General features: G+C 45.0%; 6 protein-coding genes across 7 annotated transcripts; 5 read left to right on the top strand and 1 right to left on the bottom strand.

Annotated features, from left to right (window-relative positions):
- The first annotated feature begins 23664 nt into the window (after positions 1–23664).
- Positions 23665–30283, top strand: GNB3 (G protein subunit beta 3). The gene is made up of 9 exons (XM_044449661.1): positions 23665–23758; positions 25529–25567; positions 25752–25858; positions 26876–26939; positions 27124–27286; positions 27709–27775; positions 29250–29451; positions 29656–29872; positions 30117–30283. The coding sequence occupies exons 1-9, from the start codon at positions 23702–23704 to the stop codon at positions 30221–30223; spliced, it is 1023 nt and encodes a 340-aa protein (XP_044305596.1). The 5' UTR covers positions 23665–23701; the 3' UTR covers positions 30224–30283.
- A 3661-nt stretch (positions 30284–33944) lies between these two features.
- On the bottom strand, positions 33945–40544 carry CDCA3 (cell division cycle associated 3). The gene is made up of 6 exons (XM_044449662.1): positions 40476–40544; positions 38334–38502; positions 38029–38167; positions 36400–36675; positions 35775–35896; positions 33945–34285 (listed from the first exon to the last, which is right to left on the bottom strand). The coding sequence occupies exons 2-6, from the start codon at positions 38451–38453 to the stop codon at positions 34145–34147; spliced, it is 798 nt and encodes a 265-aa protein (XP_044305597.1). The 5' UTR covers positions 38454–38502; positions 40476–40544; the 3' UTR covers positions 33945–34144.
- A 371-nt stretch (positions 40545–40915) lies between these two features.
- On the top strand, positions 40916–64611 carry USP5 (ubiquitin specific peptidase 5). 2 transcript variants are annotated; one of them, XM_044449660.1, is made up of 20 exons: positions 40916–41049; positions 48172–48297; positions 48507–48573; positions 48826–48959; positions 49153–49298; positions 49539–49723; positions 50582–50676; positions 51059–51252; positions 52366–52437; positions 53257–53338; positions 53455–53580; positions 54344–54497; positions 55050–55224; positions 57997–58085; positions 59765–59887; positions 61490–61633; positions 61775–61920; positions 62047–62200; positions 62997–63081; positions 64020–64611. In XM_044449660.1, the coding sequence occupies exons 1-20, from the start codon at positions 40942–40944 to the stop codon at positions 64111–64113; spliced, it is 2499 nt and encodes an 832-aa protein (XP_044305595.1). In that variant the 5' UTR covers positions 40916–40941; the 3' UTR covers positions 64114–64611. The 2 variants fall into 2 exon arrangements, with proteins under 2 accessions (XP_044305595.1, XP_044305594.1); XM_044449659.1 differs by having other exon boundaries at positions 59765–59956.
- A 1538-nt stretch (positions 64612–66149) lies between these two features.
- TPI1 (triosephosphate isomerase 1) lies at positions 66150–75843 on the top strand. Its single transcript, XM_044449726.1, has 7 exons — positions 66150–66355; positions 70869–70992; positions 71094–71178; positions 71307–71439; positions 71980–72065; positions 72226–72313; positions 75262–75843. Exons 1-7 carry the CDS (start codon positions 66244–66246, stop codon positions 75378–75380), a joined length of 747 nt encoding a protein of 248 aa, XP_044305661.1. The 5' UTR covers positions 66150–66243; the 3' UTR covers positions 75381–75843.
- Positions 75844–81998: 6155 nt separating this feature from the next.
- LRRC23 (leucine rich repeat containing 23) lies at positions 81999–93397 on the top strand. The gene is made up of 7 exons (XM_044449741.1): positions 81999–82569; positions 83192–83304; positions 83516–83769; positions 83892–84022; positions 85227–85363; positions 87268–87529; positions 93142–93397. The coding sequence occupies exons 1-7, from the start codon at positions 82450–82452 to the stop codon at positions 93181–93183; spliced, it is 1059 nt and encodes a 352-aa protein (XP_044305676.1). The 5' UTR covers positions 81999–82449; the 3' UTR covers positions 93184–93397.
- Positions 93398–93633: 236 nt separating this feature from the next.
- Positions 93634–112598, top strand: ENO2 (enolase 2). The gene is made up of 12 exons (XM_044449740.1): positions 93634–93760; positions 100125–100226; positions 104221–104316; positions 104559–104617; positions 105052–105121; positions 105391–105524; positions 105946–106168; positions 108246–108443; positions 108545–108746; positions 108871–108979; positions 110358–110416; positions 111567–112598. Exons 2-12 carry the CDS (start codon positions 100142–100144, stop codon positions 111634–111636), a joined length of 1305 nt encoding a protein of 434 aa, XP_044305675.1. The 5' UTR covers positions 93634–93760; positions 100125–100141; the 3' UTR covers positions 111637–112598.
- Positions 112599–132527: the final 19929 nt, after the last annotated feature.

Raw genomic sequence — 132527 nt, 5'->3', positions numbered from 1 at the left:
TGGCTCTCAGGACCAAAAAAAAGTTGTGCACCTCTGGTTTAAAGCAATATGCCTCCTCAGTGCCATTTGTATTTGAAAAAGCCCATACATTTCTGGGAAAGGAGTAACAGTTTCACATCTAGTTGGAAGTAAGTCCCATTGACTTCATTGAGTTTACTCCCAGGTAAGTAAATGATACATGATATTAATATATCATCAAGAACATCCAAGAATCTGCATTTACGTAAGTGGGGGAAGGTGATGGAGCAACAGTGTAATAATATTTGACTTGAATTACATTGATCAGCATAAGGAGCACAATCAATTTAGCTTGAAGAGGGGGATGAAGCTGAAATTAACAGCAGCACAGGGTACAATAACCAGCGATGGTGAACCTTTTAGAGACGAGTGCCCAGACTGCAACCCAAAAACCATCTATTTATTACAAAGTGTCAACACTACAATAAAACCTGAAAACTGAGGTTTTAATTTAGAAAAAACAACTCACAGCCAGTCCAACCAAATATATTTGTATCCTTAGCAGCACACTGACTGGCCATGCGAAAGCTCAGATGAGTCATGGCTGATGAGTTGCAGAACGTGACATCATTGTCTGGCACCACTACTCCTTTCTGAACATGCGCATGGCCCCTATGCGTGCTGTTATCCAATGCTCGGCTGCTGGGGTGATGCTGGGGCAACTTGACTCGCATGCCGACAGGGCTTAGCATGCTCACTGTGGCACACGTGCCATAGGTTCGCCACTGGCTTAACCCTACCCTGGTGCACTCCCCTAACCCTAATATAGGGGTAAAATAACATTTTGAAAAAGCCTTCCTTGAGTAGCTTTTTCTGCACAGCTCATCATTTCTGCCCATTCTAAACACATTCCAACCATCAAAATCATGCCAGGACACCTCATTTTTCGAACCCTAAACCTACCCTGGTACGCATCCCTAACCCTAATATAGGGCTAAAGTTCCAGTGAAAATAGGATGATTTTGAAAAAGCCTTTCTTGTGTAGCTTTTTCTGCACAGCTCAACATTTCTGCCCATTCTAAACACATTCCAACCATCTAAATCATGCCATGACACCTCGTTTTTCTAGCCCTAACCCAGTGATGATGAACCTTTTAGAGACCGAATGCCCAAACTGCAACCCAAAACCCACTTATTTATTGCAAAGTGCCAACAATGCAATAAAACCTGAAAACAGCCAGTCCAAGCAAATATATATACATCCTTGGCAGCACATTGACTAGCCATGCGAAAGGTCGGATGAGTCGTGGCCTTTGTGTCACGGCCTGTGACATCATCGCCTGGCACCGCTACTCCTTTCTGAGCATGCAGATGGCCCCTATGTGCGCTGTTATCCAATGCTCGGATGCTGGGGCGATGCTGGGGCAACTTGACTTGCATGCCGACAGAGGGCTCTGCATGCCATAGGTTCACCACCACTGCTACGACATATCCTTCTTGCTTGAATAACACATGTTACGGCCATGGCCCTTAACAACTGCAATTGCACAGCATTTTGGTGCTTCAACGTTCATGGAAAGCCCTAAATACATCAGATCAGAACGGTGTCTTTGTTCATTGAATAAATATTAAATATTCTCCTAACCCTTTTTTCACATGCTCATATAAAGGTACCAAAATCAAGGAAAGGAGATATGCTAAGGATGTGATTTTCTGCGGTGCGTGAGGTCAAGACGCCTGACCAGATCCTGCTCTGTGCTTAGGGTGCTTTCAGTCATAAGGTGTAATAACATCTTTTATGATCCATACAAACTTTAATTTGTAGGAATTTGATTCTATACCCAATACTCTCTTCAATTTCATGGATTTGCAGAAAGTGTAACTCCCCAGGAGCATCACAAATGACATATTTGTGCTTATATGTATGCAAAGGGTTTTTTCCACTTTTGGCTTTGAAAGTGTTTTTTTCCCAAGGAATCTGGTTTATTTATTTTTACAAGAACTGTGGTAGTAATTGTATACAAAAAGGGAATTTCAACTAAAAAGGACTCCAAGGGTTGCTTCCAAATGGAGTGTCCCCCAGGGCAGAATCTATCGGGGTGCTTCCACCCACAAGGATTCCTTTCTGCAAGCAGTGAGTCCCGCCAATTGCATTGCACCAGCAGGACCCATCTCTTGTGTAAAGAAAAAATTAATGCTTCTTAGGGAAAGGCCCAAAACAAGCAAAAGTGCTTCTTTCCAAAAGGAGGGACATTGGTGAAGCTCACTTATGCAAACTTTGCCAGCCTGGCTCCTTCCATAAACTAGTATTTTGTCAAGTTGTCCTGGAAGTGCTAAATTGCCATTGTGCAAGCACATGGTGTCACGATGCAACTGGGACAGAAGAGAATTGGTAGCGGTGGACGTCTGCTGTCAGATTCTGTCCCTAGTGTTACCAATCAAAAGTCATTGTGTCTCTTCCTCCGTAACAGACTTTATATGATTAAAAAAACAGGGCAGAAGAAACTGTAGGAAAACCCACAAAAGGGTTATAATTTGAAGAAGACGTTTGGAACCAGTATGACATTTCACAAAACAATTGCACAGTCACCCCCAACATGTTTGGCAGCAAACCCAGCTTTGGAACATTTTCTTGCTGCCAGACAGCACACAATTGCTCTGCAGATTTGAAGTGGAAATACAATAGCTTGAAGGTATGCTTTGCCCTTGTCCCACTCTCAATTTTTGCCTGAGCTGAAGCTAATTCCTGTGACACATGCATCTAGAGCCATAGCAGAGAGAGGAGGTGGGTGGTAGGTACAGAAAGATAAAGGGCCACCCCCTAACTCGGGCATGCTGATCTCTTTTGTAAATTACCCCCAATTTGCTTTTTGCTTTTTTTTTTTTTTTTTTTTTTTTGGCTGTTTAATGGTCTTAAGTTCCCAGCCTGCCACTGAATGACTAATAATGACTTTCTTACTAACAAAGAGATAAGATGCAAGGAGCCGAGTGCAAAAAGAAAGAGTGGGGGAGAGGAAGGGAAAGTCATAAAAGTTGGAGGGGCTAATCAACCATAGGATAGGAACACAGTATAGCAGTCCCTTTGAAGGTATGTTCCTTTATATATACTGATATAAGGACCACTTCTTAACCAACAGAAGTATTTTACAAAACCTTGGAGAACTCACTATTTTAAGAATTCTCTGCTACATTCAGAAAAGACCACATCATTAAAGCCAGCCCTCACTACCTCTGGATCCAAAGTGTTGGTTTCCATTCATTTCAGGAGAATCAACAAATATTCTACAGAGCAAACCCCCCACAAATCAGTATTAAAACATACAATAATTACAAACATCATAGTCAAATGATACCTTACCAATACTCCAATGTAATAAAAGTATATCATAACATGTTACTTCAAGCAGTAAAAGACCAAATAATAGTTCAACAGTTTTCACAGAGCTTAAAAGGTTTTGGAAATTTCCACATGTGCATTTCTTCTAGAGCACTTCAAAATCAGTTTATCAGAAGTCTTCCAGATGTATGGAGCCTTCCTTTGTGCTATCTTTTTATTGTTATTATATTCCATTTATACCCTGCCTTTCTTCCTTTTGTAAGGAATTCGAGGCAATTTACAGAATTCTCCTCTCCATTTCATCGTCACAACAACACCCCTGTGAAGTAGCTTAGGCTAAGAGTACACAACTGGTCCAAAGTCACCCAGTCAGCTCCATGGCTGAGCAGTGACTAGAGTCCCATTCTAGTCTTTAACTCTGGAAAAACTATTACTAGCGCTCAGCAATATAGATATGAAGTCTTACCTAGAGGTTTGTGGTGCTTGGGGAAAGTTTGATGTCATTATATATTACCTGCTCTTGCAGAAGCTTTCCCATTGACTGACTGCACCAAAGACATCATGGGGATCTGGAAATAATTGGTGTCTGATGGCTGCAAAAGGCATCCAGATTTTTATTTATTAAAACAGATCATTTCTGTATGATGGTAGGACACATAGAATCTACAAAACTGCTTTTCTCAATGGATACATACACCCCAGAAGAGCAGCATGGACTGAATGTGAGTCACAGATGTAGTTGTGTGAATTGTTTCTTAAGCAAAAGAAGATGGCTAGAAGTAATAGGCATCACATGACTCATTGCACAGGAAACTCACAGTGCCATGTTCATCAGGCATTGCCGGTGCAAACACTTAAACACACTGTTACACTTTTATCACTGCTACAACCTCAGGAGCTACATAATGCTAGGCATTTTGCAAATGTGCTAATACAAAATTTGGTTGTGAGAAAATCCAGCTCCTGCTGAGGACTGATGAAAACCAAGAGGTACAACCTGATGAGTGTTACTATCCTGCTAAGAGGCTGCCACAACTGAAAAAAGCAGAACCAGGGAGGCGTGAGGCATCTGTGTTCTCAATGGAAGAAAAGATTTAATTAACAAATGACTGTGGGAAATAAACGCCTGGGAAAACAGTAAACAGACAAAGAGCCCTTCCCTCAGCAAATACAAATTGGGCGAAATTAAGAGGAGAGCTGTAGGCAGCAAGGCTTGACTTTTAGCAGAGTCTTCCTAGTGAGAGTTACTCAGATTTTCATAGCCTGTATCTTTATCAGATCACACAGCCAAACAGTAGTGAGGACAAGGCTTTCTGGATTGTTTACAGGTTTCCAGGCTGGGATAAATACAATCCACTGTTACTGCCTGGGAGGATTAGCATTCAGAGATGGGATTATATTGTAACCTAACAGAAGCCAAGAGGAAAGAGTAACAGAAGCAATGACCCCATTCCTGGATGGGTTCTGTGCTCCCACATGCTCCCCAAGCACTGATGTATCACTGCAAGTTATTTTTAGAACTGTTGTTGGCTTTCTACACTTCAGGGGGCCGAACAATCCTTAAATGTGTACCTGCTCAGACTACTGTCCACAGTAGTCAGAGGTGATGCAGGCCCTCCCAGGGTAGAGAAGGAACAAGTCACCTGAGCATGCTAATTACACACACACACACATGTTGCTTGCTTTCAATATTCTAATTTGCTCAAAGGTGCTTTTTTGTTTAAACATGCTTAGAACTGTGCAAATAACTTACCAAATTAAGGGAAATAAGGTTTTTGCACAGAGAACTGTGCAGGGCAGCTACATTACTGAAAAATAGTTGAGTACCTAGAATGCTGGAAACTATATGCTTGAACTATCTGTCTAGGAATGGATGGCGTTCATTTGGTAGGAGGAGGCAGATTACCCAGCTCTTTCTTAGAACTCAGGTACATGTGAGGTTCCTGGCCTTTTGCAGCAGTATGGTGGCTACCTCTGGCCCAGAAGTGGCCCAGCTGATTAGATTGATGGCTTCCTGACGTCAGATTCGATCCGTTAAAAGGTATTTATCTCAAGCTTGGGCCAAAGCTGCAGGAGAGATTAAAAGAGATTGAGGCCAAGATAATCCTTCCAGAGCAGCATCCCAGAACATGCAGCTGCCAAAAGGCCTTCAATCAAATGCTTTTGCCAGCCGACAGTACACCTTCTTCCCCTAGTTGTAGAAATTGGGAATTGCCTCAGTGGCTGACCCTGGAGAATGATGGCCCTTTTGCTGCCCTCTCCCAGCACAGGTGGGGGTCCCCAGACTACACGAGGACGCACCTCACCTGCTGATCTTCTTCTGGATGCTGTTCCAGACTCACTCCCTAGAAAATATAAAACTGGATGTAGCTTTTCTTTGCTAGATTCTCTGTGTAACATCAGTGCGATATTAATGTACACATGCATTACATCAAACTCTGGTTGCTGTTTTTTCCCCCTCTTCCAAAAAAGCACACTACTCTCCCTGTGTGTCCCCTCCCAATCCACCTGCTTTGCATTAAGTCCCAATCCGATTTCCCCAACTCGCTGGTGTCTGATTTAATTTGCCTGATGCTGCTCCTGCAATTGGCCCTCCCCCAAGCCCCCACCCCTCCCCTTGACAGTATCCCAGCTCCCCTCAGGGAGAGCTATCCTGGGAGAGGATGAGGCACTGAGAGTGAGTGAGTGAGTGAGTGAGTGAGAGATACGAAGTGTGTGGACTGACAGCCGGTGCAGGAACGGGAGCCGCTGAAGGGGGCTCGCGGAGCAGCCAGTGTCTCCTGGCCCAAGGGAGCCAACCTCCCCACCTCCAGGGAGCCAGGGGTCCTGAGTAGGAGGGGCCAGCCCATACTGCACGGTAAGAATGTGCTCGCTCTAGCACTTCTCTGCTCTCCCCTCTCCCCAGATTCCACCTCCTTTGCTTCTTTTTCTGACATGGGATCTGAAGTTGTCTGTCTTCGGATGTGTGTGGGAACAGGCTGCCGGCTGTCGCTTTGGAAAGAAAAGCCCAGTGAATGTTATTGAATAGGCCCTTTCCTCAAAGTGACCTTTTCCCCAGGTCCACCTTCACACATTGCACTTGGCAACCCATAATCTCTGCAGCGGGGGAAAGTGTGCACATGGTCACTTGTGAGTGTGACAGGAGCATTTCTGTTTTGATGCATGGATCAGCTTCCCGGCTGGTGGGCTTGCTACAAACTAAACATCATGCTTTGCTTCGCAAGTGATGGTACACCTGTGTTTACACTTCTGCCGTCATGTGGAAAATCCAACCCGGATGACATGGAGCCCCAGTGGCAGGTAGGCTAGAGTCCGTTTTTGTAATTTCAGGGAGAGTTGTGGCTCAAGCTGGTGTCTACTTCCTCCAGAAAAGATAGCAGCTTCAGTGCTTTTGGGAGACCCCATCATGTACCGAGTTGGTAGCTCTGTCCCCTAGGTATCTGCCGTTACACCAATATTCTTGTTTTCCTTGGAAAATGGATTGAGAGAAGGACTGTAGTACAAGAAAAAGAGATCAGCATAATTTTATTCTGCCCTTTGATCTCTTCTGGCAGGCAGTGGTGGATCAGCTCTCCATCCGGTTCTGAAGGAGCTCAGGGTCAACATGGCGAGCAAGAATTGCCCTTTCAGGGATTAGATGGAGCCCCAAGACATCTATTAATCTCCTTGCTTCCGAACCTTTCCCTTTTCTATTTACAGCTCTTTGGCAGAGGCATCTCGGCAGCTCCTGCCTCAGGAGGGAATCTTGGGGTGGTGGGCTTCCAGCTTGTCTTCTGTGTCCCCAGCCATCTTGTCCAATCCCTTTCAGTACAGGAGGTTGTAATGTCGGCTGTTTTAAGTAAGCACCATTGTTCCAAAACATTTATTTTCAAAAGGTAACCTGCTGTAGCGGGCTGGACAGTACTGAGGACATCCCTGAAGTGTTGTTATTTGCAAGACGTATAATGCTTGGGCAGTGGTCCATTTTATGTGCACAGATAGTTACATACATGGCTAAGAAGCCATTACTAAATGCAGCACCGCTGCCCCTTTTTTAAAATTAAAAGATCTCACCCCCAAAGTGTCCTCAGTGAAGTGTGGCAAAGCAGATTAATCAAGGGGGTGTGTGTGTGTGTGAGTGTGTGTGTGGAAAGTGTTCTTTTTTTGTATATGCTATGTAGGCCACTTGTCAAGCCAGACAATATTATTTGCTGGTATATTTTAGAAGGGACATATTCACACAGTAGTTGAACTACAGAAATATATGACACGGGGACTAGAGGTTTAATTTGTGTTTGCTCTTCCTAGAAACAGGAATGGTCTTTGGTTCCAAGAAAACACACTAATAGGAAGCATTGCCTGGCCTTCATACACAGCTAATGTACCTAAAGGCCTTGAGGGAAGGCCTATCATGTGTACCTATTCTCCAGACATGGGAGAGTTGGTGAAAAGAAGGCAACCTGGTAGCTTACTGGCCCAGAGATGTGTTGCAAGGTTTTGAGTTTACAAAGAGAATAAATAAGTGCTGGGAAAGATAAAAAATTCAGAGGAAAGGAGCTAGTAGAGTCGAAGGCCTTGAAGCAGGTACTTCAGATATGATGATTTGGGACTGTAAGAACAGTGAAAAGAATCCAGCTAACTGAGCTGCCCTGCACTGGCTGCAGATGACACTTGACCATTCTAGGGGAGAAATGATAGTCTCGAAGGCCAGTGTGGCACAGTGGCTGGAGTGGGAGCCCTGGAGATCCAGGTTCTAGTTCCACTCAGCCATGGAGCCAACTGGGTGACTTCGGGCTGGTCACTCACTCTCAGACCAACCTACCTCACAGGGTGGTTTTTGTGAGGACGAAATGGAGAGGAGGATTGTAAAAGCCAGCTTGGCTTCCTTGCAGGAAAAAGGCAGGGTATAATTAAATCAATAAAAATTATTGTGGTAAATGCAAATACAGATGTATAAGCAATAACATAGAATTCAACAAAAACACCAAGCACAGCTATATGTTGAACAAAACTATATAGGCCCTAGAACCATTGTCAAGGATCTAGAACAGCCTTACTCAACCTGGTGTACTGGACATGTTTTGGGTTACCGTGCAGCCCAAGCCTGTGGCAAGAGATAGGGAGTTGAAAACGTATAAAGCACACCAGGTTGGGGAAGACCTAGAGGATATAATGGTTTAAGTCAGACATGATGGTCAATGCAGAGATGTTTAAAAAAAAAAAAAAGACAAGTACTACATGGGCCTCAGTAACAAAAGCATGGCATAAATGCATGGAAATAAATAGCAAACCCATGTTTCATACTGACTAAGTTTCATGGGAAACTCTATTCTGTTCAGAAAGTTTAAAAATATGGAGAGAAATTCAGAAACGGATAAAGGTTTTTCAATATGTGTAAGCCTGATACATCTGGGCAGGTTCAATGGAGAGCTAAGAATATGTTAGGGGAGCTTTTAAGGATAAAGTATCTCAAATATCTGTAAGCAGCCATAATTGTGTTCACCGCAGTTGATGAAAGAGAGCACTGGGGAGGGAGAAGCAGAGCAAATATCTTTCCAGGTTATGGACAACAGTTCAATAAATTGCCAAAGGAAGGAGACTCAGAAATTGATTTTCCTCTAGTATCTGGACACTTGAAGGGTATATGTATTTTGAGAAGGCGAGTTTATTCTTGTTGACTTCAGGGCCTTTTCTGGTTCGCTGACAATTCATGAAGAATTTTGTCAGATGTTTAGCTTCTTCAGCAGCTGATGGAAAACAAACTGCTTTTTCAGGCAGGCTAGAACAAGCAATGAATAGTGCCCCCCCCACCCCCTTTTAAGTGTGTTGTCTTGAATAATGGGCAATATTTTGGGTTTTGTTTTGAGAGACTTGGATTCAATTCCCTACTCAGCCTTTAAACTCTCTGTGTGTGAACTAGTCAATCCACAGTTGTGAAGGTAAAATGAAATACACTGGTATGCTGCACAGAAGTGCATGGATGAAGGACAGGATGCAAATATGATAAATACAAGGCTTGAAAATGAAGTTAACTTAAAATCAGGGAAGTATGAAACATGCTAGAGTATGTTTATGACCAAAATTCTACCCAGACTTGTAGACAACTCATGTTGAGTAAACTCATGTTAGGCAAAAATAATAGTGCCATAATACATTTATCATAAAGCAATGAACCAGTTCCTGAATATGATAAAACTTTTATAACATATTTATTTCAGGAAGTCATCCTTGATTGGCCAGACCTGGTTTTCATTGGAATTCTCTTTTGAAAAACAAAAACAAAAAAAGTGTTACTATTCAGCTTTAACCTCTTTAATTGATCATTGCTCTGGATTTTGTTTTAGTTTTAGTTATATAAATTTTTTAAATACACGAATAACCCTTTTCAGGTTGTCAGAGAAAAAGAAAATAAGTGGACTCCATAAAAGCACTTTAGGGCTTGATGCTATACATGGTTAGACAGGGAAAAGGATTCCCCAGTCAACATGGCTGGAGTTGTGGGGATTATTTTGCCTAAAAATGTGCCCTTAGTGAATGACATCTGTAAGATTAGGGTATCACCAATCAAGCCTGCGCTGCGGCCTGCTCTTCTTCCTGTTTTCTTTTCCAACATAATAGTCTGAGCAGAGTTCTATGATTATAAAGTTACCATATTCCTGTGCTTTTTAAAAGTTGGTCCTAATAAAGGTATTTTGTCCCTGTTTGGAGTTTGTCCAACATTGTATGTGGTCATATTTATAGGATTCTATTCCAGTGGCATTTTAAGACCTATTTGGGTACATGAGGTTTTTCTATAGGCCCCCTGAGCCACTCTGTTCTCTCATAAATATTTGGCCAGTTTCTGCAAAATTTGTTTCTGCTTCCATTTGATGGGCAGTTGTTCCTATTGTATGTCCACTGAGTTACTCCCCAGAGGCAGCTGCGGTTCCAGATCAAAATTCACTTTCTGCAATTGATTGTGGGGTAGAGCCTGGAAGAGACTTTGGGGGACTGTAAAGTTATTCTTATCCCTGAGTCTTTCTGAAGTTGGGAACAATTCCCAGCCTTCATTTAGATTGTTCCCTTTGAGAGATTTAAAGGTTCCACTGGAGACATGACCCTAAGCTGTTCCATCTCTCCCTTTAGCTATATTTAGCTCTTTGTATCCCTCCTTATAACTGAGCCTTTGCTATAGACTAGGATTCTTCTGGCAGCTTAGTAACCCTTCCACCTTTATGGTGCAACTTCTCTGTAGGCAGGAAGCCCCAGCCAATCAAAACTCTCTCCCCAGCTGAGTATTCAGGCTTAAAAATAGACAGCTAAGGAGAAAGAGAAGTTAAGGAGGAGGACACGAAACCTTACAAGAAGCTGTGATTTGGAAATAGGACAAGGATAATGTGAATAGATGAAGAAGCAGTAGGCAATGCAACAGAGGCAAAGGTGATGCTGACACTGGGGCAAGGAATAGGGTTATGGAAAGAAGCAGCAGGCTTACTGAAAATCTGGTCCAGACAGGACAGGAAAGGCACTGCAGATAGGAAAGGGAAGATGTCATCTGGAAAAAGAGTAGGAAGGCACATGTTATAGTCAAGTTGGGTGATCCCTGCAGAACAGGCCCGTGGACAATCAACTAGTACTGCGGCCTAAAGAACTGTAGAAGAGAGACACAGCTTACTGCAGTGGATAAACCTTAGGACTGGAAATATACTGGGCAGTCTTCGGCAAGTCACTTTTTTCCAACCTAATCTACCCTGCAGAGTTGTTGTGAGGATACAGCGCCCCCATGTAAATTGTCCTACAATCCAGAGAGGATAGAATTTAAATGCAAGAGAGCAGCAGATCTGCTCTGTACACACAATCACTTATTGTTATCACATTTTGATTACTAACTTGTCTGTTCTAATATTTAGTACAGTTGGGCTTTGCATAGAAATGTCACAGACCTGCTCAGCCTGCATAGATGAATGGATAGGTAATCTGCTATGGGCATGACATCATGAATCTGATGAAGCAGGCACTAGTCTATTCAAACATATGCCACAATAAATCTGGTGCAGACCAATACTGTGCATATTTTTTGGAGGTAAAAAGCATGAAATTTGGTCATGCCTACTCTCAAATAAGTCCAACATGTCTCTTTGTTGATTCTGCATTAATTCTTGTCCCATTCATATGACTAAGAAAATACAGCCAAGCATAAAATAATATAGCTCTGTAGATCTGGCATCTTCAAGATAGTCTGGCTTACAGTTCCCATCATCCACCATCATTGGTAATTCTGGCTAGGGATGTTGCGTGTTGCAGGCCAAAAATCTGGAGAATCACAAGTTGCTTACTGCTAGAGTGGACAAGATATTTTACATACATTTTGCCAGTCTTGCTTACTGTAATTGGAAGTGCCTCAGGCTACTTAGTAAATTTATAGGTATGGTGAAATTTGAACTCCAAACTTACACTTTTAGCCACTATATTTTTCTTGAAAGCCAATGTGCTTTGAAGAAACATTAAAACCTCCCAACTGAGCCCTTTCCTTCCTGTCCTCCATTATGCTGCCACTCTTTTCCTCTCTTCTTTTTCTGTGTCCTGACGAATTGGGTCAGGATTTAGGTCTTAGACAGGACAAAGAAAAAGAAGAGAAGGAACAGCAAAGCAGGGAAGAGTGCAGCCACACACTCACACAGCTGAAGGCCTTTCCAAAGACCTCTTGTATACCATTACATGGAGAGGATCATTTTTTGTAAGCCATGATGAGCTATTCTGATAAGTTGCTTCTTACCATTACCATAGCGCAACCAGGAGGAGGAGGAAAGGTACACAGGTACTGTGTGAGAGGCCCAAAGGGACTAATAAGTTACCCTTGTGCCTGGTGGGCAGTTTGGAGGGAAGCTACTAGCCTGCTGGGTGGGAAGTTATGTATGGCAAAGCTAGAAGGAACAAATCCAGTTTGGCAGAAGTACAAATGGTCTGGTGGATGCAGCATTTCCATTATCAACTCTAAGCCAGAAAGCAGGGGTCCCTACTCTTTTTGGGGCTGTGAGCACATGAGGGAATGTGAGAAACTGCTGTGGGCCCACTACAAAAATGGCTCCCAGAGGCTGTACTGGTCACATAATGGTTGCTGTGGGAGGCTGGCTAGTCAAAAGACAATTCATCCAGGAAACTGCATGCAAGCTGAGCAAATATGAACTCTACGGTTATTCTACATATTTGACCCCACAGAGCTTAGACTGGGGGTGGGGGGGATACCAAGGCAAAAAAGGGAGAAATGGGCAAGACTGGAGATGAGTGTGTGTGAAAAAGCAAAGTAAAGAGCTGCAGGGTTGGTGGGGAGAAATAATGAGGTCAGAGGCTGGGAGAGAAATGGTAGGATAAGTAGGAAAGAGAGCTAAAAAGAGAGAAGGAGAGAAGAGGGCTAGGGCTAGGGCTTGGGGAGACATAATGAGGAGAGGGATTGGGGAGAACAGCAAGACTATGGGCTGGGAGTGGGAGCACAGGTACCCAAAACCAAAAAGGCACCGTTGTACATTATGGGAAAAGAGGCCTCGCCAGAGCTGCAAAAGGGAGGCGGATTGAGTGATTTTTCAGAGTGGAAGGAACTTGCCAGGCTATGACATCTTTAATAAACAAACCTTGACCACCCATTCCCCAGATGCTCAAAAGACTGGCTTGGTTGGGAGATGGAGAAAGAAAGCAGCTGAAACAGAGAAATGGATTGTCCTTTGGTGCACAAGCAGTTAAGGCGGCAGGAAATGGGGTTTGGCAGGAGCAAATTGCTCATAAAGCAGTTACTTCTCTAATGCTTATTCACTCATGCTAAAACATTTCCACTCTGCATTCCTTCAGTGGCATTTTGTGCGGATTGGTTAATATACTTCAATAATCCTTTTAGAGCTGCAGCAAGGATGAGATGATAAAAGAGTGGTTATCTTCATCTCTTTTAAGGCGTACTTATAGTAGCAATTGCTGATCTGTGTTCTCTCATACAAATACGGAAGGGTCTGGGGCGCAATTGGATTTACTCCCCAAGGCAAATCCTACCTTACATGATAAAGCCTTGATGGAAGAGAGAGAGGAAGAGAGACGGTGAAGAGAAACTCTGGGCACCTCTCATGCTGGCTGTAGTGTTGCAGTGGGCAGTGATGAGACTCGGGTGGATCTCCTAATGCTGCCTCCCCCTTTTTTTTTCTTTTCCAAGTCAGCCAACAAGAAGGCCAAATTAGATGAGGACAACTGTGCTGTGGGCAGGATGTATAACTCTTTTTCCACCCTTATTTTCCCGATAGCAATTACTTCCTGCTCAAAATCAGTATTGCATGTGAAAACATGTGTGGGGAGACGTATCTGTATTGTAACTACAATACAGATACATCTCCTCCCCACCCCCTAGTGAAACTAATAGCATCTTTTCTGTGTGCATGTGATGATTTCAATCATGGAAATGGCAGAGGTGGGAAAAGGGAACCCTACCTCCCCACCCCCAGGATTGCTGTCCTGATCCCATTTGGATAACCTGGAGCTGTTGTGTGTTTTTAACTGCCACAAGTCCTCATACTTTTAGTTCTTCCAAATAAAATCCAGGTCTGACCAACTTGATCACTCAGAGGCCAAACTGATGCAAAAGATCTGTCAACTGGGTTCTTCTAGAACAGGGGTCTCAAACTCGTGGCCCGCGGGCCAATTGCGGCCCGTGGGACGATATTTTGTGGCCCCCACTTGATATCAAAGTTTGGTGATAGTGCGGCCCGTGCATTTTTCTCACGCGCACCTGCGTGAGTCGTCACCCTGGGCGCAATGTTCCCTCTAAGCTGCGCGCCGGAGCATGGGGGAGGGGCCCTGCGGCCTTCAAAGCGCCAGTGGCGCCCAGGCCGGCCTCCGGGAACCACGCGGGATGAGCGGCCCACCACCACCGCTTGATGCGGCCCAGCCTCACCCAGACTCTACTTCCAGCGGCCCCCAGGTAAGTTGAGTTTGAGACCCCTGTTCTAGAATCTATTTAATAGCTTGGGGGAGATTTGGATCAGGCCTGTGGGGCTGGTGAAGGGAGGGAATTAACTCTTTGCACCACTGTTTTTTGAAATAAAACCCCTGCTTCCTAGAAGCTGCCAGTTGTGCATATTACCCAGTGCTTATTTTCCATGCCCGTCTCATCTAAAGAAACCAAGGTCTGAAACCTCTCAGACTTGGAAAAACAAGAGGAGGGAGCAAGAGGAGGGGGAGAAGGGAAGGGAGCAACCCATGGGCTTACAGCGGCTTCCTTAGAGGTACTTTTGTGCTGCTCTCCTCCCTGAATCACACAAATAATGTCATTTTGCCCACTAAGCAACCTTAGCAAGGTCCATCAGGTGAGATGCAAAGCATCTAGAGAACATCCTGAATTCTGACCCTGGCCTGGGATTGTCATGGAGCAGGTGCAAGGGAGTTGAAAGCTGAAGGAATGTGCAAGGAGTGGGGGGCGGGGGCAGGGCACAGGAAATTAGGAATGCCCCTCCTCTAAGTCCGTACAGTGATGCACCCGGACAAGTTGCATATACTGGCCCAATGAGGCTGCGCAAAGTCTTTTGATCCTTGCCCTTCCACAGTGCAGTCCTGGTTTTGTTTACTCAGATTTTGTAAGTCGATTTCAACAGGACTCCCTCCCATTCTGCAGCCTGAACCATTCTAGTATTCCTGGCTAGAGGTTTGAGCCCTTTCCTCACCAGATGTGCTAAAAGGAAACTACTGTGTGCTGCTCTTCAACCTTTGATCTGTGAATAGGTGTAGTCGTTCAACATTGACCATAAAGGCATCCCCGATTAACTGGGCAATTATTATTGCCATACATGTATATTCCACTTTTTGCTCCTGCAAGGAACCCAAGGCAACTCATAGGATCCTCTCCCTTTTATCCTCACAACACCCCTGTGAGGTAGGTTAGGCTGAGTGTCCATGGCCCAAAGCCATCCAATCAGCTTCATGGTACAGGAGGAACTAGAACTAGAACCCATTCCTAGTCCAGCACAATGCCACACTGCTTGTCAATGCATTTCTAAATTAAAAGTTGCATTTTTAAAATAAGTACTATCAGGCAACATCTTAGAATATGCCTTCCTCCTTCATTCTCATTCAAGATCTGTTCCCTGCTGCAGCATATACATGCACCATTACAGAGAGTTAGTGAAAGAGATGATTCTTTTCCAGATCATTTAAGCCTTGTCTGTATTCATTCATTTATTATTTGTTGAAATCTTTTGTATCCCACCTTTTGGCCCAAGGCAGCTTGCAACAGTAAACAAATTTCAAAAGGTTGAGGACAAAAAAAGTCCATCTACTTGTTGTCCCACCGTGAGAGGGACAGGCAACACCAGCAAGTAGTTTTATATTTCAAAAGATTCCTTAGGGTTTAGGTGCACAGTAGCAATGCAGAGTAAGCCGGTCTCCAGTTGGGACCAGCTGCCACAGTCAGCAAATTTATATGCTTGGCTTTTTGCAATGATTGGTAACAGAGAACATCACAGCAGGAAACGTTCATTTACTTTTGTACATGGTTTTCCTGACCTAGACTTCTTTTTAGGACATCTGGTGTCAAGACCAGGCTTATCTTTACAAATTCTGACCTTCTTGATGGAGGTTTATTGCATATTTTCAGCCCTCTTGTTTCTCTCTGACAGAACACTAAGTAACTGACCCTTGTTTGGTCAACAGGAAAAATTATATTCTTCAGTCCTTCCTTCTGGCCCTAGAAGATCCTTAAGGGAATTCTCAGGCCACATGATCAATAATGTCTTATGGGGTGACTCATCCCTATAATATGCTTATTGAAGTAGTCCAGGTTTGGGTAGGGCCTGTGTTGCAAAACCCCTTCCATTTCCTTTCTTCCCAGTTCTCGCTCATGTTCACTATAGTGGGTGAGATGTGGGAAAATATTTCATACGCACTCGGATCACTTGCTCTGCCTTGCATGGACCAGAACAAGATCCTTATAGCTCAAGGCTTTACTCACAAGTCATACTAGTCCCTGGTCAAGTGCCTTCTTCAGCCAGACTCAGGCTTGCTTGAATTCATGAAGCTGCACAAACCCTCCAGCCAACATGTGTTCCCATCTCAGGGGCCAGAATTGCACACACCTTTGCTTTCAACCTGACTGGGTTGATCAGCCGATGGGCCTAGCCAGAGGCAGGTGGTGGGGCTGCGTAGTGAAGTTCTTTTGCCTGAGGAACAGACAACTCTCTTTAATATGAACCCCCACACATACTGGAAACACCTTTTAACATCAGTTAACACCATTGTGCTAATCAACACACCAAACCACACAACAAGCCACAAGAATAATTTGAATAACAAAGAAAACAGTTTTTGCTTCTCTTCCTCTTAGCCTTGAATCAGCTGCAGCATTGTTATTTTAATACGTATCAACAAGGGGGGAAGCATTCAAAGTTAGGAGGAAAAAGTTCACTTAGTGAATGCAATGACTCTACTGACATTCTTTAAATCTTAGGACAAAGGGAACCTGTTTCTGTTTCTCATTCCCCGAGGAATCAGCCTGTGCCCTGGCACTCTAACCTAAACACTGCCTTGGGACTCAAACCAAGATCTGTAGGAAGGACTTGAACAAGCCACTCACAGGACGCGAACCTCTACTATTATTCCTGTTCCCTTTTCCATCCAAAGCACAGTCACAAGATTTAGGTGCTGTTGTGGGCAAACTCCTTCTAGGGCCTGAACAGCCCATCTGAGGGTCACTTTGGTGTGCTCTCATCCACCAGTCCGTCCCACTCACAGCATGAGGCACGTCTTGTATCTGGGAACCAGTCTTCGGATGTTTGTGGCCCTTTAACCTGCTTTCCACCATTCAGTTTTGCAGCTCTGGGCTGGCATCCTATTGACATTTACTGCCACATGGAGCCCCCTGAAGATTGCTTGGCAGAGTCCAAAGTCACAGTGTGGTGCACACATAGAACATACATACATAGCACATGGCAGATAAGTAGAGCAGGCAAACACTGAAACATCTTACTAAACTACTCTTGAAGGGTGGGTGACATTGCTGAATTCATTTGCTGTTGTTTTTGTTTATGGGCAAGAGCTGGTCCCATGGACAGCACCTCATCCCCAGCACATGGTTCTGGCTGCTGGGCAAGACCTCCTTAGATGAAGAATACAAGCTGTGCTGCTCCAGGGCAAAATCCATGGCCAGAGAGTCAGATGTGTCCCATTTGAGTCACCAAATGCACTGAACAAAAAAAGTCCCTCTCATTCATTGTTTCACCATGAGAGGGGCAGGCAACACCAGCAAGGAGTTTTGTATTTTAAAAGACACTTTATTGAAGCTGAGTGCGCTCGTTTCCAGTCGGGATCAGCTGCCACAGTCATGATGCACAGTGAATTTATATGTTTAGTTTTGAAAACATTACAGCAGAAAACATTCAGTTACTTTTGTACATGGTTATCTTGACCTAGACTTCTTTTTAGGACATCTGATGTCAAAACATCTCCCTCCAGGCTTATTTTTACAAAGTCTGACCTTCATGACAGAGGTTTAGTGTATATTTTGACCCTCTTGTGTTTCTCTCATAGAACACTAAGTAACTGACCCTTGTTTGGTCAACAGGAAAAAATATAGTCTTCAAAAATCAGCATTCAACTATACTAACTATAGAAAAGGCAAAAAATCATAAGGCAATCTAATCAAAATGGCAAATCCACTCTGTTCATTCATTTATTAAATTCATTTGATTAAGCAGTGAAGATTTTCTGAAGCATCTGACAGCATTAGTCAATTGCCAAATTGACACCCAAAGAGACCTGGATTGGCCTGGGCTTGGATTAAGTGCCATGTCTGGCATGAGCTGCTTTCAGCCTCTGCCAGGTTTTCTTTTCCAGCACAGCCAGCATCTTCTACTGCCCAGTAAGAGTAGTTACCCACTTCTGTGGTGAAAGAGAAGCCAAAACAGTGGAGAAGGAAATAAGCATGCAGTGGACACTTGGTCATGGCCTATGCTGAAACAGAACTGGAACCAAAGGGGGGCACCGGATTGGCGATGTAGGAACAGTGCTGGCAGGGGTGGGATGGGGGATGGTTTTCACATGCTGCCTGGAGTCATCTAGGCTGAACTAGCCTATCTTAAATACAGGGTCCAAGGTGGGCTTTGCTTGTCTATCTCCCAGGCCACTGGGTGTAGGCTCCCCACAGGCTGCAATATTCCCTCCTCCTAAAGCCCCTTTGCATAGCAGTTAAGTATGAGGGAAAAAACTTTCCACTAACGCCAATAGGAGGTGCTTTTCCCCTTTCTAAGCTCAACTGCCATACAGAAGGGATTGCCAGGGGAATCGCTGCCAGGAGGAAGGAGGTAACCCCCCCCCCACACACACACATATTGTGGCCCCCAGATCCTCGCACAGAGCAATTTACCTCCCCCTGCTGCTAGTCAAAGCTGTCCTAAGCTTAACTGCATAGGGTGAGGGCAATTTTCCTTCAGGAGGGAAAGAGAAATGGAGGGGGGGTGGAGGAAGAGGCAGAGAGGTACAAGCGGAAGAGGGGGGAAATGTGTCTAGTGCCCTCTTAAAAGGTCGAACAACCTGGGCAGCAGGTCCTTCTTCAGGTGCTCCAAGCGAGAGCAAGATCTGGATCCTGGCGTGTTTGGATTGGCCCCTCCAGATTTTTGCATCTCTCTCACATCCCTTTCCTGTAGCTCATAATGAGGCTGCACTTGATGTGGGGCTTGCTCTGCTTGTGCCTTTGTCTGTATATCTGTGGGAAAGTGCAAAGGGTTGGGGAAGAAGTTCCGAGCCCACACCACCTGGAGAGACACCCTCAGAAACCGGAGAGCAAGGAACCTGAGGCTTCCCCACTTTCTCTTCCCAGGCACCCTGCCTCTCCCTCCTGCTGTCCACCCTTCCCCTCGTTACGATCCCCACTCAAAAGTCCCTTGCTTGTTCGTTCTTAATACACCCCGTGGCGATTGTATTATTTTAAGGCAGTTTACAGGCATTATGGAAATCATTTCCTTCCTTCATTTCTACTTCCCCTCTACTCTCCTTCCAGATCTTCAGCTTTGCCCCCCTTCCTCTGCCTTCCAGCACTCTACCTCACAACCAGCATTCTGATCTTTCATTTTAAATTGAATATTTGGTGGTACGTTAATTGGGCAATTAATTGAAGAAGACTACAACAGAATCTGCCTGGGAAATTATTTGAGGTGACCCCATGACTTATTTATTTATTTGTTTGTTTAGAATATTTATATGCCGTCCTTTCGCAAAAGCCTCAGGACAGCTTGCATAAATAAATAAGAATAAGAATATAAAACATAATACAAATAAATTCCAGATCCACCCTGGCTGCAGATTAAAACATATATAGCCAATATTAAAAGTTATTAAAATATTGTTGGAATAAAAAGGTCTTAACCTGGCGCCGAAAAACAAATAACGATGGCGCCAGGCGGACCTCTCTTGCCTTTGAGTGGCTTTGAATAGCATTCTGTCCATTTTGATGTCATTTATTTATGTGTGTACTTGAGAGAGAGGATGAGAGAAAGAGAAAAGTCTCATGAAAAGAATCCGTCATTTCTGTTTTACATTTTCTCTCATCTGTACAAATTAATTGAAATAGTAGGAGGGTGCAAATTTGGCTGCAAGTTAACTGAAGAATTTATTTTTAGATTTTTTTTTAAGATGAGAAAATAGCTGTGATAATTATTTCTAAGTTTGCATATGTAGGTATAAATGAATATATGCCAATTTTATGCAGGTTTGTGTCATATGGGTCTGGGCCCCAAATAGTTTAAGGGCCTAGCAGAGCCAATTACAAAGTGAAAATAGCTTCTTCCTCTGCTCTCGCTTCTGCAGTGTAGACACACTTCACAGCCATGTAGCATGCTTTCCAGATATTTTTCTCACAGATTTAGAATCTGATTAATTAGCCCTGGAGAGCGGAAATGGATATTTGTGCCACACTGTCACCCTAGTGGAGTCTGATCTTCTATATCACCTTTCCAAGCGTTCAGGAAGTATTACACATCTGTAGCTTAGATAGATGCTTGTGCGCTTCTGCTTTAAATGACTGTCTATATCTGCCCTGAGTTTCTTTAAATCTACAGTTGTGAAATTAAACAAAGTCAATGCTAAACACCTTTACAGTCTGTAAATCTGGAAGAACTGGAGAGGCCTCGGTTATATGAATCCTGCAGAATGAAGTTTGGCCCTGACTGAAAAATATTCTTAAATTAAAAAAAAAAATACTATCCCACTGCCTGCTCTTCCATTTGCCAGCCCTCAACTCCCACCTGTTTCTGAACATTTGCTCTGCCAAAAAAAGCTTTCCTACCTGATCCATGCATTTGACTAGTGGCAGTGCCGGAAGGGTGCAAGGAAGGGAGGTGCTGAACATGGTTGTGAGGATATTGAAGTGCCACAGCCCACAAGATCTTCATTCATACTGGAAGACAACCCTAGAAGCTTAGATGTTTTTGAAACCCTGTACCAAGTTAATGAAGGATTTCTTCAGATGGGGTCATTTCTGATAACAGGCAAACCCAAACTCACCAAGACTAACTTCTAGTCTTCCTTCCTGTGATATCAAAATATAAAAACGAATATTTCTTAACTGTCAGCAGAGGGCGAAGCTGTGAGTTCAGCTTTCAGCCATCTCCTTCCTTCCTTCCAGTTTATCGTATACAAGTGCCAGCCTTGGCACACTTCCAAACAGACAAGCTGCTAGCGGTAATCAACCATTCCTCTTCCTTGACAACCACAATTGCTGTTGACACTCCACACTGTGCATCCATCCCAAACCCTGCATGGTGGTACTACTTTCCCATCTTGCTTGAGAGGCACGGGTGCAACATGGGTAGCATCCTATTGGGCAGATGAGCCTAAATCTATCACAGCTCAACATCTGGACATATGGGAACGTGACCTGGGCCCAACCGTAATATGCTTGGCATGGCATAGTGGGCATGGCCAGTGCAAAGAACAAGGAAGTTAAGCGGGCAGAAGCTAGAGCTTTCCATGGCACTCAGAACCTGTCCCAGCTGCTACTCAGAACATACGAAAATATTTTCTAAATAAAAGTTAGGAGGAGTAGAGCTCCTCAATGGGCACCCAAGAAGGCAAGGAAAACAAAGTGGCTTCCTCAGGTACCATGATGATGAACCCTGCACTACCTGGTTAATTTTAAAAAATGGTAATTTTAAGTAATACAGAATCTTGTCTATATTGAAAAATATTAATATAGCAAACAGCACTTAAATTAGAGATTTATAGTGCTGTACCTGTATAATGCCACACACACACATATATATCAAATGGGAAAATCCAGCTTCCGGTCATTGCCTACTTAAGCAAGGGGGTTAACAGTGATTACTAGAAGGGGTGTGTGTGTGTTTAATGTAGCACTAAAGGGACACAGCACTTTAGAATGCTATAATATTTTTTCTTATAGCATTACAGATTATAGTGCTATTCCATTTATAATGCCTGGATGTATATTGTTGTCTATGTTTTAATAAAGCAAAGAACTTATTTAAAATGATGGGTCTGGGAATCCCTTTCTGCTCTGCCATTTTAGCAATGCGGTCAAGTGCAGTGATGGGAATAAGTTTGCCAGTTTACTAGGAGCTTGATCTACAAAAATCAGATTGAAGGGAAGTATAAAAACTGATACTGCCTGAGTGTGCAGGAAGAGGGACTGAAGCGGTGGGAGGAGGAGAAGGTTACAGAGTGATGGACTGCAAATGTGGCTCACCTTTCACGCTGCATTGCTGTGGAACATGGGCCACATTTCACTCTGAGTGTATTTATTATGTCCTTCCCATTTATATGAGCTGGAACTATTACCAAGTGCAAAAATGTCAAAACAATATAAAATAGATTCAGTAGCAAATGTATACGTATGAAACCCTGCACTATTTCCAGTGCTTAAGACAGATTATATATGCATTTATATGTTTCGATTTAACAAAAGGGGAAAAAAGAATTGGAACAGGCTTTAATAGACTATAATAGATCAAAGTGCTGGCAAGTTTGACAACCCCTTTAAATATGCAAACATTCAAAAATATTAGGAATGGAGCTCAGACTGGCATTTCAGAATTTGACTAATGTGGATCCAATTCAGTTAAAGGCAAGCCCTTTAACTTACAGTTCACTTCAGTTAGGAAGCATTAACCATCATCTTAATTTGTCCATTGAACTCAACAGTACTTCAGTTTTGTTTGACCAGATTACACCTATTGTGTATGCTTTGTACCCTTTAATTCCAGATTTACCACATATTTATGTACCAGTTTTGTATGTGGTTTTGTAAGTGAACATGGACAAGGATTTCCACAATTTCCGTAAGAGCCTCTGCCCTCTGTTTTGCCATGAGACCTTATCCTTTTCAAGCCACTTGCTCTGTCACTGTTTACATTTTAAAAATGTGCTCTCAGTCCCTATGGAATCTGGCCATTCCACATGTACGACTCATCCAGTTTTCTGCTCACACCAGCTTAAACATGCACAGCACACAAGAGATGCAGTCGATGGGCTTCTCTGCATGCAACATTTAACCCAGTGCTTTACTGAGGTGACCTTTGCTTTCTTTGCTGGAGAAAGAATGTCCTTTTAGCCAAGCTCCGCCCTCCCCCCAGGGGTGGACTCTTCTCTTTGTGTATCTGTACAATTTCTGTACAATTCCACTTCAGAACACAAGATGGCGCTGCGGTATGGAAATTCTAGTAGGCCTCCTTAGCGTCCACAAAAATACAGAATCATCCTCGCTCGAAAAAAACGTTGCAAAAATGGCTGGGAAATATGGGTGAGGCCCTAGGAGGAGAATGACTTCATGTAAAGAACCTGCAAACAGTGTGCAGGAAATGCCTCATCTTGCAGAGGTGGCCACCAGGGAATTTGCTGCCTGCCCAGAAATACATCTGAGCAATCTTCCCCTGGAAATGCTGCTTCTTCTGGCTGCTTTTAGATGGATTCCTTTCGCTGTATCCTGGCAGATGCTAGAAACACATAGTGAGCCAGTCCGTTGTCATATCTGGTCATACGCCCTGCAGCTGAATCATGTAGCCCACTTACCTGTTTGAACCAGCTTGCTTCTTGAGCATCCAACATGCATTGGAAGACATGAGGGTGGCTGGCAGCACCGCAAAAGGTGCACCAGCATCCTCAGGCGCTTCCTTGCTTGCTCCGTATTTTGCCGAGTGAGCTTTCCTCCCTGATCTGCAGCAGGGTGGTGTGGTGGGGGACAGAGGTTTCTGTTGGTCTGGGCCTAGGTTTGCTGTAATCTTCTGTCACGTCTCTTCTATTCAATACCTGTGGTGCAGCCTGCTGTAAATTATTAAACTAATTCTTGAGATCCAGGCATCTAGACATACTGAAGACATGAAAGAGCTGGAATCTCATGGTTGCTCTCTTTCTCTTTGGATTGCTACAGAACCCCGGTGACCCCAAGTGGGAGGCCCAGAGCTAGTCATCAAGATGGGTGAAATAGAACAGATGAAGCAGGAGACTGAGCAGCTGAAGAAGCAGATTGAGGTAATGCTGGGCACAACAGAACCTGCCCGGCTTGAGCTCTTGGCCCATCTCTGTTGGGGCAACCAGCAGCCGAACTACAAACTGAGTTGGCATCCTCACCTCTAGCAGGACGCTTTCTCTCACCCTCCCCATCTGTACCTTGGAGAATTGTATTACTGGCACACCATAGAGTGTTACCCAAAGGCTTATAACTATATAGCATGTTAAAGCTTGTCATCATCATCTTGGGCTCTGACTTTACTAGCATTGTACTTTTGATTAACTTTCCAGAAATTGCTTCTTGAAAGTTAACATTAAACTGTTTCAAAATCACTGCTAGTGTAATAGCTGTATTCTGTTAACCAAAAGTTTAGCGTAATTGTAAGATTGCAAAAAACCGTGCAAGCTTTCAAGATCTTTAGATCTCTTCATCAGGCAAGATATTACAAAAGCAGGAGTTGGGGAAGGAAAGAGTTGACTAGATGTTGAAGCCATGATATCTGGATGGTTGCAATCTTGGAATGGAATGAAATGTATTGGTTGAGAATCTTGATGTAGAAGCCATGATACCTACACAATTGTACTGCAAGATGAAATATACTGCCAAAGAATGAAACAGTCAGGCTATATATCTACTATAAGCCTGTGATAATTTTAAAGCAATTGAAGGGGTACTTGTTCCCTCCCTTGAATTATTTGGTGCAAGTACCAAATAGTGTACTTGCACCAAAGAGAGAGAGCCAGTGTGGCGTAGTGGTTAAGAGCATGGGACTGGGACTCAGACGACCCGGGTTCGAGTCCCCGCTCAGCCATGGAGCCACCTGGGTGACTTTGGGCCAGTCACAGGCTCTCAGCCCAACCTACCTCACAGGGGTGTTGTTGTGGGGATAAGATGGAGGAGGAGAATGATGTAAGCTGCCTTGAGCCCTTTGTAGGAAAAAGGCAGGATATAAATTGAAAAATAAATAAATAAGAACAGAGAATTCTGGACCAGGATTAGAATTAGAAGAGGTCTCTTGGTGCCTTTCCACTTAGCATTCTGCAAGAGGAGTGATTTGCAGGGCTGCAACTTGGCAATGGCTTGGCTTCCGCAGGGATACAACATGCTCCTTCTCTGAATAGTCATCTTCCCACTTTTACTAACAGAAGATGCAATGGAAAACATGCATTTCCACCCAACTGTTACGTAAGACGTAAACCTGCCCACATCTTAATGTTCTGGTCAATCTGTCCACAAGAACTGGGATGGCTGATATGTGGTCTGCACCATACCTATTTTTAAAGATATAAACAGTTTTATTAGGACGACTTAAGGAATAGGATAACATTTAAGAACTATTTTTATCACAAAAAGTGCTTTAGTTTTTAAAAATTTTATGTTGGGTTTTGTTGCTTACTCCAGTGTCCTAAAGCCCATGACCACAAAAATTGATGGTGTGGTGTAGAAGAGAAAGTCCAACATTTGCAAGACTGTATGCAAAACTTGATCCATTCTAGGTGTTGACTGAAGAGTTTGAGCCAATCGCACATGCTCAGTCTAACCTACTTCACAGCGCTGTTGTGAGGATAAGTCACCAGAGCTCCTTGGAGGAAGGACAGGATGCAACACGATCAAGTATTTGGCTCTGAGTCCATCTGTTTGACCTGCCTTTTCAAGGGGACGAAGCAAGAGGGGGGTGGCCTCAGGGCCAGAGAAGTCAGGGCCCATTTTCCACAAAGAAGGTCTCCATCCCTGCTGCCTTCTTTTCTTTGCCCGTAATTTCACACCATTTCTCTCGCTTTCCATTGTAGGACGCTCGAAAAGCTTGTGCGGACACTACACTTGCCCAGGTAAGAAGGGCTGGTAATAAATTACCCGATCTGGTTGCATTTTTAATTTTTTTGAGAGAAAGAATTTAGCATAGCTCCCAAGGGAAGAATGGGATTTCCCAAACCACCTGACAGACATGGGTGTTCTTTCTGTTCACCCACCGCAACCTTTGATGGCGGGAGCTAAAAGCCCTTTTTTATGCAGCTCGTCTCTGGGATTGAAGTGGTGGGACGTATCCAGATGCGTACACGGAGAACCCTGCGTGGGCACCTGGCCAAGATCTATGCTTGTCACTGGTCCACAGATTCCAAGTAAGTGATGCCACGAAGATGGGGCTGGGAACCTCCCCAGGGCACCACCATGCTGCCTCTTCTACTTCTTTTGTAACTCCTTCCTTGATAGTGTTGAAGCCAGCCATGGGGGCAGACTAGGCAGCCAGGGGCTCTTCTTACCTCTGGTATGCAGAGTCTTGCAGGCCGAGATCCTTCTGGTGCTGAAAGTTTCATTTGCTCTTTCTGCACATGTTTATAGGCAGAATGGGTGATCTGTCAGTGATGGTGCCTGCAAGTTAACTGTGAGTGCAAAATTAAAACTGAAAGCAAGACAAGAGCATACTGGTCAGCTCTTGATCATTTCGTGTGGTATTCTTCTACAGCTCAGCATATGACGAGATGGGAGGGGACTTTTAATTAGTAGCGATACACTTTGGGGCAACTCATACTTTCCTAATTTGAGTCCTCGTGTCCATTGAAATAAGGTAGGTTTGTTATACATATTTCTATTACAGATGGAAGACCTATAGTCATCCAGGGGCCAAATTGCTTCCTCTGACCAATGCGGGGGGGGGGGGGAGGATGGTGGGACCAGGGCTGTGTCAGGAAGCCCTTCCCACTGACATCCTTTCCCCTGCCTCTTTCATCGGGACTTTCTCCATATGGAGAGCACTGATGCTCCAGGGGCAGCAGAGGGTTGTGCACCTCAGCTGTGTATCCCTGATCAAAAGGAGCATTTCCTCCCATATGTGGCTAGTCCAAAGGAAGTTAGGAAGCTGCTACCTGAGAGAGGGCCTTCTCAACTGTGGCCCCCCATTTATGGAACGCCCTCTTCAAGCAGACTCACCTGGGGCATAGACCCTTAAACTTTCCAGGGTTTGGCAAAATCTTCATTTTCTTCCAAGCACTTTAGATTCCATGTTTTCTTTATATACTTAATATTTTTCTTGTGCTGTTTGGTGTTTTGTTTTGCTTTCATTGTACTGTATAGTATTTTTCTTTTTAGTGTTGGCTTTATATGCCCTGCACTAACTCGCCTCTGGTCCTCTCCCGCAGGCTTATGGTCAGTGCCTCACAAGATGGGAAGCTCATTGTGTGGGACACATACACAACCAACAAGGTAAGGGATGGAGAAGCAGGTAGAAGCATCGGAATGAAAAAGCAGGTGCTTTCCTAGCAGTTGCTAACATTTCATTCCTGAGCCTGCACTGCTGTTGCTGAAGCCCCTCCTGCAACAGGTGATCAATGTTTCTCTCAGGAATCCCAAACTCACTCTGGGTTTCTACCCTGTCCTCTGGTCCCAGGTTCATGCCATCCCGCTCCGCTCCTCCTGGGTCATGACCTGTGCCTATGCCCCATCGGGGAATTTTGTGGCCTGTGGAGGGCTTGACAACATGTGCTCCATCTACAACCTCAAGAGTCGTGAAGGGAATGTGAAAGTGAGCCGGGAACTCTCAGCCCATACAGGTAACCTTTCCTTGCATTTGCCATGTGTATGCTCCTCTCTGACACAGGCAGAGGAGGAGTAGAATCTCAGTGCAGAATTCAGCTTCCTGGGATTCCCAGCTAACCGTAAAATTGCAGAAGCCAGAGAAGTTGCTGAATATTATTTCCAGTGGTCTACTGTGCAGATCTCATTTCTCCCCATGAAGGAGGCAGGATGCACTACAGTTACTGAGTACAAATTTCAAAATTATGCAGAAAATCGTGCTTATTTTTATAACCTGCAGAATTTATACAGGTTGAAGAATTCAGGATATCTTGGTACAAAACAAAATGATCTGTCTGCAACTTTCTAAATCAGAACACACAAATCTGTCTAAATACATAAATCAATGCCCCAGTCTTCCTTTTAAAGGTTTTCACATTCTGTTATCCCTTCCCTGAAGGCTATCTCTCCTGCTGTCGATTCCTTGACGACAATAACATTGTGACCAGTTCTGGGGACACGACATGGTAAGTAGGACTAGCTACCTGTGTGTGAGCTGCCGAGCACCACAAGATCATAGGTAGGGTACAAACTTCCTATATACAAAGTTCCATCATATGTTTTTGCTCACTGCTTCTAGAAGAATCTACTCCCGTAAGACAAACATGTGAAGCTACTGAGTTTAGGCAACACAACAAGCTGTGGTGGGTTTTGGTTTGGTTTGTTTTTACCATTGTTGTTCTGTTGTGTTGTCTGGACCCAGTTGTTGTATTTCTCCATGGTAAATGTGATCTTAGAAACCATGATAATGGTTTGCTCGGTGGTTTCTTTGTACTACTGTAGCCTGCCATGTCCTCTGAATCATGGTTTCCATGGTCTTTCTATGCAACTACCACAGAGTCCTTGGAAAAGAGTGGTAACTGCAGGAGTGATTCCAGCCATCCAGCCTCTATGTGTGGACCAATAAGGAAGAGGCAGTCTACATAGGCAGGGAGCAATGCACCTTGGGATTGAATTTCAGGCAGTGACTGATAGGATACATGCCAACAACAGGAGGACTGAGAGGGGAGAATGGAAACTGCAATAAAGTAGGAATTGCTTGATTATTTGTTGGGTAGTTCATGTAAAAAAGCAAACCATGATAACCACACAGAGGCACTTGGTGTGTTGGTAAACACAGCAAAAAGGCAGGGGTGTTAATCCTGGAAAAAAGTAGCCTAGATACTAGCTTATTGTCCATAAACCCTCTTCTACTCCAGTGCTGGGTTGTATCAACCCTAACCCATGAAGTTCCAGTATGCTCCACCTCCTTAGGTATCCCCTGTCCCAACCTTTTAATCTGTATAATCTGTCTTTTTGTATTATGTTTGTTTGTTTATGTAAGGCATCCCGAGGCATTATGCAATGGGACGGCATACAAAAACTCTAAATAAATAAACAAACCTGCCAGGAACCCAAGTGGGTCCCCTTGAGTCCTGGAGTCTGGGGCAATGGAACCCGGCAACCCTGAACATGATACATGCATGAAGCTCAGGCAGAACGGCCTGCCCCACAACCCGGTTCCACACAAGTTGTGAAACTGGTATGAGCCACAGAAATTTTGGCATAGTCCTCCTAGGAGGGTGCATCTTGGCTGCACCTTCCCATCTACCGCTGTGCCCAGCATATAAGTTGTCAGTCCTGGCAAGATCTGCTCTTCTGAGACTGGAGAGAAGAATGCTGAACAACCCTTTGCCAGCAGCTGAGATACTTGATGGGTACAGCTTTGGAGGTTAGGAGAGTGGGATTGACTTTTCAAGGCAATTGAATTACAAATGTCCAATGTAATTTCTACATATTTCCCTTTTTATTTTTTAAGTGTTTGCACCGTTATATTAGCTTTTAGTATATTGTTGTTTGCAGAACTCTGTTTTGAGGAAAGGTAGGCTGTAAATGCAGCAGTATCCCTAGTCTGTCTGAGATGGCCCTTGCCTAACAAGCCCCTTCTTCTTCCCCCCTCAGTGCCCTCTGGGACATTGAGACAGGACAGCAGAAGACGGTGTTTGTCGGTCACACTGGAGACTGCATGAGCTTGGCTGTTTCACCAGACTTCAAGCTTTTCATCTCTGGAGCCTGTGATGCCACTGCTAAGCTGTGGGATGTCCGAGAGGGATCTTGCCGCCAGACATTCTCAGGACACGAGTCTGATATCAATGCCATCTCGGTATGTTTCCTTGGTTGGCCAGGAACCGTCACCAGGATAGAGGGTGGCTGAGTCTAAAGCTCAGAGAAAAGTGGGCCGGGGGGGGGGGGGATAAAAAAACACTAAACTTTGGATAAAACTATGGCTGAAATAACTGTCAGGAGGGCTATGAAGAAGAGAACAGAACTGATGAGACAGGTGTTTGTTTGTCTTGCTTTGGCCCAGTTCTTCCCCAATGGCGAGGCCATCTGCACTGGCTCTGATGATGCCACCTGCCGGCTCTTTGACCTCCGGGCAGACCAGGAGCTCATTGTCTACTCTCACGAAAGCATCATCTGTGGAATTACCTCAGTCGCATTCTCCCGCAGTGGGCGCCTCCTTTTGGCTGGATACGATGACTTCAACTGCAACATCTGGGATTCGCTAAAAGCAGAGCGTGTGGGTATGTGGACTGAGCTCTAATGCTTTTGCTTTGCTGGCTTCCCTCCAGCCAGGGAACATTTGTCCTCTGAGGGAAGCAAGGCCATGGCTTTTCTAGAAGAGCAAGTTCAGAAACCAAACGACTCTCCTCCAATGTTGAGGACAAAATATCCCCATTCCTCCGTGAGCCTTCTGTCTGAGAGCTTGTCCATGCATGAAAGGACATCATGATTGAGCATGATGGTGTTTCTTTCCTTCTCTTGCAGGAATCCTGTCTGGTCATGACAACAGGGTGAGCTGCTTGGGAGTAACTGCAGACGGCATGGCCGTTTCCACTGGTTCCTGGGACAGCTTCCTGAAAATCTGGAACTGAAGATGAACTGCAGAGAAGGGAAATTGTGGGGAGCCCACCCCAGCCCTGTCATTTACTGAGTGTGACTGACACTTCTGCAAGTTCTGTGCAGACTTCTCAATTCACAAGACTTCCCTACCTAAAGGAGCAGCTCAGGGAAAGGGTCCACACAAGCCAGTTTTCCCAAACTCCTTCTTGCCCTTCCATGGGCTCAGGGGCTCTTATCGTGTTGGCGCCAAGGATGCCCTTCCGTGAGGCAGCCACCGAGCCCTCCCAGCTTTCTTCCCTTGAAGCCACAGAGTGGCCCACTGCCCACCCCCAAATACTTTGCTAAGGTCAGTGAATCAGAGGCATGCGGGCGGTACCTGATGTATCCCATGGGGGTGGCCCACTACCCCAATTGTTCTTGTTCATTTTTACCTCACTTGCTCCCCTATCAGGCTCCCAGACACACCCCAGCAATAGCTTTGCACTGTACTGCAAGGCCAGACACCTTCCTGAGAAGTTCTTCATAGAAAGGACCCTGCAGTGATCTTTATTTTTTTCTCAAATAAGGAAGGAAAGTCAGTTAGCTCTCACTGCTTTTAATCTATGCGTTTTAAGGGGAAGTTTGCTGCCCATGTTTCGGGCACCAGAGCCGGGGAATGTTTAATGTAGTCCTGTTTACTGTTCGCCAGTAGTCACCCCTTTCCCACAATTCCTTGCCCATCCCGCACTGTGCAGTCTTCCTTCAGGTGCCCCTAAGCTACTGCTTTGAGATGTAACTGTATCATACAGGAGTTTTATAGCCCAAGCAAAATAAAAGTGACACAAGAGATGGATCAGCTCAGTCCGCTTCATTTGAGGCTGGTTTCATGGGCTCAGGCTGACAAGGGACAAGTCTCTTACTGCAGCCCAGAGCATTTTGAGAGCAGCCGGAAAAGATGGATGTGCCCCATGCTGCCTGGAGTGGTGAGAAGCTCCCAGGGCAGGATTACAGTCCCTTTTCCTTTGGCTCAGAAGACACTAGAGCTTACTGTACTTTTATCACATTTCTTTCATCCAGAAAGAAGAGCGCAGTGAAGGTGAACGCACTCCTGCGTGCAGTCTGCGCAAATCTTCACAGCACACAAATGGGCACCATACGCCCCTCAGGCTGCACTTGCATTTCCACCTCACACCATTCCACTTCCTTGTGCACACTAACGCACCGAAATCACCAACTTTGTGTACACTTCCCTCCACCGGAGTGCTGGCCCTTTCTCCAGGCTCTGAGGAGTGCCACATTTTCAGAACTGGAGATTCTCGGGTTCCAACAGCAGCCACAGATTAGCAGCAAGCGCCCAGCTTTTCATGCAATGATTGGTCAGCAGCCTTGAAGGTCCACGTGTCAGTCAACACCATCCAGAAATTAGAACTACTGGGAGCAAATAAAGTTTGCCACTTGATGAGAGAAGGCAGTGATTAGCAGCTGCTTCATCATTGCATGTTGTTTGCTATAAAGCAGTAAATACTTCTAAGAAATAAATGTACTACATTTGTTAGACAATAAAAGGTCAGTTCCAGTTCCTAGAACTTGGGCGCTTTCAGACAGAGATCTCTAGTGCTACCAGTTAGAAGGTATTGTGTTATCCTTTCCATCTTTTGCTCCTTAGCTAATACTGTGGTAAGAAAAATCAAAGCAAGAAGTGGTGAGAGACCATGGGGCTGTGTGGAAAAATTCCATGTATAAGCCAGGGCAATAGCACAATCAGCACCTCCGGGGAAAGCACCTCTTTCAGATTTGGCAACTCAAGAATGCGGGTATAAGGATTCATTTTCATAACACAAGATATCTTTCTCATCAGTTAAAACATGCTGGCTTATTTTGGACATTCCATAAGTTTAAAGCTGTCTACATGCTACACCAGACCCTGGAGGCAGAAGTGTGCCTGAAAGTGGTCTATGAATTGTTAGCACAAGCCATTTGAAAACCCTAGGTTAAAAAAATTGCCAGCTGATTGCACGCAATCACTTGTCAACCCAGACATCACATCAAAACACAGTTTAACTTCTGTGACAAGTTTTGTGCAAGACTTACACTGATCTACTATTTCAGCAGTCTTTACAAGACTGCTTTATAGGTCAGTAACATCTCTATTCTGGGATGGCAGTGGGCTGGGGCCTAAAGCATAGTTAGTAGTCCCACCTATATTATAAGGCACAATGGGAGTGGTTACTTCTTGATTCATAGTTCAGAGAGGTGTGAAACAATGGCCCATAGGCAGTAAAAGTACCCCATCTTCCCTGCTATTTTTGTCCACTTGTGACCAACAATTTGTATGAGAGGCACCCCCATATCTTTTCTTCCTGCTCTACAAAGGAAATACACTGTGCTTCCCAAAATACACCAAAAGTGAATCTTTGTGACTGCATGGGTGTGAAGTCCTTAAAAGAACCAAGCCACAAAACATGAACAATACCTCTAAGTCTGATAATGAGCACAGCATGAGTCTGGGGAAGAATAAAAATGGTTTGAATACCTCCTTTGTACTAGAAGCAATTCATCCGCTCCAGGATTTCTCTGCATAGCAGGAGGCAAAGACGTGTCTCAAGAAACTGGTTCAGAGTATCAAGAATATGGTATTGATACACTTGAGATTTCCATAGAAAAAGTGCATTTGAAGGCAGTGTTCAATTTTTACTTGATGATTTAAGTGACTGGCAAGGTATATGGTCATTGTTGTTCAGGGAATGGTGCTGACAACACGATAGTCCTCTGCCTCCAACTCACGTAACTCCCCTTGCAATCATGCGCAATGCATGACCCCCATTACTACAAATACCATGAAAGATACGATTCCTTATATTGCCTGAGGAGACCCACAGGGGATGCCAGACCAGCATGATGCCTGCCTCAAACCATCAGTTTACTGAGCCAATTGTTGCTGCTGGCTGAAAATGACTGCCCGAGGCCTCCGCAGAAATTCTTCCCATGTCCTGGTACACAAGATGCTGGGGACCGAGTGTCGGCCTTGGTGCGTGTGCGCAGTGCGTTCCCCATATGCTGTCCTCTTGCAATATTAAGGAAGAGCCCTGCACTCCTATGCATATCTTCTAAGCAGCAAGCCCTGCTTCAATAAGCGCAGCATACTGCTGGTATATAACTTGCATGGCTTATACACCAGCAGCATGTCCCACAGGTTTTAGACTATTGTGCTCTCCCGCTGCACTTCAAAATCCAGTACTAATTTCTACAAAGGACTACAACTCCCCAGGCTTGTCCTAGCGGATGGGTCCTCAAACTATGGCCCGGGAGCTGGATCCGGCCCGCCAGGCCCATTTATCCGGCCCGCCGTGCCCATTTGGACCTACCGGGCATGTCCACGCCCAGCCACGCGTCCACCACCGCCCACCTCGCCCTGCACACGGGGAGGCAGTGGTTTGCTTGCTGGGAGAAAACGATCTCCAAGCAAGCAAGCCAGTGCCTCATGTGCCCGCCTCACCTCACCTTGTGTGCGCACCCACCCCCTTGCCGGCCCGCGCACCCCTCTGGCACCACCTTTCTGACCCGCGCCCAGCACCTTTCATCTGGCCCCCTGGTGAAAAGGTTTGAGGACCCCTGCCCTAGAGATAACCCACAGAAGAGCTGGCATACAGGTCACTGACCCACCTTAAGTTTGCAAGACACCATGGAAAGTCACTGTCTCATTCTAAAGTAACCTTTATTTTCCAGACACAGAAATCTGGTAGTAGTGAATACATCTCTGAAAACAGCTACATCCAGGGATCTGTACATGATAAAAGATATGAGAACTACAGATGAGAGAAAAATATAAGAGCATATCTCTCTCCTGCCTAGGACAGATGTGGCAAGAAGGAAATAACTTCCAGGAAGTCCAAGCCCGTGCTGCCGCCACTGCATCCCCAACACTTGAGCCTTCAAAACCAGCTTGCCAGAGGCCATGAAACACCTGAAGGAGACTAGTATTCCACCACATGACGCTGTTGATTCTCCTTATTTAAGGAATTCCAGTTATAGCTGCCTGCTTTGCTGCGTCCAGCACTCAACCCTCCCTCTTTGCGCTCTGCTTGGTCATCTGCCACCGATGGACACCGCTTAATCTGGAGAGAGAAGAAAATTGCCATGTCAGGCGGAGGGAAAGCAAAGTAATTCACTGCTTCACCTGGGGGACCTCAGTCAGTCCTGGACAGTCAAAAGTGGAGAGAGGATTTTACAAGTTTTAATCATGCTCTTACCAGAAAAATGCTCATCGAGAAGAGGTCACGATTAAAGAGTAACACTTTGTGTGACCATGCACACAGTGTCTCCCTAGCGCTTTGCAGGAACAGACCAGGCAGACTAGTGTCTGGATGGGACCAGGGGAAATGTTATCCACACCACACTGATGTTTCTTACTGCCTGCCTTAGAACTCACTGACCTTTATGAAGAAGGACTTCAGTTGGGGCATTTGGCAAATTTACCCTTCTCCCAAGTGACCCCAGCATGAGCAGAGGGCCAATTTTTCCTGCCAACCAGTGGAATGCCCAATAGAAGCAATGAACTGCTTGAATAGAAAAGAATCACCTCTGCACTCAGAGATCTCTCTCGTATGACAAGAAGTGCCTCTTCTTGCTTGCAAAGAGGCAAGGCATGGAGCAGACCTTGTCCTTACTCTGTCTTTCACAGCAGTGGTTTAACTTTCTGCCATAGAAATGAGTTGTCTTCCATTTAAAAGCAACTGGGCTTTGCTTTCACGGAACCCAGGTGCACCATGGTGAAAAGTTTCTGTCCGCGGCTCAGCCATTTCCTTGGTGTCCCAGTTTCCTCTTCCAGCAATACCATTTCATTTCTCTAGCTCCTTGGCAGTAGCAACACCTGAGGGGACCCCAGAATGCAGCTGCTCTCCCACCTCCCTCCCTGCACCTGCACCTCTGCAGGACAACTTGTGACACCAGATATATTGGCCTCCAGCCTCATCAGCCCTAGTCCGTGCTGAGGGATGATGGGAAGTGTAGTGTATCATCTAAAGGGCCCTGAGCTACAGAAACAGCTTCCTACACTGCTCAGGAAGGCTGGCAGTGTGACAGCACACTGCCCAAAGCTCCTTGGAGGAAGGGTGTAATAAAGAAGAATTCAGTAAGTAAATGCAATAGGTCTTTAGCCAGGCAAAAGCCAAGACACTCTTAGCTTCGAATGCCACAAGAACTTAATACAGGCACCTTTGCACAGAACTGGTACATAAACGAGGCAAAGCTTGCTACTAAGTAAAAGCCAGTGGCACATTTCCAGCACCAAACTAGCACATGCCCCTGAACATTATGAAAATACTTCATGCACACCACGAGTCAAGATCTGTTAAGCGAGCACTGAAACAGTCAAACAAAGCAGGCAGGGTGCAGAAGCTTGATAACAGGTAGAACAAATATGATGGAAAGGCACCAACCAACCAATCTGTCCTACCTATTCTGAATCCAACTGTATCATCTGCAGCTTTTCAAGGAAAAATGTCAACATGCTAAGAGCCCCCTCAAATAAAGCAAAGGTATATGAGAGCACTTAGCTTTGCAGCCAGTGAAACAGAAGACTCCCTGCACCATACAGCGTATCACCTGGTGAGAAGCAAGGGAATTTGGGGAGTTGTCGTCTTGCAGGATGCTAAGGGGAGAACGTCCAGGACCCATTGATGTTGCCAGTATTTTGTTATTGCCCCTGCGCCTTGTTGGTTTGCTCCCTTGGAAAGAAACAAGAGAGTACAGATTAATCACAGCACTTAGCGAAATGGCAACCCAAGATCACTGATCTGCTCACCCTTCTCCCCTTTCCATGCAATCCCCTGCTCCATGTAATCAGGTGCAAGCAGCCAGGATTGGGCACATCTTGCAGCCCCAAAGAACATGCAGCTTGCATTGTTTTCTTCCATGTTGATCTCTTGGATACAACCCTGCCCCAGGGGGTCAGCAAGAAGGGGACTTGCCCCACATGCACTGTTTACATATGTTAGTACTTTCTTGGGGTCTGTGAACAGCACACCAACTGGGTACCAGCATTAGATTTTAAAGCTCCTTTCACCCTAGACCCCAACTAGTTCTGGCTGGGAACATTACCTCCCACAAATACATAGACAGACATGCTTTCCCATCTGGCTCTCTTTCTTTACTCAGGAAACTGTCCTCACTGTTCATGTTTTCCTTTGCATAGAAGGCAGAGGCCTTGCCTGGGACAGTTCAAGCTCACCTGTAGGATGAAGGACACTGGCAAGGTGAGCTGGTCTTGTTGCAGCTACAACAGAAACACTGGAGTGCAGTGGTTCATTTCTTTCCCCCTCTGTCCCTAGGGGACTTTCCTGGGATGTATCCCGAGGAGCAGCTTTCTCCCTTGAGGTCTCCTCTGTTGCAAAGGTGACTTCAGAGGTCTGGCTTTCGTGGTGAGACTCTTCAAGAGGCAGCTCTTCCTCCATGTTCTCTGGCATAAAAACTTCACTGAGCTGCTTCACTAGACAGTTCATGGTATCTGAAAGGGAGGCAAATCCCAGAATGAAAGAGCTCAGTGCTTCTCCTGGCATGATTGTTTGCATCTTAGAGAGAAATAATCCCCTAAGAGAGCTAGTGTGATGTGGTGTGTGGTTTGGGACTCGGGCATTCTGGGTTCTAGTCCCCACTCAGCCATAGAGCAAGCTGGGTGACTTTGGGCCAGTCACAGACTCTCAGCTCAACCTACTTCACAGGGTTGTTGTTGTGAAAATAAGACTGAGAGCAGGAGGAAGAGACTGGTATAAGCTGCTTTGAACTCTTTAAATGAGAAAATCTAATAAATAAATATGAATTTTAGCCCTACTGCTGGGAAATGCCTGAAATTGTCTGGGCTATTTATGAGACATATGCAGGAAGGCTGTGGCTGTTAGTACTTTGGCAGAAAACTACTACAGGAAACATTTGTGGTGGGGGGTGTCTTGTCCATTCTTTTTCCTTGAGTAGAACCTCTACAAAGAACAACTGGAGGAAAGAACTACCTGGCCAATGCCTAGCATGTTGCTAACAGGCGGCTGTAAAATAAATTTAATAATAATAGAGAAGCACAGTGCATTCAGCAGCCAAGTAAGAGGCAGTGCGAGGTAGAACAAAAGATGAGGGTAGAAGCCCTACGAAAATAATCTATGTGTCACGGCTACTTCATAAGAGGAACTCAGCTGATGAAAAGTCCATCCAATTGCCCCCACTCGCTAATACATATGAAGCAGCACTACTAAATCATCCTCTACTCTACTTACAGTGGGAAGGCCCACATTCCTAGGGACAAGGGAGTAAAGGGCACACAGCCTAAAAACTGACTGTCCGACTGCTTATAGTTGGGAAGAATGAGATAAAGGAGACAGGAACAGGTATAACTACCTAAACAAGGCTTGAGATTCTGGGGTGGAGGTGTCACTCCAGTGCAATGCTATGTATCTGGGAGAAAGGAAAAAGTTACAATTTAAATTAATCTTGCGTGTGCTGGCTCTTGGGTTGGAAAATCAGAGTAGAAACAAAATAAAATGGCTGGTGTGAGAGCAGAAGGACCTTTAGAAGAGGCTCCTCAAAGTTAGAAAACACCCTGAGACACACACACAACTCAAAATTGGCCCCATGAACCCCTTTGGGGAAAGTATGTTTTGTGCAGGGGAGGGGGGCTGAAAGCCTACTCACTTCAATGGATCAGTGACTGAAAGGCAAAAGCAGCCAATAGCAGTCTTCTGAGTCCTTGACAAACATTCAGAACTCATTTGCACAAAGGCAGTGGCAAGCCTGGGAAAGTCATGGAGTTCCCTATCTTGCAGCCTTCGGCGTTCAAAATGGACTGAGCTGGGAATGCCATATCCCCACTTACCAGCCACCACAGCTTTCATGGGGGTGCGTGAGATACCGGGTGTTGGGGAGCGAGGGTCCCAGTTCGGATTTTGGTTGTTGGCTACCAATTCATCTTGCTTCCCAAGAGACAGGGGAGTCGCCTGGGGAGAGCTGTCTACCTGGAAAAAAACCAAACAAACAATAGCTTGGCTCAGCCTGTGAATAAAGTCAGACCCCCGGATCAATGCAAAAAGAGTGGGTGGGGAAGGAGGAGGAACATATGCTGGTCCACAAGACCTGCAGTGACCTCATGGCTTCAAGGAAAGGCATAGGTTCTTTCCATACCTCTATGGGAGTTCTCAAGATCCCCGCCGTGGGCGATCGTGGGTCACTGACATGTCCCAGATGTCTATTAAGCAAAGGTTTGCAGGTGGGAGTTGCTGGGGAGCTCTCAGAAGCCCCCATGGCAGCACTTGACAACTACTCCGGGCAATTTGTCCACCGGCCAGGCACTCTGCAGAAAGAAGAATCACTCTACATGTAGCCTTACGATAATAAAGAAGGCACCAAGAGTCAGTCAAGCCAGCACAGAACTGCCTTCATTTCAGAACTTTGAGTGAACAAAGATTGCCTCAGTTTGTCAGTTCAGAATATATGCCAGCAGCTACTACTGAGATACATTACTCATGATAGATTTTTGCCTCAAAGGGTAGGCGATATAATGCAGTTCTGGTGCTGTCTCCTTAAATGCATTTCTAGATTACCAGCCAGCAGAAATTGGAAGGGGGGGGGGGGGAGACACACCACCAAGTGGGAGGCTAATATCCCTTTGCCATCCACAATAATTTCTGCCAGTACAAATCCACCAGATTTTTACCACTAGATCCACACAAGTATCCCAGTGTTGTCAACTAAGAACAGTCCCAGATTAACAGAGTAGCTAAGGCAGTGAAGAAGAGGAACTTAAACTTAGTTTTCTGCTAATATGTGACAACGGCTTGTGTTTGATTTCACAATATTTTTATTCCACTGAGTTGCAGTTAACTTCATAGTACATTTGTAACATTATTTCTTTCACTATATACATTTGCTGATTCGAACTGTGTTTCAACCTGCTTACCAAGGAGGGTCAAAGTGCCAACAGTTAGAAATGGGGTCCCCAGCTTTCTGGATCAGTAGGCATGTTTGGAATTTCATAAATAGGCAGTAGGTGCTTTCACAAAATAGTTGCCATAGTGGGTGCAGCTTGTTACAAAATAACTATTTCTCAGAAGCTTAACTGATGATGCTAAAAGAAAAGCAACTTGCCTCCAAACCACTATTTTCTTCTCCAGGAACTATTTCACAGAAGGCAAACTGAGGAAGATCACAGACAAGTAACTTGGCTAAAAAATCCAGTACTGGACCTTTGAATATGTTCAGCATAGAACGCTACTCTAGATCATTGGGGAGAGGATGGGAAAAATATCAAAGACCCAGTTAGATTACTCTGCAGTAAGCTGACAGGTTGCAGCTTTCTAAACTGCTTAGCATGCCATTAAAAACCAAAGGTGGGTGGGTTGGAATGAGGTAACTTACAACCATCTCAAGACTAATAGATGTCCATGTTGTACTGAAAAGTTACTGTGGGCAAGATTGGCCAGAATATACCTTCCCATGCTGGCTACAGTAAGACCTGGTTGGCATGTAACAACCCGGAGAAGAGCATGAGTACACACTATTGTTGAATCATAGGCTGTTCATAGTGCAGGGTTTCCACATAAGGTTTAGCTCTGGATTGTTAAACAACCCGGGAAGTGAACCCACAGTGTTGTTCCACTTTGAACTATGGGGTGCTCATGGTTTACAGCCCACAGCTAAACCACATATAAAAGCCACCCAAAATTCACCCTATTTTCTGGGTTGTCATTACGTGTAACCTAGGCCTCAGACTGCTGCTCTGGTAGGAGGGGAGGAGGCATACCCTGCCAGATCAACTGGCAACAATTTAGTGGAATACGCCATGTATTCCCATTTGGCCTCCTCACACGACGGGATGCTGTTCCATAATACGAAGCCTCCCGAAGGCAGACGCCACCATGCCTGGGAAGAGGGCTCCGGCCAAGCCCCATCCCTGCCGGGCCAGGTTCCCCACGCGCAGCCGGGACTGTTCCCGGGCGGCTCAGGCGACCGCGTCGAGGAGGCACGAGGCCCAGGATGCCCCTTGACGGACCAGAAACACGCACGGCCCGTGCCCGCCGTCCCCGCGGAGCCTCACGCTGCGCCGGGTGCCCCAAGGCCCAACTGTGACAAGCCGCCCGCCACTCACCTCCGCTCAGCCCCCACCCCTTCCTCGCGCACCCTGCCCGCAGACTCACGATTCAAATCTCCCGCTTTCTTCGTCCAGCCCCCGCCCCACGCCGCAACTCTGATTGGAGCATCTGGCAGTCAGTCACTCGCACACCGCCCCTTCGATTCCTATTGGACAACGCCGATCCTGTTTCCTACCTGTCTCTCGGCGTGTGAGCTTGTCCACTTTCCATTGGCTGAAAAATAAACATCCGCCCTCTCTTTTGGTCTTCTATTTGGTTGAGGATTTGTCAGTTAAACAATTAGACGGCCCAGTGGCGCTATCCTATTGGCTGATTTAGGCAAATGCCCGTCGCCCAATAGTATATTTTAAAGTCCAATAACATTGGAGCGGAGCCAAGAATAAAATGGACCGTTTCCATTTGCTAGAACATACATCTGCAACCTTAATTGGATAACACGTCCGTCAGTTTAAGAACATGGAGCAGGGAAGGAGGTAGACGCTGGGGGGCGGTCCAAACAAAGAGCCTCGCGTCTCAGGGGCCTAAGAAGTGGACTCCGCCTTGCTTTTTTGTGTCTCCCTCATTGGCTGAGGAAGACTGGTGTATGTCGTTCTCTGATTGGTAAGAGTAGATTGTGGGCGGTATCGAAGAAAGCAGCTGTCATGGCGGAGCTGAGTGAAGCGCTACTCTCTGTGCTGCCGTCTATTCGGGTGCCCAAGGCCGGAGACCGCGTTCATAAAGATGAGTGTGCCTTCTCCTTCGATACCCCGGTAAGCTTCCATGATTGAGATCCAGATCACGGTGAGAACTTGTCGCTGCAGACTCTGACTACCCAGGCTTGTGGGTGGGGGGGAGGGAGAGCTTAGTGTAGAACGCGCAGGGCATCATGGGACTTGTATTCTTCCTAGGGCGTTTATCTCCTTCAAACCCATCCGTGAGGAACCGAGAGAGCACTACAACTCCCAATAGGTTAAGCGGTTCGATCGGTCTTTTGAAAAATGCTTTGCTTTTTGGGGATTGTAGTCCTGCGGGGTTGTATCGCAGTTCTGTGAGGGGGCAGGCAGGAGCTATCACGTTTTTCATGACTCCTTATAGCTTCACCCCTGTGGTTATGGTAGCCTTACTATCAGATATCAACCGATAAAGTAGCTCTAAGGAGGACAAGGCCGGCATACAGGGCGAGCAGTGCAGGGCATGCCGGGTATCGTAGTTTTCGTGGTCGGCTGCTACTATGGGGTTTTCTGAGGGGCTGCGCCTCGCGGGACTACTCAGGCCTCTGGAACTATCCAGACGTGCATCGCGGGGCATGCTGGGAAGTGAAGTGCATCTCTCTCTATCTCTGGTGCTAGTGCTGGCTCCCAAGAACTGCGAATCCCGAAATGCTTTGGGGTAACGGGCTGTGTCAAGCCTCTCGATTTCGAACCTCATATGTGCTGCATCACGGGGGTCCCTCCCCATCACCCGACGGCTCTTTCCCTCATAATTTTGCGGGCGTGTGATGTGCTTCCCTGCCCGATTCTTCCTAACGGGTGCACGGGGATCGCTTTCATTGTGCCTGGCTAGTTATGGTCCATGCAGCCGCAGTGTCTGTCTGGGGAAGAGTGACTTGATGGCTACCACGCCTTTTCCCTATGACGGAGCAAGAAAGTCCTGGGCTATGCTTTAGACCTTGCATGCGTTCTAGCTTCCATACAGAAGTCTACCAGTGTTTGCTGGACTAGTTTATCAATTTGTGCTTGTTATTCCTCTCCTTAAAGAGTCTTTTCTCATTTTGTGCTGAGGTATGAATAAAGTAAGAACCCACAGGCGTCCTTTTTTTTCAAACTTCAGCACAAAGCAGAGAATAGCTCTTGATGCTGAGGCACTGGCAAATGGGTGCCGGATTCCTTTCCCAAGCAGTCACTTCAAAACAAGCCACTCCTCCCGTATCTTAGGCTTTATGGGAATGGTGAAGCAAACCCAAATTCAGTAACAGTAGGATTTCTATTTCGTGTATAGCAGGGTGGATGGAGCTATCCAGCTATTTCACTTGTTTAATCCGTTAAAAGGAGACTGGATAATAAGCATTTTACCACTATGAGAAAATTATCTTGGCAGTAAGGTCTGGAAATTTGAATTTAGGAGAAGAAAATGATAAGGAGTTCCTCCTTGTTTTACATCTTTTCGGGCTGGTCATTTTTAGTCAGTTTTCTGTGGACTGTTTTGTATGTGTATTATTTCTGTTTGTCTTTAAGCAGGCATCATCCTAAGAGGAGGAACTGTTCTGTTGGGATCATCATCTGTTGCAGAAGGGGCTGTCGCTATTAGATATGTTTGTGGTATCCATTAACAGTGCCTCATCTAGCTCAGGGAAGAATATCATTTTTACAGCAACAGTATTTTGCATTTTGATCCATTATGTTGTATGCAAACAGAAGGGCTTCTTTGAAAGGAGACTTCTGGCTCCCTCATAACAAATGCAGTGACTATATACATGTTGGATCAGTAGCTGAGAGTCATCAGTAAGCAAGGCCATGTTCTGGAGTGACTTGTGACAAGTATCAGGTGCTGGCTAACACTTGGCATGCTGCTGGCTTTAGTCACATAAGCCATAAGCCATGTGCATACAGTCAGGCCTCACCAAAATTTTTGAAGTGGTTGTAAGTTCCGGGAAAAGTTAGCTGCCTTTTTATACTATTACACTAGTTTTTTCTGTCAGTGTTGCTCCAAAATTGGCATTGTTAATTCTCTGCACCCCACACTACTTCCTCCATACTCTGAAAAGAAGTTTGTTTTTAAAAAGGAAAAAAACCCCAAAGGTGAAGTCTAGGATGTTTTACAGCTCTATAGTTGCCACTTCAGTGCTCCATTTAGTGCTTTAGTGATCTTTCATGTCACAAGAAGATATTTTGCAATTTCGCTTGGTGTATTTTTGGGAGAGTACAGCCAGTGGAAGGAAGGGAGGGAAATGCCCCCCAGACCTGCTAATGTTGGCTACTCCTGATCCAATTTAGAATCTTGGATCTGTACTTGTTAAAATACTGATGATGCTTTATAAATTAAACACCTGTTGTCTCCTTGTGGAACCAACCATGTTTATTTCTAACTTGTCCTGTTGATAACTAATAGAAACCAAATGTTAAATATTGTGCTACAGTATTTCCCCAACTTACCAAAACATATCCTACATATTGGGAAGTGGCAACTCCCTGAGGTTGGTTGGTTGGTTTGTTTTAAAGCTTTGGATTGTCCATAATGCCTAATAGGATATTACTACAGGAGGAGGCAGAAGATTGGAATACATAGAATTTTGCCTGCTGGTTAATTTCACTATATTAATCAACTGGATTCTCCTAGGCAAGCTGTGAATATTCTATACACATTTGAAATGCACAGATGTAAAGGTATAAAAGTCATTGCACAGGCTCAACCTCACCCATAGATGGCTTGGGACTTCTTGAGAAACAGATGCTAAGACTGATTTAAAAGAGGATGCATCTCCTGCTTCTCCTAGACAGTTGGGGGAAGGAGGAGGAGGATTCAGTAACTGGTTGTTCCCCGTGGTAAATACTGCTTTCTGGGAATAAAACCAGGTCCAGTCCCCAGGAAGGAGAAAGAGACAGGGTAGCTGGAAGATAGTGATTTCTGGCAATAAGATAAAAGCTCTTGGGTGGAACAGGGCTGTATAAAAAACCCAGCAGGACTGTGACTCAGCAGGCAGTTATCAGAGCAATGGAAATGGAGTGCCCACTTGCTTTTCTGCTGTAGTTTAGGGTGGTTGTGATGCCAAAGTTAGGACTGTGTTCCCTGAAGAGATTCTTGTGCTTAGAGAAAGCTATTTCACCCATCCTCTGGTACAGACTGGACTGGAATATGCTTGCTTGACTTAATGATAGGTAGCTGCCACCCCTCACTCAATTTTCCTTATGATGTGGAAAAGTGAGGCTTCTCAGACATGTACATTGGAAATAACTATTTCCAGCAAGCTGCCTAGCAGGGCCTCAGGCTATGTTCCCTTTATCTCTCAATTATCTTTGCCTGTAGCCTGGACAGTTAACCTGGTTCAGGGTGGGACCGCTCCATCAGCTCTGTAAACATCCATTCATATCTAGAATCCAACTTAACAGGTTTAGTTAAGGTTAAGAGGAGGAGGTAGGAGAAATGAGAAGGGGCATATAAGCAATTGTAAATATCCTCCACTAGGCAACTTCAGCAGGGTCAGTAGTCTTGCTTTACAGATGCAGCAGTCTTTTCTAGGCACCTGAAGAAGCTGCCAGTGAGAGAGGAGGAACAGTGAGAGGGGAAGGAACAGAAGGAAGCAGGGAGAAGAGAGCTGTTGGATAAATGGGTGTTGGCTGAGTTTAGAGAGGCTTCCTTGTGCAGGTATATCAAGACTCTACCCACTTGTGAGGCAGCCTGTGTGTCACGACCAGCTTAACCTATCGGGAGGGGGCTTTCTACAGCTGCCCATGGAGGATGGGCTCTAGCCTGTGTGCATGTGACCGTGGGGAATGCCCAGATCGAGGAATTCTGGGCTGAGGCTGGGAGCAACCCTCCTGGCCTAACTCTGGGCCAAGGAGGGCAGGCGTCACAAACCTTTGGAGAAATTTGGCGCCAGAAGGCCATGAGGAGACTCTCTCAAACTTGGCACAGGCAACCTGTATGCTTCTCGAAGGAAAACATGAAGGAGAACTCCTGGGAGAAGAATTGACCTTATTTCCCAGGAAGCGCTTTAAAACATCTGCTGACTTGCCTGCATATTAAAGATGGGCAATATTTTTGGCTCTTAGGGCCACGGGCTGCCCAGATGGAGGTTTGGGGCCTGTAGCCTCATCGTGCCCATGCTTCCACCCACTGCCTCCCCACACAAGTGTATTTCTACCCTGTCCTCCTTGCCTACTGAGAGCAGGGCAAGTGACTGGTAAGGAATGTATTTCATCCTTTCCCTAACCAGATTGCTGAGCTGGAGGCAAGATCCCCGCCACTCTTTCTACCTATAGTAGCAGCTCTGAAACAGCTGTTTCTTCAGGGGGTTTATGAGGAGGACTGGGCTTAAAGCCTCTCCTTACCCCATAAGCAAACAGACTGTTTCTCCACTGCTGCAGTGCGGATACAGTGTTTTGTTTCCATTTTCTGACTGATGGCTGATTATCTGGGTGGTGGGGGAAGTCGGCACGGTGCACCCTGAGCTGCCGGCCTGGTTGGCATGATTGTGCCTGAGGAAATAAGCCTTGGTGATCTATGTCCCCCCTTATACTCATAATGTCATATCATCAATGATGATAATTTTGTCTGGTTCTAGACCAGCTTCTTCCAGAAGCATTAGGCTACATAATCTCTGATCCCATCCCTGATCATTGCCATGCTGGCTGCAATCGATGGAAAGTATAGTTGAAAATCATCCTGAGAACACCAAATTGGAGAAGCCTGTAATATAGACCATAGCAGCCATGAAAGGCAGGGGTTCCTCCACGTGACATATGCCTGCTTTGTGGTGAAGGACAGAAGGGATCTGGCCTTGGCACGTGCACCCAATCAAGCATGCCAAGGAGTGAGAGGAAAAAATCGGATTTTTATTCTCAAGAGAAGTTCTCCCACAGCAAAAGGCCAATCAACCCAGAAAGCATAGGGCAGTTCCCTTTCATACCTTTGATGACCCAGTTGCCGTGACTCATTGGATTGAAATTCCTGCTGAAGATGCTGATTGGAACATTTGAATTCTGGTGGTTCCCACTCTTTCCTGGGAGGCTGGGGCTTGGAGCAGCAAGGGGTTTCCCAATCCCCACCTTTGTGTCTTGGCTCCAGTTACTTCAGCGTTGCAGGAGACATGACTAGCTTGTACTTAATGCTGGCCAGCCAGGTATGCCCTACAGTGGTGCTGAGTTGTGGATGGGCCTTTTATTAAAAAGTCCCCACTGCTTCTAAAGTGTCGGAATGGCATGACTTCATGTGATGGCTAAGGATTTCCAGGCAGTGCATGGTGCCACTATGAAGCGTGCCTTAGCTTGTTTATTGATTCAGCGTGGTAACACCAGATGCAAGATTAGCAGCTCCAGTCCCAGCTGAGGGTCTGCTTTGTGTGATGGAGCAGTTCTCCACCATGAAGCAAGTGTTCCATGTGCCGGACTGTATGCGCCTGGGATTGGCCATACCCTCCCTCACTTTTTTCCTGCAAATTGAGCTTACAATAGATAATAGAATATGGGTAAACTAATAAATAGAAGATGGGGCATGTTATCCTGGGTATGTGGCGGTAAGGATGGCATGTGCGCCTTTCTCTCCACTTCATGAAAAGGAACCTTAGCCATGTGGATTTGTGAGGCAGCCTTTGGACTGGACTTGGTTGCAGCCTGAGGCACTATTTTTTGCAAAGGCAAGGTAGAATAGAGATTGGGGAAACTCCTAGACCCATAGACTAGGGTAAACAGAGGTTCACTCAGCTGTGCCTAAGTGGCCCACACGCACTTTGTTTGCCCCCCCCCCCACTTAAAATCTTTCATGCAAATCCAAAACTAGCATCTGGAGAAGAAATTCTTGCCTGCCTTCTCACAGATAAGCTACCATGGATTGTGCAGGACTGAAAAACAAGAATAAACTGAGAGAGATGCAAACATCGGACAGTCTTAGGGCAGAATCTGAATTGCTTTACTCAGTAACAGATGATATTTCATGGATAATGCTAACTATATTGCTTGACTCTAGAATTAGAAATGTTTGCATTTATTTATATTTTATTCTTATTTCTATCTCTCCTTTTTCTTGCAAGGAGTCCCAAAGGTACTTCCATAATCCTCTTTTCCATTTTATCTTCACAACAGCTTTGGGAGGTAGATGAAACTAAGAATTAGTGACTGGTCTAAAGTCACCCAGTGAGTTTCATAGCTGAGGACAAAAATCTTGATATTTTGAGTCCCAGGCCAACATTCTAACTGCTGTACCACAGACTTTCTTATAAGTAGAAAGGATATCAGAGCTATCTTTATGCCTCTTTACTGAAGAGTGCAAAAAAATGTGGTACAGGCAGTCCCCAAGTTACAAACAACCCATACATATAAATGAATTGTCTTAAGGCTTATTAATTAAAAAAAAACTTACTGCAGGAAATCATCAGTGTAGGGGGAGAAGACCAGACAGGTAAGACAGGAAGGCCTCCAAAGCATGCCTTCCTGACCCGCCCATCCAGAGAGGGAAATCTTTCCAGTATTTCCTTGCTGCAAAGAGGAGAGCTGGTGAGTTTGGGGCAGGGGCTGGAGGTATTTGTGGTTTTTCCCAGGGCCGTCTTAACACATGGGCCTGATGGGCACTTGCCCGTGGGCCCCATACTAATCTGTGCATGTTACCCCTTGGAAAATTGGAAAACTTCCAAAATTAACAGTAGTTGTACTTGTCGTAGGGGCCCCAGTGCACTGCTTTGCCCGGGGCCTATAATGCTGTTAAGACAGCCCTGGTTTTTCCACTTAGGTTCCTGTGTCCCTAACTCCTGCAAGTGTGAAGGGCCGCCTATATGTGACCTCACTTAAATTTGAGTTAAAAACAAATGTCTCGGGAACAGAACTCTTTCCTAAGATGGGGACTGCCTGTATTGGCTTTGAATTCCAGCATTCCTGTGCTTCCTTCCATTTTGAAAGAAAAGTACAAGGTTCTAGACCTTGCCGTGGTAATGATATGTTTGAAGGTGTTTGTGCAATGAGCCTGCTGAAGGCACAGAAGCTAGTGGATCTTTGTCTTTCCTGGTGATAGACAGATCTCAGATGAATTTTACAAAATGAATGATTTTTGCAAATTGAATAATTCAGTTTGTAAATCTGAACTTTCCTGGCATAGGATCTTAATATTTAAAATACACAGAATTCTGCAGACCTGGCAGTCTTCTCACCCCTTTCCCTGTTGAATCAGCCTTTTCTCTTTTGCAGGAGTCTGATGGCGGCTTGTATATTTGCATGAACACATTCTTGGGCTTTGGAAAGCAGTATGTGGAGAAACATTATGAAAAAACAGGCCAGCGGGTCTATCTGCATCTTAAGAAGACACGCAAATTGGTAAGAGTGGTGTCCTTTTCTGCCATATGCACTCCACTCATGCTGAAAAGCGGATCCATCTATTTAAATTTCTGAGTCAGGGAAGAAAATCCCGATGCGAATAAACACTGTCATGTGCTTTGCACTTCTGCAGTCTTGCCCTACTGCCCAGTCTTTGGGTTTTGTGAATGGATGGCCTCCTAATTAGCTCTCTCCTGGCTCTGATATAGAAAGAAGAAGACAGCAACTCCAGTGCTGGTGATCCTCCTAGGAAGAAACCAACCCGTCTAGCTATTGGTAAGGGACTAGACCTGATCTCCTGTTATACCAAGGAGGAAGAACTTGAACAGAGATAGGGCTATAGTTTCCTAGCAAGAAAAACTGCAGGAAGGTTTGATTTCAAATGTTTAACGTTTTCCTCAGATCATATATGTACTAAACCATGCTCTGAGGTTGTAGAATTCGATGCTTCCATTTGTTCAGACTTCTATCCTGCCAGAGTTGTGTCCCAACTTCTCAGTGACTGCAATTTTGCTTGTGTTTTGGTAGGTGTGGAGGGTGGATTTGACATCCCAGAGGAGAAATATGAATATGACGAACATGTCAAAATAGTTATTTTGCCAGACCACTTGGATATCCCTCGGGATGGTCTAGATGGTCTGCCAGACAAGGTCAAGGACCGGGTAAGTCCTTAGTTTGAGTGTGTCCTGGGGTGCTTCATGTAGAGGCAGAGGGGGAGGCAGCACAGCTTGTGGGAAGGGGCAGCATGGAGGCATCTTGGCAGGACTCTGTGAGACAGGCCCTGTTGGCAGAAGCTGCCATGTGAGGGGTAATGCTGGAGCCGCTCACCTTTCCTGTTTCTTCCTGGCCTTCCAGATTTCCAGTGCAATTGACGCTATTCTGACAGCAGATTCTGCCTCACGGAAACAGGAGGTGCAGGCTTGGGATGGGGAGGTTCGGCGTGTGTCCAGACATGCCTTCTCACTTCAGCAGCTCCCGAATGGTGTGCGTATCCCCCCTTGGTGAGTTGGACTATATCTCCTCAATGTTGCTGTCCTTTAACTTCCTTCCTAGTGTCCACAGAAGTGCACGCGCTCCTCTTCCACAGCCACACCGATTTAGGGTGGGCAATACCAACCAGTGCATCTTCTCCAAAGTGGGCAGGCTCGAGACTGGCTCAGTGACTGCCTGATTCCTGCTGGGGTAAAATTGCAGGTGGCTCAGAGTTGACTTCAGCAGCTTCTAACCGCTTCCTTTATCAGTGGCTGGAAGTGCAGCAAGTGCGACATGCGTGAGAATCTGTGGCTCAACATGACAGATGGCTCCATCTTGTGTGGGCGGCGCTATTTTGATGGCAGTGGGGGCAACAACCACGCCGTGGAACATTACCGGGAGACCGGCTATCCCTTGGCTGTGAAGTTGGGAACCATCACTCCTGATGGTGCTGGTAAGAAAAGAAATTTGTGATGGCTGCAGCTGTCCTCGGTTTCCTGCCGGAACCCTGCCTCCCACCTTGGAGGAGGAAGGACAAATGGCACAAGGATGGCCTTTCTGATCCCAGTTGGAATTTGCTGCTCTCCTGTGAAGGGACATGAGCGTTTCAGCAGATGGTGAAAAGAAGGCTTGTGCTAGATACCCTAACAGCAATGTTTTTTAAGGGCATGGAGATCCAGAGTGACCATTGCTACCGAGTCTGAGCCCCTCCCCACCTCCCCATCAAGCTGTTACTGGTGTGCTATATGGGCCATATGTACTTGTGCACTATGTACATCTTCCATGCAGTGCAAAAGTGAAGTGACAAACTGCAGCACCTTTGCTTCCGAGATCTTGAAAACATGGTTCTTTGCCCACAGTAAGGAGACATTTTGATCATACCTTGGTTAAATTTGGAATGACCTCTGGGGCCAGATGAAATGGCTTCAGTGACAGGATCTGCCCCATCTCCTGTCAGTTGGCAAACCCTGCTCTTGAGAGTGAGCTGGGGGCTTATCTTGCTAGACAACGCTGCTGTTTCTTTGGGTTAAGGGCTAGGACATTGTATGCAAATCCAACCCAAAAGAGATAATACTGCTTTTGCATCCAGCTTTCCAAAGTGGATTCCCTGCCCAGTTCACATGCCTCTCTAGGTTCAGCCAAAGACTTGCTCACAGGTTTTTCTCCTAGATTAAATTTCTGGAAGGCAGATATAATTTGTCTTACAATTTTATATTAAGCTTGCAAGCAGTTGGTCATTCTTCCCCGTGGGGTGGGTCCATATCTGTGGAACAGCTCTGAGATATTTCTGCCTTCTCCCCTTCCTCTGTAGATGTCTATTCCTACGATGAGGATGACATGGTTTTGGACCCCAACTTGGCTGAGCACTTGGCTCATTTTGGGATTGACATGCTCAAAATGCAGAAGGTGAGAAGGGGCAGTGGAAAGGAGGCAGTTGGTTCCAAGGCTGGGATTCTCGTAGCACTGAGATGTTCCTATCGGTATCTGGGCGGGATGTAGAATTCCTGTTGGGGTATGGTTGCAGAGCTGTCTCCTGTCTTTCATGCTGGACTTTGGGTCAGAATGCATCTATTCTTTCTGCTTCTACATTCCAGGGGCTTCCTTTCAGATGGTAAGTTTCCAAGCAGAAGATGGGGAGGCAGCTCTTGAGTCTCGCTCTGCGCCTTCAGATTCAGAATGGCATTGTTTATTGCCATTGCTGTGACTTGGTGCAACAGGCTGGAGTTTGCTGCTGAGCACTTACCCGAGGAGGCTCCCCTGAATATTTCTGTGGCTCTTCTCTCTCTAGACTGACAAGACAATGACAGAACTGGAAATCGATATGAACCAGCGAATTGGCGAGTGGGAGCTGATCCAGGAGTCAGGGGTGCAGCTCAAGCCCCTCTATGGCCCTGGCTACACGGGTATCCGCAATCTGGGGAACAGCTGCTACCTCAACTCTGTAGTGCAGGTGCTGTTCAGCATACCGGACTTCCAGCGAAAGTGAGTGAGTGGCCGGTGGGGGGGGGGGGGAGGAATTGGCACCTCCTTCAGCTAGCAGGTGGGGAAGGAGGCATATAGTCCGTCACTGCACAGCCAGAGATGGCAAGAGAAATAGTGTGTGCCTAGACTAAACTTTTGTTCATTGAATAGATCTGCACAATTCTGACTTGACGAGAGTTTCTTGAAAAATTGAGTGAGTTGTACTGGTCTTGTTCAGTGTATGCTGTGCCTCACCCCACGTGCTTGGTGTGGGCCACAATGACCCACTTTGGGCAACGCACCAAGGCTCATCATGGGCTATTTAACCTATGTGAACTGCAGCACCCCTGGAACCCCTCAGTTGTGCCAGGCAAACCAGGTGAGCTGGAGTCACATGAGCATTAAACAATCCTCACTTCAGCTTATCAAATCACGGGTGCAGAGGGGGCAGCACTTCAGTTCCGGAGCAACCTTCCAGAAGCTGCATGATGTCTTTGGTCAAAATGACTTTTGCTGACCAAGATGGGAATTAATCAAAAGGTCGTATCAGACTTTGGTAATCAACAGTTGGGGCCGCCTGCACAAGATGAGAGCCCCCTATGGATAACTTAACCCACAGTGAGAATGCAGTGCACACAGCTGCCATGTTAAATATGCAGCCTCCACTCAGGAGCTGCATTGGTGTTATAAACCCTGTGAGCTTGGGTTATGCAGTAGCTAAACAAGTCTTGCTTTACCCATGGCCTGCTTGGTAAAAGGGCATTCCCAGTCAAAACTTGCAGAAGAAGCCAAGATGCATCTTGGTGCTATTCCTTGGGCAGAATGCTCCAGCTCAGGTTATTTGGGTTCCAAGTTCTGAACAGAAAATAGGCCTTGTCAGCTATGTTACTCTTAGGAATACAGTTTGTGGGAAGGCATAGACCTCTTTGCTCAAGCTGGCCATTGGGGTGTAAGGGAGTCTGTTCAGCTAGATGCTGGTGTTGCTTGGCTGCTCTTGTTCTGTTTTGAATTGTTTAAAATGCTTAATTTGCTCATTTTGATGAAGCTGAGAGACTGTAGGCCTCCTTGAGTGCCATTTTTGATAGAAAGGCAAGGGACAAATCAAATAAGTTGTCCTTTCTCTTTGCTTTCTAGGTATGTAGACAAGATAGAGAAAATATTCCAGAATGCTCCCTCAGATCCTACACAAGACTTCAGCACACAAGTGTATGTAGTGCACTAAAGGAATGGGGTCAGGGACCATTACTTGGGGCCTCCTGCCTCTGCAGCTACCATGCATGGTATCGCACCTAAAGTGACTGGCAATGTTCTTCTGTGGAGAGGGCTCCCATGGTACCCCGGCATATTGGCATTTCTAGGGACCTGGTTGCTCCTGAAGAGGCTTTGCTGAGAACCAGCTCTGACTGGGGAAGCACGTGGTGCTCCAGCTGTCCATGTGTTTCCTCTGTGCTAGCCCTCCTCTGCTTCACTAGTCCTCCTCTCCCACTTTCTCCTTTTCCAGTTATTCATGCCTATTAAATCATGCCTGCTTTCTTCTCCATACCAGGCCCATGCCTCTTCCTCATTGTTTGATAGCGACCAGAGCATGCTTTCGGAGCAGAAATAGTCATAATTTGAAGAAATGTTACTTGCGATAATGTGTGTTGATTGGGGTTCTCATGCTTTTATGAGGGGGTTTAGAAATGCAACTGTTGATATGAATCCTATGACTATCGGGTTTTTTAAAGCAGGGCTTGGATGTTCATGCTCTGTTCTACAGAGGAAAAAAAAAAAACATCCCTGCCAAAGCAAAAGCCAGAAGCCACTAATTCAGAGTGTTCTTCCTGGGAGAGTGTGACATGCACTGTAATTGTTCCTTGCGGTCCCCTGGAAGCTGATTGAGACATGTTTGGGTTCTCAAATTAGTAAAGCCAAACATCAGCCCTGTGTGTGAAATGGGGCACTGCTATTAGGTGGACTTCAAGGTTGTAATTCACATCCTTCTTGTCTGCCTCAGAACTGACTCTGTTTGATCTGCTTTTCCAGAGCCAAGCTGGGCCATGGTCTGCTCTCTGGGGAATATTCAAAACCTGCTTCTTCAGATGGAGAACAGCAAGTGGAGCAGAAGGTAGGGAGTCAGATGTCCATTAGCCATGAGGACTGAAGATGACACAAACTGCTGTAATAGTTTGTAGTGGTCTTCTGATTGAATGATAATGCTTACTTAGTCTCCTCACCTTCCAGGGCATTCAAGATGGCATCGCACCACGAATGTTTAAATCTCTTGTTGGCAAAGGCCATCCAGAGTTTTCTACCAATCGGCAGCAAGACGCTCAGGAGTTCTTCCTGCACTTCATCAACATGGTGGAGGTAATGATTCCTGGGCATTCAGAGTGGGATTTTTTTGGTTGGTTGGTTTGTCTGTTGACTTCAAGATGGAATTAGTAAGAAGGTGACTTTAAAGCACTAGAACTTCTATGGAAGGCAAACTCTGCAGCGCTCTGAGTACGGGTTCCAGAGAGAGAAGGCTGCTGACCACTCTGTACGAAGGATGATGAAGGGGGGGTGGCTCATTTGCAAGAGTACTTGCTTGAGGGTTTCCTCTGACACTATTCAGGAGTAGTAGTGATGTGAAGAAAGCTCAAGCATTCTGCAGTACACTTTATTCTGGAGTAGATTGCTAAGTGGTAGGTCATGAATTATGGCTAGGGAGATGGGACCTTAGAAAGGGGCAGATTGTGAGCTGGGGCCCTGAGGTTCCTCAAGGAGAAGGCTGCCTATGACATGTAAGCTTCCTAGTAAAACAGCTTGCCTGCTACTCTTCTCCCTTCAGGTTCATTGTAGGATTCATGCCTTGTTCAAGCCCAGTATTCTGGGCATTTGCTTAGGCCTAAAAGGCTCAGCCCAATCTTGTGTTCTAGGTGGGGCTTTCCTCAGCAGACAGAAGCAGTTTAGAAAGGGTTCCCTGGATGGAAAACTAGAAAACCCCTTGTAAAGATTTTCAGCAGGAAGAAGACAGGAGGAGCTTTTCTTGTTCTGGAATTGCTTTGTTTCCTATACGGTATTTCCTCTTGTGTTACTTGGTGTGTTCTCTTCTGACCCGCCTTCATTTTTAAATTCCTTCCTTCCCCAGAGGAACTGCCGTAGCTCTGAAAACCCAAATGAGGTCTTCCGCTTCCTGGTGGAAGAGAAGCTCAAATGCTTGGCAACGGAAAAAGTGAAATACACGCAGCGTGTTGATTATATCATGCAGCTGCCGGTGCCAATGGATGCGGCACTGAACAAAGGTGGGAAGCTTTGATGAGGTGTAACCGGTTCAGCCATTCTTTTCAAACATTTTTCAGGGCTCCTGTGTTAAAGCTGAGATACGGAATCATGGAACTTTGACAGGGGTGGGGCAGGCATGCAAGAACTTTGGTCTTCTGTACTGATAACCAAATAACACTGATATTTCACATGGCAATTGCAGGAAAGTGATGGCAGCCTTCCCCTTTGCTCTATACTTTTAAAAGGCTGAGACTAACTCTGAGGTTTTGACAAACTAAAACTTCAGTCATGGTGGCTGAGGCAATCTCTCTCCATTTGACATCTTGGCTGTACACCATACACTAAAACTGGCTTTAAGCAAGTCTTCTGCAGAGGTTTTTCTCTCTCTTCCTGCCAGACTGGTGTTGCCACAAGCATGGCAGCTTATAGAACTGCAGGATTTGTCTGTGTCAGAGTTGCATATTAGAGTGGAAATGATGCTTGCTCAGTCACATTTCTGGGTCCTATGACCCAGGTGCTCCTGTTTCATCTAGAAAAGACTCACAAGCTTTGCTCCTTGGTTTCTTGTCCAGATGAACTGCTGGAATATGAAGAAAAGAAGCGACAAGCAGAAGAAGAAAAGCAGCCACTGCCTGAGCTGGTCCGTGCCAAGGTGCCTTTCAGCTCCTGCCTTGAGGCCTATGGAGCCCCAGAACAAGTAGATGACTTCTGGAGCACAGCCTTGCAGGCCAAGTCTGTGGCACTCAAGTGAGTAGGACAGTAAGTGGATGGGGCTGGCCAGGTGGAAGCAGAGGAAGCTCTGTTTCCATCACTGCTTAAACCTTGTTGGAATAACATGTGTTTCACACTTAATTTTCTCTGGCTTTTTATTCCTACTTCTTAATTTCCCACGTTTCATTTGGAGGCCTTAGATTTGCTGTCGCTGCTTATGACTTTACTGACTTCATTCTGTTGCCCTGAGACTTTGATGGAATTCTGCTGTTCTTTCAGAGTATCAGGCACTGGATGGATTCCCACAACGCAATAAGTCACCCCTTATGCACCCAACAGACAATTAGGTTCATGGTGGAAAGGGTGCTGCCGCCTCCTTTTCCTCCTTGATCTTATGCACCTCATTCTTCCTGCAGGCATCCCAGAGTGCACCATGGGAGGGATGTGACTTGCTGTTGCCCTCTGCATTGCTGTTGCAAACCCTTTCAGCACGCCACAACTTTTTAAACACTCAAAAACAATATCTTCAGGAACTGATTGGAAAGTTGGAACTGTTTTTTGCACAGGGGAACTAGCAGGTGTTTTTTCCTAACATGCACAAAGAGCTAGCTTCCCTTTTGAATACTTCTAGAAGTCCTCCTCTGGCCAAGGTGATTATAAAAAGAAGACCAATCAAGTTACTGGACTGTTTCAGTTAAAGACTAGACAGTTTATAATGTCCGTGTCTTCTGCTTAATTTTCTCTACTGGTGATCTCAAGCTAGGATCAGGATGTTGCTAGGACAAGTACATGCACATGGTTTTCTGCATTAGTTTTGAAATCCATAAGTTCCATTCATTTTGTGGTTTTTATTAATCGTGACAGGAATGTACATGCCTAGCAGAAATCAGATTTCTTATAAGAGTTCAGCTGTAAGCTGAATTTCAGGCAAGCTAGTTCTTGCTGTCTTGCAGCTACCTGTTCATAGTTTGATCTGTCTCACAGGGGACTGTGTCAGCTATGTCTTTTCCTTGTCATTGCCATCTCAGCATTTCCGTGGCTTGCTTTCCATCAGTTAGTTGCCTCTGGCTGGCCCTGCCCAATAAGTGGGAATCCATGGGAAGGGCCATGCTAAAGCATCACCTGCTGCCCTGGCCAGCCTGCAGAGAGAGCACAGTTCCTCCTGCACACCTTCTGTGCCAGCGAGAGAGTATGCAGCTCCCGCATTCTTGGAGGACAGAAGCGGCTTGAGATGATGCCTTAAAGAGTGACGGTAATGCTGCTGCAAGACCTGGTCCTACTTAGTTATCAGGACTTGTGATTTGCCTAAGGAGAAGGCCAGGGAAATCCTTAGGCAAAGGATTTTTTTTGGGTGGAATCTCTGCAGTTCCTGTGTTCTTACTGCACAATGTATATCCACTTAAATGCAAGCATGTGTCCCTGTTTAACCATTCCTACTGGGAACAGAGGCAAATACAGTGATTTAATGATTTATGCTTAGAGCCAGTAATAGTGATAGACTAGGATTTGGAGGGATGTATATAGTCCCCAGCTCTGGCTGTGCAAGTATTGTGGTTGTTGTCTGATTCAAACCTTCTGTTCAGATGCGCTTAAGATCCAGGCAGGAGGGGAGGGTGTATGGGTGCTTTGATGGGGGGCTTAGGGTTGGGGTTAACCCAAACCTCTGCTACCTGGACCCTCAGCCATGTTGTGGGGGGATGCACAATGCCTCATCTTTGCTGCAGACCCTAATGGCCTCTGAGCTGTTGTGCTGGCAGCCTCCAGGCCTACAGGCTGAAAAATCTGGCAGGCGCCTCTTCTGCTGTGAAATGGGCAGATAACCAGACGTGTCCCCTTAGGACTCCGGCCAGATCAGAAGCAACACTTTAAAAAATCTATGACAAGTATAGAATCAAAATCACAAGTCTGAAATACTGCAAGAATAAAATGTAACAGGCCAAGTAGCTGTTTATAAAAGCTGATATAGGTCTGTTAAAAGCTGAAGGTGTAGGTACATCCCTTAGCTTGGCAGCATCCAGAAGCATACCAAGGTTGTGAACCTGCTTGTTCAAGAAAATGAGATCTATCATGCCCATCTTCCCTGGCTCGCAGGAGTTTTATTTATTTATTTATTTATTTATTTATTCCCATTTATTCCCATGTACTAACAGCTGTGTATTTTTTTCTGTATTCGGTTTGTATGGTCCAAGACTTCATTCATCTCACTGGTATTTCTCACATCCACATGGGCTTATTGCCCTTGCCACTTGCTTGATCACTTGGGTAAACAGACCACTGCAGTGAGAACATGGGAGGTCACACCTGTCATTCATTCTCTGAACTGGGGGGCTTCTGAGCTTCTAGGGCCAGGCATGGTGGTGAGCTCTGCCAGCACCAAACTGTGACTGGAATCAGCAGATGTCCACGCCCAGCTGCTTCTCCTCCTCCCTGCTTCCTAGTAAGTCCCCTTTCCCCCTCAAGACCTATTTGTGATTCTTGCCGTGGGAGGCAACTGATAAAGTTTCACACTGGCTGCATAGGGCAAGGGTCAGCTCTTAGACTCTAAGCATTGAGGTGAGAGGATCTTGATGCTCGGACTCTGAAAACTCCTGTAGTCCATCAGAAAATGGTGGGAGGACCTCAGTTTCCACCTTAAGCTTGGCAAATACATGTCTTCACTAAGTCAGAGCACACAGAAAGCAGTAAGCTTGTGAGAAAGCAAGAAACTAAGGTCACTATGGCCAGTTCAGTCTTGGAGCACTTCTCTCCATTGGTGGTTCTTGCACTGTTGAAACCTGTTGCTTTACTGATTCCTTTTCTCCTTTCCAGGACAACTCGATTTGCCTCCTTTCCAGATTATCTAGTTATCCAGATCAAGAAATTCACTTTTGGCCTAGATTGGGTGCCCAAAAAGCTTGGTAAGAGGGGTGTTAATGTCTGAAGAGGCTTTCTTGAAGTCTTGTGTGGCAATTGTAGCTGCTGGGTTTGATTCTGTAATGATTGACAAGAAAAGTGATGACACAGTAGATTTATCTACTGCCTTTGAGTGTTCAGTTGTCTTAGAAATCCTTCCATTGTTTTATTAGGTCGATCAATTAAGTCTGATCATTATAATCTATGATTAGTAGTGGGTGAACTTCAAGTGAATCCATTACTTCCCCAGAAAGTAACAAATTCATCCAATCTCAGAGGAGACCTCTCCTTTGAAAGCTTCTTTGTATACAAGTTTTGTGCATAGCAAATTAGATCTTGGAGATTATAGTTTGGACTTGCATAATGAAGCGGAACATCATGCATTGTCACATTATGCTCTTTTTCCCTTTATGATACTTGGCTGCTGTCACCAGTCAGCATATGGAGAGATGATGATGCCACAGAGTTTTTGGCAAGTGTGGTGTCAGAAGAGCTCCTCCATGCTTCCAGCGGAGCTTCTGCCTTCATGGCTAGCATTTTACTCCCCCGCTGCCCCCAAAAAAAATTCAAATAAAGAAGTCACATTTCCATGAATTTTCAGAGTAGCCTTCCTTCTCTCGTGTATTTAAGAACTCTCAAATGGTAGAGCAGCAGCAAGTATCCTCTCAGTCAAAACAAGCTTTAATCCTTTTGCAAAGGATGGGTGACCAAGCTGTACATATGACAGAATTTAATCCAGCGGTCAAGCACAACACTGGATTTTGCCACTCACCTAGGGATTTCAGGGAAAATGCCTGAAATCTTGCCACTTCATGATTTCTGCTCTGCATCCAAGTGGCTACTTCATATAGGAACTGGTTAAAGTCAGAAACTTCTAGCAGCAATAGGGCCATTAGTTGGGAGCATAAAAATCAGCTGATTTTAGGAAAGGAGCTAGGTAAATAAATAAAGTTGGTGCAGATATACAGCCTTGTCTCTCACTGCAGAGGGAAGAGATAACCTTTAGTTAATACATAGTTTGGATATTTGTTTTGCAAACATCTAATTTGCAAAACAAAGTACAACTGTTTATTCAGAAAATGTAGCCAATCACTTGAAGAATGTTTTTAAACTTCTCTTACGGAAGGTTTCTGGGGATGAAATCAACAACAGCTTTAAGGTCTATAAAGGTGACAAAGTTTCTCATCAATTTTCAGGTCCCTGAAAATTCATTGTTGCTTGGTTGGTTGTTCTATTTCTTTACCACCCTATAGCCAAAGCACTCTGGGTGTGGTAAACAGCAATTATTAAATATAATACAAATATAAAACAGCATAAACAAAAAAGATTTTAAGCCACACATTAACAACTAAAACCATTCTGTCTTGCTGGGTTTGCTAAAAAACAGCTGGCAATAATCCCTACCCCATTTTGAGTTTGCGAAAGAGGGCCATCTTTGGACCCTGAGTGAGATGGAGCCAAATAATCAGTTTCATCCAAGAGTATTTTCTACACTTTCAGAGGAATTGGATAAGGCTGTCATGAGACGTGAGCTGGGACTTCTCTCCTTTTGAGAGCACTTTCCACCAAGCGATCATGTGCTCTTAGCACCTCTACGATCCAGAATTGTCAAACACTTAACTCTTCTTGCCAGCCACACTTCTAGCTTTCCTACTGGTCTTAATCATTTTGCTTGTGTTATCAGATGTCTCCATTGAAATGCCAGATGAGCTGGACATCTCTGCACTTCAGGGGACTGGTCTGCAGCCTGAGGAGGAGGAGATGCCTGATATAGCCCCCCCGCTAGTGACGCCAGACGAGCCCAAAGGTAGCCTGGGTTTCTATGGCAACGAGGACGACGACTCCTTCTGCTCCCCTCACTTCTCCTCTCCGACATGTTAGTGACTCTTCTCCTTTCCTCTCTCCCTTGAGCCTCACTCGCTCGGTCCCTGCTTCTCTTTCTCCTCATGTTTTGTTACCTGCGTTAGTGCCTTCCCTCCTCTGTGCTCTGTCTCTCCTCTTGTCACCTCACTACTGAGTTGCTCTTTGCAACCTGTGCCTCTGGATAGTCTCACCAGAACTACTGCTGATTTAGGACCTTCTGTGGTGGGATTTGCTTCTGTGGAAGCTTGTAAAAAGCTGTGCAGCATTTCTGCTGAAAACTGTCCTGCTGTCTTGTCCGGAGAGACATGTTTTTCTGGTTAATGCTATCCAATGAGGCCTATGGTAACCTCCAAATTCCTGGAACTTTCATCACGCCAAGGCCTTTATGAGGTTAGTAGAGAAGAACATTTCAACCAGAGGTGCAGGGAGCAGTTCCAGTGCCTGGCACAGTACAACCTAGGTACTGCAGCATCATTAAAAAAAATCCTGACCCAAACCTTCCTTAAAAAGGTCATTCTAGTGAGCCTTCCACATCAAAAAGCATCCACATATGTAGCCGCCAGAGATCATTTGGCCTGGTAGATCTTACTTCCAGGCAGGGATCCAGGCAGATGGGAAGAAAAATGGATGGGACATAATATACCTAAAGTCATGTACAAGGGAAACATCCCTCCAACCTGTAAGCTCTTCAGCAAAGCCATTCCTTGACAAACAAACAACCACTTGCCCATGTACTAGTAGTAATATTAATGTGTAGTAGATGCTTACTGAAATTCAGGGAAGCCCTGTACAACTTGTGACTCACCAGACCAAATGTGTCCCACTAGCTACCAGGAGTTTGATGATCCTTCCACCTGTTTGTAAGTCCTCTGGTTTTCTCAAGATTGGGCCGGGCAGGCTGAACTGTTGCCTGCCTGGATCCCTCACCAGAAGGTTGTATAGCAACCATGCTCTCTCGGGGCATCTCTCAGGTTAGGTTTCTTTTGTGCCAGGAGCTATAGTGGGCAAGATCCTTGTGCAGGACTGGGGAACAGGCAACTCCCATCAGTCTAACCTAATGGAGCCATCAGACATCTGGGTGGCCACAAATGCCTTTTCTCTGCACTCAGGAGAGGTTGTGCTTCTTCTGTTTCCTTTAAATATTCTTGTGACACCAAGCCTGAGAGTTTATCTATTTGAAGAGGATGATAACAGGATGCTGATTGTGTTGATATTATGTGGGGCTGGAGTGCCTTCTGTGGTTCATGGGTCACAAGTTCAGAGCCTTGCGGGCATGTCAGTATTCATGCCTGGAACAGGTGCAAAGAGGAGCTGTTCTGCACTGCTGACTAAAACAATCTAGACAGAATTGCAGGGCTGTCCATATCTGTCTGTTGCCGCCACCCAGGTGGCTTCACGATGCTTTGAGATGCAGGCATACTATTAGCCATGCCAGCTGTGTGTGTGTGTGTGTGGCTGGCAGAAGAGGGCAAGGCATGGTCACACAAAGAGTTGCCCAGAAGTGCTCCTCTGTGAGGACATCTAACCCTTTTCTTTCCCACTGCAGCCCCCATGTTGGATGAGTCTGTGATTACTCAACTAGTGGAGATGGGCTTTCCAATGGATGCCTGCCGTAAAGCTGTGTATTACACTGGGAACAGCGGAGCTGAAGCTGCGATGAACTGGGTCATGTCGCACATGGATGATCCAGGTAGGTCAGCAGGTTGAAACTGCATGTCCCGCTCACAGCTCTGCCTCTGCTGGGATTCAGCAAGGGAGGCGGCATCTGGAAGATAAACAGAGCTGTATCATGAAGCACGATTTTGTAAAGCTTTGTCCCTCTCTTCTTTAGATTTTGCAAATCCTCTGATACTTCCAGGATCTAGTGGCCCAGGTTCTACCATCACTTGTCCAGATCCCCCATCTGAAGATAGTGTAGCAACCATAGTCTCCATGGGCTTCTCCCGGGATCAGGCTATGAAAGCACTAAGAGCTACGGTGAGTCAAGGATGAAAGGTTAACAGAATGTTCCCCATGTGCTCCTTAAATTCTCTCCTTGAGGTTTTACACTTGAAAAATCTGGTGGGGCTCCTGACCTGACTGTAGCTCCCTTCTCATCTGTAGAGTAACAGCCTGGAGAGGGCTGTGGATTGGATCTTCAGTCATATTGATGATCTGGATGCAGAAGCTGCCATGGATATATCTGAGGGGCGTTCAGCAGCAGAATCCATCTCTGAATCTGTCCCTGTGGGGCCAAAAGTGCGTGATGGACCTGGAAGTGAGTTTACAAGCCAGAGTTTTTGAGAGTGGGGTGTGTTTTTTTCCCCAAGCCCTTGCTGCAGCTTTAAACCTCCATTTTTATAACCTGGTCAATACTGCAACTGTCTTGAGCCATGAATGCCCCATTCATCAGTCTGACTTTCCAACCCCAAACCCAAAGAATGCCCTAAAGGATGGAGGTTGGTAGCCTGAGGGAAGATGAGCCACAAGGAGTTGCCCTAGCTCAGAAGTAACAACTGGCTTAGATTACATTAAAATGGGGGTTAGACCATTTGCAAGGGTTCCTATGCCATCTACGTGGAATGTCCATATTCTGAGTCAGTACATCTGTGATTTCTTGCTGCAATTGGGTAGACAATGAAGGAGAAGTTAGGTTTGTGTGCCTAACATGTGGGCTTCCTGAAAGCCTCTGGCTAACCGTCTCTGAAAACAAGGCAGTACAGTAGGTGGACTTTGCGGCTGATCAAGCAGGACTCTTCTGATGATGCTTTTAGGTAAGCCAGGCATGTGTGTTGAGCCAGCTGCTTTGTAGAGATGGAGTCTTGGGGATCTGGGCCATTCTCATGTGTGCTTATATGTTTAACTGAGAACTGCTTCTAATCTATACTTACCAATGGATCAGTTTTTCAGTAAAGTTCATGCAGCCCAGTTAATCATTGGGACCCTCTGCTGGCTTTTCTTCCCAGGAAGCCACACAGAACTAGATTACACCCATCTTCCCACAAGGGCTGTAGACTAGGGCTATGCACCAGGGCTAAGGCGCATACATGTCTCTCCTTGTTTTACTTCTGCAGAATACCAGCTTTTTGCCTTCATCAGCCACATGGGCACATCTACGATGTGTGGCCATTATGTCTGTCATATCAAGAAGGATAACAGGTATGAGAGAAACAAGGGCCCGGAGAAGGGGAGACAGGGAAGGATGCTGCATGAGCCTGCTTAGTGGGAGCTGTTGCTCTGTCTGCAGTACAAGAAGTGGTGGTATTTTGAAGGCTGGAAAGAAACACCTTCGTTTGTCACTGGGGAGGCACAGCTGGGCTCCTGGGAGTGTCAGTAAGCAGGCTGGGTGTTCTGTGCTTTTAAAACAGATTTCTGTTCCAAGGTACCACCAATTCTATAATGTGAATTATGTAAACCTGCTTGGTTTTGTTCTGATTGCATCATTTTGGCTATATATTTTGTCTTAATTTATTCAACTTTTGTTTGGGAAGATTCCAAGGGAATCTGATTTAGAGCACCCCACCTTTCTGGCTGCCAGAATGTCAGCAGACATTTTATCCATTCACTTCTGACCAAATCTTTGCAACCATAAGAATTAGAAACCTGGAACTTGGGTGCAGAGGGGGATGTAAGATGCTGAATTTTATGCCTAGTGCATCTTTTGACCCTGAAGGGGAGGACAAAAGAATATCCACTTGGAGTAGGGCCTTCTCTGCGGTGGTGCCCAGATTGTGGAATGCACTCCCTAGAGAGGTTCTCCTGGAGTGGAGCCTATATTTTTTCTATATTTAAACGATAAAAATAAACCTTTTTATTTAAGTGTTATTTTAAAAATTAGCAGTTAAATGTTTAACAGTCACTTTTGATTTATTTTTATTGGTTATATATTGTGTCATTGTGTTGATTGTTTTTATTAGATTCTGATTTTAATGTTGTAAGCTGTCCTGAGATGTTATACATGAAGCACGGCATATAAACGTTTAAATAAATATAGCACTTGATTTGTATATTTCTGCAGAATTGCTGCACGGATGTGTGATCAGATTTTTGATCTCTGTGATCCCTTTTCTGTTTTCTTCCCTCTTCTCTGGTTCCAGATGGGTGATCTATAATGACCAGAAAGTCTGCGCCTCTGAGAAGCCCCCAAAGGATCTTGGCTACATCTACTTCTACCAGAGGATCCCCAGCTAGGTTGCTGCTCTTCTGGGCATGGTGCAAGAGCCAGCTGATGGCAGGAAGAGAGGGGATGGCAGTGATGAATTCAGAGAAGAGGGGCAGCTTTCAACCCTTACATGTCCATGTGCCACTGCTGCAGCCCCAGAGGCAGGATTTCTTCATAGGAAAGCCGGGGTCTGGTGCCCTTGTGGACACAGATGGGGGGGGTTGGGGCGAATTTGAAACTCTGTGTAAAAGTAAGAAGAAACAATCTCACTTGAACCAATCACCCCAGGAAACATCCGTGCACACTGTTACTGCTTTAACTATAACACTTGTGGACTGTTGAGAAGGGGGTGGCGGCAGGAGGGAGCACTTGGTTATGGGTGGCTTTATGTATCATCCAGGGTGAGCTCTCACCCTCCTGGAAAGTGTGCAGGAAGTAACCTGGGACATAAAGTAGCACCTGTTCTTCATGTGGCCCTTAAATGCCAAAACACACAGGTTCAAATAAAAACCTTGAACCCCCCTCCAGCAATGTTTGGTTCATGTTCTTTCCAGTCTCCTATATATTTATTACAGTTATTTAGAATTGTGGCCTTAACGAGTACATACACAGAGAAAGGGAAGTACGCCCATTAACTGGATGCATATGAAGAAAATGGCAGAAAAGCCTGGGAAGAATACACATTTAAGCAATGATGTGTACAGCTCATAATAGGTATTAATGATTAAGCTGCCCTATAACTTCCAGTTGCCTCCCCATGTCTTCAGCAGCCCCTATTCTCTCCCTCCCTCCCCCTACCATCCTTCAAGGGAGAGGAAAAAGCCATCAACTGCTTCTGTAATGATTTCTGTTTGTTACCTAACAATTTCATGCTGGATTTGTATATATCTAAAGCCTTTATTTCTAAGACTGCATGGGTCACCAGGAAAGGAGTGTAATCACAGCTTCCGCCCTGTGGGGTGGGGTCCAGCGTCTCAACAGTAGCACAGAAAGGCTGACCCTATAGCCTTTCTGCTGCTATTCTATGGGATGCAAATCCCTTGTTTCAGTTGGGGAGAGTGCATTGTTCGTCTCTGCCGGCCTGCTGTATGAAGCAGGGGGGCCTGTGCGATACTCCTCTTGCTGCCTAGAATTCTAAAAACACTCCTGGAGGCCAAAGAGTATCTAGAATAGTTATGGTTACAAGTGTGAACATCTGCCTTGCAAAAAAGTAGTTGAACATGTGTCTTATCTGTTTTCTGTACTTTACGTAATGGCCATTGCAGAACAAATGCATTTGCGCACGCCGCAGCATTCAAGTGACAATGCTAGGGCCAGTGAAACGTGCAACTCAGAAGCAGGGATGGTTTGTATGCTGCTTGGCTGTAGAATGTTACTTGATTTTCATCTACACCAAGAAAACTAAAGGTATAAATCAGGTAAATCTATTGCAACTTTTTCTGTTTCACTTAATCCAAATTATCCCATCGTGAGTCATGAGCTAGGCATAGCCCTGAGCAACCAAACTCAGCATAGGTCTTTGGAAATTTATGCTTGTTACCCTTTGGGCAGGCATTGCTTTCACAACTTGTTCTGTGAGCTGCAGTTGTTGGAATATCAGATGCGGCCTGTCCGTGTTCTAGAGGTAATGGGGACACTTGCAAAGTGTATGGTCTACCTGCTAAAATTTATTTATTTATTTATTTATTTAAACATTTTTATGACGCCCCATTCGCCGAAGCCTCGGGGCGGCTTACAACAATAAATCGGTGGTTCAGTATCAAATGTATCCTCAAAATAATTTAGGTAAGATTGGGCTACCTTTCTTAATCTAAAGAATGACCTGTCAAGCACAGAGGGGTCGTTTCTTTGTAAGTGTTATAGTAGGCGATACATTCAACCTCTTGCCGATGTATAAATTTACTGGAGGAGAAAAGTGCCCTGCCTCTGCCCACATTCTCGTCCCTTGGCCTCGCGTCACCACGGGATTGGGGAATGGGCTCGGCTGAAGCACAGACGGATGGGGCGGAGCCTGTGTGACGTTAACAGTAGTGGGCGGGCTTCCGCCGTATCTATATAGGGGGTTGCAAAACGGCACCGGAGCCGCCGTCGTTGCTTCGCTTTTTGACCTTCTCATCGTCTCTGGATCCATCTGAGCGGGCGGCCCGGGCACTACCATCATGGCACCCAGGAAATTCTTCGTGGGCGGGAACTGGAAAATGAATGGAGACAAAAAGAGTCTCGGGGAGCTGATCCACACTCTCAACGGTGCCAAGATCCCTGCCGAGACTGGTGAGGTGGAGTCCCGGGCTAGTGGCGACGATCGCCGCGTGGGGTGGGGCAGGGAGCGGTGCAGTCCCGTCCCGTGCACGCCTGCACGGTCGCCAGCCCTGCGAAGCTCAGCGAGGCTCGCTGCTAAATAGGGGCGCGCAGGGCTGGTGGTGACGAAGGGGTCGAGGGCAGATGGGGCAGGATGCTCCGTTTGAACCGCGAAAGGTTGGAGGAGGCCATGCGTGGCAGCCCTGGGCGTCTCCCGCCTGCACCCCGTTATCCGCAGGCGCCCCTGATGGGTTCGCCTGCCGAGAGGGGCCCCAGTTAACGAGGCTCCGACAATGTAGAGAGGCGCTTCGGTCTCCTCCGTCTCGCCCCCTTTCGTGTAGGGGAGTAACTGCCGATGCACTCGGAGCAGGGGCTAGAGCCCGCCTCCGCCGGCGCGCTCGAAAGCGGGCTCGGCTGCTCCTCCTCCTGCCGCCGCTGCCGCGTGCCCACATGCACGTACTCCAGAGCTTGGCCGGCGGGCCTGGCTGCCTATTCCTCATCCTTCCAAAGGCTGCAAAACCTCACAGGAACGGAGCCCGAGCAGCCCCGGGGCAGCGCCTTTCGGCCCAGAAACCGGTTTTTCCCGCCAGTGATTCTGCCTAAAGCAACCTCTTGACTTTGAAAACTTTGTTTTCCTCCTCAGTGGCCATGCCGGGGAAAAGCTGCTCAAAAAAAAATATTTTGTATAGACATGCACATCCACACGCACAAATGAGTTCATTGCGAAAGTGGGGTGGGACCAGCTCCAGAACGACGAGGCCATTGGTACACATGCTTTGAATCTGTCCTTGGACAAATTCTGGAGGTCTTTTGAAGCAGGCCGCTTCTCCTAGGATCTCACGTGGCAGAGGTCAGGGGTACTTTCCCATCTCCGCTCTTCAGCACAGCCTAGAAAAGCCTGTCTCTTTTGTATTTGAGTCACTGTGTTGGTAAACCAAGACCAAAGCCAGAAATACTATAGCAGTGGGGAAGGCACACCAATATAGCGAAAACCCAAGCTGCAAATTTAAAGGGAAGTTCTATTATAAAATACGAAAAGGTCTTGGGATGTTTCTGAAGTGCCACAAGCCTTATCAGTCATTTTAACGTTTGTACTAGTGTGCCTGAAAGCAGGCCTGTCTGTTTCTCTCTATTCTGCTTGGCATTAAGTCCACCAGCAGGAGACTCTCCCATGAGCTAAATAAATGGTTAATTTGGCAGATTCTCTGCTGTGCCTGTTAAATCAGAAAGGGCAAGGCGGATTGAACAGGGGTTGATGTTTCTGAAGTGGGATCCTGAAGAAATGTCAAAGGGCCTGGAGGAGAGGAGATCCTAAATATAGGTGTTAGTGTAGCTGCCTAAAAATACCAGCAACTGTACTTGGAGTTGGAAACGTTATCCCTATAGCCTGTTAAAGGTCAGGAGTATGGGGAGAAGGAGCTATTGCTCTAGATACGCTCACTGTTCATAAAGAAGACTAAGTAGTAGACTTGAGCATCTCCAATGTTCTAGCAAACACACAATTAGGTTGCTAGCTGGACATTAAATCCCATATCTAGCAAGCCCAGAAGAGGATTGATTTCTTAAGATTTCTGGCTGTAGGAAGAGGACTTGCTCTTCACCCCATCCCTACTCTGACGCTCTGCTTTCAAATAATGACTTTTGCCAGTGCCCACTTTCCCCTTGCTATTTTTTCCTCCATTTTTGAGTGCCTAGAGGATTAAAGCATTACCTTACATGTACTTGATTTTTATCCTGAAAAGCAGAAAATAAAACAAATATGAACATATGAAGCTGCTTCATATAGAATTTGTACCCCGGTTTACTTCCATCTATTTTGACCAGCAATGGCTGTTTGGGAATGTGAGCAAAAAGATCTTTTTTCTAGCCCAGGCAGAAAGATCTTTTTAACTTGCATGTGTTACATCATTGGACTGTCGCTGAACAATGACCCTTGGACAGATTCTGATTCAAGATTAGAACTGGCAACCAAAGCCATACAGAGCAGAATGAGTTTTTCACACCTACTAACACTGCCATTTGTATAGTTTCTAGACAATCCAGAAGTCAGAATGCTATGTCATTCTCATCTGGACCTCTTTTCGTCAGCTTTTCTGTCTTCCACAGTCTGTGATTCTATCTCAGCAGCTTCCTTAAATCCACAGAATCTCCCTGTGGTACGCTACAGACAAATTGAAGAGTCATCCTACTTTTTGGGCCCCTGAGAGAAGCTGTAATAGTTAAAATGCTGTTAAACTGACATAAGTATGCTGCAAAGATGGCCCCAGGCTTTGCTTGCAGGGATCTCCAAGACTGGGGTCTGGAGCAGCCCAGCTTCAAGGAATGGTTATAACACTGTGGGTTGTTCAGTGTATAAAAAGCAAGGGAGCAATATGATAGAGGTATGTGCAATTATGCATGGTGTGGGAAAAATGGACCTTAAATTCTCAGGGTCATCCAAGGAAATTAAATGTTGGAGATAAAAGGAAATACTTCTTCAGCAGAGCAAAGTGGAACTACTGTAAGATGCAGTGATAGCCACAAACTTGGATGCCTTGAAGACGGCTACTGTGATAGCCCAAATTTAATCAGCCCTCATGAATTTGTTGATAGTTTGCCTCTCTAGTGTCCGAGGTGGCACAGGGATATAGGCCACAGGTGCTGCCACACCTGTGGCTTGCTTGTAGGCTGGTTGGTCCTTGTGTGAACAGAATACTGGATTAGATTAGCCCACAAGCAGCTATGCCTTTGGTCTGATCCTGCATGGCTCCTCTTGTGTTTGCAAGGAGAGGGGCAAGGCCTCAGCCCAAAGTAAACACTGACCTGGCCACCTCTAAACAAGGCCAGTAAAAGAGTGGCTGGGAGAGGAGGACTGTGACCTCCCAGTGAGAGGAAGGACAGCAGGCTCAGAGACTGAAGTAGCCACTAGATCTGTGCCTCTTCCACACAAGCACTGGGTTTGGACTGTCTTGTTCCCACAAAGGTCGAGCTGTTTCTTGTCACTAGAGGAGTGTGGGTGTTGAAGGGGAGGTTATAGGGCAGCCAGCTCAACTTGTATTAGGAAAAGGAAGGTGGACTGGGAAGAGGTCATCCAACAGAGCATCAGTTGTGCCTGCTGTGAAGTCCTGTCTCTGGTTCCCCTGTCCTTGAGAACCTGAGGCAATTGGGTTCCTCATCAGTCGCCATTGGTTGATCAGTGATAGGGGATCGCAGGGTAGAAGGCATAATTGTAAAATTTTGTAGGCTGCTATTCGCTGAAGGGATAGGTGGGTTGAAGCAACAATAAATTAAGTCTGTTAGAAAAGGCAGCCAATATGTTGGCTGATCGGGATGGGGTTGATTTAAATGAAATCAATTTAAATCACTAGTCAATAAGACTAGATTTGAATCATGGCTTTCTACATAATTTGCACACATGCCTTACCTGTAGGTAGAGGAATTTCATTAAAATATTTCCAGACTTTTATGAGGCTCTTTTATGGCCTGCTGCCATTATAGGTTTTCTCCTCCAGGGAAAGAATATGATAATACACAAAAAGATCCAAAGACTTGTGCAAATCCAAATTCTTCTGAAAAGATTTCACTTTCATTTTTACTGCTTGCCCCTCCCTCCTCACACTTAGATTCTTGGGCAGATCTATTTCCACTCCCAACTATCTTCATTGAATTTTTTGAAACTTGTTACTTTAGTGGTAAGAAGTTGATTCTGTGTACATTGATTTGGAACTGAACAATGGGATTAAGGTCTTTTTCGCAATTCTGTATGTTTATTGTATATCACTTTTACTGTGAAGAAGAGGCATTTTTTCTGTTTTTCAGCATTATCCCAAAGACTTTGCAGGGTTACAGTATATCCTTTGCCTTGGACTATCCTTTCAACATCCTTGCGAGGCAGGGTGGACTGAGAGTTAGTGACTTCGATTCAAGGACAGGCCACTTGTGGTCTTAGGTTTGCACGTGACCTTCAGTCTGATTTCAGAAGACCTCTGCAGTCGGTCCGGTCAGGCCACTAGCAAACACAACCTGTCCCTTCCCAGCAGCCCACTGTGTGAAAGGGACGGAGGGCAGAAGAATGAGGAGGAAAAGGCCATGGCCCCACCCACTCGGGTTGCTCACAGCGGGAGTCATCTGCCTGCACCAGAAAGAGGGATCCCCAGCTCGCTCCAGTTAATCAATGTGTACGGCTGCAGCAGTGTGCTGGGGTGCGGTGCGCATTACAGCAAGGTGTTGCATAATGTCCCATGAGCCTTAAAGCCAGGGGGCAGATTTTATTTATGTATTTCTTTAAAGCTTTTCTATACTGTCCTCTTACCAGAAGTCTCAGGACAGTCTTACAATAAAGGGTGGTGGGACTTACTTGCCCACCTTCACCCTGCAAAGGGTATAGCTGAGCATTATTGTGTCCTGGGAAGCAAGTGAGTGGTTAGGTAGGAAGAATTTATAACCGAGGGTACCTTGGGCACCGGCTTCATCCCAGCTGTTCTCTCTCTCTCTCTCTCTCCCCCAGAGGTGGTTTGTGGTGCCCCCTCCATCTACCTCGACTTTGCCCGCCAGAAGCTTGATGCCAAGATTGGCGTGGCTGCACAGAACTGTTACAAGGTGCCTAAGGGAGCTTTCACGGGAGAAATCAGGTGCGTCTGCTGGGACTCTGGGGCTGGTGGCCAGAAAGAATGGGCTGCAGTTTCTGCTGGCATCTTGCAGCCATTCAAGCTGGACTCTCTCCTTTTTTCAGCCCAGCCATGATAAAGGATACTGGTGTCACCTGGGTGATCTTGGGACACTCTGAGCGAAGACACGTCTTTGGCGAGTCAGACGAGGTGGGTTTGCTTCTTGAGAGTTTCTTTCCCTTCTTACTGCTGGCAGTGGAAGCTGGCAGCTTGCTTGTGGCAGGAGGAAGTGCTCAGGTTGTGTGGCCTTTGACTCTGTGTTTCTGCACCCCTTTCAGCTCATTGGGCAGAAGGTGGCCCATGCCTTGGCTGAAGGGCTTGGTGTGATCGCCTGCATTGGTGAGAAACTGGATGAGCGAGAGGCTGGCATCACAGAGAAGGTGGTCTTTGAGCAGACCAAGGCTATCGCTGGTAAGAGGGCTTTGGGGAACTCCAGCAGTTGTTGAAGCCAGTTCTGTTAGCTTGAAAGCTTGCAGTAGAGAGGAGACTCTCATTTCTCACTTCTCTGCCCACCATTCATATGGTTACAGAACTGTGGAAATTGCAGCAGATTGTAAAATGTTACGGGTATAAACACTGAAGTACAAAAGCCCACTGTTACACTTTGAAATGATTGGATATGTGATTAATTGTCACAAAATACCATGTCAACTCATTTTTAGCATTTACTTAGGCTTAGCAGCCATTTTAAGTGAATTCATTCCCATCCATTGTTTTGGCTTCTAGATACATTGATGTCACTGTCAAAGCAAGGACTTCAGAGCTAGAGGGATTGTTAGTATGAATGCTTGTCAAATTCTTAGTCGCTGAGTATTTCAATTTGTTTTAACAGAAGCTAAATAGGACATGTGTTCCTCAAGACTCCCAAACTACCATCTGTATGTAGTTGCCCCTCTCAGTAGGGCTATTGCACTTAAACCTTCTAAATAATGTTTCCTCTCCTGTTTCCAGACAATGTGAAGGACTGGAGCAAGGTGGTTCTTGCCTATGAGCCAGTTTGGGCCATTGGAACTGGTAAAACTGCAACTCCCCAGCAGGTATGAAAGAGAAAGCATTGGCCAATCTTGTTTCCCTCTTGGGATATAGTTAGTATTGAAAGGCTGAAAATGCCCACTTCCTGAGGCATGCCAACAGGACTGATTGCGCTAACTGATTGCATTTAATGATTGCACTGATGCACTGTTTGCATTGCTGCAGGCTCAGGAAGTTCATGAGAAACTGAGGACTTGGCTCAAGACCCATGTGTCCGATGCTGTTTCACAATCAACTCGAATCATCTATGGAGGTAAATGGAGTCCTCCCTTCTCAGTGCAGAAGGCAGATTTGGCAATAATTTGCCCTTTTGGTTATTGGCTTCATAGCACACCATTTCTGGTGCCTGCAAAACAGAATTCTGATTTGGGTCAAAATTACTTTAGCTTGAAGGTAGCTAGCTATACACAGAAAGGGCTGTAGCTTGATAACAACCTCGCCAGAGGGTCAAAACCACCCAGCATACATTAATAACTTAGGTGCAGCATGGACAGTTCAAAAGGAGAAGGTAAGGGAGAACCATTTTCCATTTTATGGAAAAATAAACACCACAGGAGTTCATAAATGTTTGCAGAGAGACTTGTTAATGTTTCCAGTTCAGTGGAGACCCCTGAGATGTAATAGGTCTTTGTTTAGAAGCAAGCCATTGGAACAATTGACGGCCAAGGGAGATATGGCAGCAAGAGGCAGCTGTGGAATTCAGGGAGCAGGTGGCCCAACAGGGTGTGCTGCTCCCAGATTGCCTCCCATATCAGAGTAGACTTGATGGAAGTCCCTCTGGGTTGAAGATACGGCTGGATGCCAGGTCAGTGAATGGCAAACAAGACCCTAGGACTTGATTCTGGATAAATGTGCTGTCCTGGCCTGCATCACAGATGCCTGGTTGGAAAGCTGGGTGACAGCCTCTCTCTTTGCTTTGAGCGCCTGGTTCTCCGCATTGCAGCAGGCTGGCTACAGGGGTGGGGAGGCAAAGTTGTGGTGGCATGTAGGGATTTTATCTCCCTGACTAGGTGCCCCATCCTGTAGTCTTCCAGTTTTGTATGTCAGGATCTAAATGTGGATGTCCAGGGCAGAATTGAGGTGCTTTCCAGCAGTCTCCCTTCCTGAGCTGCTCAAGATGGCCTTGGGCCTGTGGCTTTGTTGTGCTGGGGGACTCCAGCAAACATGCTGAGGCCCCCTTGTGAGTAACTCAAGATTTCATGGCAGCCACAGGTCTGTCTCAGCTACAGACGATGGGCATAGCTTGGATCCGTTTTTTGGTGCTGGATGGGATGATGTGGATTGGGGTGGAGAACTTTGTACAGTTCCTTTGTCATGGACTGATCACCAGCTGGTGTGGTTTAGATTTACTGGGACCTAAACCCTCTGCAGAGGTAGGAGACCATTGGGAAGTTTCATCCCAGGATACTGATGAATTTGGTTAGTTTTCTGAAGGTTCTTTGGAACCCTCTTGTTGTGTTGTAACGGTTGACTTATGGATGGAGAAATGGCCAAATTACTTGAAACTAGAGAGACCTTTCCCATAGAGTAGAGCCAGATGAACTCCCTGCCCCCCCCTTTTTTTTAAAGACAGCAAATGGTGATCAAATGACTGGGCCATCAATTAGAGCAACCTTGACATAATACTCAGAATGAATTTGATCCACTGTGGCCTAGAGCTCATATGAAACACTATTCCACAGCGGTGAGGGTTGCAAAGAAATTGTATTTCTCTGCACATTGTTTCTGCAGTGGGTTGCCAACTGGAGCTTTTTCGGATGATTGAAGGCCTATTGCACTTTGGCCCATGAGAACAAGGGATTGACCATTTGATATTTCATTGTGGTCCTTCGTAGATAAAATCAGTCATATTCATGTCAGCCCAGCTGTTGTAATAGACCCGGGACTGCTGGATGCAATTTGGCCTCCTGCTTGTCCAGTATTAATTGATACGTCTCACTTTGAGGCTGAGGTGAAACATGCTAAAAACGAAATGCACCCTGAACCCCACTGGACTGGGTAGTTTCCAGCTGGTCCCCACTATGTGTGGGGGCTTCTCGGCTCCAGGAAACTGAAGAAGAAGCACTTCATTTAGATTCAGCTGAATCTGGCTGCAGACTTGGCTATGGGACAGCAACTGCTTTGGTCCCCTTGGTGGATGATTGTACTGCAGCTGGACAGGGAAAGAGTATTCCTGTTCATTCCTTTGGTCCTCTCAGCAACTGTCTTCCCGTTGGCTCTGGCATCCTTCTGAGGCGTCTGCCTGAGATGGGACTGAGAAGCACTGAATTATGGTGAGTTCAGTACACCTTCCAAAACTATCCAAGACAGTTTCAGAAGGTGTACTGGGAGACCCCTGTGCACTGCCATGGCTGTTGCCCTGTAGGTCTCCCCCCACAATTTTCTCCTTGTCCCCCACAATATTTTTCATACATATGAAATCACTGGGCAAAATTGCCTGGAGTTCTCTTCCCATCTAAATCATGTCAAGCTATTCTTCTAAATTAGTGTTCAATGTCAATAAGGGATTGGATGAAGGCAAACAAATTGAAGATTAATTCAGTCTTCTGGTTAGTCAAAAGGCATTGCAGGAAGTAGAGATTCAGCCCATCCTAGGAAAGGTTACACTTCCCAGGAAGACTCAGGCTTGCATTCTTGGTGAACCTTGAACGTGTCTTTGTGCCTGGATGTCCAGTTTTCCATGGTGGTACCAGCTGTGCTTATTCCTAACTATGTCTGAATTAGCTACTGCATGCTAATTCTGCATGCCTTAATTGCATTCTGTTCCAGGTCAGTCTAACACACTCTGTATGGAGCTACATAGGGTGTGGGGACACCTGATGGTAGCAGAGTGTGAACTCTGTGTGATCAGGTGGTAAAATCAGGTCTTGAAATACCTGCAAAAGAGGACAGTTTTTGCCAGATGCCAAAATGAGAGAAGTGACTTTAGGAAGCCCATTGTAAAAGTTGGGGCAGTCACCGAGAAGACCCTTCCAGTTCAAAGTGCTGGGTATGACCTTTAAAGCCCTATACACTCAGGGACCTGGCTTCCCAAACAATCATCTCCTATACAAACAGACGCCTTGGGGTACTGCTACAAAAATTAGTTTTAGAAATACTGTACAGCAGGTGATCTTGCATTTTCTCATTCTTAACTGCCCTGTTTTCCTCCTCCTGGAGCCCCCTTTTTCCCTTTAAATGATGGGCTTGTTTTTCTTGCAGGTTCAGTCACTGGTGCCAACTGTAAAGAACTGGCCTCCCAGCATGATGTGGATGGTTTCCTCGTTGGTGGCGCCTCTCTCAAGCCTGAATTTGTAGATATCATCAATGCAAAACACTGAAGCCTGCTCTGCCGGGCCTGAAGTGGCGGGTGGGATGTAGGAATCCATCATGTACTGAGATGAATACTGTAAAAAAAATGCCCACTCTCTGCAGTCTAGTAAAACGGTCTTGCCCTCATCCCTTTTCCCACACTTGCTGTTAATTGTTCCACACTGCTGCTAAACACAACAATGGCCAATACACCTAGTGTGTAGCCGAGAGCCTTTGCCAAAGGTAGGGCTTTGCTCACTTTCCCTGTACTTGTGGGTGGGATTTCCAGCCTTGTCCTTCTCCACATAGGCTATCAGAATCGTGCTTTCTGATGGCATCTGCTGTCGCTCCGTGGCCATCTGCCCTGCTGAGGGAGCTGTGCCGCTTTTTTCAGCAACTTGGGGTCAGTGCTCAGTGGCCTGCATTGTCTGTCTGTCTGTCCTGTGTTTCATAAGCCAACAATAAGCAGAAATAAATGAAGGGAAAGTAGCATGTTTGACTGAGAACGCTTGTTGCAGTGCGGGAGTATAACTTGCTGAGAGTCTCCAGTGGGGCCGTGTTACGGACAAAAGATTTGCAAAGGCTTGGAGCCAACTTGTTAGAAAAGTTGGCTTGAATGATCTGCCACTCGCTTCACTGCACCTGCTGTAGCGAACCTCTTCTCCTTATCAGCTAGGAGCTGTTCTCTGAACCACCAGAGACTACTTTCCATTCCCTGATCTGCCATGGACCTCGGATTCTGTTGCCTGTGCTTCAGAAAACCAGGCAGTCCTGCTTCTTGTGGAGGCGCACATGGAAACAGTGTGCTCCACGCTCGCTGCCCCGCACAGTCCCTTCTCCCTGTTGCTGCATTATTGTGGGGACAAGCAACACCACAGTGCTGCTGTTCTCATGTTGTGATTACAGCTCATCTGCAGGCATCCTTCCTTTTAACCATTTCTCACCTCTTAACTAGAATCATGGGGTTTTTACAAAATCACATACAATCCTGTACAACAGGACTTTCTTCTCTCCCCTCCTCCCTGCGGACTCCTTCAAAATCTGCTCCAGAGTGAGAGATTTAATTGGATCCCACCCAAAGAACACGAATAAAAACAGTCAAAATCAATCCCTGATCCTGAATGTTGGAAGGCTCTCATTTGTCACATTTTCCTATTTTAAAGCCTGAAAGGGGAGACGCAACCTAATGTTACTTGGAGGAATGGCAACAATTGAGGGGCCTTCATCCCGTTATCCTCAGATCTTGGCTTCCTTTGAGTGTCCAAAAGCCAGCCGGCACAGTAATAACACTGCTATTTTAAGGAGATGTTGGGCATACCTAGAACCAAAATGCCAGCAGTAATTTAACCTAAGTATCCTGATGCCAGGGAGACCTTTGCATGAAAGACTTCTGCGCTTACTGCTGATGTGCATATAGACTTAGCATTCACTTCTCTCTCTTTATCCAGACCCTATTAAACTGGCTAGATGAGGTACTCTTCCAAAATGAAAAATGTGGCAACCCAAAATGCTAAATAAACATTTGGCTTTGCTCATTTTAAGGCTAGCTAATATAGGTAATTTGGATTAACTCTTCAATGTATGCAAGTCACTATAATAGGGACCCAGGATGAAAGAACTGCCTTCTGCCAAACCAAACCCCAAGCCTCTGGGAAAAGATTCCTCTTCTGTTTCAACCTTGGTCACCATACTGAAGCGGAAGGAAAAAGGTGGCTTGCTGGTGGGCGGCACATGCAGCAGAACCCCCCCCCAATCTGCTGACTTGGTGTGACATGTAACTGTGTGCATGTAGCCAAATACGCAACCTCCCTTTGTATTGTGCAAACCTGGCAAGCATGGGTTACACACAACCCCGTACATACAAGGTGGTCCAATTTTTTGTACCTTGAGGGCCGCAAGTGGACTAACATGGGATCCAGGGGCCCCACAATGAATTCCACTTCCGTATCAAAGTGTTTGCAATATATTTAATATACACAATATAATTAATCACCAAATGAGGAAGGAAACCAGTATGAGGTCTCAGAGTTGGCTTTTCTCTGAATTTGAAGAAACAAAACTGTGCTGGAAAACAGGGAAGAAGAAACCACAGACAGCTCCTTCCAGCAGGCCCAAGCACAATGACCATTCTTCTGGAGTGGCCCATCCCATTCTTCTGTTTCTCCAGCCCAGAAACCCTCCAATGTGACCCCTCCCCCCCCAGTCCCTCCTTCCTTCTTGGAATTGGCATGCTTAGCCTCTTGTTCTTGAGCTAACCAACTCTCCAGCGTGCCATGCCTGCTCCTGCTGATGAGCACAAAGGTGCTCAGCTCTTGGACACCTTTGTGCTGGTCAGCTGGAGTGGCGCAGGGCTGCCCGGGTGAGCTCCCCCAAGGCCCATCCCAGTCTCCTCCTCAGTCTCCCAGCAATCATGCTTGTGCCATCAGTGGGATCCGGACTGGGGTGAGGAACACGGACTCCCAAATGGCAAGAGGATCACGTGTGGCCTGCGGGCTGCATTTTGGACCATCCCATCCTAGAAAATGTATTACGTAAGGTTAATTATCCCAGTATAAGTCCTGTTCTCCCAGCTTGCATGCCACATTATATGAGGTTGCATATGGAAATTGGTGCACATGAGTGCATTAAGTAAGGCATGTGGCATGTCATCAAAATCGGTCATGGAGAATTGGCTGGGTTCAGGAAGATTCTGCTTTCTCAGGGCAATATTCTGTTGGAGCACGAGATAGAAAAATACAAAGGAAATCAAAACAATAAAAAGGGGCTTTGCAGCCTCATTTTGTCATGATTTGACAAAATGTGAATTAGCAACCGAGAGGAAAAATACTATTTTGATACGCATAAACAGAAGCATCACTTCCAGGACAAGAGAGGTACATGTTCCCCTTTACTCAGCACTTCTCAGACCTCGCCTGGAATACTGTGTTCAGTTGTAGGTACCCTGGTTTTAAAAAGATGCAGTAAAACTAGCAAGTGCTCGGAGGAAGGCAACAAAGACCGTCCAGGGTCTGGAAACTAAGCCCTCTGATGAGATGCTGGGAGCACCTGAGAGGCTGTCACAAAGAGGAAGGCACAGGCCTCTTCTCACTCATCCCCACGTGTAGGACATGGAACAACGAACTTTAACTGCAGAACACCAGATTCAGGCTAGACACCAGGAAAAACTTCCTACTGTCAGAGCAATATGGCAGAGAGGTTGTAAGCTTTCCAAACTAGAGAGATGAAAGGCAAAACTGGGCAGCCATCTGGGTGGGATGGTGTGACTTGGCATCCTGCACCAGCAAGAGGTTGGACCCCAATGGCCTCCTTGGCCCCTTCTGACCATACTATTACATGAATCTATTAATCTACCCCAAATGATCTAAAATGATCGAGTTTGGGGGTGAAGTGTTTGATCTGGGGAAAGGAAGGTTTTAGCAGTCAGTGGAGTTGAGAAAGAATGGAAGCCTTCTAAAATTGTGGATCTGATCAAGCGGCCTTCGTTCAGATTGGTCAAAGCAAAGGGAATGGATCGCTTTGTCTAAGAGCTCCCCCAGGTGTCCAGCTGTAGAAATGGCAAGTAAATTCTTCCATCCAGACTCTGCTTGAGCTCTGACGACTCCATAATACAGAAATGCTTCAAAAGAGCAAACGAACAAACCGTGGCTATTCTGGAGTAAATGCCTCATTTGGAAGCGCCCAGTCTCCCCTAGACAGCACTTCATTTGCCATTTCATATTAACAAATTTTTCATTGTTCCTCTTAAATTAAAAATAAGGCAGTCGATGAATTAAAATAATGCAAATGAATAGCAGCCAATAGCAAATCCTTTAAAAAGCACGCACACATCAAAATCTACACGTTACTGAAAAGATCAGAGTAAAAAATATAGAATATTATAGAAACTTAACATTATTATATTTAATCACCTCTCATATTTTTATTATAATACAGTTACAAAGATCAGTGATACAAATGACTGCATGTAATTACAGCTCATTAAAGAATGACAAAACAATTACTCTACTTACAGCAAAATAATAAAACATAGATTTGTAAGTTCTAGAAAAAATCAGGTTGCATTGTAAAAGCTTCCTTAACCTACCTTTAAAAATAGTTATTGCAATTGCACAACAGCATCTAAATGCAAAACCACTTAAGTGCAAATTTAAGCATGCTTATAAGCTTAACTGTCCCTTCTCCATCTACCTAGGATGGACACAACATATTGGATGTAGATACACAACGAATGTAGAACTGCCCCATTCCCAAAGTCAATAGCAATTTTAGATGTAGCTTCCTGCAATGCTTGGGTAGCTCTAGGAGTTAGTACACTTGGACATTTTTAATTCTTCACCTGCATTGCTATGTTGCATACTTGAATGGAAGTAAAAACTACTTAGCAAAAAACCTGTTATTTCTGAGAAAGCTATTACCTGTTAAGGAAGGAGAGACGACTATGAGGATGGGGCAAGAGCTGCACAGAATAAAAGCACCTCTTAAAATGTGTAAATATGGCATTACAAATTACAAGTAAGAGTAGGAAAATGTAAAATATAAATTAGTAAGAATAAATAGATCGCTCCATTGAAAGGAAAGATTAATTTCAATTTTATTCTTATAAGCCCCAAATGTACATATTTGCTTACCCCTTCCATTTTCAAATTCAGCTATTAAAATGAGCAACAGTGACTGGGTTTGAATGCCACAAAAACCTATCACAGGAGTTAATAGGTTGTCATGTTGTGTGAGTACAACCAATTTCCCTAGCATGGTTTGTGAATGGGCTCAAGTAAACACAGCAATCCATGGGCTGTTACAGGGGCTGCAACTCCCATGAAGGGTTGCCATTTTGTGCAAACCTTAGCAACAACTCCACCGAGGCTACAGCAAATTGGCTACTGAGCACATTAGCAAGAATGCCCCCCCAGAAAAAAAAAATCTCTTGCCACTCTTGCTAAGGGACTTCCAGGCACCACTGCCTGCCTTCCCCAGAGTGCCCAAGCAGTATTTGGGAACAACTGGCACTGACTTTTCCCCTGCACATTGTGATGATGAGTTGTTCTGAATTTGCTGCAATTTGTCAGCTCTTCCAGAAGCTGACCTGACAGCCAAAGATCCCTTGGGCCTTGACAGCTCAGCTGTGGACAGCTGCCAAAAAGAGGAACAGTTTGGAGCCTCTTCTGGGCAATGTTCGGGGTTGGTACATATTGCACCCTGAGCCATGTAACTGCAGAGGTTCACACCTGAGCAACTGAACCCACATTTTTAAAAAGATTGTTCCCACAGTCTTTTAAAGGTGTTGCCAGCCTTGACAGCTCCTTCAGGGTGTGCCTGAAAGGGCTTATAATCATGGCAAGGAGGGGGAAGACCATTTGGTTATCCTGCCCTTTCCCCTGAAATACCTATGGGAAGACCAAAGGAAAGACGGCGGAGGAGTGTGGAGTGGCACTGCAGGAGGATGGCCCTGCCGCATGTAGACGGAACAATTAAACACTGAGAAGGCCACACACCTAATTAGCCCTTGGTCCCTTCCCACCTCCCCGTTTGGCTTCTCCCTCCCTGTACAGACTTGTCCACCGACCTGGACAGTGCTTGCATCGCCACTTCTCCCCTCTACGAAACGATTACATGCTGCAGAATCATAGTGGTATAAAACACCTGATCCCTGTGCTCACAATCCGTTACTTTGCTGACCCCAAAGAGCGCCCTGCGGGTTCTCTGCAAATCATTAACAAAGACGTCGAGGAGCACTGGGCCCAGGAACGAGCCCTGGAGTACCTCGCTTGTCGCCTCTTCCAGTTTGAGGAGGTGTCGTTAATGAGCATTCCCCAACCCACTGAGGCCACTGGCCTCCCCCCAGACCGGTGTCTCAAGTTTAGCACATGTTGGCATGTCCAGCCCAGAATGCAACATATAAAAACACGGTGATATGACAGGTCTGAAGAAATCCGGGATGTGAGGGCAGAGATAGCGCAAGGAGGGAGGCTTGGAGTCAGCATCGCGAGGCACGGCAGTGAGCCAGGCATGAACCAAGTCTGGCGGCTCTCCCCGTCCTCCTCTGCGGCTGCCCACCGACGCAAACTCACCCGAGCGTCTAGTTGGCGCCTTTCCCTTTAAATCCGTTAAAAGCAAATCTTCTTCTAACTCTACTTCCCCTTTATGCAGATTAAGTCTAACGCACCCAATCAGCTTCTACGCCGTATTATCCCCGGGCAGCTTCATTGCAGCCTCTCCTCGCTGCTACTGCGCCTAGGCAGGTTGTGGTTGCCTGAGAAACGGCGAGAGTTTTTGCCTCCTCGCCTGCTTCCAGTCCCTGCAGCAGCGAATATAACAACCTCAGAAGTCTAGTAGCCTCTTCGAGCCTGGATGTGGGTAGTTGTTATCGCTTTCTCTGCCCCGCCACCCGAAACAGAGAAGGGAGGTTAATGGAAATGGGTTTGGTGGTGGGACGGGTAGTTTGGGCTGACCTTCATCCACGGGGTTGGCTGCTTGGGAGAGCAGAAAGTGCCCAGGGCAACTTGCCGCACTGGTAGGCAATCCTAAAAGAAGGAATTTCAGTAAGTGCAGCTTCTTTCAGCCATATGGGACAAGCTGCATTAGACTGGGCCAGGGCGAGCCTCTCGTCTCTTTAAGCAGATCTCGCCTGAGCTTTGGTTGAAGCATGTCAGAATTTTGTGACTGTTTTTGTACAAGGCCCTGCATTCTTTCGAACCTGGCTCTGCAGGCTTTGGCCGGTTATTTTCAAGACCCTGGTTGCTCTCTAAGAAATGTCTTCGAGGAGGACACTGACTAGGGCAGTGAGGAGATTCTGAACCATAAGACAGAAGCTAGATAGCACACATCTTCATTGCTATGAGCTCAGTCCCAGACCTTCAGCTATTGGGAAGTATAGAAATGAAAATAAATAAATAGTGGTGATGATGATGATGATGATGATGATGATGATGAGAGTAATAATAATAGCACTATCCTGGAATGGAGATTCCTCCCATCAGCATCAGAACAGACACAGAATGCCTTCATGTTTCGCAGGAATAAAGTGACTCACTTTGGCCAGTCACTGTAATCCACTTTTGATCTGTTTGTTGTTTAGACTAAGCATACCAGCCTTTGAAGATGTCAGATGAGGAGCCTGAAGATGAAAATGATGCTGAAGAACAGAAGGAAGATGTTGAAGAGAAAGAGGGAGATGAAGGAGGAGAGGGGGAGGAAGAGAAGGAAGCAGAGGAGGAAGAGGTAACAGATCAATAATATTGATTAGATTATGCTTAAATCTATACGGCAAGATCCATCTGGTTAGTTCCTATTGTCATCAGTCTCCCAATATTAGGCCTCCAATTAAAGTCAGTGGGTGAGATGTAAGCACATGCTTACTTTTCTTCACTGTTATCAGTGGAACTTCCAAGGGCTTAACTGTAGCTGGATGGGGCCTATGTTAAAAGAGTCTAAATCAGCAGATATTTTTAAGAGTCAAAAACACACTAGAAAAAGAAGAAACACTGAGACAAAGGAAGGAAGAAGGAAGAGATTAAGCCCTCTCAGAGGGATAGAATGACAGTGGGGCAGAAGCAAGTGGAGAACATCCCTGGAAAGGATAATCAACCAGATTGTAATTGTCACTGAATTAGAGACAGAGTGTGCAGGATTACTTTGCCCACCCATCTCCTCACCTTTTACTTGTCTCCCACACCAACATTCTGTACTTCTACTACAATGTCCCACACATGAGGCAGACAGAAGGCCCAGAGTGAATGTGAGGAAGGAGTAACCACTACTTGATCTCCCACTTCTGTGGCAAATCTCTTCAACCTGACGGCTTTTATCTGAATTCTTGTTCTAACTGTGCTTGCTTTTCCAGACCCAAGTCTCAAATCCTCTCACTGAGGATATCTTGAAGGAAAGCCTTTCGCTTTTATGTAAAACTGGTAACGGCCTGGCTCACGCCTTTGTGAAATTAGAGGCCAGAGAAAAGTGAGTGTTGAAACATACCCAAGTCAAAACCTGCCTCAATTTTCCCTTTATGGGCAGGTGGAACTCCTAGCAGTTCTACCTGCCTGTAAGGGGATTTCATTCCCTCATCCAACTTTTTGGAAAAGTGGAGATGTTGGTCAGGGCTAGGGAGGATAAAGGACTGCAAAGCTGGTGCTAGTGAGTAATATTCCTTAATTCCATCCTGCATTAGGGAGCTGACAGACATCGCCATCATTCAAAGTTTCATCCACTTACGTTATGTAGACCTGTCAGACAATCTACTCCGAGACTTGTCTCCATTGGCGTGTCTCACACATTTGCTGTGGTTGAAAGTGGATGGCAATCGACTAACCAGTGCAAGCATGGATGAGATGCCGTATCTACAGATTGCCAGCTTTGCAAACAACCACATCAAGGACACAAATGGCATTAGCCACCCACGCTTGACCAGCCTCAATCTGAAAGGTGGGTGGACATAATGAAGATCTTGTATAAGCCTAGACAGAAACTTCTCACTCTGTACTTCCTGGGGAAAGAATCAAGGAATAGTTAACCCTTTTATTGTTATCTTCTCCTCTGACATCCAGGGAATGAGATTGAGATAATAACAGGACTGGATCCAGAGAAGTTATCAAATTTGCACACATTAGAGTTGCGGGGTAACAAACTAAAATCGACGGCTGGACTCTACTTGCCCAAGCTCAAAAATCTGTACTTGGTAAGAGAACTTGTCCTCTCACACAACAGGCCAATTTAGATGTGATATTGATAATGTGAATGCACTTAATGTGCATGTATTGATATAAACAGCAGCCATGGGGAGCCTAAGCAACCATGGTCCAATGGGAGGTCAGAAGTGTAAATTCAGCTCTTTTTTTTCTTCCTACATTCCTGACAAAAATCTCTTCTCTGCTGCTACTTGCCTTACAAAGGTAGCACCTATTTACCTTTCAAAGGTAGCTTCCTACTACAGAATTTATCTTCACTTGAAATGCAAATAGCAGCTTCAGGGGGGCATTTAAAAAAATGCCCCACTGTGACAAGAAAGAAAAGAATTGAACTTTCCCCTCCTCACTTCTCAGGCCGCTCAAACTTGGCCAACTACTATTTACATACCAAGCATGTACGTTGCTTACATGCAGTGCTTTTTTTGTAAAAAAAAAAAAAAAAAGGTGCCGGAACTCACTGGCAGCACTCAGAGCTTGACCACACACATTCACTATCTCACTGTCAGACAGCAGACACAAAAGCAGCCCCATTAATGATGTTTGCTGCTGATCTGCTACTGTTCAAAATCACTTTGTAAAATCCATTGGAAAAAACGGTGCCGGAATGCTGTTCCGGTGCGTTCGATGACCAAAAAAAGCCCCGCTTACATGCCACTACATGGAAGTTCCAGCACTAGCAGGAGTAGGCACTCCGGCACCCTCCAAACAGTGGCCATATGGGCTGGTTGGGGTGGATGAGTAGTCTAGAATATCTATTTTATTTATTTATTAAAAGCTTTTGTATGCCGTCCTGTTATACAAGATCTCAGGATGGCTTACAGTCTAGAGCGCATCAAGTTGCCTGCCCGTGTATATAGCTTGGCTCCACTGTGTTTCAGGCTGACGCTGAATTCTGCACTCAATGTACTCTAATAGCCCAGATGGATGGATGTGTTCAGATGGAATGACAGAAGCATTTAGAGGGTTATGTACTGTGTGATCCAAGTGACCTCCACCAAGCTACAATTCCCAAGATTCTTTGGCATATTTTATGGCCATTAAGCGGTATAGAATATAGGTTGTTTGCACAGATATGCCCTCAAATCTAATGAACAGCAACATATTTCTAATTACTAGGTTCTTATATCTCTGCTTAATGTGTGAATGTACTGCATCCAATTTTCAACTCTTACCCTGCATTGTGTCACATCATAGGCCCAGAACTCCATTACCCATCTAGAGGGTCTGGAAGGCTTGGAACAACTCACGACCCTCCATCTCCGTGACAATCAGCTTGAAACTTTGGACGGCTTCTCAGAAAGCATGAAGTCTCTTCAGTACCTCAATATACGGTGGGCTATTTCTGTGGAATCTCCTTCAGGGGTCTGCTATAAGTAGAAGGGAACCAACACAGGGGCTGGTGTCTGGGCCAGACTCCGCTGGCTGAACTGCAAACCGCAATCTGTAGCAATAGCCTGCACTTTACCCCCTGCAGGATTTGCTATTCATAGCCCTGAAGCTACCATAGAGCAGATAAGGGTCCAGAATGGGCATCCAAAAGCCATTAAACTGTTAGTGAAATAGCACTAAATTAAATAATGTTTCATCTCCTGAAAGAAATACTAAGATAACAGAGGAAGAGGCAGAAACCACCTTGTTACTGTTGCAGCTTTTCATTGGCTCTGCAGGTGCAGCTCATGCCCTGAAGTATGTTGGGCTACTGAATTCTGCTGGGGAGCATGGGGATGTGAGAATCAAGGGGTTTCTGCAACAGCACACAGCAGCTGCCACAGGGTTTTTTAATGTTTCTGAACAGTGAGAATTTGGAATTATCATGCGGCCTTCAAGCAGGGAGCTAATGGCCCTCCGGCTTCCCCCTCCTTCATTACTGCCAAACCCTGGTTACCTCCACATGTACCTCCACAAAATTGAGGACTTTTGGGATAGACCAATGCACTGTCTGATGGATTAAGGCATGGTTGATGGATTGAAAGCAGAGGGTAACTATTAGTGGGTGTTGGCCAGTGACAAGCGGGGTCCCCCAGGGCTCTGTCCTGGGACCAATCCTGTGCAAGTGGCTGGAGAGCAGCACATGTGAAAGGGATCTTGGGGTACTGGTTGATTGCAGGCTAAACAAGAGTTGGCAGAGTGACATGGTGGTCAAGAGGGTGAACGTCACCCTTGGTTGCATAGCCAGAAGCGTGGCTTCTAGATCGAGAGAGGCATTACTGCCACTCTGTACAACTCTGGTGTGCCTGCAACTGGAGTATTGTGTTCAGTTCTGGGCCCCACATTACAGGAGAGATAGAGCCAGGTTGGAAACGGTGCAGAGTAGGGCCAGAAGGATGTGGCTGGTTTGCAGGGGAAGCCACAGGAGGCAAGACTGAGGGAACTGGGTCTTTTCATCCTGGAGAAGAAGAGATTCTGATGGGATCTGTTGGTGACATATAGGTGAGGCGGTGTAATGCAGAGGTGGGTTTTCCCCTGCTGAGGAGGGCAGGATGTGTTCCATTGGAGCAAAGTGCAGGGAACTCAGGTTCAAATGGGATGCCAGGAAGTACTTCCTAACAATTAGGGCCCAAAGGTATGGAATGGGCTTCCATGGGAGGTGGTGGAAGTCCCACTGGTGAGGATGCTCAAGGATAGGCTGGACATGCACATGGTAGGCATGTCATGAACAGAGCCAGCTGGAGACAGGGGTCAGACTAGATGGCCCGGGAGACCCCTTCTAACTCACTCTGTTTCCTCTCCACACCTGCAAGCTGTGGTCACCTCTTCCTCTATTCCACCCACTCCCAATATCAGGAAATTTCTCTACTGGCCAGTCAGGGGCAACTCCTTCCTGCTCCCCAGGGTGGGAGAAGTTCTAACTACCACCTGAGCTCCTATTGCGGAGCACCACTCCCCACTCCCACCTGAGAAAACAGTAACTGGGACAAGGGAGCGAGTGGCTGCTCCTCTGGCCTGCTGTGGGGCTTGGCACGGTCAGGGATGGGGTGCCTTGGCTGGAGCCCTGGTGAAGACACAGTTAAGGTCTTGGAGGATCCATGGTTGTGTACCCCCGATGACATGAAAAGTCAATCTCAGAATAGAGGTGGTGAGATTTAAAATAAAGGAGGCCCAGGAGCAATCATAGTAAGATCTACTTGCTGACTTTTAAACCATCTATTCTTGTTTTTTTGGTTTAAAATCCATCATCAGCATCGTCTAAAAGGGGCTAAGTTATACGTAACATATCCCGTTCCCTTTGCTGCAGGGGGAATGCAATTGAGCAGCTACAGGAACTGACGAAGCTGCAGGTGCTGCCCATGCTACGAGCCCTGGTCTTGCTAGAAAACCCTTGTTCTGATGAGGGGGACTACCGTATTGAAGCCCTGGTGCAGCTGCCACGTCTTGAGCGCCTTGACAAGGATTTCTTTGAGGAGGAAGAACAGGCTGAAGCTGAAGATATACGTCACCGGCGTCGGGAAGAAGAGTTGGAACTAGAGAGAGAAAAGGAGAGAGAAAAGGAGCTTGAGGTGAGGCCTAAGAGGAAGTGTCACAGGAGAGAGCAGTACTCACATTTCAGTAAACTAACTTCCTTTTGGGATAGCCACCTCTTCATGCATTTCATTTCTATACCACCAGATAGTTTAAGCTTTCTGGGCAATTCACAATGCAAAGCATGACCTCTAAATTTCAATAATATAGTAAGACATAATTTAAAACCCTTAAAACAGAATAAAGCCAGAGTAAAATCTAGCAGTAGTGCAAACCTCAACGATGCAGTAAGAGAGCAAGCCTATAGCCACTAGACATTGTCTGAGGGACCACAGGATTTTTCCCAGTCCCACATCTGAGGTAGGAGACTGCGCTTCAGCCTCAGAGCAGCAGAACAGAACTCCACTGCCCCTTCACAGCCACTGTAGAAAGAACTGCATTCAGAAAGGTGGTCACCAAGATGCGTTGAAGGAGGTGGGGAGGAGTCTGAAGTGACCAGGATACGAAGTACTTGAAGCTGCCCCAGCCTCCTTCTCTCTCCAGGTTACTCCAACTAGACAGCTGAAAACCGCTGCCCAGTGGAAATGCACACTGGGAAGGCAGAGAGGTGAAGAAATTTATGCCCCTATCCATGGGATTGCACTCAAGCACAAGCTTTAAAACTGGCAGACTAATTACTAATCAGTGGCTTGTAGAGACTACTGTGATGGCTATAACTTGGGGGAATCAGTGAGTGGAACTTGTAGTTTCTATTAAGACTCTACTGACAGTTTGAGCAGCAAGAGATGAATGGCATGGTTCCTAATTTATAAGGGAGCAAGCTTGAAATAAGGAATCTGGTAGCTTTCAGTATACAATGAACCAGGCTGCCTCGATTCATAACAGATACTTTTTAAAAGCACAGCGAAAGCTACCAAATCTACAATAGTACTGGCTTAAGAGCCCACAAAATCTGATATGCAAAACTACCATCAACATTTTGTTCCTACAACTGGAGCAGGGTGGATGTAACGGATTAACATGGTTACCTCTGTAAAGATTCCTAAAAGAAATGCAAGACTGACCTTGGGGCACAACAGTTAGGGTTCAGCTACAGAAAATTACCAACCAACTTAAAGGTCAACTGATAGCAAAACTATGAGGTCAGAAGAGCTACATGGAACCTTCTTGGGTAGGAATGTTGCCCTGTCAAGCAAGAGATGGCATATATTCAGGGAAGGGCCACCACCTTTGTTCTGCGGGCTGGATTACCCTTCCTGCAAATAAATGACCTGGCTGGGTGATGTCAAAGGGGTCTCGCCTTGCCCCAAAGCCCCTCCCCCTCACATGACATCACATCCCACAGCCCCATTCCTTTTTCTAAAAAACTTTAGAGAAAGGGCCATCCTGGGTCAGTCCAGTATGCTATTCACACAACATCCAACCAACTGCCCACAGGATCCTACAAGCAGGACTTGTGCAGCAGTACCCTGCTGCCTATGTTTCCAGCGACTGATGCGCATCGGCGATGATTAGCCTTTAATGGCCCTCTCCACTAATGTGTCCAATCCGCCTTTTAACACTGTTCAAGTTGGTGGCCATCACGGCATCCCGTGGAAGTGAATTCTACAGTTTACCTATGTGCTGTGTCCTGAACCTCCCACCAATCAGTTTCAATAGATGACTCCAGGTCCTAGTATTTACAGAGATAAACATGTCTTCTTATCCACTTTCTCTGTAACTTGCACAACTGTATACAACTTTATCACTTCTCCCTTTACTCCGTTTTCCAAGTCAATCCCTGCTGCTGCGATTTTTTTCCTCATAGTGGAGTTTCTCCACCCTGTTGATCATTTTAGTTATTATTATTATTATTATTATTATTATTATTATTATAACATTTCTAGTTGCCCTTTCCAGCTCCACAATATCCTTATTTAGATGCAGTAATCAAAATTGTACATAGTATTCTAAATATGGCTGCACTGTAGATAATAGAACGGCAGTTTGATATTGGGAGTTTCATTTTTCAAATCTTTTCCCAGTAAGTAACATGGTGTTTCCCTGTTTCACAGCAACTTCACACTAGGTTGGCATTTTCACTGAACTGTCCTCTTTATCTTCCAAGATTTCGTTTTTGGTTAGTCACTGTAAGCTCAGATCCCCTCAGCATGTACTTGAAGTTGGGTGGGGAAAGTTGCTTCAACATGCATTGCTTAACACTTGCATACACTGAACTGCCTGTTCTCTGAGTTTGGGGAGATCCCTTCGGAGTTCCTCAGAATGCCAAACCCTCCTAAATAATTTGGTGCCATCAGCAAACTTGGCCACTTTACTGCTCACTCTTAATTCTAGATCATCTGTGAGTAAGTTGAAAAGCACTGGCCCAGTGTAGATCCCTGCAGGATCCCAATGCTTACATCCCTCCTGTGTGAGAATTTCACCATTTCTTCCTATTTCTTGCTTTCTATTCTTTAACTGTATCCATAAGACCTCCCATCCTATTCCATGACTTTTAAGTTTGTGGTAAGGGGCTTTGTTAAAGACCTTTTGGAAGTCCAAGTCAATAATGTCTACCAGGTCATCCCTGTCCACATGTTTATTGACACTCAAAGAACCCTAAAAGATTAGTGAGACATGACCTACCTTTACAGAAGCCACCTTGATTCCTTTTCAGTTTACTAATTTTGTCTTTAATCATGCTTTCAGTCAATTTACCCAGAATAGAAGTTAAGCTGATGAGACTGTAATTTCTCAGCTCTCCCTTGGATACTTTTTGGTATAATATTCAGCATTCTGTAGTTCTTAGGGACAAAGTTACATACTTTGGTAAGATCAGCAATCTTATACAGAGGGGTGCAAAAGTAGGTATACAGTTTTTGTTATAAAAAACAATAGCTTTATTAAGTCACAATAAGGATGACATACAAATTGCAATTAAGTACAACGTGCTCAAATTGCTGGCCTTCAGCATTTACACACTCCTGTAGTTTAGTTTCTACACTGAAGCACACTTTGGCACAGGGTGAGGAACTCTGCATAATTCTTATAACTGTATACCTATATTTGCACATGCACACCCCCCCCATACCTGTATTTTAGTGCTTTAAGAACTCTAGGACGGATGCCATCTGGGCCCAGTGATTTAATTTTCAATTTTTCCATAAGGTTGAATATGTCATCTTTTGCCATCACTGTTTGCCTTGATTTCTCAAACTCCCTTCCTGAAAATGCCTGTTGAGGCACACACATTTGTCCAGTATCCTCTGCTGTAAAGACAGGTGAAAATAATTCATTCAGCTTCTCCATAATTTCCTTATTTTCAGTACTTCTTTAGCTCCATTATCAGCCAATGGTTCAACTGCCTCTAGCTCCATCTAATATATTTAAAGAATGTATTGTAGGCCTTGATGTTGTTAGTGATACACTGAATATGGTTTTGAGTGTTTTGTTTTATTTTTGCACCCCTTATTGTCTGCTTGCATCTCCCTTGTGCAAGCCCATGCTCCGTTTTGTTTTCCTCCTTTGGGCAAGACTTTCATTTCTGAAGGAAAACTTCCCTCCTACTTTCCTTGACACCACTTCTTAATCATGCTGGTAATCTCTTGTATTCTGTGCTACCTTTCCTAATGTGTGGGGTACATACTATCTCAGCTCCATTTTTTTTGTTTTGAGTAATCTCTAAGTATTTGGAAGGAATTTAAGCCCCTTTCAGCTTCTTTTTTGCCAGGTCCCTAATTTTGGAGAAGTTTCTTCTTTTGAAGTCAAGTATGAGTGCATTGGATCACTTTGGCAATCCTCTGCTTAAATATTTATTAAATCTGACAGCACTGCACACCCAAATGGTTCAACAATATCTTGTGGTAGGTCCTGGGAAAACACCCTCGGGAATAAATCCAAGATTGTCTCCCCTCAGGTTGACTCCATGAACATGCTCTAGGGCACAGTAATTTAGTACATTTGAGAAGTTTAACCTTTCTATCAGGTCTGGAACAAAGGATTTAGCCAGTCAATGTGGGTCACTGAAGTCAGCCAATATTGCAGTAATTCTTTATTTGGAGGCCTCCCTGATACTGTTTTCTATACCAAAATTGCTCTGAGCATCCTGGCCTGAGGAATGACTAAATTAATTTTGGAGTCAGGTATTGTCACCCATCGCACTTCTGTGGAACAGTCTACTCTTAGGTTTTTGAGTCTGCTGTACACTACCCCCTGTTTGATATACAGAGCAACACCCCCTCCATTCTGTCCTTCCTAGGCCTTTCTATAGATGTACATCCAAAGAGGACTGCATTCCCCTGTAAATCCCCTTTTCTGTATCAAGCAAAAACAGGACTGCAGCTGAATATGAAAACAAAATAGTGTCCACAGAAGAATGACAGAATTTCACTGTTAATAATGAAGGAATTGGAATTGTGAAAGACTTCATATACCTCAGTTCAGTCATCAGTTCAAAGGGAGACTGCAGCCAAGAAATACGAAGAAGACTCAGACTTGGAAGGGTAGCACTGAAGGAACTAGAAAAGATCATCCAAAGTATTGTATTCCCAATCACAATGTATAGGTGTGAAAGCTGGGCAGAGAAGAAAGCTGACAGGAAGAAAATTGACACCATGAACCATGGTGCTGGAGGAGAGCTTTGTGAATATTCTGGACCATCAGAAAGATAAGCAAGTGGGTCCTGGATCAAATGAACCCAGCGCTTTCCCTAGAAGTAAAAATGACAACACTGAGACTATCAGTTGGACCCCTTTTAATTTAGGGGGGAAAATATGAGGAAGGGATGGCATGACATAGGTTTACAATATTAGGGGTAGAGAAAGTAGAAAACACAGGGACACTCAATAAAGCAAAGAGAGAGCAGACAAAAGGAAGGTCTTCATCACTGGATGCATAATTGTTTACTGGATTCATTTCAACAAGCTATAGAGACTCCTGTCACCACAGGGGGCTCTAAAATGATCTCAAGACAAATTCATGGCAGAGAGATCAGGTATTGGCTATGATCACTACACAGAACTTGAACAAACGGCACTGGTGTACTACTGTCCACTAATTGTGTGATTTAGCATTTAATAAAAAATGAGTGAAGCTGATCATACAACAGCAGATCATCACAGTTCCTCATGATCATTTATAAAGGCCCTAATATATTCTGTACAGAAATAACACAAAAAGCAGGCCCTTCCTGCATGCTCACGGCTTTTTTTAAAAACAGAGAAAAGCAGAATGCAACAAAAAGGAAAGGGAACATGTTGTGCCAGAGTTGTTAGGGATAACTGTGCAATCCAATGTGTATCTACTCTGAAGTAAGATCTATTCAGCTGGCCATACTTCTGGGTAAATGTGCCTAGGATTGCAGCATTAATTCTCTAGGGCATCATTCACTGAGAATTTCTCCCACATCAAAATTGATGGGAGCTGCATACACCAACTAATTCAATAGAATTTGCACAGGAGAGTTTCCTTGTAGATTATGGCCCTCTTGTACTCTCTGGGCTATGGAGGTAGAAGAGCAGGGGAGAAACAGCTCACTTCTAGTATGGCTTGTAGATATGAGGTGTATAAAACTGGCTAGCCTGCTGCCCCCTGAAAAATCCTTATCTGAACGTGCACTAAGCCCGCTCTCTCTGTCTCTGTCCCTCCCTCACTCCCCACACACATTTTGCAGGAAATGGAGGACTTGAACCAGGAGGAGATACCTGTCGAATGACATAGCTGTCAGTCCGCAGGGTGCAGTGGGAGCGGCAAGCTGCTTTCTAGAGCGTTCTCTCCTTGCTGTGCACAACTGACCCAGACAGTGCGATTCCCCTGGCATGAAGAAAGAGGAGGCGGCTATGCTTGCAAAGAGGCAGAGGCTTTAGTGGGGTGGTAAATGGGGAGAGATGTTTCTGTGCTTGGAATGGGTTGTGATTTAAGGCACGTGAATTAAAGAAGTGTGATGAAACAGGGCTGTGTGTTGCTTCTGGCCTCCCATTCCTGCAGCACCATCCACCCCTCCCTCCTCTCCTCTCTCCATCCTCTACGTGCTGTTTGCAAAGCTCCCTTGAAATCCTGACTCATCGCAGCTCTGGGTCACATGCTGCTATCCGGGCCCTATCAGGGGTAGCTCCATCCCACCACTGCTGCTGCTGCTGTTGCTGCTGCTGCTGCTGCTGCTGCTGCTCCTGCCACTGCCACTGGCTCAGAGGACACAGCAGCTCCCCTTCAAGTCCTGCATCCTTGATTTCACCATCCAACACCTCTTAGCAGTGCTGTCTGGCCAGCCTCCCCACTGCTGCATTAGGAAGGTAAGTGGCTTCTCCCTCTCCCTCAAAAATACTCTCTAGATCACCCCTGTTCTCCCCCTCTGCTTTGCTTTGATGTTGACTGGCTTCTAGGCTTTTGGCCCCATTTTTGGCTGCTGTAAACACCCCTCTCCGTGGATGTTATGGTGAAGACATTGGCCAATCCACTGGGGGAGCCAGCAGCCACTGAAGCGAAGTCTTCCTTAAGGGAGGTGTGAAGGAGTCTGGCAAGGTCTGGCTTTGTAACCTAAGGGACCAAGCTCAGTTGTCTTATCACGACCACCTGCCAGCTCTGTGGCATGGCAGTCGCTGGCCATGCTGCAGCACTGCTGCCCAAGGAGTGAATAGTCGTCATAAGGTGAGCTCCTGTCCTCTCCTCTGGAATATTTGAGGGCAAGGAATGGGAGCCATGCAATCCCACGCTGCCCCTTTTTAGGGCTGTGGGGGGCTTACAAGAGCAGTGCTCTGGTGACCCTGAAGAGACATGAAAAGAGGCAGAGGGTATTGGATGCTACTGCAGGCAGTGCCCAACCTGGAAAGGCTGAAGCTGGGATACAGGCAAAAGCCTCCTATAGCAGATTGCATATTCTGGATTGCTGTGGTTGCTGGTGAGTTTCCAGCTGTTCTGCCCTCCACCCCCCCGCACTCTCCCTCCATCACATACACGCCTGTGTGTGCACGCGCACACACTCTCCTTCACCATCCCTTATCCCTGCTTATCCGGCCTTGACCTCCTTTTAGGACAGTACCACGTCTGTTGCCCCTGATTTTCTCTCTGCTAGTTTGGAAAACATTTGTAGGAGGAGGTAGAATTGAAAAGAGAGTGGGTAGAGACAGCAGGAGATGCATAATGAGAACTACTAGGATGGAGGGGTTAAGTCCTGCCTCCAACACAGTTGGTAAAAACAGAACAGACAAAAAGCCAGCAGCTTTTCCTATCCTATCACTAAATGAATCAAAGGCAGAACTGATGAGTAGCTTGGATTCATTTGGTCTACACTGCTAACAATTTGGATTCTGCTGCAGAAATTGACTTGGGACATGTGGGCGCACATGCACAGACCAACACCCGAGGGCACTTCAATGAAAAACTCTGTTGCTGAGGCACAGAAGTTTCTGTGGTGCTGGAGTCTTGGCACCCGACAAGGAGTGCCTGTGGCGTTTGACAGACCGTGCAAGCCATTTCTGCATGCAGAGCAGCTGTTCGGTTGTTGAAGCAGCTGATGGGGGATACCAGCCCAGAAGGTGCTGCAGAAGTGAGTGGGAGGGCAGTACGAGCCTGCGTGGGCACGAGAAAATCCCAGTTTTCTTGGTTGAAACTCCAGGATGACAGACATTTTTGCTGGCACGCTACCAGCAGTTTTTTAATGGATTTGAACAACGAGGAACTTCAAACCTGACTGTGCTGTGTCTTGGCTCCTCTTGTCTACTCCATATTCTGTCAAGCTCCATTCCCAGCGTCATTTCTCCTCCCTACTGTAGCTTTCTCCATCCTGCTTCTCCCTTCTGAAGCTGCCCTCTGCGTCATAAACAATGCAGGTGGAAAGGTGTCCAGAGATTGTGGCAAAATGTAAGGTCAACATTTGTCTTCTTTCCAGATAAGTGCTGTTGCTAGCCAGTTCTGATTTAGCAATTATTAAAACATAAGTACTTGAACAAGGAGACAAGTTAACTGATTGCTAGAGGAGGGAGGATGGCCAAATTCTTCTGGGCCTCCACAAACTCTTTTGCCATCTCCTGCCTGCTCAGAGTCCATTGGCCAGTTGGGGCAATCTCTAAGCCAAGAAGCAGATACAAAGCAAATATTAAAATAAGAATATATTGAAACCAATGAACATTTTATTCCAGGCCTATTGGAGGAGGGGCACTGCCCCCTTAAATTTTCTCTGGGACCCTCTAAAAATTTTCCAGATAAATAATTATATTTACTATGGACATTGTTGAAAGCCAAAAAAGGGGAAATCTTTGCTTTTCCTCTTAAAGTTACAGATGCTATTATTCTGGGGCAGTGCCACAGTAGATCTGCCTAGATATTCCTAATGGAAATGTTGCTCTACCTGGTGAAGAAATATTTTGACTTATGTGAACAGTTGTATGTATATTTAAGGAGAATGTTGCTCAGGCTTTTATCATGCCTGTTGATTCAACCATGGAAAGGACATTTGGATTCTGCTCAAATTATATATTCAGATGAAAAAGTCATTTTTTAGACAGTAAATATAACCAGTGCATCTTCCCTTTACAAAAACATTTGGTCTACTAAAAACTGAAGTGACAGGATTGTTCAATCTGATCATTAGCCTGTTTCTCCCCTTACTGAAATTATGCTATATGTTCTGGAATATCTTAAACCTGTAGCAAAAGAATCTGGCCATCAAGGCAGCACTGAAACATATTGACCGTATTGGGAGGCAGACTCAAGAAATGCAAACTGGTAGAGTTTTCACCAACAAAGCATGTAAATACTGACCGTGAAATACCACATAAATGTCTTTGTATTTTCCCTTGGACTTCAAGAAAGCTGATTTTAATAAACCCGGACAGTGAGAAGTACAGTTCCATGGCAGGAAACTCCAACAGGAAAGATTAAGGTGGTGGAGGAGGGGGGAATGCTCATCAAATCTGCACATGACACAAAGCTGGAGAGCAAATATCTTCAGGAGACAGAAACAAAGCTCAAAATGATCACGAGCTTAGAAGCCTGGGCTGAAAATAACGGGATGAATTTTAGTGAGGACAAGTGCCAAGTGCTTCATTTAGGGAAAAAAGGCACAGGTACCAGGTGAAGGTTGGCTGGCTTAGTAATACTATACGTAAAAAGGATTTTGGAATCGTCATCCATCACAAAATGAGTATGAGTCAGCAGTGTGCTGTGGCTGCAAGAAAGGCAATGCAATTTCAGGTTATATATATTCATCTCATTCCATGGGTGTCAAAAGTGGGGTGTGGGTATGTAAGAGGTAGCATGGAATTCAGCTTCCATTTAAGAAAGCAATTTCCTACCCCTTATAATGGCAATACTTGCTTGAAAATGTGAGGCAATGCCATGTGAATCTCAGAAGCCAGGAATAAGATTTCTAGAAGTCAGATGACTGGGTTTCCATGCCCCGAAGAGCTTCTTGCCCCTCTCAGTGACACTCAGAATAGAATCAGAGGTACAAAGTGGTGAAATTGCAGAGTAATACATGCCAATTTTCATCAAGCCACATAACAGATGCAGTCCCAGAATTCAGTTTTTTCTTGAATTGCCTACGAGTAAAATTGTAAGGTTATTCCAGTGCAGAGTACATGGAGTCCTCCAGCAGATGCCGTAAGAGACACACAATCACTTCAGAGAGATCTTACTGGCAACCGAGGTGCTGCTGTTTCAACAGCATCTTAAGGGCTGGGTTGCTCACAGCAGAGGCACAGCAGGGAAGTCAAGTGTGTCCCCACCCCAAAAATGCAAGCAATGCATGTTCATCAGCACTCTGAACAATGTCTACCTGGCCAGATTATTTAACCCATTTTTATCCCTTTCTTGTCCATAAAGTGGCTTACATTTAATCAGTAAAACAAGAGCATCCCCGCACACTTTGGCTCTAAAGAGATGTGACCCACAAAGGTAAAGGGACTGGAGAAGGAAGAGGCAGGAATTCATGTGCCTCATGTGCTATCATTCTTGGGCAAGGTGCTTGAGTGGGTGGTGGCCAGGAAACTCCAGGCTCTCCTGGAGGAAACTGACCATCTGGATCCACCCAGTCTGGTTTCAAGCCTGGCTATGGGACTGAAACTGCCTTGATCACCCTGTGCAGGGATGGGACAGGAGAAGTGCATCCCAGCTGATTCTTCTGGACCTCTCAGCTGCTTTCGATACCACTGGCCAGGGTATCCTTCTGAATACACTGGCCGAGTTGGGGGGTTGGAAGCACTGTTTTGCGGTGGTTCCACTCCTACTTGGCTGACCAATTCCAGAAGGTGGTGCTGGGGGATTATGGCTCTGCGCCATGGCAGCTTTGCCATGGAGTTCCACAGGGTTCCATTCTATCCCCCATGCCTTTCAACATTTGCATGAAACCACTGGGAGAGATCATCCAGGGGTTTGGGCTGCGGAGTCATCAGTATGCTGATGATACCAGTATGCGGATGACACCCAGTTCTACCTCTCTTTTACATCTAGTCCAGGTGAGGCACTGGCTGTCCTTAACCGGTGTCTGGCTGATGTGATGGGCTGGATGAAGGCCAATAAACTGAGGCTTAATCCAGACAAGACGGAGGTCCTTGATAGGCAGTTCAGCTTTCTGGTTCAGCTTTCTGGGTAAGTGACTTTAGCCCTATTCTGGATGGGGTTGTACTCCCCTGAAAGGACAGGATGCGCAGTTTGGGAGTGCTCCTTGACCCAGAGTTGTCCTTGGAGCTCCAGATGGCTGCTGTGGCAAGGAGCGCTTTCCTTCAGGTTTGGCTGATTCATCAACTGCACCTTTACCTGGATGAGCAGAGCCTAGCAACTATGGCCCATGATCTGGTAACCTCCTAATTGGTCTATTGTAACATGTTTTATCGGAGGCTGCCCTTGAAGACAGTCCAGTTACCTCAGTTGGTTCAGAATAGAGCAGCCAGGATGTAAACAGGGACTGGCAGATATGCACAGTGTAACATCTACACTGGCTACCAATCGAAGTCCGGGCCCAATTTAAGATGCTGGTGATGACCTATAAAGCCCTAAGCCTGCATAACTGAAGGAGCATCTCCTTCCCGATGTGCCTGCCCACCCTTAAGATATGAGTTGGAGGTCCTTCTTTGAGAGCCCTCTCTGAAGGATATTAGGAGAGTAGCTACCCGGAGAACGGCCATCTCTGTGGTGGCACCCCGGTTATGGAATATGCTCCGCAGAGAGGTTCACCTGGCACCAACACTTTATTCTTTTTGGCACCAGGACAAAAAACCTTATTATTTCCCCAACATTTTAAGGTTTAAATTGCAATTTTTATTGGGATTTTATAGAAGATGATGCTGTGCTTCACTTTCTATTATTGTAAGACTGCCCTGAGACTCTTGTGGTAAGAGGACAATATAGAAAAACTTTAAATAATGAGAGCCAGTGTGGTGAAGTGGTTCAGAGCGTGGGACTGGGACTCAGACGATCCGGGTTTGAGTCCCCGCTCAGCCATGGAGCCAACAGGGTGACTTTGGGCCAGCCACAGACTCTCAGCCCAACCTACCTCACAGGGTTGTTGTTGTGGGGATAAGATGGAGGAGGAGAATGATGTAAGCTGCCTTGAGCCCTTGATAGGAAAAAGGCAGAATATAAACCGAAAAATAAATAAAATAAATAAATAAAAAATAAAATGTACATTCACTTCAAAGGGCCATCATAACAAGAAACTCAGGTATGTATTTCATATACCTATAAGCTCATCTTAAGTGCTTTACCTACATTATCTCAATATTCCAACAATACACTTATATGGTAGGGCACGATTATTTCCCATGTATGATAGCCAGAAGGGACAAATGATGTGCCAGTGAGTTTGAACCGGGGACGTCCAACCTTACAGCTCATTCTCTCAGGCAGAGAAGTCAGCATTCTGGGAATGATATTCTACTGTGGAAAATACCAGCTCATCTCTGCAGGCCATGGAAGGCTTCTGGTCAGAAGGAACTGAATCCTGCCAGCAATGGCAGTAGGGAGGAAGGATCATGGGAGCCCTTCACTCCATGTGACACAGTCTCATCTGAAGTTCTACCTGCACAGCTCAGGCCTCGGGCTTATTGCAAACTGCACTGGAGTCCTTGACTTTTCCAGAGAAAGCTGCTAGAAATTAGGGCATGCAATGTGTCTCTTGTGCAGGCCTGCCATGGCCACCTTTGGCTCACAAAAACACTGGGCACCTTGGCCTTAGTGCCTCTGAGCATGTGCAAATGTCCCCCAAGGAAAAGACATAAAAACTGTAAAGACAAAGTGTCCCTGAGCATGTATGGAGTATCTTTCCTTTGTGAAAGGACGGCTGCCTTTGGACATGTATGCTATGGAAGTGCATGTAGCCATAGTAAGAGTGTCAATAGCTCAACTGGACATGTTTTAGTTTCGCCACTTTCAGTTCTGACAACTGCCCCAGATGGTGAAAATCTGGTCAAACAGTAACATTCTAACTAGACTGCCGCCTGCTACCAAGCCACAAGCATTCTGCTCTTGGAATGAAGCTTTTTATTACAAGTTGTGTAACTTTTAACACATTAAAGCTTTTAATTAAAGCTTTTTAATTATATTTTGACCAATTTGAGGCTGAGGAACCTTGGGAGGAGAACACAGAGTAAAGGCGTCAAAGCAAAGTCACTGTCTTTCTTTCTGTTTTTGAACCCCCATATCCTGTTTGCCTGCTTCCAGAGAAGACAAATTCCACCATGTCCATTGAGAAGATCCATGCCCGAGAGATCCTGGACTCTCGTGGGAATCCCACCGTCGAGGTGGATTTGTACACAGCAAAAGGTATGCATAGATGTGGAGTAAATGTAACCCTGGGCACTGTACCCATGAATCTGCTCTGTGAGCGAAGGACAGTAAGCTGGGAAAGGAAAGAAGTGGCAAATGCACATGACAGAGGCTGGCACTGCACCTCTTTGTCCCTCCAGCAAGTTTTCCATAGAGGAAAGCATGAAGCAATTCATTTGGCTCTGTTCTGTGATACGGTGCAACTTCAGGCAGGAGAGAATTGGGAAGGGAAGTGAAATGTGACATGACAGTCCTTCAACAGTGGGGGATTTTAAAGCCAGAAATAGTGTGTGGAGATCATTCCTCTTTTTAAAAAAAATATTTATTTATTTAAAAGTTGTATGCTGCCCAGCACCTCTGGGTGGCTCACAACCCAAGATGAAAACACAATAAAACATAATAAAAACCATAACTTATTATACATTAAAATACAACAATAAAATACAGTAAAACATACCAAACAAAGGTCTATGGAAATTAGTTTGGTTTTTTTTTTAAGGAAGGTCTTCACCTGGCACTGGAAAGAGAGTAAGGAAGGCGCCAGGCGAATCTCCTTAGGGAGAGCATTCCAAATATAAGCAGCAGCTGCAGAAAAGGCCCTGCTCCTAGGGATTCCTTAACTAACACATGCGCCCCCCTCAGTATAAAGCTGTGGATTACTTGTACCAGTTGCTATGTTTCTGTAGGTCTAGTGTCTGCAATATTTAATACCTTAGAAATAAAGAATTAATTCACAGCAAAGCTTTAATTCACTCAAATGCATAATTGTAATCACACATGGATCCAAAGTTGCCCTGTGTTAGTTTTCTTTTCAGAGTTCCCAGGGAAAAAGTAAGAACAAGGTGGCAGGATATGGTCTCCTTGGTATGAAGACAGTTTTTGCAGCTCACTCCTCCACTCATATTGATCACACTTAATACAGAGGTGCCGGAGGCTGCCAGGAGTGATTCTCGGTCTAACGCGTTGCCACTGGGCTTTATCCCTGCCCCATAAGGCTCCAACCCTAGAGCTGACAAGCATTTCTGCAAATTCTGAGCAATGCATTCAAAGAAAACTCTGCTTCTGTATTTCTTCCCTGACTATTTATGACATTTTTTTTAATGACACAGAATAGAGCTCATTATGAATGTTTGCCTCAGTGCTAAGGATTTTATCAGCTGATCAAATGCAACTGATCGTGTAGGACTGTGGAAGCTGCATGCATGAAAGTAACTTCTTAGTTCTATGAAACAGACATCTAATCTTACTTCACACTACAAGGGGCAAAGTAAACATCTCATTGTGTGAATACAGGGAACGACAGGGTTATTTGCATGTCAGAAGGGAGAGAATTCCAAGGAAAAACTGAAAACTAAAAGGTGTGATCACAGGAAATAGATGAAGAAATATTGGTTCGCAAAAAAAGCAGCAACAGGAAACTATACAAAGAAGAGAAAAATGTAATAAATTGCAAACATTTTTCCTCAAAAACAATGTATTTGAAGAAAAAAAAGCCAGAGCAGAGGACAAAGTATAGTGATATGATCTAAATTAGAACTAACAAGCTCAGCAACTATGTGCAAGAAAAAAGGAAGAAACCGGAAAACCAGAAAGAAGCGTGTTGCAATAATTTTGCATTTTCATTGTAATTTATACTTCACCTTTCTGTATCTCAAAGCATTAACAACTGTTTTATTTAGTAGATGGCAGAAAAAGTTTGAAAAAGAACACAGCTTGGGGAAATTAAGACACTGAAGTGATAAGAATTATCAGCTGCCCAGACCATTTAACATTTAAGATTGAACAGATCAGAAGGAGAGCTTTTAACAGAATCAACAAAGAAAAGCATGAAGGAAAAGCAGAAGATGATGAACAAATAACAGTTTCCAGTTTGCTGCCAGTATTACATTACATTGTACTAGAGTAAGATATTTCCGGCTCAGCACCAACAGTATTGGTCTGATGGGATTCTCTGGAAAACCCATTGTGCCAGCTAATCCTATTGGTGTTCTTCTAAAGGTCCCCTCCCTTTGCACAGTGTTAGTGCTCATGCCATGTTGTTGTTTTAGAGGCATTCAGTTTATAAAAATAGATTAAAACCAAGGCCATCAAGCAAAATATCTAAGGCCAAGAAAGAGAAGGTGAAAAATATCAAATAGAAATAGAATGATGTGTAAAAATGATAGTAAAATTGGAAAGAATTTAGAAGAGAAGCTACAGAAGAAAAAATAGACTGAAAAAGAAAAGAATCAAGAAATGAGTGTGGGTGACCCCAAGATCAAAAGAAAAAGAGGAAAAAAGCAAGGAGCAATCAGAATGATCAGAATTAAACTGCAAAAATGTTCAAAAATCCAAGATTGTGCAAAAAGGCAATAAGAAAAAATACACTATGAAAACCTGAGGCTAAATGTAAAAGAAGAACAAGAAAAAAGAGAAAGAAGCAAATAATTAGAAGCATGAATTAAAGAAATGTAATGGCCACAGAATTCAGACTGAATAGCTTAAAAGATGAACAAGCAGAAAGAAATGGGTAACAGATAAACAAAAGCTAAACTTTGGAAAGAAAAGTAAGTAGTTTGTAGAACAGAAAGTTCAGAAGAGTCTAAAGAAAATTCTGATAAACAGGAGCAGAAAATGATAGGCCAATGTTAATAATGCTCAGGCATTAATTCCATTGTGATCGGTAAACTGTAAGAAAAAGGAAGAGAAGTAAAAGCAGAAGATTCCAAGAAAAGAAAGAGCTTTCCTGTCTTAGCCAAGTCCAACATGTGATCCAAATTTTACCTTGGCCAAAACAGGTCTTTTCATCAAGGATAAAGAAGCTGCCCATGGCGCTGCCCAGCATGGGGCACAACAGAATGGTTGTTTTAGCAGCGACCGAACTCCAACTGAGCAGCTTTATGGGTGATGCTGCTGCCCCCACCTTCCTGGCTTGTCACCAGGGCTTGGACTGAGAGCGAGGCCCTCCCCATAAGTAGCATTCAGAATTATTGGACAAGCTGTTGGGCAGGTTCTGCACCTTGTACTCTGGACTGCCGCCTCTGTTCCTGGGAGAGAGACACTACTTCAGTTCTTCCAATGCCATGGCCTCTTTGCGCGGAACATCCCCCCGGATGGTAGTCTTGTGAGGGCTGCCAACATCCTCAGACTCCCCTTGCCCTGCCGTAAATGCTTGAGTCGGAAACAAGGCTCGCCTTCTCTTCTGGGGTTCCATCCGAATCTAGGGTGGCCTTGCCAGGAAGTCAGTGGAACGCAGCAGAAGCAACAGAGTGTAATTCAGACTGAAAGGCAGAAAAAAACTCTAAGCTGGAAGCAGGGATAATGGAAGTAGAACAGGATTGGAAAGTACAAATAAGAACACAGTAAGAGGAGAAAGTAAGAAGGGGGGCAGTAGAGTTGAGGCTATAACTGTAGAATAAGAAATATACCCACAGATATGAGGGATTTTAAAATCAGGGTAGGGAAATAACAACCCCTAAAGTCTTCACATACTTGCCTGTGCACAAGGTGAACAAGGGACCATTACAGTCATAGGCCTCAAGCTAGTGAGAGGTCTAATGACCTTTTAAAAAAAGATCCACAAGGCAGCAGTTTACAAGCAGCCATATCCAGAAATGATGTGGTTACTGAACACAGAAGTATAATTTGAGGAGTATTCTCAAGTCAAGTTCTAAAAACAAAAAAACCTAATTACACATTGTTGAATAGGTTTAAAGTTACTTAATTTAAACAAGTTAGTGTCATTAAATAGTTCCAAAATCATAACCATTCGCCAGGTGCCTTTTAGTCTCCTAATATCATAGCACTGGACAGTAGAAGCACAACTACTTTTTTTGAGCAATTTGATATATACCAACTATATGATTTTCATTATGAGCTCATTGGTAAAAGGACTAGCAATTAGAATTAAAATTGTTCAAGAAGACTGTTATATAATCGGGGAAGAACTCTGTGCTTAGATTATTTAAATGGCTCTTTCCCTCACTGTTTTCCACCTATGGTTTCCATTCAGGAATGTTCCGGGCAGCTGTCCCAAGTGGTGCTTCCACGGGCATCTATGAAGCTCTGGAGCTGCGCGACAATGATAAATCCCGATTCCTTGGAAAAGGTATGGGCATTCTAGCTTCTAGTCACCCAACAAGACCTAATGACTGTAGAAAGTTCTGTGAGCGTGTGTGTACTGAGGCTTGCTTTGGCTGAGTAATATGAACAGATGTTTGCCAATGACATTCCATAGGCTTCAATCCCAAACTGGAGTTAGAGGGAAGAGCTGATAGTCTTGACTGCCTTTCTGTCTCTATTTCTTTCTGCCTCTGTGTGACACTCTCTGTGTCTTTTTCCTTCCTGTAGGGGTCCTGCAGGCAGTGGATCACATCAACAGCACTATCGCCCCTGCTCTTGTGAGCTCTGTAAGGATCCCCCTTTGTTCTTCATTTTCTCATAGGCTTTATTCCTGTTCTCTCTCTCTCTCTCTCTCTCATTCTCTCTCTCTGTCCATTTATTTCACCCTACTTTTTTCTGGATACCCAGACATATTCTCTCACCCCACCCTTTCTCTGTATGAGTGTGTGCGCGTGTGGACATTATCAAAGGATGGAAAAAATATCTTTTGCAATGGAAGACATTGAAGAGGCCAATTACATGGCCGATCCTGCATACAAAGAACAGATTTTTCTGAAATTTGAAGGCAGCAAGGCAGATAATAATTGGTGCAGTAATTAGAACAGGCAACAATATGGGCACAGTAACAGAAAAGGCAATAGGAATTTGTGACAAATTTCTTCCAGAGCACAATATTGTTTTACCCTGACTCCTTACATTTAAGAGATGTTTCTTTCTGCAGGGCCTCTCTGTTGTGGAGCAAGAGAAGATAGACAACCTCATGCTGGAGATGGATGGGACAGAGAATAAATGTAATCCTAGTCATTCTGTTCATAAAAATTGAAAAAATCATAGGTTGGGGCAGGGTAGATGGGAGGGAAAGAGAGTATCCTTGGAAGAGAAGAGCAATGGAGAAATTTATAACAAAATTAGAAGCTGTGTAGTGTGCAGAATTGTGCTGGGAATCCGGAGCTATACTAGCAGCAGATACTGTGGAAGAGAAAGATGACTGTTAAGATCTTAAGAGCAGAGACAAGTCTATTATGCTGTTTTGCCTTATCTAGTTTTCAAATGTTCACAGCTAAGTTTGGAGCCAATGCCATCCTGGGTGTTTCCCTGGCTGTGTGCAAAGCAGCAGCCGCAGAGAAGGATGTCCCCCTGTACCGACATATTGCTGACCTGGCTGGAAATTCAGATCTCATTCTGCCAGTACCCGTAAGAATCTGATCAGTCCTGATTTTACAGAGAGCACGAGGGGGCAGTAGAGAAAGTGAATAAATGTACAAGGGAAGTGAATTCCCACAATATCAGAAGGGAGTGCATGCCTGCCATAAACTTCTGTACAAGTATGTCAGTTTTATGTCCACATTAGAAATCAGTAGAGCAGTCTCAAACCTGCTTAACTGCAATGGCTGCTAACCCAATGAAAGCTGGTGTTTTATCTCTCTGTGAAACACATGGGATTGCTCACAAAATATTCCCAGCACCCTCATGAATCTTTAGTTCTTAGGATATTTGTGGGGAGGCCATGACAGTCACACCTGGTTTAAACCAGAGTAATTTGATCTTGTAGATGTGCTCCAAGTTGTGGTATTACATCTCACCTTGTTCTTCTTTTCTTGTGGAATTCTTCCAGGCATTCAATGTGATCAATGGAGGCTCCCATGCTGGGAATAAACTAGCCATGCAGGAGTTTATGATCTTGCCTGTTGGGGCTGAGAGCTTCCGGGATGCCATGCGCATTGGTGCTGAGGTCTATCATAATCTCAAGAGTGTCATCAAGGACAAGTATGGTAAAGATGCCACCAATGTGGGAGATGAAGGAGGTTTTGCCCCCAATATCCTGGAGAACAGTGAAGGTAACAAAAAGAAAAAAAATGGAAAATCACTACAATTTCTTGTAGTCACTGCAAAACACAAGTGTTTTCTTGGTGTTCCTACAGTCCCAAGTTCTTTGTTCATGGTATTTTCTTATCTTCCTTGTTTTTTTTTTCTGGCGGGGAGGAGGTGTTTTTTGTTTTGCTGGCATCTGTCTGATCACCTCTAATGGAGAACATTATCTCCATTTCTTGGTTCTAAGATTTTTAATTTGTCTTTTTATACAGCTGTATACTCTAGGTGGCTTACAATGATAAAAATAATACAAACACGGAGTATACCCCAATGTGGATGCCTGGAATGAACATGGAGGATGAGCATTTTATCTTCACAACACCCCTGTGAGGTGAGATAGGCTGTGGATTGGTCCAGAGTCACCCAGTGAGCCTCACTGGGTAACCATGGACAAATCATTGCCTCTCAGTTTAACCTGCTTCACAGGGTTGTCGAAAGAGAAAAGGAGGAGAAGAGGACTGCATAAGCTGCCTTGGGATCCTCACAAGAGGAAAAAGGAAGGATATAAATGTAATAATAAAATCCAAGGAAAAAAATCCATAAACTCTATATTATCATCATGAAACAACATTTAAAATATAACGAAGAGTTTTGTGGAACCTTAGCAACCTCAATTTATTCTGGTATAAGCTTTGGTGGGCACAGAGTCCACTTTAGCAGATAGAGACTGTAACTACAGAAGCTTTATACACTGGTTAGTTTTCAAAGAGCCACAAGAGACTGTGGTTTTTGCTGCAACAGATTAACATGGTTACCCACTGGAAATGTAAAATACAGAAGTACAAATAAAGTATACATTGAAAAACAAGTAATATTAATAGAAATAAGGTATTTTCAGCTTTCAAAACTTTGGAGGAATAGGAGTATTTTTACTTGCCTTCAGAACAAAACGAGAGAAAGCAATAAACAAAACTGCCAAAGAGCCTTCTTCTCTTCTTTGGAGCCCCTAGAGAAAATACTACCTGTTCCAAGATGCAAACATGATCAAGACTGGGTCCCTGTGCTGCTGCTTCCCCTTCAGACTGAAAGTGGTCAGCTTAATCACACTATACACACGCACACCCACAACGAAATGTTTGGTGTGTCCTCAGGTTTCTCTTTGAATATGTTTCTCAACTCCTCTTGCCCTGACTGGGGACTTCACATTACACACAATGAATGTAATAAAGCCTCAGTGGCTCTTTCTAGGCCAGAGGTCTCCAGATGTTTTGACTTATAAAGTTCCCATCAGTGCAGCAAAGTGTAAACTAAAACATCTGGAGGGCCACAAGTTGCCCACCAAGACAAGGCAGGTTCACGAAAGGATGATTTGCACAAGGGAGGCCATGAGAATTGGGGGTCAGCCCTACTTTCCTCTGTTGTTTTTTCCCTTGTGGGGTTGCAGGCATGTGTTTCCAAAGTAAACATGCTTCTGGAACCCTGAAGTGGTCACCTGTGAGCCACTGAAAAGGAGGGCAAGAATCACCAAAACAAATGCTGCCAATTTGCATAAAATTTCATGTGCTAGTTTATGTGCATAAGTGCAAGTGTATTAAGAATTATCATGCCTGAAACAGAAAGGCAGTGTAACGCGCCATCATGCGGAAGACTGTGACCAGAGGAACTATGTGCTTGCTCAGTCCGCTGCTGTCCTGCTGCTGCTGGTGGGCTACTTCACAGCCCAGTTTCTCCCTCTGATGGCTCTTTATTGAATTTGGCTGGGGCAGCCACTTAAGCAGAGGACTGTCCTCTGAAAAAGATGACACAGGACCACAGGTGCAGCAGGAAAAGTAACTGGAGGGGGAAATGAGGAGCAAACTGGCAGCTGAAAAAGATGAAACTCCATTTAACCCTTCCCTTCTCAACAACAAGTTCCCCTCTGCTAAAGCGGCCTAATTGAGGAGAAACAACAGCCATTATTACATGATTGATGTGAAGCATTCTGTTTGGTCCTAAGCCAAATAATAAATACTTTTCTGTCCTTATTGCTCTTTGGAAATCTCCGTTTGAAGAGATATTTCAGATTCTTAGAAGGCATGCTGTATCTCCCTTCCCATCCCTCAGCTTTAGAACTACTCAAGGAAGCCATTGAGAAAGCTGGCTATACTGACAAGATTGTGATTGGCATGGATGTGGCTGCATCAGAATTCTATAGGGATGGCAAATATGATTTGGACTTCAAGTCTCCTGATGACCCCAGCCGCTATATCACTTCTGATGAACTGGGTGACCTCTACCAGAGCTTTGTGTGGGACTACCCAGGTAAGTCTACTGTGCCCAAAGCCTCAGTCCTAGAGCAGCAGACCTGCAAATTTCTCCTATCTGCAGACTGGGAACTGACAGAATTCTCTCTGTCTTTGCAGTGGTGTCAATTGAGGATCCTTTTGACCAGGATGACTGGGAAGCCTGGTCCAAGTTCACGGCAACTGTGGGCATTCAGATTGTAGGAGATGACCTGACAGTGACCAACCCAAAACGCATTGAACGAGCTGTTGAAGAAAAGGCCTGCAATTGTCTTTTGCTTAAGGTCAATCAGATTGGATCTGTCACTGAAGCCATTCAAGCGTAAGTTCCCCCAAACCACTCCATTTCACAAGAGCCTATGGGTCACAGGTTGACTGGTGCAAACCACAACAGCTTCCAGCTAATGTGGAGGCAATTCCACTAAGCTTGTTGTATGTCTCTACAGCTGTAAACTGGCCCAGGAGAATGGCTGGGGGGTGATGGTGAGTCACCGATCAGGGGAGACTGAAGACACCTTCATTGCTGACCTGGTGGTGGGACTTTGTACTGGGCAGGTAAGTTCTGACCAGGTAGAAATGATTTCTTGGCTGCCTTCTTTGGAAAAAAAGAGGTGAAGGTGGGACAGTATCATCTTAGGGACAGAATCTCTTTGTATAGTAAGTGTGACTAAAGTAAGATGACATCAGGGTGGGCAAGAAATAGGGGTTGTGTGTACAAAAGGTACAGAGACTTCAAATGCTATATGCGCACACAAACAAACACTTAGGAGAAACAATGAGGTCCTAAAAGAAGAGAGAGGGTTGGTAGAGCTCTATATGCAGCTACAGGCTGCTGCCAGAGAAAAATTGGAAAATGGGTGGGTCAAACCCAACCCAATGAAATTCTCGCCTGTCCTTCATGATGGACAATTGTGATGGTCCTTCACAATTGCCCACTTCTGCCCAAATCAAACCAGAGCTGGATATTATCCTATGCCATCATTCCCCTTCCCAAAGAAATTGAGCCTGGACCCACACAGGTATGTTGCAATTGTTCTAGTGCCACTTCCACATGAGCACCTAGACCGTCAGAGCCAGGCTGAAGCAGCTGGGAACGCACATACTAGCCCCACCAGGACAGGAAGGAACAGGGATGGAACGGAGTGACACTGGTAGCTCAGAGTCCAGCACAGCCCAAGGTGGAGTTAAGAAATATGTACAGAAAGAGGTGGAATGCAAATGAATAGGTAAATAAACAAACTAGGAGAGGGAGAGGAACTGGAAACATTAGGCCAGACTTTGGATCTTATGCCCTAGGTCATTATAGTCTGGAAGTAGGGTGGGGGCAGATGACTGTAAGGGAGGGCAGAAGAAGGTGAGGGTGGGGAGCCAGACAGCAGCAAGCCATCTCAGTGTCAGTACCTTACTTACATGGGAATATCAGGGTTGATGCCAATTATACAGCATCACTCTGCCTGCCTGCCTGCCTCCAGCTGTACCCTCCATCTTTATTTCTCCCCAAATGTCTCTGCCCCCAACCCCTACCCAGGCATTTCAAGTGCAATGAAGGCCAGGGGCATAGCTAGAACTTTACTATGCAGTGTGCCTGAGCACCAGATGCACATATCACATTGCAAAGAAAAGGGACTGGTCCTTTCCACTGCCAAGGGCTCAGCTGGCAGGAGGCTGGAGGAGAAGAAAGCACATGACCAGGGATGCAGTGAGAAGGGAATGCATCCCTCCTTCTCATTTGTGTTTTTGCAGAGGTCTGAAGCTGGGTGCAAAAGTGTGAAAAGGTAGCGGAATCCCTATTATTTCTCCTTCCTCAGATACGTACAGCATACCTCAATGGAGCTGCTGACACCTTTAGAGCCACATAGCCAAATGACAGGTCTGTGGGACACACTTGCAGGCCCTTCATAAACTATGGCTGACTTCACATTGCCTTTTACAGATAAAGACTGGAGCTCCATGCAGGTCAGAGCGACTGGCAAAATATAATCAGCTGATGAGGTAAGACGTGTAAAGGGAGGTGGGGAAAGTGCCTCAGTTCATCAGTTCGTCCTCCAGCAGGAGCCAGGTTGCTTCCAGATGCAGCTTTTCTAGGGCTATTGCCCCGCCTCATTCATAGAATTTTGCAGGGGGTCCAATGTCACTATGGTCTCCCACTCGTGACTCACCTTCTGCTTCTGTGTTTTTTGTATTGGGGAAAACTCATTTAGGGAAAAAAGTCTGAATAGCTGCACAGTGACTTCTAATGGGCAGTACTAGGAGCCCTCCATCTGGAAGCACCCTCATTTACACTGGGCTGGGCCCATGCAGGGGACCTTCCAGTCCTGAATTCTCCTGAAGCCAAAGGACATTGCAAAGCATACTGTAGTCTGAAAGAGGCTTCACTATGTAGGCGATTGCGTACATTTTATTTATGTGTCAATTTTTGAAACTGTCTTTCAAGACTCAGAGTCCACACAAAGACATTATACAAACAATGGCTGAAGAGTCATGCAGCCATTACGATGGAAGCAAGTTGTAAGACAGTTTTTTTAGTTTGTATCATGCAGTGCCACAGTAAATTCTAGGGCAATTCTCAGTTTATACAAAGACTTCATACCTTACCCTACCTAAGGCAGCAAAATGCAGGGAGTTGCTCCTGGTATTGGATTTCAAGGCATGGCCTTCTACAGTTGTCCATAAAAATATTTTGCTTCCCATTCCTTGATCATGAATCGTTGAACACTTCAAATCATTAGTGTCCTCTGTAGATTCCAAGCAAAGTTAGCATGCAGGTTTTGGTTTTTGAAAGGCATATGAGGAAAACAAATTTATATGAATATAGATTTTAGATGTTGGCATTGCTGGTTATATGCTTCATTTAAGAAATTCATAGAAACCCATTTCACATATGTGGTCTTAATAATCCCTACAGCAACTCTATAATGTAGGCACTTATCCTTCTATTGCATCAAGAGTTGAAGAACAGGAGTTTGTCTAAGTTTACAAAGTAACTGGGGTTTTCCAAATCAAAGCCTGTACTCTTAACCGCTTAGATACACAAGTTGGCAACTAGTCATGATGTTTTTTGCTTACATTTCAGGAAAAGTTTCTGCGGTGTAGGGACAGTGACATGAGCTCCATTAACTATCACTATGTCTGTCTTCTGCAGGATTGAGGAGGAACTTGGCGATGAAGCCCGTTTTGCTGGGCACAACTTCCGTAACCCAAGTGTTCTATAAATGATGCCCTTAGCACACACTGGCTTGCCCGCTGACTCCCCGTACACAGACTCTGAGTGCTCCTTAGGCCACATCCTCCTCCTCCCATTACTCTCATTCCTGCTCCGGCTTCCTGGTCTCTCTGCCTCAGGTCCCTTCATTGGAATTACCCCACAATATGTTGAGAATGAAGCTTCTTTCTGCCCATCACAATGCAGTGCTGCAAACCAGCTTTGCATGTGTTGCACAGTGTCTGCTTTCTGGGTCTGCTTGAATAATGGCTATATCCAAATGTAAAATGGTGTGAGCATGTTTGCCCCAATGTTGTGGCAAGGATGTGCACATTTGAAGGTTGTCCTTAAACTGGTGTGCAGGCCATGTTTGTTTACTGATGCAAGGTTGTGTGTTTCTGTGCTGCTACCACTTGGGAATGTCAAGGTCTGTGTTTCGCTCCTTGATATGAGTTTGTGTTTAAGTAATCTGTGTGCTGTGTGTTGTCAACAGCTGGTTGGGGTGCGTGTATGCGTGGTCCTAGTCAGCCTCAAGTACACTTCTTAGATTCAAGCATGGAGTGTGTGTGAGTGGTCCAGTACCTGCATCAAAGTTTGGTTACCTCGTATCTGAAATGTTACACTGATTTGTGTTTTTCTGAAACACAAGGGCAAGATGTGCTGCTAACATACACAGTATCATTGTGCCATGCTTCGTGGGGTGTTGTGGGTCAGTATATTGTGGGTGTGTAACTGCAATCAGCACCCTGCTCAGACCGCTTTCCCTTCCATTCCCCTCTGGATGTTTGGTCACATGGTACTTGCTTCCTCTTCGCCTGTTTCCCATCTTGCTCCCCATCACTTTTGCTTTGACCTCCAGAAGTTTCACCCTCAAACTGAGCAACAGTGACAAATAATGGAAAAACACACCCTCCCCAAAAAGTCTACCAATAGACAATCCCACAGCTCAATTAAATTCTCTTTCACACCTGAGCCTGCTGACTCTGCCTCTCTATCTCTTTTGTTTTTCTTGTGGGAGGTGGAAAAGCAATGAAGATCAAAGTGGATGGGTTGCTAGATATCAAGAGGCATTCCTCTGAGATTTGAATTGTGTCTGCTGAGGATGAGGGTAAGACCTAGTAGTGACTGCCGAGGAAGAGCATGGCTGCAGAAATCTGCAACAAATTCAAATGAGCTTGGATTTCTGACCTGTAGATTCCAGAGAAGATTGGCATTTTTTGAGTCAAGCAGATTCTGTTGACTTGCAATACATTTGCATTGGAGAAGAGTCTGGGTGAATACAAAGTGGCAAAAGTGTGCATTAGCACAGACTTGCATATGCAAACAAGAATACAAATCTTATGCACCCCTGCAAATGTTGATTTTGTCAATGAGTGGTCAAGAACAGAGGTCTAACAGTCCATGAAATACAGGCGGAACAGATGCAGCAAAATCTGTGTATGCTGCCACTGTACATCAGGGATGGAGTCTGACAAATACGAGGAAGATAGGGAGAACAGGCAAAAACCCTCATCTAGCTAAGGAGAAACCATCCTGCCTCTAAACCCCAAGATCTTATTCCTTTCCCTGAAGATCCTGACAAGAGGTTAAACCTCTGAAATGGCTGCTCAGGTTCTGAGGCCTGGTGACCCTTGAGGGGGGAATTCACCCAAGCTGAGGGAAGAAGTGGGATCATCAAGAAGAACGGGTCAATTTCGTTGTCGTGTGGTGGTTGCCCATCTTCCCATTCTAGTACTCCTGGCTACTCATGGTCTTGTCTGGTTTACAGAAGTGAAACCAACTGCAGGGTCTTCATGCAGTGATCCAGAGCAAATTTTTCTAGTTTAAATTTGTATTAAATAGAATGTATACTGGCCTAATTCCACTTCCCTCTTTCAAATTTAATAGTGATAGTTACTTTGGATTGAGGGATTGTAAGCCAAGACAAGGTGATCAAGTACTGAATTTAGCAAGCCATCTATCACTGCCTTAAAAGTCATCATTCTTTCAAAGGAATATCCATTAAAATCAAATTTAAAAAGCAAAATGTGAATATTATTGAATTCAAATTTTAATTCTCAAATTATCCCAAATTCTGAACACATCAACAAAATTGTTTTGTCTATTGTAATTTGCAGTAGTACTTTTAACCACTCTCCATCTAAACACAGATTCCCTCTGTTAATCCATTTTGTCTCCCAGAACCAGGCTCAGGTCATGGGCAGCTGTACCCATTGCAGACCCAGAAGGCATCTTCTCCAGCCTAGGGTCCTTGGGACCAGTGGCTTGAATCTACAGGCATTGCTCTGTTGAACAGGCGAAGGCAAGAGGCTAGGCTCCTAGAGCCTCTCTTAAGGATCTTTCAAGATACATTTTCTTTTGATTTGAATACCAGAGCTGAAAATAAAAATGGAAAGATCCTCAGAAGGGCAAGACAAGGGCAACTGCAAGTGAAGGTCAGGAATTAAGTCATATCTGAATGGCTAATACTGGGGAGGACAGGAACTGTGGTCAGATGCAAACATTATAGACAGATTCTTCTTGAGCTGAAGACCAGTAAATTATTGTTTGGAGGGGTTGGGGCAAATGCTCTAGCCTGGAAATATTTATACGCAGGCCTACTATGAAGAGCCATGGGTTCTATGGACTAGAAGTTGCAGTACAGCCTTGCTACAGCCTTGAAAGCAACACTGGCATACCATTCCTTCACTTTTTACAATCTCAAACAGCTCACCACCACCATGAGCACCTACTGTACATGTATATAAGAAGGCCTCCAGTAGGGATTTCTGTCAATGCAGAAACTTACAGTATTCTTTGCCTCTTCTTCCAGAGTTGCTTAAAACAACATACTCTTTTTATGGTGTGACACCGAGTACCCCTTCAGAGTACATTTTGCAAGCACCTTTGATGAGACTGCTGGCAGCCATAACCCTCTTTGAATAGCACACTGTGTTTTCCAGGAGGTCAAATGACAGCTGTGCTACCTGTTCCATGGAACAGCAGCTTCAGTTGCACACTAGCTTAGACTCTATGCATCTATTCCAGTGTGAAGGCAAATCTGAGACTTAGGTCCAAAAGTCTGCCTTGAACAACTCCAAGGTAATGGTGAACCTGGAATTAGCCACATCACAGGATGTTCTTCTATATTGCCCAAATAACAGCTGTAATTTCCCAAAATTTCAGAGCTTGAGTGAACATGAAAAGCCTTTAATAAAAACATGCCAAGCCAAAGGGATTTTTATTAATTTGATTTGATTATGTTTGAAAAGGATATGCCTCAAACTTGCTGATAGAGCAAATTGAAATGGAAAATTAGAAACTTAAGGGGGAAAGTCTATAATAATTAAAATAGTCAGAGCCAACAAAATTATATTAGGCACAGGACTAGTAAGGGATAGTTGGACTTTTCCCTTCCATGGGCCCAAATAGTTCCTGCAATTTGCTTTACGAATCACTATTTTGCCACAGGAATTGACAAAATTGGCATGGGGAGTTGATCCAAATTGGAACCATAATTTGGGGAGGAAGGGTTAAAGCCCCTTTGCTCCCCCTTATAGAGTTCCAGTCCACACTGGGGCTCTACCTGAGAATAAATAGAATAAAAAAGCTACACATGATCTTCAAAGTCTGTTTTTGCCCTTGTACTCCATTCAGAAGTATAAGAATGCATACAGCACCTCTTTATCACAGATTTATAAGAATAAAGAAATAACATTTTCATGTATTTTAATATGCTTATTATTTCAGAAAATTTAGTCCTTTATAAATATCCAGAAATCTGGAAGAACTATTACCCCAAAATCTGAGTGCCATAAATCTTTGATAGGCATATAAAATTATAAATTAAGGGCAGTTAATTTACTCACATATTTTCTGGACCAAAAAGAATATTTTTCTTCTTTAGGGCCTGTAAAGTCTGTGGCTTTCTTTTGTGACCTTCTGGGGCCTGTAAATTTAGCAGCAGAAATGTCTCCTTGGAAAAGCACAGAAACTGCCTGCTTTGACTAAGAAGTTCTGGGAGGTGTAGTTCATAAGAGATCATATGTTACAGGAAGGCCCCCTATGTTCTGTCTCCCAAAAAACTGCTACCGTATTTACCAGTGTATAAGGCTGGTTGCATATATGACAAGGTCAATATTGTGGGCTGTTTTCTTTGTCATCTGTCAGGTGTATAAGACAAGCCCCAGTGTTTGCTTCCTATGTTTTGTTTCAAGGGGCTCTTATCAGGGCCGTCTTAACAGCATTATGGGCCCTGGGCAAAGCAGTGTACCGGGGCCCCTAGGACAACTACAACTACTGTTAATTTTGGAAGTTTTCCAATTTTCCAAGGGTTAACATACACAGATTAGTATGGGGCCCACAGGCAAGTGCCCATCAGGCCCATGCGTTAAGATGGTTCTGGCTCTTATATGCCAGTATGTACGGGCATTTGCCAGACAGAAGCTTCTAGGGCCTAGGCTCTGGTGGCATCCATATTCTAGCTAATAGCTATCCTGCTCTCCAATTTGGCTGGCTGGCTGGGGCTGGTCGAGGAGGATGGCTGGCACTAGCTCTGCAGAAGGGCATGGGCGAGCGAGGGCAAGTGGATGGAGGCCTGCACAGACAGTGCTGTGCCTCTGTTCAGCGAGCCGCGTGGGGAACAGACTCCTTCCCAGCCTGGACGGCCCGGAATCATGTGCTGCCCCCCCCCCCCGCCCTGCAAAAACAGGGCAGGCGCTGGACTCGGGACCAGGACCAGGACCAGGCCTGTGGCCATGCACAAGGCTCACACTGCAAGACAAGCTCTCTCAGTACCAGTAAGAAGGTTTTTCTTTAGTGCTTATTAATAAACATGAGCTTGTTTTTGTTAATGATTCCTTTTTTAAACAGTTAATATCATATGATGAAAAAATTCACCTGGCATATAAGACGACCCCCAATTTTTGCCTTGCCATTGCTGGTTTCAAGGGTCATCTTATACACCAACATATATAGTAAGTTTCAGTGAGGAAATATAATTCCATATGCAGCACAGAACTTCCTGGAAGAAACAATTCATAGAAACACATTGTAACTGGCTTCACACCAAACAAGATGAAATCATTGGTTCTCAGTGGCGATTCATGGAAACCAAATATGCCAGATTTCACCATGCATCCAGCATTCACACATAACAACAAGCCATTCCTGCCACAACTTCTTGTTATGTGTGAATGCAGCCAGTGTGGGTTTTCCATTAAACTATCCACAATACCCTTGACTGATGATCAAGCTCACTGTGGATTATCTCCTCCACCAATTTCCCCCTCTGTCCTCTTGTGAGTACCCCAGAGAAATCCATGGCAGGACCACAGCAGGGTCGCCTTGCTAAGCATGACCCCATCTGCTCCTCACAAAAATCCCTGGGTAGCCCTGTCTTGTTTTACAAGGAAGAATTTACAGAATTTGTGCTTTCATAAATGGGGCACACATGCACTTTTCCACTTTCCTGAGCACCTACAGTCTTGGGAAAGGGTGGAAAAGGTGGAAGACAGTGAGAACAGTCAGGTCCCACCAAAAAGACTAGAGGGTCTTGCTTGGAGGCACCATTTATATGCTCCCCCTTCACCAGCAAAGATTCCCTTGTGACTTCACTTTGCACATGATGATTCACCATTTGACACCTGTCAATTAAGAAGCAGCAGAAAAAAATGTCCTCTTTATAGCCTTGCTTGGTCAACATCCATGAATGGTACCTCTTTAACAAGAGGCTAAAACATCAAAAGCATTGACAATCCAAGGCTATACAACTGCACAACTCCAAAAACCTTACAATTGGAGAAGAAAATAGAACAAGAAATGCACAAATATTAGGTGCAACTGTCCCACACATGTATATGAAAACACCCATTCAAGAGCAGTGTCTATATATCTTCTATTCAAATCTTGAAACCTTTTATAGGTCTCCTATCCATTGTATTTTATCATTCCAATCTTGTAGTATCAGTGTTCCAAGAAAAAGTAGATAATTTAAAAAAACTTGTGCATTAGAAAATATTAAAGATCATTCCATATAAAGTATATCAGTTCTATAACTACTTCCCAGAAAGGGAATAATGTTTGCCAAAACAGGAATGTTCATGAAGCATTTGTAGTATTACACCTTCAAAAGGTGACCATTATGAAAGCAACATCATGGCATCCAATAAACATGAAACAAGAGTTCTTGTTGTATACAATATAACTTAAGATCCACTAAAATACAAAGATTCTCTAAAGTGGTAATCATTGATTTCTTTAGTTTTATTTCTTTATTATATTAATATCCCACCTTTTTGCCTTTCAAGGAGCTCAAGGTGACTAATAAAATTATTTTCCTCCTCTCAGTCTTATCCGCACAACAGGATAACAGCCAGTGTGGTGTAGAGGTTAAGACCATGGGACTGGAATTCAGGCAATCTGGGTTCTGGTCCCCGCTCAGCCATGGAGCCAACTGGGTGACTTTGGGCCAGTCACAGACTCTCAGCCCAACCTACCTCACAGGGTTGTTGTTGTTGTGGGGATACGATGGAGGAGGAGAATGATGTAAGCTGCCTTGAGCCCTTTGTAGGAAAAAGGCAGGATACAAACCGAAAAATAAATAAATAAAAATAAATATGTAAATCTGATCATTGTTCCCTTCATGTCCTCATCCAAATCATTCATAAAAATGTTTACTTACTTACATATATTTATAGGCCATCTCCTAGGCAGCTTACAATGTAAAACATACCAACAGTAAAACCACATTAAAACCAATTAAAACATAATTAAAAAGGGCCACAGCATACAGGCTAAACGTTTAAAAAATTCCTAAAAAGATACGTCTTTGCCTGGTGTCGAAAGGAAAATAGAGATGATGCCAGGCGAATTTCCCTAGGGAAGGAGTTCCAAAGATGGGAAAAAACACTGGGTCCAGGAATGAACCTGTGGTACCCCACTTGTTACCTCTCCCCAGTTTGAGAAGGTGCCATCGATGAGCATTCTTTAAGTCTGATTCTGTAGCCAACTGTGGATCCACCTGATAGTTGTTCCATCCAGGATGGAGTTCTTCCCTGGAGATGTAAATTAATTTAACATTCAAATTAGATGATTGTTGACCATTTGCAATGTCTGGATCCCCCATAAAATTCCATGAATGAGGCAGGAGAATTGCATTAGAAAAAAAGCTTCATCTGGAAGCTGTCACCAACATGGTTCATTTTGAACTGCTAAGTATGATTATAGTACAATTAATTTTTCTAGTGTATTTTTAAACGGAAGTCAAGCATTCTGTTTGCCTGCAGAACATGCAACAAGTTGAAGGCTGTGGCTGTTGGTTTCTTTCTTGGTTAACACAAAATGTTGGTGTATTGCTTCTCTTCCATCCCTCCTCTCCTTCTCTACTCCACATCACCTATATCCAGGAAGTGAATGTGCGTACTGTTGAAGCTGATTCAACAGTCAATGGAGAAAAATCTTCAGCCGTGTGCAATAAAAGGTGGTGCTCAGGCCTGTGTCAGAATAGGGGCATTAGAAGTATAGAACAGTGTTCCTGTTTGCATGCATAATATATTGAAGGATGGATTTGCATGCACTTTAAAATGTTTTTTTTACAAGTGAAAGCAACCAGCAGTGCATTCTGTGGCATTTTCAGTGCTTTTAAAGAACCCCTCTGTTTCTCACACACACCAGACCCTGTGCTCCCAAAACCACATGGCTACTTACAGAATTGAAGTTGACTCAGCACTGGGCTAATACTGGGCAAGTTGGCTGTGTTTGCTGGGCTTTACAAAGGATAATAACAAGGAGCATTCTGGGAATTGTAGTTCAGAGACCATTATATAAAACTCCATTTTATTTCCTGTCTCAGTCTCCTCTCTTCAAAATGTGATCCTCTCAACAGGTAAGAAACGGAGGGGATACGGTTGCAGAAGGCTTTAGACTGTGTGGCTTCCACTAGAGGGCAGAGGCACTTAAGGACAAGGGCTTAATCAAGGCATAATAAAAAAGGAGAAAGAGTTAATAAATGGTTTCAGTTTGCTTTGTAATTTACAAACCTGAAGTGGGTATGTTGCCCTAAATTGGATTTCTAGCGTTTGGGGCCTGCAGGCCAAACTTGAAGAGCACCAGCAGATGAGTGAAAGGCTGATGGCCATCAAGTTTGGAAGAAACTAAGCTATGGTGAGGTACAGTGGCAAAGGCTTGCATGATGTTATAGGAAAATGGTTTACTATTTTATAGTATAATATTTTTATACTTTGCTGTAATTTTGTGTGCTGTCTTGCAGGAAGCTGCCTTTTCAGGAGAGGTTCTCATATGTAGCACAAAGCAACAAGGTTAGAAAGAGACAACTGTTTTCAAGATGGTTGAAAGTGCTTTGAAAGAGCCTTCTTTCTCATGATACACATGTGCCTGCATATCTGTTTAGCTTCACTGTGGTCAAACAGGTTTTGGCAATACAAAAACGTGCAAGACCTGTTTGGTGAGAGTGAATGAACAAAAGTGGAATGAGTGTACAGACCAGGAGTGGCAATTGTTCTCTCAAGCTGCCTTTAACTCTCCAGCCAAAAAGCTTTGTGGCACCCTTGGAAACAAAACTAGGTGAGATTGTTTCAAAGAGGTTTACTTCTGTTCATGTGCATGCTCACCCTGATTTTATATTTGGAAAAGAGGTTTTACAGGTTTTCACACATTACTGAATGATGCAAAACCTGTTTGACCACGGACAACACTGAGACCGAAAAAAATTGCTTGTATTCCGGTTTTTTATCTCTTAAAAACTATTGTCTGTATTGGTTAGCAAACATGCAGACAAATCACATGTATGTTTACTTGGAATTAGATCCCAATAAGTTCAATGGGGCTTAGCATGCTTCCCAGTGAAGCATTTGCAGTAGCATTACTAGACCTTGTTCACTTCCATTTAAAGGGGTCCATGAACTGCACGTATCTTCCTGTGACCCTCCTCCCTATGCCGCTTCTGATTGGAGGAAAAACAGAACAGCAGTGCAAAATCTCCAGAGCCTTGATAGGAAAATGGATGCTTAAGGCACGGTGGGGTGACTTTTCAGTGGGGAAGTTGGAAGAACTCTAGGAGTTCCCTGTCCTTTGTTGACCTAATGCCTGGCATTTCCCACTGTAGAGCCATTTATGTCCTGAATCCTTCAGTTTTGCCTGTTATCTGTGTTAATTGTTGTAAATAATTTTCTTGATCTTTAAAAACAACCATATGACTACATCTTTAGATCTGAAGGGGCTCTCCTTCTGGTTCTCTGCATGGGGTGTTAGTTGCCCCTTAATTAGTTGATTCCTGAATTTGTTAAACCTCAGAATAAGCTGACCTTAAAGTCCCTCATGTAAGTCAGTACTGAGTGACTGGTCTGATCTCTGCCCTTCTACTTCTTAAAAATAACTGTTCTTTGATCACAATTCCAATGAAACCAAATTGTACAAGAATTGTAAATATTTTTTAATTGTCTGAGACATGTTAGTGGCCTTCAAGTGGGGATGGCACTGAGGCCTTTTTCCCATGCCAACAAATATTGGGAACTGCCCTCTGACAAGGAACCCAGGCAACAAATGCCTCTCCATTTGAAAGGAACTTCTCTTGTTCTCTTCCCAGTGGAAGCAAGGAAACCAAATATCTTTGAGAGCTCATAATCAAGGTATAAAGGTGATGGCACATACTGTGAAGTTTTCCCCAGTACTTTCTACTCAAATGTACAGTGTACCTAAGGCTGGAGCATTTGATTAGTAGCCATTGTTAGTATCTTACATGAATTTGTTTCATGGCATCTGAGCTAGTGGCCCTCACTCTCCTAACAGTGAGTTTGAGAAACTAAAGGTCATGGATAAAGGATTGTAGGAAGATATACTTGCTTTCACCTGTCCTGGTTCTGAAAACAATTCTGTATCCATCCTCATTTCTGTACTATTGATTGTGTTATACATACATTTTCCCACCCCAGTAATGCAGGTTTTCTAGATTAAAAAGATTCAAATGCTTTAGCTTCTCCTCTTAGTATTAATTCATAAGAACATGAAGGCTCTGAAATGGTTGTGTTCTCTCCCAGTTCTCATGGATCTGAGTAAAAGGTTAAATTGGTGGGAGATTTTTTTGGGTGGGGAGTTTGCTACACTTTGTCCAGCTGCCAGATTCCAAGACATGCCACATCACAAGAAATCAGAAAAAGGCATACCAGCATACTTAAAGCCGCTGGCATGATTTTCCAGTGTTATACCAGCATTGCAGTATAATTAATTCTGTTACAAACATAGGTAGGTACACTGGTATAAATGTGAGAGTTTAGGATTTTAAAAGTCTGAGACCCGTACAACAGCTATCCACAGATAACAGGGTGGTATTTGGCATGAGCATTTGGAAAACAACTGGACTCTGAACATTTGTTCATGCACGTATCTTAACATGGCTTAAGTTGCTTTGACATTCTTATTTGACCTTACTGAGGAAATTGCCCTTGTAGATTATTAAGCACTGATTAGCTGAACCCAGACACTTCCCACTGGCAAGGTGATTTTGGAGTACTGTACAACGTGGACAGAGAAGATAATGATTTTTTAAGCAGTCCATCTGGTGGACATTGCCTTTTTCACACTGTGTAAAAGCTGCTAATTGATTGGTGACCATTTATATTGGACCAAGTTATGCTGGTGAAAGATGTTTTGATGTACAAAGAGGCAGAACCTGGCGGAAAGCAACTTCGCAGTGAATGGGGGCTGTGCGAGGCAAGGCCTTTGGTTTCACTGGGGTTTGATTGCACAGGAGGAGAATTTGCCACCAAATTGTACTTAGATTTGTCTGTCCAGCGGAACAGATATTTGCAACATATTATTAGGGCATTAATCCTATCCATGTTTAGACAGAAAATGTCCTACAGCTTGCAATATTCTCCAGCCGGCCTGGCAGGCGGGGGATTTCTCAGAATTGTAGGACTTTTTCCTGTTTACAATGTATAGGATTGTGACTATCCAGTGTATAGGATTGTGTTACAAATTCAGAAAAAACTACAATGTCTAGGAGACGTGTACCCTAATCCCAAATCTACCTGAAATGCTATTGCAACTTCTTCACAGCTTCATGGTAGTGCAATGTATCCTGGGGCAACAGAAAAAGCACACTTATATGTATAATTATTGCATCCATCGTTGAGCAAAAAACTTCATGATCAGACTGCCTGCCTGAAAATCTCAAATTGTAAGCCTTTATAAGTGTTGGTATTCCAACAAGAGGAAGTCAAAATCAAATTTCTGACACAGAGAAGGTACTGTGCTGCACCGTGTAGCACCAGCATAATCATGCTGACCTGCATAGTAGTTTAACCACTACAAAGTAATACTCATTAATGAACAACAAAGCTAATTTGGTAACAACTTCTTGTCAGTGTGAGGGTTGAAAACAGGGTTTGCCTGGGAGAATGTGTCCCAAGAGCAGAAAAGGTATGAAGAGAGGCAGCTTGAATTCCACCAGATTTTTATTTGATTTTATTTTGCAGGTGGCTAACAAGAAGCAGACTTGGAGAAAGCCTGCTATTGTTTTGGGGACTGGTGCTGTTTTAGTACCTATGGCTATGCTGCCTCGCTAGCACAAGCTGTACTTTTCCAAATAATGTAATCCAAATAAATTACAAGGTTGCTTTGACATGAAGCTTCTATCCAGCAGTCAGCCTCTCTCAAACACAAAATGTTCTAAGGGTCCATCATTGGTTGTTTTCCATTTGCAAGATGGAATTGTTGGCACCAGGTGGGCTTCAGTGGGGAGTTGTTCCACAGTTGGGGAGCACCACTAAGAAGACCCTCGTTGCCACCCTTCTTGGAGGCAGACCCCAGACATTGATTGCAGTGTCCAGGTAGACCGCAGCTTGGAAAGTGACTTTGTAAAAGGCTGCCACTAAAACTTTCTCGTCCTGGAGAAATAGTGTATCTTAAAAGCTGTGTGAGAGGGGATGCTATAACACAGGAACAGCTCTTTTAATTCCCTGAACAGTCTGGAAAGGCCCTCGGGAGCCGCAACCCCATGGCAGGTGGGACTGTTAAGATATGAAAAAGCTGCTGGATTTGGCCTGAATGGGGTGTGCTTCCACAGGAGTGCTAGGAAGTGGCCGAGGGCAATTCTCATTGCTTCTGGCCTGAGGAGAGACACTACCCAAGAGGGCTTGGTGGAAAGGTTTGTTTAAATAAACTTAGGTTAGTTTAGAAGGCAGAGCATCTTTGCATCTTTGAAACAGTTGAAGGAAAGAGGGTTGGGGTAAACCAAAAAGCAGAAGAATACCTGCGTGTTTTTGCTAAAAGCCCTCACTGGCAGTATTTATTTATTTATTTCTAAATGTGTATGCTGCCCAATAATCCAGAGGATTCTCTAGGAGAATGAAACCTTTGAAGAGGAATCTCAGCCTTTTAGGATGGGCCCAAAAACTGCACAAAGCCAGGCAACCACCAAATGATCCATTATTGAGGTAAAGGGGTAGTGGCTCTCTAGGGGACCTCAGAGAGGCCAGATTTGGCCCCTGGCCTGAGTTGCCACACTCCTGTCATAGGCACTGCCTGCTTCCATGGGCTAGGAATGTAAGGGACTGGCTGCGGATAGCTTTTGCCCCTGCCTTTGGAGTTGATTTAGAGTTTACCTTTTCTCAAATACCCAGAGGCTACTCATATCATCACAGAAGTTGCAGACATTCTTCTGGGATATGGATTATCAAAACCCATTCCCACCTGGATTCAGGCCTGGTTTTAGAACTGAATTGGCCTTGGTCTCCCTGCTGGAGAATCTTTACTAGTAGGACACCCGGGGGGGGGGGGGGCACTACAGTGGTGCTGTTAGTATACAGTGGTGCTTGCTGTGAATTTTGATATGGTTGACAATGGTGTTTCTGCTGGACCAACTTTGTGAGATGGATATCAAAGGCAATGTTCTATTCAGTGGTTAGTCCTGTTTGCAGGCTTGGTTTCAGAGAGGTGTGGTCGCCAGCCCTTGGAGTTTAGACAAAGCTGCCACGGGGCACTATTTTTCCCAGTGCTGTATAAAATCTGTATCAAGCCATTGGACATGGTCACTGGAGATAAGAAGTGAGATGCCATCAGTATAGTAATGGCACCCAGCTCTATTTCCCTGTTACATCTGAGCTGGAAGGTTGGACTTTCCTTGGCCTGGTGTCTGGATGGAGTGGTGGCCTGACTGAGGGCCAGTAAATCAAATCAGAATCCTGGCATGATGCAGGCTCTGTGGGTGATTCTCATGTTGGGAACTGAGTCATGGTTTCCCTCTCCTCGAGAAAGGATAAACTGGAAATGCTCACTGATCCAGCACGTTTACTAATAGCAGAGCGTCTTCTGTGGCTTGAAATGCCAATCCATTTTGGCAGGTAAAATAGCCATAGCCATCCTTGGGCAGGGGCAGCTTGACCACTGAGGTTTACACATTGGTAATCTCAGAACTGGATGACTGCAGTGCAGTTTATATGAGGCTGCCCTTAAGGTTTGTCTAGAAGGTGCATTGGTTCAGAATGCACCAGCCAGGCTAGTAATGGGCATGACTGATCACCACATATTACACCTATGTTGAGGGAACTGTGCCGGCTGCCTACATGCCACCAGGCCAGGGTTAAGGTTTAAACTCTAAATAATTCAGGATCAGGATATGTAAGAAACTGGCTAATTCCCTTTCTAGTTTCCTGGTTGCTGTGCTCATCAGTATATAGTTTCTTGATAGTATCTAAAATGTCTGAGGTCTGGTCCATGATGCTTTAGATACAGGCTCTTCAGCAGCTTCAGTACCTACTGCAAACATACTTGTTCAACAAGCATTCCCAGAAGAGACATCTTGTTTCAGTACACAATATAATAATGTAGAATGTTTTATTATGCCCTTATAATGCATTGTTTAGTAGCTCTCTCAAAAATGTCTTTAATATAAGCAACTTTTAAGTATTATGAAAAAAGAGAAAGGAAAAAAGAACAGATGTTGCAACAGAGATGCTGACATGAAGCTAATGGAACAGTCTATACATATTTCTGTACCTAACTTAGGTTCAGTCCACATTTAGATATATGTAACTGTGGCCCCACAGCTACTTTTCTTTTTCAAAAGCCACTTCAGGAGGGCACGACTGATGGTGGGAAAGTGGGGTGTATGCCTGTGCCTACCCCATTCTGCAATTGCTGTTTCTTCAGTTCACATCACTATGAAGCTTTTTTCCCTTCTGGGATTCAAATGAGCACTCGAGTAAACAGGAAAACAACTGAGTGTCCCCTCCCAGCTTCAGGTTCTCTATTGTCAGCTGTGCTCCTCTGACCATTTGGCTACTGCTGTAAAGATTTGTCCATAAAATTTGTTTGTTCTTAGCTTAACCATAAATTGACCCACTTCATGGACAATTCCTAGATTGTTTAACCCAGGCTTGACAGAAAAACATTAGAGTGAGCGAATGTAATTGGCAACCTAGGAATACGTGCAAACAGGATCAGTGTGTAGATGATGACAACAGCTGTGAGATCCTCAGTGAGAGGAGGAACAGTTTCAGTGATCACTATAGCACCTCACCTCTCCCTGTGATTAGCAGAAGAGAATAAATTGTGCATGAGAATAATATGCAAAATGTCTTGATGTTCATAATTTATGCAGGTTGCAGAATTCAGCTTTTCTCTGTGCAGGGTTCAGGTTAGCTTGGTACAGTGGGAGCGTATGTATGTAATATGTGCAGTGTTTGGATGCAAGTATTGCTGCAGGCCACTCTCAGCTGCAGGCTTTAGCACCAGAAAAGAACTATTGATTTAAACAAGATGCAGTCATCAGTGCAATTTAACTTGCTTACGTAGCATGGATCATGTGGAGTGTTCCCCTTTGGTGACAAAACCAGACAGGAATTAAAAACCTCCTGTTGATTTTTTGACAGCTTAAACTGTGAATGCTTCAGAATTTGAAAGATTTGCAAATACTTTACATGACAGGTTCAACTGTAAAAAAATGACATTAGCTGATATTGACAACATATAAATTCATGTGATATTTAGCTAGGATTGTTGTGAAAAGATTTATGGCACGATTCTATGTTCCGGTTATGCTGGCTGGAGAGGTTTAGCATACAATAGAAACTACTTCTGCTGATTTATCTTTCAATCGGGACTTGCCAGGCAAGACACCTGGGTAGCATCAGGTATAAGCTGACAGAATCTTATATGAGCATATCTCTGCCACTTTCAAACTCCACTGGTGCAGAGTCCAAAACAGGCTGGAGACAGGGCAAGAATAGACTTATTCCAAATATTCTATACTCTCTCAGACCCTTCTTCTGGCCCCTACTATACCATTACATTACAGGGACTGAATTCAGATTCAGCTTAAAGTGAAAAATCACAGTTCCTCTTGTTTTGCCCCTTCTGCCACAAAAGAGCATACCTCTGTACCAGTCTCCTTCCTTGTCAGCATTATATACATGAGGAATAGTCAACTTTTGAGAATCTGGACCTAATTTTTCTCCTCCAGAAGCCACCGCACCCAATTCAACTATAACAAAAAAGCCACCGTCTCCCTTTAAAGCCCTCCCTTTATAAAGGAATGCACATCTTGTTTTAATGCACTGTTGTATACCAGAAAGCCCCAGACGAGTGTACATTTGTATATCTGGGGTTTATATCTTTCTCATAATGTGTGCATGTATGGCACAAAAAGGAAATCTTGTCATAGTTATTAGTACCAAACACTAATTTAGTTATATGTATACAAAACAGCCTTGGTTCAGGATACATGTAGAAAGAAACTGTGACTAATGCTTGTCTTAAAACTCCTTCTGGTATCTGAGTTATTACTTTCTGATCTTCTTGATATTAATTCTTTTTACATTACTTTGCATGTATATCCCACCTTTCTTCCTTTTGTGAGAAGCCTAAGGAGGTTTACATAGTTCTCCATTTTGTTTATCCTCACAACAACAACCCTGTGAGGTGGGGTAAGCTGAGAGCAACTGACTGGCCCAAAGTCACCAGAGAATATTATGGCCATATGTGAAGACTAGGACCCAGATTTCCCAGCTGCCCAGTCCAACACGCAAAGCACCACTCCATTGTGGCTTTCCATGCCAGTCCCTGCTTTGTACTTCTTCCCTCTCATTCATTTTCTCCATCATCCACTGCCCACAATCCTATATGCCAGTTCTCTTAGTCTTCTCCCACTCATGTATCCTTTCCCCTTCCTTACAAGAAAATGCATCATGTCTTCCCAGAATGCCCATATGATTGAGCCACTGCTCAATCTTTTGCCATGCTGTTATAGGAACATTCCCCACAGTCCCCATTTCTAATATGGACAAAGCTTCCCAACCCAACCAAAACCCTACCAATAAGAAAGACTTTATTGTAAAGTATATCTTTATTTCAGCACCATAAGAAGGGCAACTGCTTTCTGAAAAAGATTTCTTCATATAGAAACTACAGGTTATCTCAAGAAAACCTGTTAGAATTTTTTCTCATTCTCAAGAAAACCTGTTGTAATGTTGCTGCCCAAAAGCTGTGCTATAATCAAGTCCCTGCCACCCCATTTATAGCACTCTTCCCCATGCTAGCATATATTCAAGTATCCAAATACTTTGGGATGAAAATAAGACATGACAACTCAGACCGGCATCTGTGAAAAGTGCAGCACGTAGATAGCAGTTCAGAGACTGACCAAAACCAGGGCCACCTTTTCAGCCAGTGCTATGTGCTTCTCTGCAGCTAGAAAATGAGAGGTGGACATCTGCATGGCATCAGAGAAAATGAGCAATGAGAACAGAGAGTAGCCTCTAGGAATGAGGCTAGCAGCAATTCTGCTAGGCAGAAATTAACAGTAAAAAAGCTGGATAGCTAGAGAAGCTCCTAGAGAGGCCTCGCTTTCCAGGTGATAGTTGAATACTAGAACTGTGGAAACCATGATGCTAGGTTCTGACATCACAAGAAACCATTGTGTTAAGCTGAAATCATAGACCAAACCATTGCTTCTTATAATGGCTTCTAATGATCAAATGTACTATGCTGAAATAACACAACTGGTTTTGGATGACAAACTGATAAAAAAATCTCCTTGGCTTGTTTCATGCAGACCCAGTTATTGAGTTCCATTTCAGCTTACTGCAAGATAAGGGCTAAATGGATGGTGGAGGACAGGAGAGCCTGGAGGAATGTTGTCCATGGGGTTGTGATAGTTTAGGCACAACTTTGCAACTAAACAAAAAAAAAAGGTAAGTATTGACTCAGTTATAGCAATCTGTTCCCTAAGGCAGTGCTTCCAGATGACACTTTTATTGTGCATTGTCATGCCTCATTCACAGAATAGTATGGGGAATGCTGTCCTCTATTTGTAAGCTTCCCACGTTTTTCCAGCACATCTTTTCTTCTTATTACAGAAAATCCATTAAGGAGGGAAGGGCAGAATAGCTGACCAGGTCTTTTGAGTGGTGGTGCTAGGAGCCATTCATCTGGAAGCCCCCTGCCATTTCCTCCTGAACATCTCCATCCAAGTCCAGAGATGGTGTGGTCAGGCACTGCTGATGCTGCTTGCATTTGCTCTGCACAGGCGGCTCACCAACAGGACCTTCCACATGCCCAGTTTCATGCAGCCCACAAGGGAGGCCCACGGTGTGGGCAGAGCTCTTCTGACAGCTGTTCCTCTGTCTGGCTTGCAAGCTGCCTTGTTCCATACAGACTCCCACACCTTTGTGAGCTCCATGACCGGTTAGGTAAGGGGGAAGGAATGGCCAGCATGGAGCTGCTCCAGTGCCTGTCATGCAACTGTCAAAGGCCCAGTTGGCGTGAAAAGACTGACAAACTCAGCTATGCCCCTGTTGTTTCAGTACAGAACTACTATATCTCTAGTGCTGTTCAGTGTAGGTTTCCATGTTGCCATATCTGTTGGTTCTTTGTTACTAGGGCTTAGCAAAGAGGGAACTCTTCCCACTTCTCCATTTAGCTGCTGGCTTCTGGATGCAGATCTGGCTGACAGTGGGTCCCAGGGACATGTCTCCTTGAGTAGGCAGTGACCACTTCACACTCTGGCTGCAGTGAGACGAAGGGGTCACACCTCTCTGAGCTCCCAAGTATAATGAATACTGCCATGCTGAAGGAGGCAATCTAGTTGGGAGTGGAGGAGAGGGAGGTACAAGAAGGCCCATTGGGCCAATTACCAGTGGGGCCAGTCAGTCAGATCAATCAGGAAGGGGAAGACAGGGGAGTGAACTGGGCTGTTAAGGGAGTGGTGCCCTGAAGGACTAAGGGGACTAGGCAACCTCCTCCAGTTGGCTGGTTAGCAAACCTAAGAGTTTGGCTGTGCAGACGCCTCCCAGCCCTGTGTTGTTCCTCTTTGTTAGCCTGTTTGCCTGTGTTCATTCTGGACCCCTTTCTTCCAGACCTGTGTAGCATATCAGTCTTTCCTTGGAGAGAAGGGTATTGGTTGCTAGGCACACCAATAAGCTGGTGGTGAGAGTTCAACATAGGGGAAAGAGCAACTGCAGCTTGTCTGCTATGAAGTACAATGAGGTGCTGCATCAAGCAGTAAGTTTCAAATATCATGGAAGGGCAGACACTGGCCAGTTACTTAATGTTCTTCTTAACCATAGAGCAGAATGCCATTTAGATGTTCCACATCGAACACCAAACTGACTCAGGCTGACTCTGACAACAAGTGTTCAACAAAACCAGTGATAGGAGCTCCAAATCTCCAGTCCTACTTCCGGAATTGGAGTTACCATTGCTGGGGTAGCTGATATCTGGAACAAACTGAATACCAATAGGTATTTACAGCATGCATGCAATCCCATTTCACACCATAAGAGCAATAGTAAAGGATGAACTAACTGAGGCATCACATTTCCTTGAGTACATAATATTGTGCTTTGGGTGACATCAAAATTCCTGCAACAGTAACACAAGTTGGAGTTTAGACTCATTGATTGGGTTCCCATGCTAAGCAACCAATGATAAAAAAGGTGATCAACGATTGTGATTTGTCAACCATGATAAAACACAACAATCTCTTCTATGGTTTTTGCATACTACAATTCTTGTTCTGCCCAAACCTGGACGATACAGCCCATCATGATAGAAAGCCCAGGATAAAAGGTCTGCCCTGCACAGCTGTCATAGCTGCTCTTGTCCCAGAGGTCTGTGGGGCAAGAGTAGGCTGCTTAGCACTGTTCTGGATGGCCCCATTCATGCATGCCTAAGAGGAAGTCTCTCACACATGAGCAGAGGGGGTTGTGGTGCTCCCAGCTGGGACCAAACCTCCCTGCTGACCTCTCAAGTAGAGGGGGAGAATCAGGTCAGAGGCAATTCCTCAGGAAGCAGGGAGCAAGTGCTGCCCCTCACCTGCCCCTCCTCAGAAGAAGGCACTCTGTCATCTGCCAGACTCCCCTGACTCTGGATGCTACTGCAGAACCAGAAAGCCATGAAAGACAGAACAGGGAATGGTAGACCTGAGCTAGGCAAGGATGTTTTATTGATTGATTGCTTGATTTATATCCTGCCTTTTTCCTACCAAGGGCTCAAGGCAGCTTACATCTCCTCCTCCATCTTATCCCCACAACAACAACCCTGTGAGGTAGGTTGGGCTGAGAGTCTGTGACTGGCCCAAAGTCACCCAGTTGGCTCCATGGCTGAGCGGGGACCAGAACCCAGATCGTCTGAGTCCCAGTCCCATGCTCTTAACCACTACACCACACTGGCTCTCTAGTGTGGCATGTTCCATCCCTGGCTTGTCCCAGCCTAGCCCAGGCTCCCTCTTCCACTTGAGTGGTTTACTCCGGGCTAGGTGGAGACACTCCAAGAAGGCTCTCCCTTCCTGGCTTCTGCTCAGGAGAGGGCTTTTCAGGCAGGAGTGGGTGAATCAGCTGAGTGACACTTCCTCTGGTCAGGACAGTGCTGCATGGCTAACTATCTGGGCCCCCGGGAGGCTTCCTCTCAGGCAGGAATGCGGTATTCAGCTGAGGGGTGCTGCTCCTTTCTGCAGGGACTGCTTGGCAGGTGCTGCGAGCTGAACTTGGCGCTCAATTGCAGCGGGAAAGAGAGGAGTGTCACTCTTCTCCATGGTGTCCACTGGGAAACCACCTGGAGGAATAAGAGCAAAGTGGGGAGTGGGGCAGTGAACAACCGCAATGAGCGCAAGTTTCTGTTGGCTCATCATGACTGCTGGGCACTTCGTGGCAACCCAGTGTGGTAATGTACCACAACGGGTTGTCGTGATGAGCAAACACTTTTGGTAAATTTTGTGCATAAGAAGCAGAGTTGGGTCAAGACTAAGAATGTGTGAGGAATCTGTCCGGGGTGGGACTCTGTTGGCTCTCTGAACTAGCGAGCATGGCCAGTGCTCACAGGGTGCTTGCCAGGGACCAAACCCCATGTGCAGTGCAGGCAGCGCCCTTCTCCCATGCCACTATGTAGGTGCAGCTGGCACAGAAGAAAGGTCTACACGAGGAGCACACTCACAACTGCGGCACAAGCAGTGTCCCTCTTCAGTGCTAGCTACTGGAGCTGTTGCGGAAGAAGGTTGCTAACTGCGCAGCTGGGGCCCTGCGAGTGTTCACAGACTTATTCTTGGCTCAGGTTGCTTTGGAAGATCAGGCTGAGCACAAGAGGAAGCCTGCAAATGCTTGGAGGGATGGATTCTGACAGGGTTCGTCCCGACACCAGGCGAGCCAGCAGGCAGAGGGCACTCCCTGTCTACGTGTAAGACATGCATGAAGGGGCTCCAGGCTGTGCGGGCTGGTCCCATCTCTTGCCAGCAGCACACGGGCCATTCAGCACCATTCAGCACATTTGAGAAGGTGATCGATGTGCTTGTCGACCTAAATGTCTTGAGATAAACCACGTGAGGGGGAATCCTGATGCAGAAAATCTCTATGCACATACAGGTATTGATGTAGTCTCCTTTTGTGGAAGGCAGCAGGTGGAGCTGCTGAG

The sequence above is a fragment of the Varanus komodoensis genome, unplaced genomic scaffold (assembly GCF_004798865.1).
Source record: "Varanus komodoensis strain SLA01 unplaced genomic scaffold, ASM479886v1 scaffold60, whole genome shotgun sequence".
NCBI lineage: Eukaryota > Metazoa > Chordata > Lepidosauria > Squamata > Varanidae > Varanus > Varanus komodoensis.
The sequence above is the reverse complement of the archived record's forward strand: the minus strand, read 5'-3'. Positions and strand labels throughout refer to the sequence as shown.

Excerpts from the sequence above, each read along its gene's own strand:
- GNB3 (XM_044449661.1), top strand. The coding sequence starts at position 23,702 with ATGGGTGAAATAGAACAGATGAAGCAGGAGACTGAGCAGCTGAAGAAG. Across the intron at positions 25,568-25,751 it reads CGGACACTACACTTGCCCAG|CTCGTCTCTGGGATTGAAGT; the intron begins GTAAGAAGGGCT and ends TTTTTTATGCAG. Across the intron at positions 27,287-27,708 it reads GGAACTCTCAGCCCATACAG|GCTATCTCTCCTGCTGTCGA; the intron begins GTAACCTTTCCT and ends CCTTCCCTGAAG.
- CDCA3 (XM_044449662.1), bottom strand. The coding sequence starts at position 38,453 with ATGGGGGCTTCTGAGAGCTCCCCAGCAACTCCCACCTGCAAACCTTTG. Across the intron at positions 36,676-38,028 it reads CATGAAAGCTGTGGTGGCTG|ATACCATGAACTGTCTAGTG; the intron begins GTAAGTGGGGAT and ends CCTCCCTTTCAG. Across the intron at positions 34,286-35,774 it reads ATTCCCTTGCTTCTCACCAG|ATTAAGCGGTGTCCATCGGT; the intron begins GTGATACGCTGT and ends TTCTCTCTCCAG.
- USP5 (XM_044449659.1), top strand. The coding sequence starts at position 40,942 with ATGGCGGAGCTGAGTGAAGCGCTACTCTCTGTGCTGCCGTCTATTCGG. Across the intron at positions 48,298-48,506 it reads TTAAGAAGACACGCAAATTG|AAAGAAGAAGACAGCAACTC; the intron begins GTAAGAGTGGTG and ends GCTCTGATATAG. Across the intron at positions 53,339-53,454 it reads AACAGCAAGTGGAGCAGAAG|GGCATTCAAGATGGCATCGC; the intron begins GTAGGGAGTCAG and ends CTCACCTTCCAG.
- TPI1 (XM_044449726.1), top strand. The coding sequence starts at position 66,244 with ATGGCACCCAGGAAATTCTTCGTGGGCGGGAACTGGAAAATGAATGGA. Across the intron at positions 71,179-71,306 it reads TCTTTGGCGAGTCAGACGAG|CTCATTGGGCAGAAGGTGGC; the intron begins GTGGGTTTGCTT and ends CACCCCTTTCAG. Across the intron at positions 72,314-75,261 it reads AACTCGAATCATCTATGGAG|GTTCAGTCACTGGTGCCAAC; the intron begins GTAAATGGAGTC and ends TTTTTCTTGCAG.
- LRRC23 (XM_044449741.1), top strand. The coding sequence starts at position 82,450 with ATGTCAGATGAGGAGCCTGAAGATGAAAATGATGCTGAAGAACAGAAG. Across the intron at positions 85,364-87,267 it reads CTTCAGTACCTCAATATACG|GGGGAATGCAATTGAGCAGC; the intron begins GTGGGCTATTTC and ends CCTTTGCTGCAG. Across the intron at positions 87,530-93,141 it reads AGAGAGAAAAGGAGCTTGAG|GAAATGGAGGACTTGAACCA; the intron begins GTGAGGCCTAAG and ends CACATTTTGCAG.
- ENO2 (XM_044449740.1), top strand. The coding sequence starts at position 100,142 with ATGTCCATTGAGAAGATCCATGCCCGAGAGATCCTGGACTCTCGTGGG. Across the intron at positions 108,444-108,544 it reads CTTTGTGTGGGACTACCCAG|TGGTGTCAATTGAGGATCCT; the intron begins GTAAGTCTACTG and ends CTGTCTTTGCAG. Across the intron at positions 108,747-108,870 it reads GTCACTGAAGCCATTCAAGC|CTGTAAACTGGCCCAGGAGA; the intron begins GTAAGTTCCCCC and ends ATGTCTCTACAG.